Source organism: Toxorhynchites rutilus, chromosome 3 (assembly GCF_029784135.1).
Source record: "Toxorhynchites rutilus septentrionalis strain SRP chromosome 3, ASM2978413v1, whole genome shotgun sequence".
Lineage (NCBI taxonomy): Eukaryota > Metazoa > Arthropoda > Insecta > Diptera > Culicidae > Toxorhynchites > Toxorhynchites rutilus.
In genome coordinates, this window is record NC_073746.1 from 248,145,385 (window position 1) to 248,289,563 (window position 144,179).

The 144,179-nt window shown below is 39.1% G+C and overlaps 6 protein-coding genes across 15 annotated transcripts; 3 read left to right on the forward strand and 3 right to left on the reverse strand.

Moving 5' to 3' along the window:
- Positions 1-4,135: 4,135 nt before the first annotated feature.
- Positions 4,136-17,762, reverse strand: LOC129778431 (PHAF1 protein CG7083). Its single transcript, XM_055785319.1, has 5 exons — positions 17,523-17,762; positions 6,156-6,238; positions 5,482-6,089; positions 5,191-5,424; positions 4,136-5,126 (listed from the first exon to the last, which is right to left on the reverse strand). Exons 1-5 carry the CDS (start codon positions 17,584-17,586, stop codon positions 4,781-4,783), a joined length of 1,335 nt encoding a protein of 444 aa, XP_055641294.1. The 5' UTR covers positions 17,587-17,762; the 3' UTR covers positions 4,136-4,780.
- Positions 17,763-29,641: 11,879 nt separating this feature from the next.
- On the forward strand, positions 29,642-30,459 carry LOC129777812 (NADH dehydrogenase [ubiquinone] 1 alpha subcomplex assembly factor 3). The gene is made up of 2 exons (XM_055784319.1): positions 29,642-29,802; positions 29,863-30,459. Exons 1-2 carry the CDS (start codon positions 29,744-29,746, stop codon positions 30,383-30,385), a joined length of 582 nt encoding a protein of 193 aa, XP_055640294.1. The 5' UTR covers positions 29,642-29,743; the 3' UTR covers positions 30,386-30,459.
- Positions 30,460-44,293: 13,834 nt separating this feature from the next.
- Positions 44,294-89,048, forward strand: LOC129776011 (uncharacterized). Of its 9 annotated transcripts, none has more exons than XR_008743045.1 (12): positions 44,294-45,367; positions 62,465-62,873; positions 62,932-63,064; positions 63,124-63,269; positions 63,337-63,486; positions 63,551-63,730; positions 63,813-63,877; positions 69,577-69,659; positions 80,259-80,466; positions 80,720-80,776; positions 85,861-87,664; positions 87,780-89,048. XR_008743045.1 is itself a non-coding variant. In XM_055781370.1 (12 exons), exons 2-12 carry the CDS (start codon positions 45,225-45,227, stop codon positions 87,599-87,601), a joined length of 3,315 nt encoding a protein of 1,104 aa, XP_055637345.1. In that variant the 5' UTR covers positions 44,294-44,636; positions 44,899-45,224; the 3' UTR covers positions 87,602-89,048. The 9 variants fall into 9 exon arrangements, 8 of the variants coding, with proteins under 8 accessions (XP_055637345.1, XP_055637346.1, XP_055637351.1 ...); XM_055781370.1 differs by having other exon boundaries at positions 44,294-44,636; positions 44,899-45,367; positions 85,861-89,048; XM_055781371.1 differs by having other exon boundaries at positions 44,294-44,609; positions 44,899-45,367; positions 85,861-89,048.
- Positions 89,049-94,963: 5,915 nt separating this feature from the next.
- On the reverse strand, positions 94,964-97,187 carry LOC129778763 (dynein regulatory complex protein 9-like). Of its 2 annotated transcripts, XM_055785867.1 has the most exons (5): positions 97,072-97,187; positions 96,735-97,008; positions 96,422-96,674; positions 96,202-96,373; positions 94,964-96,142 (listed from the first exon to the last, which is right to left on the reverse strand). In XM_055785867.1, the coding sequence occupies exons 1-5, from the start codon at positions 97,127-97,129 to the stop codon at positions 95,772-95,774; spliced, it is 1,128 nt and encodes a 375-aa protein (XP_055641842.1). In that variant the 5' UTR covers positions 97,130-97,187; the 3' UTR covers positions 94,964-95,771. The 2 variants fall into 2 exon arrangements, with proteins under 2 accessions (XP_055641842.1, XP_055641841.1); XM_055785866.1 differs by having other exon boundaries at positions 96,735-97,129.
- A 21,696-nt stretch (positions 97,188-118,883) lies between these two features.
- LOC129776856 (5'-3' exoribonuclease 1) lies at positions 118,884-132,942 on the reverse strand. The gene is made up of 8 exons (XM_055782745.1): positions 132,721-132,942; positions 131,482-132,510; positions 131,202-131,419; positions 130,590-131,145; positions 130,424-130,525; positions 121,846-122,120; positions 119,149-121,789; positions 118,884-119,079 (listed from the first exon to the last, which is right to left on the reverse strand). Exons 1-8 carry the CDS (start codon positions 132,793-132,795, stop codon positions 119,008-119,010), a joined length of 4,968 nt encoding a protein of 1,655 aa, XP_055638720.1. The 5' UTR covers positions 132,796-132,942; the 3' UTR covers positions 118,884-119,007.
- A 3,419-nt stretch (positions 132,943-136,361) lies between these two features.
- Positions 136,362-138,316, forward strand: LOC129777370 (PR domain zinc finger protein 5-like). The gene is made up of 3 exons (XM_055783611.1): positions 136,362-136,606; positions 136,687-137,786; positions 137,845-138,316. The coding sequence occupies exons 1-3, from the start codon at positions 136,481-136,483 to the stop codon at positions 137,921-137,923; spliced, it is 1,305 nt and encodes a 434-aa protein (XP_055639586.1). The 5' UTR covers positions 136,362-136,480; the 3' UTR covers positions 137,924-138,316.
- Positions 138,317-144,179: the final 5,863 nt, after the last annotated feature.

Sequence of the window (144,179 nt, forward strand, 5' to 3'; positions counted from 1 at the left end):
CAATCCAAATGCAGTAATCCTAATTATTATTATGGCCGCACTAAAAGACATGAAAAACAACAAGAAAAACGCCAACTTTGAAATTTGTGAACTATTGCAGTATTACTTCAGCCATTCCATGCCAAACTGATATAGTGGTTTTCGTATTTTCGTGAAAATTGGTAGCTTGTTTTCGTTATGGTAAAACATTGAACCTGTATTTTTTTTGGTGATTCGATTTTTTTCACTTTTCCCAAAAATGACTTTTATCAAAAAGTCATAACATTCGAACGACTAAGCCGATTCAGATGATCGACACATCAAATTGAAGTTAATTAGCTAGTCTTTTATCAAACTTGCAAGAAATTTGAATTTTATTTTCGTAATTATTAATTGTATCCATTTTTTATAGTTCACATGGTTTCGGCACCAACGGCGCTATAATTTTCTATTTTTTTTTTTTTAACTGAGGATTTTTTACACATTTACATTTTTTACTGAGAATCAGATGTGTTCTTTTTTTCTTTTTTGAGTTATAATTTTAACCGAGATGATCGATTTATCAAATTAAACCCAATGAGCTAGAATTTTTAGGAAAAATGATGCACTTGCGAAAAAAATCAATTATGCTTTCGTGATTAATAATTGTATCGTTTTTTTTATAGTTTACATGGTTTAGAGACCAAGGGTGCTATATTTTTTATATTTTTTTCGTAGAACCTTCACTTAACACAGTAAAAAACCAGAGGGATGTTCTTTTTCGTTTTTGAGTTATGATTTTTCAAAGTTAACATGTTTTTAAGCTTTGTTCGATCATCCTATGCGAGAAGACTATTTATATGCGTATAGAATTCCCCTTTTTGCAAGTGTCAAATTATTGACTTCATTTAACTATGTCGATTATCTGAATCAGTTCAGTCATGAATTTTTGAATAACGTAATTTTTGGAAAAAAGGAGAAAAATGATTTGAACACATTTTGGATGTTAAAAAATCCTCAGCTTTCGAGAAAAAATATAAAAAAATATTGCGCCCTTGGACAATGAAAAAACAATTACATAAAAAACAAATACCATCAATAATTGAGGAAACACAATTATCTTTTCTTGCAAGTATAGTTTTTTTTAAAAGAATAGCTAACTGGCCAATTTGATATGTCGATAATCTGAATCGGTTTAGTAGTTCAAAAGATATGAATTTTTAAAAAAAGTAATTTTTGAAAAAAAGGGGAAAAACTAGATTTTTCGAACCACCCTAAAATGGAATGGGATCTAACATTTTGCGATAAGGAACAAAACTACTAATTTACACGAAAATCTGAGAATGGAATATATATAACACTAAAAAAATACAGTTTGGTGTTAATTTCCCCGGCAACTAAAAAGCTGATTATTAGAATCTAATTGATGTTAACTTTTCATTACCTTGTAAATTCTAGATACAATACCAACAGAGGGTATTGAAAAAAAATATTTTTTTTCAGAAATCATATTTTTATGTTGTTTTTTAAGCGTACATACGTCACCTAGTCGTATAATTATTGTATCATTCAATTTATTTCGATGCGAATATTTTAAAATATTTCAACTGATGCTCTTGCCACATTTTAATTTTTTTTATTCAATTTTCAGTTCGTAATTTCTATCCCATTCGCCGTGTTTATCATGATGATGCTAACATTAATAACATTATATACGAACCTCCCACCTTATATATGACGTCTCCCACCGTTTTAGAAACATCTTAACATTATGTTCAATTTTTAGAGCGTAAACCATCTGTCAATTTTTTCACTGTTTACCTTTTCTTGCCACAAATCGTTGCCACTTTTTTCTCTCATGTTCCACTTCTCTTCTCTGCTCTAACGTTTATTAGAAAAAATGGACAAACATTTCAAATTTTTCATGGGTTTACCTTCACACGTACTGACGAAACTACCCATGCAGTATCAATCCTAGTAACCCATGAGTCAGCAGTAAAAGTTTGGCAGCTCTATCAGTAAAACTCTAACCGTGATGGCGAAAACAGTGAATCTACTCCGTTCAGAAGTATGCGCGTTCAAAAAACGGTACCCTGTCGCGTCGAAAACGTACATCGTGCACTCAGCTGCGTGCACATCGGGCACTATGTGAACACCGGATACCCCCGTTCCGGCATCTACAACATCTTGGCACTATTGGACAACAATCAGAGCATCGAAAGAAAGCCCGGTTCCGGACGGCCGACGATCCTGAGCGACAAGAAGCTCCAAAGGATGCTGAAGAGAAAGATCGAGAGAAAAGTGGCTACATCGCTGCGTACGCGTGGCCGGGAGGTCTGTGCAACCGGCCTAACAGTGAAACATGGACATACATGTCAGGAATCGGAAGTCCCGTCCACTGGTTCCGAAGTTGCAGGCAATGACGCCGCGGCAGCAGCTGAATAAGATGGTCAAGTCGATTTTCACGGCGAATAGCGACGTGGCGGTAGTGATGGACGACGAGACCTATCTCACCCTGGATAGCAAGGACTGGCAGAGCACTTCGTATTTTACTTCCCCCACGAAGGAAGTGAGCTCCGAATCTACTCCAACAATTTTGTCGCGAAAACAGAAGGATTTGATAAATAAAACGAAGAAAGAATTCAAAAACATGCCTACACGCATGTTTTCGTCCGCCATGGCGAATGTTCCGGTTAACTGCCGAAAGGCCGCTCGCAAGGGCGTAAAATTTTTTACAAGTAAGCTAATATAATTACCTTTCATGGGAGATTTATCAAACTCAATTATCTGACTTAGTTTTTTTATCTCCAACCGAAAAAGTAAATTTTTTTAATGCAAACGTTAATTCGACATCTAGCTAATTGAACAGACTTGTAATACGACACGAATAATTGGACATTTATGTGCACATTCTTTTTGTGCAAGTTTCTACAATACGATGAATTTTCAGGAGCGTTTTCAACCATTTTACTAGATTCTATATTTTGCACACTTTTCTAATGATTAATTGTTAGATTTTCAATAATTTTGCTGTTTTAACTTGTTTTGCACATTGTGTTGTGTTTGTTGATATTACAATTACAGGTCACAATCGCCTCTAATGCGACACTGAGTGGTGCCTCGGTATGTCCAATTAGAGACCAATCTTTAATTATTATTATTATTATCGCGCAGCGTCTTCACAGATCCTAGCAGCTCTAAATCCCGCCTGTTGCTGTCAGAGCTCCTTGACCCGGTTGAAGATTACCTTGCAAAGGACTTTAAGAAGTACGCGAAGCAGCATTATGCCTCGCCAGTTGTCGCATTCAGTCAAGTCCCCTTTCTTTGAGACCTACATCCAGTCGACCGGAAATGTTACGGTTTCGCAGAATTTTACGAATAAAAGATGCAAGATTTCTGCGAATAGTGCGAGGTCAGCTTTGAGCATCTCGGCGGTTATGCGATCGAACCCCCGAGCTTTGTTGTGTTTCATACAGAGCATAGCTGGGTTAGCAAGAGAGTTAGCCCACCTTCGCTTGACCCGTCGATAGGAGCGCTTTACTTCCAGGTCGAGGTCACGATACCGACAACGGGCTATACCTGCGATCATCAATCTTCTTCCAGGTGTCCTCCGAGATCCATTCTTTCCTCCGGGTGCGCAGTTCATATAGGGTATTCTCGCTGGTAGCGATGAAGGCGGTCTTTTGGTCTTCGACGCTACCACCAGCAAGAACATCTTCACCTCGGGTCCCCAATTCATCTACAAAATACCTTTTCACGTAAGGATCTTCGAGTCGGTATGTGTTGAATCGACGACCGAGCTTTTCCTCCCTACGTTGAATACGCACTACGCGTAGGCGGATTTCACCGATCTGAAGGTGGTCGGAAGCGATGTCTGCACTGTGTTTATTCCGCAAGTCGAGATGTGGATGGGATGTGGTTGAATTTTTTCGCATTCAGCCGCTAGATGCCGGACAGACGCTGTTTGAGCCGCACCTCCATGGTGAACAGACGCTCGGAGTTTGTAGTAGTTCATTTAGCGCCACCCAACCCTTTTAGGTTTCGTACTAAACGGTATGTATTTGACCCAAATCGGAAAAAAGATAAATTATACTAACCAAGAGCACGATCAAATCAATGCAACCTTGATGTTTCACGCTCGAAATTAAGGAATATTTCTCTGCATTAATCATAAACATTTAAATTTATATAGCCTTATTCTAGGAATTTATTGATTAGGTTATTCATGTTTTTGGTCTATTTTGAAAAATAGAAGTATTTTTGGATCACATTTATATATTTTTTTAATTATCCGTCACATTGAAGCACTTTCACACTACAATCTACTGACAATTTGAATACGTTTTAATATTTTTTTTCTCATTTTTTGTTTAGGCTCAAGCCCATGTAATTAAAACAAAAATATAACTTGGCCATAAAAAGTATTATTCTATTGAAAATATTACAGCATCTGAACCGAAATAAAATTTTCGTATGATCCATGTAAATGTATAAAACTTACAGTGATGCATGGTTTAGTAAAATAAATCTATTCCGCTTAGATCAAAGCCATTCCTCTGCCATTCAACCTGGAAGATTGTTCTAACAGCAGCAAAATTAACGTAAACAAAAATATAGCGACGAAAAAGATCATTTGCTCTATACTAATTTTATATCGGTAGTAAATTAATTGATGCCCATATAACTAAAACTTGTTTGCATGCATATTTGTCTATGTAATTTCTTTTCTCAACAACTCAACGGCGCCCCGAAGACTCTCAACCTAGTTAACGCAGCTTAAATAGCGCCCGTCCAGGATGAGTTGGTTGAAGCTGATAGCCGGTCATACACTGACCCGAATGTTACCTTTATTGCTGTCCTGCAGCAAATTGCGGGTGCTGTTACTGACACTGCTTGCGTTGCTTCCACTGCCATATGCGTATTCGCTCGAATATGGCGACGGATGGTACAGCGTGATTGACGCTATGTAATTGTTCGGCATCACCTCGAAAATAATATCCTGGTAGCCGTAGCAAAAAGTGGATCCGAACACGTTAGCCGTGTTGGTCGAACTTGCCCGGTGCAAAACTACCGGTCGTTCTGCAGGAGCCAAGCGGGAGGAGATTGTGTCCCATTTCGAATACGCGGTTATGTTCACTGGTGAGTCCAATGGAGTGTCCTCAGTTACCCTAAAACAAGTCATAAAGAAAAATGTAATCCTTCTGAGGTATGCTTAAAAGTTGTCACGCATACTTATCTGGCGCTAATTGTAAGTTAAACTCACAACGATGGTACATGTTAAAGTTGTAATGACCCGGATAGTTGGTGTGCAGAATGATTTTCTTTGCACGCTGGGTGCGTGCGTCAAACAAAACATCGAGACCAAGCGTAAAATAGTTGAAGAAGAAATCACTACGCTTCGATTGCACTCGGCGATGTGCGCTTGGCGAGTGAATCTTCATCTTGTCCTCGCTTTTGAAGAAAACTCTGAAATTAATCGTTCGTTATATCGCATAATTATCACATAATTGAGACAGGCTGTACCTCGAAGGTGCTCCGAGATTGCTGGCCACATCCTGGCAACTATCACCAAAGATGACCTCTCTTGTTAGGCATTGTTTTCTCGGCTCAAGAACACGTGGTGATCCCTCGGTATACAATTGAAGTCGTAGCCCGCGGGTTCCTGAAGAATTTCTCAGTACCGTTGCGGATTCCAAATACAACTGTTGATTGTAACAGGACAGTGGCAAAGGAGGAGGTCGACTGTCCGCAACGCTTCCTCCACAGTAGAGAGCCATCTTTGAGACAATCGGTGAAGCGCCATTAGGGAAGTGCAATGAACCCAATCCATGGGCATATCCGGGTTGAAGTTTGCTGTCCACCGGAAAGTAGAAACTAAGTCCCCGGAAGTGAAGAGCAAACAGTTGCTTAGCCGAATCGTACACTCCCGGATGGGTAGCTCCGAATGAGTGTTCTATTTCCTCGATCGTAGGTACAACCTCGGGTGAGTTGAATGGAAGCCCGTAGTACTTCAGTTTGACTAGTTTCATGTTGAACACTTCGATGGCTTTAAGCCGCTGTTGCACAGGGTCGAAAATTAAACGGACACCATCTTGCGGGAGATTGATTATTATGTCCACGTTCAAGGGATTCTGAATGAGAGAAGAATAGCAGGAAAAAATTTTGGAAATCTAGGTCACCAGATCGATGTTGCTTACCGCATCTGAATAAAGAACTTGGACTCCCTTGATGATGCCAACTTGAGATTGAATGATGGCAACGGCTTGAGAAAAGTGCATTCCTGAAACAATGAAATTAGTTTTTCCTTTAAATATAATCCACTACACTAGCAGACCAGGCGAACTTCGACCCACCAAAAGTTTTGACGCGGAAAAACATCATGGGGATAAGACGGTCTGTGACACCGTGTGCGAGTATACGAGTTGTGATTTTGCGCAAAAGTACAGGAAGGTGAAACTAACATTCCTAAAAATAGCTAATTGCCAAAGCTGATCCATACCAAAATATCATAATTGTGGAAATTTCTTCAGATCGTGAAATAGTTTCAAATTACAATTAATGATAAATGGATGCTTCAATTGCCAAATCGATTAGCTCCATAAAAAAAGATGTTGAGAAAGATGATAAAATGATATATGTTTTTTTATTATTTTTTATTCAATAGCTAAAAAGATTTTGTTATTTAGTGGTGTTAATACTTATTATTAAAGAAATTTGTTTTGAATATATACGATAATGAAAGCGCTGATGAACGGTGTCACCAAGAGCCTGTTTGTGCACCTTAGACCAGAAGGGAATCCATCAGGAGAGTGATGCCACAAACGGTTCCGCTTGAAAACCGTATCGTTGCTGAAAAACAATCAGCCAGTTCCCCTGGAATTAAAATTACAACGCTCTCGTTTTCGAAGTCCCCCAAATATTCATTTATTCATTCATTCAGAATTTATTCAGATGCAACTAAAAACAAATGATCACTAAATCAACAATAGTCCTACGTCACTCTTGCGGTTATACCACAGATATAACCCACTTCCTGTTTTTTCTGTGCGGTTCTGTGGCTCCTATTTTCTTTCCGACTTTTCCGGGCACAGTTTCTGTATTGTCAACGAAAAAAATTAAAGAAATTTTGTTCTCCATTCGCTGGCGACTGCAACGAACTGGTTCGATGGTGAATTCGTTATCTCAAAACTCGTGAGAAAATCTATGATGCAGCCATTCTATGCCAAACCGATATAGTGATTCTCAGATATTCGTGATAAATTGGTAGTTTTGTTCCTTGTCGCAAAATGTTAGACCGGTATTTTTTATTTTTCCATTAAGGTGCAAATTTCCATTTTGGGGTGGTCCGGAAAATCAAATTTTCCCCTTATCCGAAAATTTCTAACATTTGAACTACTGGACCGATTTAGACGATCGATATATAAATTAGCTAGTCCTTGAAAAAATATGACATTACAATATTACGATTTTGTATTTTGTTTTTGTAATTATTAATCGTATTTGTTTTTTATAGTTTGCATGGTTCAGTGACAAAGGGCGCTATATCCTACGTAGATGATACTCAGGCGGTGCAGATTCGGGCTATACAGTGGATGCATTAAAACTTTCTAACCAAGCTATCTCAATGTGCGCGTAATCGAAAATGTGTATGGTTTCGCACTGTCATGATGGAAAACAACAACTTCTCTGTTCACTTGGGGTCGATAACGCGACATTAAGCTAAGGGAAGGAAGTAAGGAAGGTCTCATAGCCTCTAAAACCCGACTTGGTTGGGGCATCTACGGTCGACATTCGGGATCGGAAGATTCAGTACACCTTTATCTACACTCAGTACAAGAAACACGAGTCCCTGACAATGCAACGTTGCACGATCTCATGAGGCAGTTCTTCAACATAGAAGAGTCCTGTGTCACTACGAAACCTGAATCAGAAAAAAACAAGCGAGCAACAGAAATTCTCGAACGAACAACTGTTCGCGTTCCAACTGGCTATGAAGTCGGTCTACTCTGGAATCAGAATGAGTACAAACTACCCAACACGTATCCGCTTGCGCTTCGTCGTCTGAAGTGCTTGGAAAAGCGATTATTGCGAAATCCCCACTTGTATGCCAAGGTACGAGAAATAATAGAAAACTACGTCGAGAAAGGCTACGCTCATCGTGCATCGAAATTGGAATTGGAGTTAACAGACGATCGGAAAACCTGGTACTTGCCACTTGGAGTGGTACAAAATCCCAAAAAACCGAACAAGGTGCGCTTAATTTGGGATGCGGCAGCAGCTGTGGAAGGTTTGAGTTTTAATGACCTTGTGCTGAAAGGTCCAGTTATGATGGCTTCGCTCATCGCCGTTCTAATCAAGTTTCGCGAGAGAAATGTAGCGATTGGTGGAGATTTGCGTGAAATGTTTCACCAAATTATGATTCGCGCAGAAGATTGACAGTTCCTGCGTTTTTTATGGAGAGATCACCCGGAAGATTCGCCGCAAGTGTTTGTAATGGACGTGGCCATTTTCGGTGCATCCTGTTCTCCATGTATAGCACAGTTCGTGAAGAACAAAAATGCGGAGGAGTTCTCGGAGGAGTTTCCACGAGCCAAGGCAGTCATCGACAACCACTATGTCGATGACTATCTCGACAGTGTGGATACGGCGGTAGAGTTGATGAAGCAGGTGAAATATATTCACGCTAACGGAGGATTTGAGATTCGGCAGTTCATCTCGAATTCCCAAGAGGCCTTGCTAAGTCTCGGAGTGCAGCAAGAAATCGAGAACAAAAGCATGAATTTGGATTCGCAATCTGAACGAGTCTTGGAAATGTATTGGGTTCCCGCGCAGGACATATTCACCTTCATTTCTCCTTTAGAAGTGAAAGTATCATCGGCAGAATCATCGATTCTCACCAAAAGACAGGTTTTGAAGATTATAATGAGTGTCTTTGACCAATTAGGTTTGATAGCGCATTTTATTATACATGGAAAAATCATAATGCAACATATCTGGCGCGCTGGGACAAACTGGGATGAACAAATTCCCGATCACTTGCAAGACAGCTGGAATAACTGGCAAGAGTATCTCAAACCTTTAAATGAGATCAAGATCACTCGATGTCTGTTAGGTTGCACACGTTCAGATCAGTAAAGGACTTCGGAACTGCATGCCTTTGTGGATGCAAGTCGGCAGGCCTATGCTTGTGCAATCTACCTGCGAGCCCGCGGGGAGTCCGGTGTTGAATGCTCTCTCATCATTGCGAAAAGTAAAGTAGCGCTGTTGAAACCAGTTTCGATACCCAGGTTGGCTTCAGGCTGCACTAATCGGAGCACGCTTGATGGAAAACGTGTGTCAGAGTCTGACGCTTCCCTATTCACGACGGACAATGTACAGCGATAACGGCACCTGTTTTATCGGGGCAAATCGGCAATTGAGGATGGAGATAAAAAAGGCAAACGAAACCTGCGCTTCTACATTCACAAACGCACGCACAAAATGGATTTTCAATCCACCCGCAGCTCCACACATGGGTGGACTGTGAGAACGGATGGTGCGATCCGTAAAAACGGCCATGATTGCTATCGGAAATGGACAGCGACATCCGAATGAAGAAGTCTTTGAAACCATCGTTCTTGAAGCTGAATCGGTTATCAACTCACGTCCTCTAACCTACATCGCTCTTGATTCGGCGGATCAGGAGGCGCTCACCCCCAGTCATTTTTTGTTGTATGGGACACAGGGGGTGAACCAACCAGCAGTGCAACCATCAGATTATCGTTGTGCATTGAGAGATAGCTGGAAGTTAGCGCAGTGGATGATCGACGAATTCTGGCGCCGTTGGACAAAAGAGTACCTTCCGGTCATAGCCAGAAGATCTAAGTGGTTTGAGCCAGTGAAGCCACTCCAAGTAGGTGATGTTGTAATCGTGGTAGATGAAACGACGCGAACCAATGGTTGAAAGGAAGGATCACAGAGGTATTCGTAGCTCCTGATGGACAAGTCAGGAAAGCTAGAGTTCTAACGGCGAAGGGAATCATCTTGCGACCAGCTGTGAAGATAGCAGCCTTGGACGTCTTCGGAACTCCCGGACCACACGGTCGGGGAATGTTGCGACAACCGTCACCACGTCGTCACCGAGTAATGGTGTGATCGGGTGATCCCTCGACGTAACCAAATCGGAAGTCTGAGTGTCAAATAAATTCTATTATTCATTCTGAATTGTGTCAGGAACCACGTCAGAAGCATACGATTAACAATATTTAATATAATTAATCTTTGCATATTTTTCTATAAAGGTAATGCGTTAAATAATTTGTATTAATAGTTCTATAAAAATTTAATGTAGCATTTCATCAATAGCACGTATAAACAATAATTATTGAATTAGATAAGTGGATAATTCATCCATTATTTTCCCACTGGAATGTAAGTAATTACATATCTAAATAACCTTTGTAAAACCTAATTGGAATAAAAATTGCAGCTTTGAAGCTGTAAGTAACAGCTATTAAAATTTCGGTGTTTGATTACCGCAACAGTGTTCATAAATAACTGTGTTCTAAGATTTTCAACAGGATTCAAGTCTGGAGAGCGAGCCGGCCAATCAAAAAAAAATGGGTGGGTTATATCTATATAACCGCAAGGTTGACGTGGGACTGCCTTAGCTTAGCAATCATTTGTTTTTATTGATTCAAATTATGATTGAATGAAACAATTTCCGAATTCAATTGAATTCAATATATTTGCTTTGCGAGTAAATCAATCTTGTACAATGCCATGCGAGGTCAATTCATGCAATAGAATATGTTCTTCGTTACAAGTAAATTTAATGACAGTCTTTTACGTTTGGTTTGATGACATTTTGGTTTTGGTCAGAACAAAAATACCCCCGATTTGCATGTATTTGCAATGCCTATTTCCCCAGACACCTTGGTTTAGAAGTCTTTATTAGGTAAACACATTTCAATCTGAACAAAAATACCCCTGAGCTGCATTAATTTGCAATGCCAATTTCCTCAGACACCTTGGTTCTGAAGTATGTGTTGGGGGAATATATTTCAGTCGGAACAAAAATGCCCCCGATTTGCATATATTTACAATGCCAATTTCCCCACGCTCCATGGATTTGAAGTCTGTGTTAGGGAAACACATTTCAGTCGGAACAAAAATACCCCCGACTTTCATGTATTTGCAATGCCTATTTCTCTAACGCTGCTTGGTTTTGAAGTCTGTGTTAGGGAACACATTTTGGTGCGAACGAAAGTCACCATACTATCATGTGTTTGCAATGCCGATTTCCCCAATGCTGCTTGGTTTAGATGGCTGTGTTGGGGAAACCGTAAATCGGGCCAATCAAAACTAGCTAGTTAGAGCGTTTAGATAGCGCTTAACATTTGACCATTATTCAGTTGATTATCTAATAAAAAATAACATTTTATTAATTGCGATAGAAGCGTAGAAATATTCCGTATCAACCGATGCAAACATTCTTCCGATCCAATAAGAAATGATCGAGTTTATGCGCATTCGGAATCTTTAATTTTTTCATGCATGTTCTGTGTTTATGTTTTCATTTTACCACAATATACTCCGGTTAGACGTAGTCCCACGTCAAAAATAAGTTTTTGGTCCTTAATCCGTTGCTTAAAGGGTGTGTCACATCAAATTGCATCACGGAAAAAACGCTGTGGAAATTCGCCCAGTAGACCGATCCTTTTGAAAATTTTAGACAGTAAAATAAAAACTATTAAACAACTTTTGGCATTTTCTTTTTATTCATACTTCGAGCCCAAGCCCGTATGCTCGCATCTTCCTCTTTACCCCGTCCATAAGGTTCTGTACAACGTCAGGTTGTAGTTTTTTTTGAACAGAAATCCATTTTCTCTTGAAGTCCGCCTCCGATTTGACAACTTTTGGGTTCTTCCGGAGGGCTTCATAATGCTTCATAATCGCCCAATATTTCTCTATTGGGCGAAGCTCCGGCGCGTTGGGCGGGTTCATTTCCTTTGGCACGAAGGTGACCCCGTTGGCTTCGTACCACTCCAACACGTCCTTTGAATAGTGGCACGAAGCGAGATCCGGCCAGAAGATGGTCGGGCCCTCGTGCTGCTTCAATAGTGGTAGTAAGAGCTTCTGTAGACACTCCTTAAGGTAAACCTGCCCGTTTACCGTGCCGGTCATCACGAAGGGGGCGCTCCGCTTTCCGCAAGAGCCGATCGCTTGCCACACCATGTACTTTTTGGCAAACTTGGATAGTTTCTGCTTGCGAATCTCCTCCGGAACGCTGAATTTGTCCTCTGCGGAGAAGAACAACAGGCCCGGCAGCTGACGAAAATCCGCTTTGACGTAGGTTTCGTCGTCCATTACCAGGCAATGCGGCTTCGTCAGCATTTCGGTGTACAGTTTCCGGGCTCACGTTTTCCCCACCATGTTTTGCCTTTCGTCGCGGTTAGGAGCCTTCTGAACCTTGTATGTACGCAGGCCATCCCGCTGCTTGGTCCGCTGGACGAATGAACTTGACAAATTCAGCTTATTGGCGACATCCCGGACCGAACTTCTCGGATCACGTCTAAACTGCTTAACTACGCGCTTGTGATCTTTTTCACTGACGGAGCATCCATTTTTGCCGTTCTTCACCTTCCGGTCGATGGTTAGGTTCTCGAAGTATCGTTTTAGTACTTGACCGTGGATTGGACGATTCCCAGCATCTTACCGATGTCCCGATGTGACAACTCCGGATTCTCGAAATGAGTGCGCAGGATTAATTCACGACGCTCTTTTTCGTTCGACGACATTTTTCCAAATTTACGAAAAATTGACAGTGAAGCATGGCCAACGTGATCTATACACTCTTATCTGATTATAAGCGAAAGCTGAAGATATAATTCCTAAAAATTAAATTTCTACAGCGCTTTTTCCGTGATGCAATTTGATGTGACACACCCTTTAGTTTCCTCGCTGATATGAATAGGATATAATATGTGAATTTTTTGTGACAATATCCACGCAAAAACGGTAGGAGAGAGGATTCCAGAATATGTATGTTATCCTTGAATGATGTGGAAGCTATCTCGAGCTTTCCGGCTGCACAGAATCCCGCCCAAACCATGCATGAGCCTCCACCAAAATTCCTGGTTGAAAAATACTGTTCCTTCTTCCGTAAATCACGCCAGTATCCGTTGAAACCATCAGAACCATCCAAGTTGAACTTGTTTTCGTCAGTGAAGATAACCTATACAATGAAGAACTTTTCGTTATGGTATATAGCCAAATGTATTCTTTTGAAAACATTCTTTGTCACAACATACCATGTCCCACTGTCGGTTCATGTGAGGTTTGGAAAAACTCGGACGTCTTCCGATGTGAGATGGTGTAAGATTAGGATCTTTAACCTTTTAAACCCTCTTTATGTGAGGATTTTTTTACTAAAACTTGACGAATTGTCACCCTAGTAACATTAAAATTGAAATGTTGCTTCATTTGCATAAGCGATTTAGAGGTTTTCGGAAAACCGGGAATCCACAAAACTCTTCGGTATACAGGACAGGGTCGATTATATGACCCGTTTGTATGTACGTGGGTAACTTTTTAATGTTGCCTGTAGCGCTGTCCCACATTAATAGAAATTTAACCCCCTACCTGTTGCCCGATTGATCTGAAATTTGGAACACACCTTTATCTCTGCAATCATCATAAAACTGTATCTCTCAGCAAAATTACATTTCAAACGATTCAAAATACACTCAGAACAGCAACAGAAAATCCGAACCGAATCGAATTTGTAGTGGTGACGTCGACAGCATCCACTGCTGATCAAATTTTCGCCTTCATTTTTTGACCGAAGAACACAGCTCTCATCGCTGAAAAATATGCTATTAATATCTGGCTTGAAATACGCTGCTCTTTGACGCCACTTTAATCCGAAAACAATGCTCGAATTCACGAAAATAAATCATCGATCTGAAAAAGTCACCAATAAGTTATTCCCGTTTTATCGATCTAGCCAACGGCAGTGAGACTTTCTAAATGGCCTTTCTCAAGGCCGATTCACAGAAGTTCTCTTCCAGCAAATAATTATAAAAATCAATTCGCTGTTGAACTGTTCGGATATTATTCCAGAATGTTTTATTTGAAAGTTTTGGTGGTTCCGAAAAGGACGCGTTTGCGTGATTTTGTAGAAGCAGATAAAGATGGGTGATTCATAATTCATTCCTGTTCTCGCTAGAACAATACATGAGATTTGTGTCCTCATTACCAATACACATAGTGCACTCAGTGGAAATTCTTCTCGTAATGTGCCGCAATGCTATTACATATTTGTACCACCACCATCATCTATTTAATAAGGTATAATTTTTTTAAGTAAGTGTGATTCAATCATACACAACCAATCTCCACATAATTGTTAGCATATCGACGCGTTAGGCCTTATTCAATATTTCTTTTTTGTTTTGCTTCTGACCTTCAGTGCAAGCTCTGCACTATGCTCACTTCGCGCTATAATATATGAGAATGCATTCTGAGGCGAAAAATTTTGCACGTCCGTTCAGCACGGTAGCAAAATAGAAACTGAGGTTGGCCAGGGCGAACACAATATTGATAGTGCTATCACGGCTATCCGACGACGTGCAACAACCGTCGACCAATCTTTACTTTGACGGACTTTCAAACATAGTTATAGATTTTTCGGATTTCTATAGTTTGCTATATCACTAATTCAATGCAGTTTTTGATTTGATGATAATTTTTTTTGGTACTTTCGTATTAGCGTCACCGAAGCCGAAATACAATAGATAGCAATTTTATTGTACACACTGGCACTCAGATATGTTTTGTATTGTTGCTGCCTTGTTGTTTGTAGTGTTTTGTCATTTTTTGTTGTTACGAAAATGCGATTTTATGATTTGCGGTATTTAAGTATGAACGACACAGGAGCGAAATTTCCTTATGATTTTTTCGTAATGAAATTTATTCTGAGAGCAACGTAATGGGGATGTAGTCTCCATCAATCGAGGATAAGGAACAGAGGCGGCCCTAAGTCGCAGAGGTGACGCAACCCCGTTAGTTTGAAACATAGGAGACGATCCTTTAGTTAGGTCCGACCGAGCGTTAGCGAGCGTCGGACGGCATACATTTTCCCGGTTAATTTCTGCACTGAAATATAAATAATATATTTCAAAGCAAAACTTAACCGGCCAAACGCATTACGCATCCCAAATACGCATTTTCGTAGCACTAAAAAATGACAAAACACTGCGTACAACAAGGCAACAAAAATACAAATAATATTTGAATGCCAGTGCGAACAATAAAAATTCTATCTATTGTATTTCGGCTCCGGTGACGCTAATACGAAAGTACCTTTTTTTATCAATAAGTAATAAACATCAATCATACACCTTTTACCATTTTACCTAAATTTTAAACTTACACCCCAATTCAGATACAGAAACGATGTGGTGCAAAAATACAGAAGCACTCTCCACCAGGCGGAATGTAAATCGACGCGCTGCCTCCACCGAACAAAATTACACCACTTTGTGCGATATCTATCTTTGATAATGATGATCATGGTCATGGTTTGAATTATAGAGGTTTTAAAATTTCACAGATTTTTCGCCTCTGTTTTCAGATTTGGCACCATTACTAAAATACGAAGTTGTACGTCATAAAAATAGGTAATGATTTAATAAAATGAAGTAACACCAGATAAGCCAACCAAAAGAGCCTGCCGAGCCACATGCGGCCCATGAACCGCGGTTTGAATATAGCTGCCCTAGACTCATGAAGAAGCGGTGTGATAATTGCTAACTGCTACTCGCCTAATTATTTTCTAGCTTTTAGTACATTATTATGTTTAATCACAATGAAACCTCGCGTAACTTTTGAAAAGGTCCTATGTAACAAATGTAAACAAATCGAGTTAATGGATGCACGTTATTAGTTTTCAATCATTGAATGCATTACAAAAACAATCGTTCACGTATCTATCTTTTTCATCATTTTATCGCAGATACAAAAAATATTCAATGTACAGATTCGGATTTTAAGCACCCGTCTGTTACTTCGGACGCCACTTTCCTCCGACGCCCGAAACGTCCGAAGTAACAAAGCAGTCAGAACAAGACGAAGTCGTACTTCGGTCGTTTTGAGTATTTGTTTCTTACAGGTGATGTTATCGATTTCAGTGCAATTAAACGAGTGATAACAATAATAATCGGTCTTTAGAACGAAATGCTGATATTTGGATTGTTGTTTATTAGTTAGTTTCAAATTCTTATCGTGCAACGTAATATGTCCAATGTGCAAACACGGGCAGTCAAAACGTCCAATGTAACATTTTTCGCTCCGAGGCTTCAACTTCAATTTCAAATCAAGGAACAACAGTTACGATTGGTTTTACGGAATTATTCTTGACAGCTAGTGGTGAAAGCAGCGATAAAGATTGATAGCTTTTAAGACAATTCGCGAAATAATGTTCGGGTCTTCAACTTCGTTTCTCTCGAGTTGACGAAAATGTTACATTGGACCTTTTCAAAAGTTACGCGAGAATTCCAAGAGCAGTCAATTCCGTATGCGTGTGACGAGAGAAAAGCATTCTTTTCAAAATATGAAATCGTATCTCAATGGTACAATTGTATGATGTGATATATGAGGTGAACCATACTTTTTTCTTAAGGAACATCCTTCCTGAACAAGTAGAAGATACTATTTTTAAAACAATCAGCCTTTTTTAGATCCACAAACCAATTTTCACGCCTCCCCAGAGTTAGACAGGACGATGAGAGTAAATAATAAGCTGGACGATGGCTTCACATTATACATAATAAATATTGAAAATGAAACAGAAAATACCCAAACTACACTACGGCACGAATGCGAAAGTATGATTTGCATGAATAATTAATTTATCAGTAGGTGTACTGTGAACATCGTTTTATTTTCAGAAACCCAAATCTGGTTGCGTCGGGGTGTCGAACTGTTGTCCTAGGTTCATGTGTTGTACTCAAGTCAACAATTAGTTAGAGCCGTTCCAATTAATTCCAGTTTATTAATCCCAGCTATCGTCCTGCTACCAGCAGTACCATTCTAAACAGCTGATTCATCTGATGTTTGTAAACATGAAACGAACGAATCGTCCATTCCACTCGTTTTTATGGTTTTTATGCGACATGACGAACACCACTACCGAAGCAACCCAACGCTTCCAATCTTCTACCTCACACCTTCTACACTAAAAAGACTTTTTGTTTTCCGTTTATATTTCTGCTTCTGTTTTTTCTTCTCAGTGCTATCTCACTCATACGGCTATCATATGATGCGCACAAGAACTGGTCAAGGGAATAAACAAACAGAGCAAAAGTTTTAATGATGAAGTAATGAGTACCGAAGAAATAGGGGACGGGAACAAAAAGGAAAAAAAAACTAAAATCAAGATTAACTGTGTGTTGTAGAAAATATTGAACTTTGATCATGAAATTTCTCAAGGCTGAACAAGTTTTTAGCCCATCCCAAAGCAAAACCTCGAATAAACCCATTTTTATGCAGTTCGATGCCGAAAAATACACAAATGTACCTACCAAGAATGAACTCCCAATTGTCGCATCCCAGCGACCTTTCAGGGACCACTTCCAAGTCTAGCATTACGGTTTATTTGCTGTACTTCAGTTTTCTAACTTTTACACAAACTACTTTTATGAAAATATCCAGAAAATATTATTTTCACTTGTTAGACTAGCTTTTACGCAGTTTCCTTTGTTTTGGCTGAACATCGACTGAGTAATTGAAGGTGCTTGCTGCGATTTCCGAGAGAACTTTTTTGTGATGGCAGATTTTCCTCTGTTTATGACATTTCTCTCTCTCATTCATCGTACGGCAAGGTTGCCGGATCGTTATTAAAAAGATAATCAACCACAATTTTTCATTCAAAAACAGTATAGCGCAGGGTTAGCCAAATATATGATTCATGTTCAAATAAAATTAGGCTAGGCGCAAATTGAGAAGCGTATAGCGCTCGTAAGCGAACGCGAGACTACCAACACGACTCATACGTGCCACAAACGTAGCGTGGTGGAGCGCATATTGAGTCGCAATTTGGTGTAAATAACATCCCAGCAAACATTAAATCGTATAACTTTGCACATGATAAGTTACATATAATTTCGTATCAAATCACAATCGCATAAAATATGAATCAAAATATCGATCATATATATCTAAAATCGCATAAAATGCAAAAACACGATTTTCCATGTCATCGATGGATTGAGTGGTAACGTTGTCGTATCAAATCGCACATCAGTCCAAAAAGCATCGCATATCGTTATATACGGCTATATATGCGTACAAAATATGGCATATACGTATATCGCCTCCACTTTTGTGTGTATATGCTAGTTATCTGCATCATATATAATAAAAATGTGTCTTGGTTGTATGTATATCGCCTCCAATTATAGTTATTCATACGACTTAATGTTTGCTGGGATGCCACTCGCATACAACCCAGCAAACATTAAATCGTATAATTTTGCACGTGCCAAGTCTTACAAAAATCCGAATAAATCATAATCGCATATAATATCAATCAAAGTATATATCGTGTATATTTGAAATCGCATAAAATGTAAAAACTCGATTTTATATATCATTATCAAATTAAGTCGCATATCGGTATAATAAACATCAATTTTATTATGTACATTGTCGTAAAATATATTTAATTCGCATCATATGCGTATATTACGCTGATGCAGTTTGTGTGTCGTACAAGCGTATAATTTAAATCGATTCAGTACTGTAGTAAATCATGTTGCATGCTGAAGAAAATCATGAAACAGTAAATCATATTAGATCCTAATAAAGGACAATAATAAAGGACATATTACGAATTTGTGTGGATGAATATGCAACTTTGACCGGCTATAATAGCGACTTGTGCCATACTCATATACGATTTATTACAGACATAGAAAAAAAACAAATGGCGCAAAATATTTTCGTGAAATGTTTATTATATATTTATATATTATATATTTATTATTGAGTATTTATGTTTGTAGAAATAATAATTGTTTGGTTAACTTGTGTTGGGAGTGGCATTTAATGTTTAAAATGGCACAGATTGATGTTTGGTGAAAACTGCTCCGATATGGGTTCGAACTCCGGTCGTCTGGATTATCATCCACCAGCTATCTCGCGCGGCTATCTGCAATTTAATTCAACAGCGGTTAAAACTTTCGAGTGCATCAGCATTTCATTGACATTTCAATATGATGTAATATGTCCTTTATTAGGATCTAATATGATTTACTGTTTCATGATTTTCTTCAGCATGCAACACGATTTACTACAGTACTGAATCGATTTAAATTATACGCTTATACGACACACAAACTGCATCAGCGTAATATAGGCATATGATGCGGATTAAATATGTTTTACGACAATGTACATCATAAAATTGATGTTTATTATACCGATATGCGACTTAATTTGATAATGGTATATAAAATCGAGTTTTTACATTTTATGCGATTTCAAATATACACGATACACACTTTGATTGATATTATAAGCGATTATGATTTATTCGGATTTATTGTAAGACTTGGCACGTGCAAAATTATACGATTTAATGTTTGCTGGGTGTTGAATTTCCTTGAGATGAAACAATCAATTTCCGAATTTTTAACCACCTTTATTTCAGGTCTTTTCGCTGGTTTCAGGTAAGTGTAAAGGTAAGTTAAATTATTCCTACAAATGACAGTTGTATAGGTAAGTAACAGGTAAGTAACAGATATTATAACTTATTACAACTTACGTTTAGTTTCTATATAATATTTTTAAATTCAACTATTTCTCATAATAACTTTCTTTTCATCAATTCTATTAGTTTCGATGCTATTCTTCAATTTGTATAGATCACTGTTTATATTTTTTTCTAGCATGTTGGTAGGCCAATGCTCTTGATGGGAGGTGCGTCGACTGTTGCAACACCATGATATTTCTGTCGATGGTGTACCGATTACACAGCCGTAACACTCCCCCCGGGTACACCTGCTTCCAGGTTTACGTTCCTCTCGCACCGGATGTCCAAAACTGCCAATCTAACCACCGGGCGTTCATAGATGCCCGGCCTCCACTTTTGCATGCATATGCCAGTTAGGCGCATTATATGCCAACCAAATTTTAGGGCATATGATGTTATATATACGCTTGTTATGTGATTTAATGTTTGCTGGGAATGACTGATTAACACAGAGTTGCGCGATATATTTATTTACTAACACAATCACCCGACCAGTACAGCCATACAGTGTCAAACCCACGACGCTATATGATTGTTCACCAACACAACTACCACAACCGGCATGACCAGCACGAGCAACTGTGGTTCAGCCACAACGTCGTGCGAGTCGTGTCTCACGAGCGCTCCACCATCTCGCGTCATCTGGCCAATTTGCGCCGTTCTATCTGTTTTCATTAGCCACAAAAACAGGCGCTCTATCGCGCCAAGTTACTCGCGCTATATGCGTCTCAATTTGCGCCTTGCCTTACAGTGGAACCTCGATTATCCGCGAGCGGATGATCCGCGGTGCGGTGCGGTACTACTGGTGTACACGACCGTACGGATGGATAGATTAATGGTTTCTGTATTGATAAAACATGGTTATTATGCTGAAATATCTTTTTTGACGTAGAACTACGTCTTTCAGGAAGGGTACCAAATAAGAAAACAGGTCACGTTTTTGTGAAATAAAGTTAACGTTAATAACTATTTTCACAGCGAACAAACTCTGATACTTTTCACACCAATGGAATCGGATATTCTCTAAGATTCGTTTGATATACTATGCAGTACAATCCACTAATGCCTAAACAGTTTGAATTAATGAAAACTGGAAGCATTCCCATTTTCCCATAACATTCCCGAACAAAGCTGTCTATAACGAGCAACTGATACATTCGTTTCTGCCCGTTTTCAACATATTTGGTTTAAATAAGCTATCCGCGATTTGAAGCCACACCACTTCTCGTACAAGGAGAGGAAACCCTCTATATCGAGGTGTGCCATGACAAAGAAAAGCAGCATACGGGAAATTGTTGTGCTTTTTCAAATTCCAGCAGGGTAACCTTACTGTTGCATTTTGTGGGGTTCGATCACATCTCAAGCGGAATATAGGAGCAAAAGGGTTCATAGTTTGTGATCGATATCTGAGTGGGAAGGAGAAAGTCTGATGCGAGTTGAACCAAATAAACGAGAAGTGCTGATAGCTTTCGACTCTACTGAAGTAATAAAAAACTAAATAGCTAAAAAGATATTACAAAGATTTCGATGCATTCTAAAATAATATCCGAAGTGATAAATAAGTGGATTGAATAATATAATTCTGTAGTTCTACGTCGAAAACTGTGGTCGTGTCCTAGATACAACCCATTACAATTTTTAGTCATTAATTGCGTTTTCCGCGATTTTCGTAATCCGCGGTGACCTAGCCAGACTATTCTGCGGATAATCGGGGTTCTACTGTATTTATTTACGGGTCATTTTATTTTGACATAGGACTATGTGTTTCATTTCTATATAGCGGGGTCACTCTGCAAAAAATGTAACGATTGTTTAGGAGTTTTCAAACGCATATTACTGAAAATCGTGCTTGCGACATATGGTATACCATTAGACAGGAAATTTATCCAGCATTTTTTTCTGGTTAAAACATGAACAGTGAATATAGTGAAAAAAGTTAACAAATTAGCGATTAAAATGGGTATGTTTTCTTTCGATTGCACTGACCACTCGCTTTCCTCCCCGAAGCAACGAGCAATCTTTTTGCCTGAATTCGGGCGTTAGCTCACGATGTAAGTTGATGCGTATAACGAATTCTCGCGTAACTTTTGAAAAGGTCCGATGTAACATTTTCGTCAACTCGAGAAAAACGAAGTTGAAGACCCAAACATTATCCCGCGAATTGTCTTAAAAGCTTTCGATCTTTATCGCTACTTTCACCACTAGCAGTCAAGAATAACTCTGAAAAACCAATCGTAACTGATGTTCCGTGATTTGAGATTAAAGTTGAAGACTAGGAGCGAAAAATGTTACATTGGACCTTTTGACTGCCCGCATTTGTACATTGGACATATTACGTTGCACGATAAGAATTTGAAACTAATTACTAAACAACAATCCAAATAACAGCATTTCATTCTAAAGGCAGATTATTATTGTTATCACTCGTCGAATTGCACTAAAATCGGTAACAACACCTGTAAGAAACAAAAACTCAAAACGACTGAAGTACGACTTCGTATTGTTTTGACTGCTTTGTTACTTCGGACGTTCCGAGCGTCGGAGAAAAGAGGCGTCCGAAGTAACAGCCGGGCGCATTAAATCCGAATCTGTACATTGGATATTTTTTTGTATCGGCAATAAAAAGATGAAGAAGATAGATACGTGAACGATTGTTTTTGTAATACATTCAATGATTGAAAACTAATAGCGTGCATTCATTAACTCGATTTGTTTACATTTGTTACATAGGACCTTTTCAAAAGTTACGCGAGAATTATTCTTTATTTACCGATAACAGCCATTTATCGGTTATTGTATTGTATGTTGCCCAATTAATTCGTGCTCAATTCACGATTTTATCGTGTAGGTCTTGTTACTAACAAATAATGTAATTGTGAGATGGCATAATATCGAGCATGTTGTTTGGTTATATAAAAAATGCAATCAATGAATTCAACTGGCTGCTTATTTAGAAGATCGAAGGGGTACACTCACGCATATCATATTATGATAGCGTAAGTAGTCGTACTCAATATACATCACCGGGCTATAAAGTTATTAAAAAATGTGCCGAACAACGTGGCGACGAAGAAAAAAAATGCTATTTTGATCTGTAATATATTTCTGTAGTCATAGATTTATTTGACTCAGGCTTATATTTATGTAGATCTAATCTATTTAAACTTGTGTATAAAAACGATACATGATGACTCTTAGTCTTCTTCTGCATAAATGAATAAACAGAAGAAGAGGGTAGAAATGGCTTTAATTGTTTTTCGAGTACATTTTTGAACAGAATGTGGTTCCAGATTCTACCACGTTATCTTATCTAACCCGGTACAATTTCATACAGGAAACAGTTTTTTTCAGCACTTCCATTTGATGTATCATAAGATAAAAAATTACAGATTATGATCAATAAAAAAACTCAATTCTAATGCAATTACTACACACAATCACAGTTCTATGTCAAGATCGCGTCCATGCCCCTAGGCTCAGACCCATTAACTTTTATTATTCTAAAACAAAATAATAAGCATGAAAGATAATCCAGATCCTCCAATATCTAGAGCTTCGCGCCTTTTGTTTGATTATTGTTATTTTTATATTGAAGATGTTGCAAACCATATGTTTCATTAGCCTTTAACTATGAAAAAAATCGATGGGTTGTATCCGAGACACGACCGCTTAGGACGTAGGACTACGCAACCTGTTTTTTGTTAATCATTTCGGTTTAAAGGTTTAATGGCTTGCGTGGTTTTGTAGAAACATTTCGAAAAGCAACGATTCTTTCTTGCCTTTGCGAGAACAACACTAATTGGTCATATGTTGCAATTTGTTTTTTTGACATAGGACTACATCTTACATTAAGGGTGTCAATTCAGAAAACAGGTCACGTTTTTATGAAATAAGGATAACGTTAATAACTTTTTTGCTGCGAACGGATTTAAACGATTCGCATACCAATCGAATTGGAAATTTTCTATGATTTGTTGTATATGCTATACATTACAATCCCATAGTCTGTATATGGTTTAAATTTATGAAAATCGGAAGCATTCCCATTTCCCCGTACATTTGTTCTGTCCATTTGTGTGCTTTTCTGAACAGAGCTGTCAATATACTGCAACTTATGCAGCCGCTAGAATAGAAACAACGAAGGGGGATAGCGTAAAGAGAATATTTGCGAAGTAAACTCCACCCTTGCATATTAAGTAAGCTGTCGCTAGCGTATAAGTATTGCATCTCCTCTGAGGAAAATTGTCAGAATCTTTCAGTACTCGAAACACCCAAGGTCGCTTATTCTGCTCGTTTTGTATTTTATGTTTCCCCTCGAGCTGTGAACGCTAGCGAATATTTCACTGTTTCATTTTTATCGCTGCAACTGTGTGCATCTGTTAGACGCGTGTTTGATGCTTGTTGAATGGCGATGCCTCTCGTTAAATACTCAGTGCAATGCGTACATTGATATAAAGAAACAAATTGCGACATATGACCAATTAGTGTATTGTTCTCGCAAAGGCAAGAAAAAATCGTTGCTTCTCGAAATGATTCTACGAAACCACGCAAGCCATTAAACCTTTTCAGGGTCCCCGGCACTTTTTACTGAAGTATTCGCAATTAATATCCGAAATGATAAACCAACAAATTCTAAAAAAAAAATTTACGTAGTCCTACGTCCTAAGCGATCGTGTCTCGGTTACAACCCCTCAATTTTTTTATATCAATGCACGCGTTGCACTGAGTATTTAATTAGAAGCATCTTCCGTGCATCCACATTCAACAAGCATCAAACACGCGTCTAACAAATGCACACGGTTGCAACGATAGAAATGAAACATCGCGAGAATGACCGTTTATGAAAAATCGTTTCTCGACCCTCGGTTAAAACCGTCAACAAAGCTAGGAGCTTGTTGCATCAGAACAGAGCCGATGCACACGAGAGCAAATACGAATGGCAACTTCACAACTCGAGGGGAAACATAAAACACAAAACGAGCAGAATAAGCGACCTTTGTTGTTTCCGGCAAAGAAAGATTCTGAGAAATTTCCTCTGATGGTAACTAATACTTATACGCTAGTGACAGCTTACTTATCCAAGGGTGGAGTTTACTTCGTAAACCCCCCTTCGTTGTTTCTATTCTAGCGGCTGCATAAGTTGCCCGTTATTGACAGCTCTGGTCGGGAATGCACACAAATGGACAGAACAAATGTATGGAGAAATGGGAATGCTTCCAATTTTATTCAATTTAAACCATATACAAACTATGAGATTGTAATAATTTCCGATTCGATTGGTATGCAAATTGTTAAAATCCTTTCGCAGCAAAAATAGTTATTAACGTTAACTTTATTTCATAAAAACGTGACCTGTTTTCTGATTTGGCACCCTTAATGTAAGACGTAGTCCTACGTCAAAAGGCCTACTAAAAGATGGTGAATGGACGACGACCTGATTCTGATTCGATTGGATTCTAGGATATTGGTGAATAATTCACAATTTTTCCAAATATCAACTAATCAAAATATTTTACTGATCTAACCAAACACGGAAGTAATAGAAAAACAACTTCCACCACCGTTAAACGTCAGTTTGAAAAAGTTATCCCTGTGCTGCGTGTTTCCTTTTAACGTAAATTGACAGGTACCAAAGCGAAAGTGCTACGAAAGTTTCCATCACCAATCATCAATCGTCAACTGACCAACCCAGCAAACATTAAATCGCATAACAAGCGTATATATAACATCATATGCCCTAAATTTTGGTTGGTATATAGTGCACCTAACTGGCATATGCATGCAAAAGTGGAGGCCATATACATACATGGCAAATGCTTACCGAATTAGTTTGGATGAATATGCAACTTTGACCGACTATAATAGCGATTATGTTGAAATTGAATTGCGATCTAATATGAATATATTCATGAATTGTCAACGCACCTAATATGACTTTTGCCATACTCATATACGATTTATTACAGACATAGAAAAAAAAACAAATGGAGCAAAATATTTTCGTAAAATTGTTATTACCCAGCAAACATTAAATCGTATAACAAGCGTATATATAACATCATATGCCCTAAAATTTCGTTGGCATATAATGCGCCTAACTGGCATATGCATGCAAAAGTGGAGGCCATATACATACATGGCAAATGCTTACCGAATTTGTTTGGATGAATATGCAACTTTGACCGGCTATAATAGCGACTTTTACCATACTCATATACGATTTATTACATACATCGAAAAAAAAACAAATGGCGCAAAATATTTTCGTGAAATGTTTATTATAGCCTCACGAATCGCCATTTTTATATTTGAGTATTTATGTTTGTAGAAATAATAATTGTTTGATTGACTTGTGTTGGGAGTGGAATATGAATGTTTAAAATGACACAGATTGATGTTTGGTGAAAACTCCTCCGATATGGGTTCGAACTCCGGTCGTCTGGATTATCATCCACTAGCTATCTCGCGCGGCTATCTGCAATTTAATTCAACAGCGGTTAAAACTTTCGAGTGCATCAGCATTTCATTGACATTTCAATATGATGTAATATGTCCTTTATTAGGATCTAATATGATTTACTGTTTCATGATTTTCTTCAGCATGCAACACGATTTTCTACAGTACTGAATCGATTTAAATTATACGCTTATACGACACACAAACTGCATCAGCGTAATATACGCATATGATGCGGATTAAATATATTTTACGACAATGTACATCATAAAATTGATGTTTATTATACCGATATGCGACTTAATTTGATAATGGTATATAAAATCGAGTTTTTACATTTTATGCGATTTCAAATATACACGATACATACTTTGATTGATATTATATGCGATTATGATTTATTCGGATTTCTTGTAAGACTTGGCACGTGCAAAATTATACGATTTAATGTTTGCTGGGTATAGCCTCACGAATCGCCAATTTTATATATGAGTATTTATATTTGTAGAAATAATAATTATTAAATTTACTTGTGTTGGGAGTGGAATATAAATGTTCAAAATGGCACAGATTGATATTTGGTGAAAACTGATCCGATGTGGGTTCCAACTCCTGTCGTCTGGATTATCATCCACCAGCTATCTCGCGCGACTATCTGAAATTTAATTCAACAGCGGTTAAAACTCATACATATGATTCGATATGATATAACCTAATACATTCTATGCAGTAGGATCAGTCATTCCTGGTTTCCGAGCCATATAAGAGCCACATTTTTTAAATTTAATTATTTTATTCTTTCGTATGTGTTCAGACATTGCTGTTATGAAATGAAACTTGTCAATGTTAGAGCATTTCATTGACATTTCAATATGATGTAATATGTTCTTTATTAGGAGCTAATATGATTTACTGTTTCATGATTTTCTTCAGCATGCAACACGATTCACTGCAGTACTGAATCGATTTAAATGATACGCTTATACGACACACAAACTGCATCAGCGTAATATAGGCATATGATGCGGATTAAATATATTTTATGACAATGAACATCATAAAACTGATGTTTATTATACCGAATTGCGACTTAATTTGATAATGATATATAAAATCGAGTTTTTACATTTTATGCGATTTCAAATATACACGATACATACTTTGATTGATATTATATGCGATTATGATTTATTCTGATTTCTTGTAAGACTTAGCACATACAAAATTATACGATTTAATGTTTGCTGGGAAACCTCCTTTGTGGTTGTGATCAGTTGATGTTTATAATCGTTGATACGTTACGGTTTAGGCGTGTTGTGATTCATTAGAAGTGTGTGAGCGTGTGCCGATCCACTGGTTCGCCGATTGCTCTCTTCCCCAAGTTTACATTATACAGCAATATCCGCAAGAAACAGTTACTGTTATATTATCTATGAGAACAATGAAAAGAAATCCATATTACATAGACTCGGCAGCCAATTGGCATTGCAAATTACAAAATTACTCAATTTGGGAACATTTTTAACTACTCAGCAAAAATTAAATCGTATAACTTATACACAGGCTACCCAGCAATCCTTAAAACGTATAACTAGCCACCTAGGACAGGGCTGGATCATACCATCGTATTGTGTGATACTGTTTTCTTATATTATGTTGCTTTTAATTGTAATATCGGTAATATTCCAAGAGTAGGAATCATATGTGGTGCAGATAGTAGAGTTTGAATTTTTCACCCCCCTAGTGGAGGCGATCCGGCGTAGTGGTAACATCCATGCCTCTCACGCTAAAGGTCACGAGTTCAATTCTCACTCCCGACATTCTTCCAAAAATGGAAGTAAAAGTGACGAACCAGCCAAATGAATTGAAAGTCACTATAATACAGATAAAAAAAAAAAATTTCACCCTCTCACTGTTCATTCTATAACAGCAGTCGTAGTAGGCGTATCTGAATTCTTTTGACAGCAAATTGGTTGAAAGCTTGTATATTTCGGCGATAAATCACGTAGATTCGTTTTGTTTTGTAAAAGTTGTACAGGATGGAAGCCGAGAGAATAAATTTGATTTTGGACATCCACATTCAAAATCCGTCGTGGTCAGTTACCAAAATTTCGAAATCGCTGAAGGTAGCTAAATCGACTGTGTATGATGTGTTGAATCGTTTCCGTGAACGTAGAACTGTTTCGGATGGATTAGAGGACGCGTCGTAGTGGAACGTATGAACGGAAGTTGAGGTTGAAGGTGTTGAGAACAATAAAGGCAAACCCGGGAGCCTCGGACTACGACATCGTCAAAAACACAACTTTATGTGGTGCAGATAGTAGAGTTTGCCTTTTTCACCCTCTCACCTTCATGAAAACAAACAAATTTTCATTATTTTCGTGATTACATGATGCTATTTTCACAGTGTTGTACGTGATTCCTGAAAATAGTTCACAATTAAGCAACATTTCATTGAAAATGTTACTATTCTCGATACCTAAGAATACGACTGTTCTCTGGACCTTTTCGTCCCTTAAATGATAGAAATGAATCACAATATAATTGTCATCTATTCAAGAACGTTCAGTTACAAGATTTCAAGAGCAATTTAGCTCATACCATTATAAAACCGTGGGCATTTTTAACATTGTTTCGTTTCTTCCATATACACTTCATATTCAATGCTATTGATGACGACACCATGTTTTGTTTCCCAAACAAATATACTCTGCATACTGCCCCACCTCATATGTACGCAATGAGTTATATACACTAGAAGAAATCTTTCGTAACTACACTCCAGTTACGAAAGATTTCTTCTAGTGTACCAAATCTTTAGTAGTCGATACATTGGTAGAATGCACACATTATTAGTACATTTTACCAAAATTTCGTAAAGCAAATGTCAGATGTAATATACATTCTTACGAGAGATTAGTACATTTTACTTGATAGCGTTAGTTAGAGTGTTGTCATATCTGAGCAATTGTGTAGAGCAAAGCTTGCAGTCGCCATTTCCCTCATGAAAGTAATACAATTCGGAGGTAAGCAGTTTGTTTTAAATAAAATATAATCATACATTTATATTTCTTCTCGGTCGCGAAGCTATTTTCGCCGAAAGGAAATGAAGGGCCACACCGAACAAAATATAACCTCTATATCGTCATTATTGTATTGTATAATAAACGAATGCAACCCGATATCAATAAATTGGGCGTTGGCACGAAATCCCGAAAGAAGGATCGAAGTTGGCGCGATATTCTGGTACATGTTTTGACACTTGTATTTACTAATTTACTTGCGTAACATATACGAATTAATAGTACGGTAGAAAATGACTAACGAATTGGTATTAATTACTAAAGAATTTGTAATATATACTAATTATTCCTCTCAGTGTAGGGTTATATCAATGAAATCAATTGTGGCCAATTGCTGTGCCCTCGAATCCCAGTGTACGAACTGTCGAAGCGAATCAAAACAAAACAGTTCGAAATATGCGGTGCTAAATCTACTGAAAAATTAATACGTCTTTATCCCTGTTATATAAAATGTTTCCTGCTGCTGCTTTTCGGAACATTCTCCGGACGTCGATTGCAAGAAACATATGGTACGTGAAGGCGACATAATATTTCTATTTAACCAATTGACTGTAAACATAATTTTACAGCGCATCATTCGGCACAAGTCGACCACGACGGACAACATACGAAGGTGATGGCAAGACCACCGTTTCAATTATGAACACGGAAAGCGATGCGGGTCTACTAATCAACTCGTACAGTCAGGTTGGATTTCGATTGAACAATGATATGGTCGTCCTAGGGCCTATGGCAATCTTTCCCCGTACGGTTCTTTCGTGGAACGTCGGAAGTCACGAGGATATAAATGAACAGAGCTTAAGCTTGTTCTCAGCACTAGAGCCCAAGATTGACATTCTGGTCGTGGGGATTGGAGATCAACTTGCGACACCAGCGTTCAGCAAAAAAATACTCGAATTTATGCGAAAATATAGAATTAATGTAGAAGTGTTAAATACAGAGCAGGCTTGTGCCACATTCAACTTCCTCAATGCGGAGGGACGTGTTGTTGCTGCGGCCTTAATACCACCGGTAACAATTCGCGTAAATGAAGACGACCTTATGCGTAGACAAATAGCGAAAAGTGAAACTTTTCAAGTGTCTGATAAATAATGCTAGAAACATGTATGTATAATATAGTGTGTAAAATATAATAAAGTATGATGCAATGCTTAAAAATCTATTACGAATTGATAAACGATATATTTATTCAATTTTGAGCACTTGTTGCCCAGTCATTTCTTGATTGATTTATGAAATTCTAGCAAAAAATCGTTCCAGAAACTTCCTAACAATCTATTGTAACATAGAAAAATAAATTTTCTAATGGTTAGTATTTTAAAATAGAGTTGAAATAAAAGCTCAATTTCCATAGATTGTGTGAACTGCGTTTTCCTAACACGTAGTTGACTGCAATTGCGGCGAATCTTGTTCGAAGATATTAAAAATGAACATGCAAAACATTTCGTTACATAACTCTACATTTATTACGCGGTGATGTCTCGGGCACTACTCTTCAATTTTTTAGACTGCTTATGTTTAAGTTCACCGGAATATTGCTTCAAGACTATTTAAATTTTGTAATACTTCCTTGAATTTTACCTTGTTATAACAAAGGAAATTTGGTAATATACTAGCTGTGTTACAGTGTGTTAGTTAAGAGATAAATAGTCTTTTAGACTGTGATAGAGAATCATATTTGATGAAAAAATCCTAAGCATGCGGTCAAATCTCAACTGAAACTTGAATCTTTAAGAATCCGGAATCACTGTTCATTCTATAACAGCGGTCGTAGTAGGCGTATCTGAAATCTTTTGACAGCAAATTGTTTGAAAGCTTGTATATTTCGACGATAAATCACGTTGATTCGTTTTGTTTCGTAAAAGTTTCACAGGATGGAGGCCGTGAGAATAAATTTGATTTTGGACATGCACATTCAAAATCTGGCGTGGTCAGTTACCAAAATTTCGAAATCGCTGAAAGTAGCTAAATCGACTGTGTATGATGTGCTGAATCGTTTCCGTGAACGTAGAACTGTTTCGGATGGATCAGAGGACGCGTAGTGGAACTATGATCGGAAGTTGAGGTTGAAGGTGTTGAGAACAATAAAGGCAAACCCGGGACCCACGGACTATGACATCGTCAAAAACACAACTTTAACAAAAGTATCATCCGGAGAATCCACATGCGGGAATGATATCGTAATTTCTATGCCGGCAAGCAATCAAATAGGACGCTGAAGCAAAATCTGGCGACCAAAAGACGCGTTCGAAAGTTGTACAATGCATACTGATGGATGACGAAACGTACGTGAAGATGGATTTTGGACAGCTCCCAGGCTTGAAATTCTGTAAAAGGAGGTAAGATAACACTTTGATGCATTAGAACGAATTGCCCCAGTAAATTTAAGTTCGTTTTCGCAGACAAATTTGCCAGGAAATTCTTGACTTTGCAAAAGATTTGCAGCTGTGAACAGAAAATCAAGGTTCTCGTCACAAACCAAGGTGCTTATATCAATGTATAACAGGTGAAGCAACATATCACTATATTGAATTTTCACATGCGAAAGTAGTGGAAATGAGAATGAAATTCTACAAAATAATCCCTTCTTTTTCACATAAATTCGCGAAAGCCGATCGGCAGGCATCGTTCGAATAAGCGTCGTAACAGTTTGTAGAGAGTCGCCGGCAGCGTTCTGATGCTGTTTGTAAACAATACCGACAGCAATTCCAATATGGCTGAAAGTGCATTTCATATGATTGTTTCACCTGGTATATATAGAGACGCCTTGGTCACAAACAAGACAATTCGCGTTGACGGCGGAATGGTGACATTAGTTTGTATGAGGCCAACTATTCTCTATCAGATTAGTCGGCACTAAGGCAGTTTTAAATTGCTAAAATTTGTATAAAAAATTTTTCTTGGCGTTATTTACCTACCAGACGTACGTTTTTCTGATCCTAATTTAAACTATTTTCTATGAATTTTTAGATATTCTCACCAAAACTTACCATTATAATATAAAATTATCTTTAGATACAATTTTTTTATTATATTTTTTCACTACTTGCAAGCAAAAGTTAGGACTACGTCTAACCGGAAGATATAGGGGGTGAAATGAAAATGTAGGCACTGAACAAGTAGGAAAAAATGCAAGATTTGAAACTCTTATAACTCAAGCATTTCTCAATAGATCGCAAAGGTTTTTGCATCAATTGATAGGAAATATATCTACGCATCTATCATAACAAATAACATTTCATTTTTCTTGAGTTAAATAATTGAATAATTGTGAAATATCAAGCATTGTCAAAATGCACTATGTGCCCATTTTTTATTGGTCCATTTTGTGCTCCTCAAATCGTACCGACCAAAACGGGAAACCAGAGCAGCAGCGAAATACAATGAAGCACGATTGGAAAGGAAAAAGAAAAAGTCACAGGAGGGTTGTGTCCGAGGCTATCTGTTGATGCGAATTTAAATTGGACTAACAACACCTAATCTTATATGTAGAGCATATGGAAAATCACTTTCTAATATTTTCTAATATTTCTTCACTTTTCCAATTTTTCTCATTGTATAAACTTTCTTTGGGTGAGAATGAACACAACAAAACAGACAGCTTAGACCAAACGACCCGTTCTCGAGCGGGAACACACCTTGGTTTTTATTTATGAAAATTGAAATAAATCGTTTCATGTATCAAGTTCTCGTGTGTGATTGTCCCTATATCGTTATACCCTCCTTTCCTTCCTTTGCGGGTAATTCGTCCCGTTGCTCTACACTTACACTTGTGCTAAATTTTTCACAATACACGATCGGTCATTGATATGAAATTTAGCGAAGCAACCAACATTAAAGTTCCAGATTTAAATTTTATTTGCTAGCATTAATCGTATCACTCACCCTACTTGCAATACAAAAGTGCCCCCGACTTGCATATATTTGCAATGCTGATTACCCCCAGGCAGCTTGGTTTTGATGTCTCTGTTAGGGACCCGCCGCATGTGTCGTCAATTTCGACCAATCAGAAGTTGGTATTTCCGTTAGGGTAGGGGTTGAGATTTTTCAATTGTTCGATAGATAGTTTCATGACATATTATTTTCTTCAATATGAAAAATTGTTATGGAGTGCCGAAATCGATTGAAGCAAAAATTTCATCAATCCATCATCGAATGACTGAGCAATAAGCGTTTGAAATTGGACAATTTTCACGATATACTCAATTTTCGATTTTCAATTTGTACCCCAATATGTTACCGAAAGACGTAATCCTACGTCAAAAATAAATACATTTAAATTTTATCAATTCAAAACAGCCTTCGGGCCTGCTAGTTCGATTGGAGATTAATCTGCCTCCCTTAATGAATATTGCTCATGGCGTCGCTTGGTGCCGCCGAAAGCAGACTCGTTTGCTGAGGAGTGCTGAGCGACAATGAAAATGTCTTTCTAAAGGTAGGTCGAGAAAGAGTATGAACTAGTTTTCTTCGCAAGGTCCCTTCTCAGGGCTAGAGACGAATGAACGTAAAGTTTAAAGTCTCTATAATTCAAAAGAAGAAAAATATTGCTACCAGATGTCACGAACTTCGCCATTTTTTGCTACTATGGTGCTACTCGCCCGTGTAGTTGGCGCAAAGGCACCGCAAAAATATTATTTTATAGAATTCCTTCATGCATTTGTCTGATACGGGCTGTGTATCGTTCGTTCTTGTTTTTTAAGGGACTCTAACCCAAAGGTCATTCGTACCTAACGGGCTGTGTATGACTGGAGCGTTCCGTTATATACAAGCATGCATATGTCCTTCGCTTCCTTTGCCAAATCCAGTAAAAGGTGGTTGATGAAACGTATGTTTTTGACGTGATACGTTCCATGTTAGTTGTTAGAAGAAAATGTAAAAATAAACAGTATTTTTGATCGGTTTTATATAGTTTTTGTGGTAAGTGGAAAACAATAAAATAAACTCTTTTGTTTCAAAACAAATTGATAGTCCTGAGAAGGACTGGAATGGTTTAATGGGTTGTACGGAATCTGCTGCGTTTCAGTCGGATGTAGCAGTTTAGTTTTGGGAGCGGTAGCTTTTACGGATTCGCTGATGCTTTCCTTGACTTTGGCGCCATCGGATTCTGTGCGTCGATTTTCGAGGGTTTGAATGGCACCACCACGACGAGCTAAACGACGGATAGCGGGTGTGATACGATGCGATGCAATGCACTTCGATCCTCTGCCTCCTTTGCCGCATCCAATTGTTGATGTGAAGAGGAGCGCACCAGCAATGCACATTTTAGATTTAATTCGATGCTCTCCGCTGCTTCCTCTTCTTTGCTCCCTTTGCCGCACCGCATCCATCGTTGGTTACCGATGGCTTCCTCTCCTTTGCCGCACCGTATGGTGTTGGTTGATTTGTAGAGCACTGCACACTAGAAGCCCAGATGTTTGCCGATCTGAGCGTTGAACGAGAATGAGAAATCCAAAAATGCTACCGTCCTTTTATATCAGTTGGTATGTGAGAAATAGGCGCCCCCCACTCGCTCGCCATGCAAATATTTGACTTATCGGGGAACGAAAGAAGCGAAGCAGGCGAAAAAGAAATGACGTCAATTTCGACCAATCAGTACCGTTTGGGTAGGGGTTGAGATTTTGCAATTGTTCGATAGTTAATTACATGATATATATTTATTCAAGGTGAAAAATTGTTATAGAGTGCCGCAATGTTTTGATATAAAAATCTCATCAATCCATCATGAAATGACTGAGCAATAAGCGTTTGAAATTGGACATTTTTCACGATGCGATCGATATTCGTTTTTCAATTTGTACCCCAATATGTTCCCGAAAGACGTAATCCTACGTCAAAAAATGAACGAAACATTGGTCGCAGTCTCACACATGCGTAATTCTCGAGCCAGCCAGTCCCCACTCCGCTGCCGTAACGATCATTCTCATCGAAACCGTACACGTTTCGCATCACATCACATCAACAAACCAACACAAGCAGCATGTCTGGACACGACAAAAGAGGAAAAGTGAAGGGAAAGGCAAAATCCCGCTCGAACCATGTTGGTCTGCAATTCCCCGTAGGTGTATTCGCCACTTGCTCCGCAAGGGTAGCTAGGCCGAGCGCGTTAGTACCAGTGCACCAGTCCACCTAGTCGGCGTTATATAGTTTCGGCCGCTGAAGTGATCGAGTTGGCTGGCAAAGCTGCTCGCGACGATAAGAAAACCCACATTCAGAACAGAACACATTTGGTTCGGTGGACATCAGGACAACAACAGGCAGTTGCAGCGAGTGGCAAACGCAATCGCAAAACGGCAGCAGGTAGCAGAAGAAAAAAGTTTGTTCTTTATACAAACTGCTCTGGTGGCAAATCCAGAACAAGGCGGCATCGAGGGCGTTCGAAATGTTTTTTTTTTGACGTAGGACTACGTCTAACCGGAAGATATAGGGGGTGAAATGGAAATCTAGGCACTGAACAAGTAGGAAAAAATGCAAGATTTGGAACGCTTATAACTCGAGCATTTCTCAATAGATCGTAAAGGTTTTTGCATCAATTGATAGGAAATATATCTACGCATCTATCATAACGAATAACATTTCATTTTTCTTGAGATAAATAATTGAATAATTGTGAAATATCAAGCATTGTCCAAATGCACTATATCCCCATTTTTTATTGGTCCATTTTGTGCTCCTCAAATCGTACCGACCAAAACGGGCAACCAGAGCAGCAGCGAAATAGAATAAAGCACGATTGGAAAGGAAAAAGAAAAAAAATGAACGAAACATTGGTCGCAGTCTCACACATGCGTAATTCTCGAGCCAGCCAGTCAGCTTAAAAATCCCCGCTCCGCTGCCGTAACGATCATTCTCATTCAAACCGTACACCACATCGGTTCGCATCACAACACATCAACAAACCAACCCAAGCAGCCATGTCTGGACATGGTAAAGGAGGAAAAGTGAAGGGAAAGGCAAAATCCCGCTCGAACCGTGTTGATCTGGAGTTCCCCGCAAGGGTAGCTAGGCCGAGCGCGTTAGTACCAGTGCACCAGTCCACCTAGCCGGCGTTATATAGTTTCGGCCGCCGAAGTGATCGAGTTTGCTGGCAAAGCTGCTCGCGACGATAAGAAAACCCGCATTCGGAACAGAACACATTCGGTTCGGTGGACATCAAGACAACAGGCAGTTGCAGCGAGTGGCGCGTGGCAAACGCAATCGCAAAACGGCATCAGGTAGCAGAAGAAAAAAGTTTGTTCTTTATACAAACTGCTTTGGTGGCAAATCCAGAACAAGGCGGCATCGAGGGCGTTCGAAATGGTTTTTTTCAAAACCACGAGTACTAAGTTTTCTAAATTGGAACCATTCCATAAAACAAGGCGCTTTTCAGGGCCTTTTAAACCTTCCAAAAAAGAGTTTAGGAAATACAGTTCAATGCTTTCTAAAACATTATCCAAAATAATAATAAAACACAAATTGATTTTTTCATAATTTGTTTGCCAGGTCTGATGAGTATGTGAATTTGGCAGTTGTTCTGAACTTATTGATAGTTGGGGACTTTACTGATTATTCAATTTTCACCAATTCTTAAATTGTTTCCAGATTGAAAGTACAGTAATTTACAATTAGTTCGACATTTAGCTAATTGGACGGACATGTAATGCGACATATTTAGTTGGACATTTTTGTAAACATAGAGATCCAAATTATGACCCCACATTGAAAGTCGACACTGTAACAATGTCATCGCAAATGTTCAATTACAGGTTAAAATCGCCTCCAATGCGACACTAAGTGGCGCTTCGGCACGTCGCATTGAATGTAATTTACTGTACAACATGTCACAAAGCTGGATGGGAAGAAATTTCCCAACTGTGAAAGCTGTGGCGAGTGGCAAACGCAATCGCTAAACAGGAAGGTTTAGCCGAACAAGATGGGGATATCGAGTGATAACAAAATAATAAACTCTTTAGATTAGAGATAATTTTGTGATCCTGAAAAGGACCCTTTTTAGCCTGCATGTGAATCCAACGAGCGAACAAATCGTAATGAATGTATTTTTTTTACCATCGCTGCCTTTTAACGCTCATTCGTTCGTCTCGTTGGACTCGTCCTTTTGGTTGAGTCTGCAGATTTGTCTCTATCCTGTGAGCGTGTACCGCTAGAGTACAAAACGCGCGGATCCGCTGAAAAATATATCATTCTTTTTCAAACAGTAAATCAGTGTGGTTGTATGGCATCGTTTCACATCACATCGCATCAACGGATTGGTGCCGGAGCACCAGTATAAACTTGCAAAGCTGCTCACGACAATAAGAAGAACCGCCTACAGAACAGAGCACATTCGGTTCGGTAGCAACAACTAGTTTCAGCGAGTGGCAAACGCAATCGCTAAACGGCAGCAGGTAGAAGAAGGAAAAAGTTTGTTTATACAGACTGCTTTGGTGGCAAAACCAGCCACCGTAAAACACGGCGCTTTTCATGGCCATTAAACCTTTCAAAGAAGAGTAATAACTCTTGAGTAAGTTTTTCACAATACCAATGCATTCTAAACTGACATAATATAACATATAATATAAACTGATTTATTTTGTTTATGCTCTTGAAATTATTGGTGGTCGGGGTCTTTTAAATTGATCATTCAGTTTACACAAACCCATGCATGGTTTCCGAATTGAAAGTGGCTTCAAATTACAACACATTGTATGCAGGATGGCATTAACGAATTTTCTCGGTAGAAAGAACTGCTTTCTTTGGTTGATAACTGATGTTGAAAATTGACTGACGTTACATCTGCATTGTATAGAAAAATAACTAAGGAGCAACATGATTAGCTATGAGTTCGTCTCCAAAACCTCAGTTCTTTTTCATTTTTATTTACTTTGTTTGCGGAGACTACAAATCTCACAATTCATACGTCTCCGAAACCACAGTTCAAGGTGCGGTAATGTGCTCAATAGTGAAATATATGATAGTGAATGAGCTGATGACCACCTATGCATTCCCTATTTTTTTTTTTCCAAAATATATATTTTTATAAAGGCTCATATGGCGTTAGCCTCACGGGGCCGGGAGTTCAATAAATACAATTTTTCTTATTATCTATGTTAGTAATATGTAACCGATTACTCGCGGTTGGCTCGAGGTTAGTATTACAAGTGTTTTCGTAATTGAGATGTTGCTGTCTCCAATGCTCTGTACGTGTGCCCGACACGGGATACTTCCTATTGGGATGCAGCTGACCATTAATCAGCAACGCCCCCCTAGTCTGTACCTCATATCTAGCGTGGTGCGTCTTTCTCGACTCGAGGAATCCAGGATAGAATGGTCACTAGCCGGCGCAATCATCAGTTCGTGTAGAGTTGTCATGAGCGGTACAACCTTTGGCTCTTGTTGAATGATCAGTGGACTGCACAACCTTTGGCCCGTGTGTCTGTAAAGAGTGTGTGTATGTATTGCCGCGACTAAGTAAAAGTTTATCGATCGGATAGGAGGGATATGAAACGGGGACACAACGAAGGAAACATCATTAAACGTTGACATCGGCGTTTCTGAGGAACAGGTATAGATGAAGCAGAAGATCAGGATCACCGCTACCTAAGATATCCCGGACGGGGATATCCGATTGTCTGCCTTGTGCTCTCAGTGCTCTAGAGAGTTGAGAGCGAGCAGCATGGAACCGGATACACGACCAGACAACATGCTCGATGTCGTGGTAGCCATCGCCACAATCACAAAGATTGTTTGCTGCGAGCCCAATGCGATAGAGATGCGCGTTTAGGTTGTAGTGATTGGACATAAGCCGAGATATCACGCGAATGAAATCACGACCTACATTCAATCCCTTGAACCATGCCCTCTTCGAGACCTTAGGGATAATCGTGTGTAACCAACGACCGAACTCATCTCCACTCCACATGCGCTGCCAACTTACGAGCGTATACTGACGAGGAATGTGGAAAAATTCATTATAAGCAATTTGCCTTTCAAAAAGAGTGCCTTCTAAAGCGCCCACCTTAGCTAGCGAGTCCGCTTTCTCATTCCCCGGAATCGAGCAATGAGAGGGAACCCATGCTAAGGTAATCTTGAATAATTTTTCGACCAAAACACTCAATAGTTGTCTTATTCTTGTTAGGAAATAAGATGAGCGTTTATCAACCTTCATTGAGCGGATTGCCTCTAATGAGCTGAGACTGTCTGAAAAAATAAAATAGTGGTCGATGGGCAATGTTTCAATGATCCCCAGTGCGTAGTATATCGCACCCAGTTCAGCAACATACACGGAACAAGGATCTTTGAGTTTGAAAGAGGCACTGGAATTTTCATTGAAGATGCCAAAGCCAGTGAACCCGTTTATGAATGAACCGTCAGTAAAGAACATTTTATCAGATCTAACTATGCCCCCATATTCTGCCGAAAATATCGGCGGAATAGAATCTGAGCGTAGATGATCTGGGATTCCATGGATTTTTTGTCGCATGGACAGATCAAAAATGACAGAGGAATTGCAAAAGTCGCAGGAGGGTTGTGTCCGAGACACGACTGCATAGTTCACGTAGGATTCCGTTAAGCTATCTGTTGATTTTGGATATGTTTGAAGAATTACATCGCTAAACTCTTTGATAATGATTTGGTGACCTCCTGATAAAGGCCGTTTTGTTTGGTTGTTGGGTATTGTTTGTTCACTTCACCAGTGTTTACCGAGTGATGATGACAGAAGAATAGTAAACAATCCTTGGATAGTGCGTATCAGATAAAAGTTACCGAAGTGGAACGAGATATGACGAAAACCCTCTGTGATCCTAGACGAGATGTGTTATGTATGGGTGAAATAAAAAAAAACTCACTCACTCACATATAAGATAATTACCAATACCGAACACAATTATCAATTTTTCTCATCAGTAAAAACATGTTACTTTAATATAGAGAAAACATATTTGAAATGGAAAAGGTAATTTTCTTCTATAATTTTTACTTTCTGAGTGTTTATTCAACCCAATGCGAATTTTCATTGGACTAACAACACCTAATACCATATGTAGAGCAATCACTTTTTCTAATATTTCTTCACTTTTCCAATTTTTTCTCGTCGTATAAACTTTTCTTTGGTGAAAATGAACACAACAAAACAGACAGCTTTTACCAAACGACCCGTTTTCGAGCGGGAACACACCTTGGTTTCTATTTATGAAAATTGAAATAAATCGTTTCATATATCAAGCCATTTTTAACAAAACTGCTACCCTATGCAATTTTACACTTACACTTGTACTAAATTTTTTAAATACAGGATTCATTCAAATACAGTTTCACGAAGCAACCAACATTAAATTTCCAAATTTAAATTTTATTTGCTAGAATTAATCGTATCACTCACCTCACTTGCAATATAAAAATGCCCCCGAATTTCATATATTTGCAATGTCGATTTCCCCCAGGCAGCTTGGTTTTGATGTCTCTGTTAGGGACCCTCCGCATGTGTCGTCAATTTCGACCAATCAGAAGTGGTCATTTACGTTAGGATAGGGGTTGAGATTTTTCAATTGTTTGATAGTTATTTTCATGACATATATTATTTTCTTCAATATAAAAAATTGTTATGGAGTGCCGCAATCGATTGACGCAAACATTTCATCAATCCATCATGAAATGACTGAGCAATAAGCGTTTGAAATTGAACAATTTTCACGATGTGCTTCACGATGTGATGTGTTTCTATTTTCAATTTGTACCCCAATATGTTCCCGAAAGACGTAATCCTACGTCAAAAGTATGGGAAGCAAACTTGGTTGGAGATGCCTGGTGAAGGGTGCACGTCGTGGGTAAGGTACTCATGGTATAAAGACATAAAACTTGACTGAGGAATCAGTTGGAGTAGATTTTCGAAGTTATCAATCACCAATGGATTCATGATCTTGCAACGGATGAGAAATCTGTAGGATAATTCTGTGAACCGAAGAGTAAGCGGGGGTACTCCTGCCAAAACTTCGAGACTCATCGTATGTGTCGAATGCAAACACCCCATTGCTATACGCAAGCAACGATATTGTATTCTCTCCAGCTTGAGAATATGAATCCTGGCAGCTGATCGGAAGCAAAAACTGCCATATTCTAACACTGATAATATCGTTGTTTTGTATAACTGAATGAGGTCTCCTGGATGGGCACCCCACCATGTTCCGGTTATTGTTTGGAGAAAATTGATTCTTTGCTGGCATTTCTGTTTCAAATACGCAATGTGTATTCCCCAGGTACATTTAGAGTCAAAATATACTCCAAGGTATTTGAAAAACATCGAGTGCTTGATCGTTTTGCCGGATAGGTGAAGCTGGAATTGGGCGGGTTCGTGCTTCCTAGAAAAAACGACCATTTCGGTTTTCTCCGTAGAGAATTCGATACCCAGCTTGAGAGCCCACGTGAACAGATTGTTCAGGGTATCTTGCAAGGATTTTTGCAGAACGGCGGGATTAGTACCCGTGATGGAAATAACTCCATCGTCTGCAAGTTGTCTCAGCGTGCAGTCTCTAGTTAGACAATCATCTATATCATTGACGTAAAAACTGTACAAGAGGGGGTAGATATCATTTTGATTGTACGATATGTGCATACGTCGAAAGATGCCCGGCGTTGCACATTTAATAAGTACAAAGCCTTCAGAAAAAAAATTAAGAATCAACTATAAGATAGTGAGAAAAAATTGAGAAAGTTTGTAAAAAAACGCAAAAACACAACACCAAAGGTTCTTTTCAGAACCCCTACATGTTCATAAAGAGTAAACAGTAAACTAATCTATTTTTCAGGTAGTTATGTAGGTATTCGCTTAGGAGAAGAAAATAAAACAATATATTTAAAATATATATTTAGCAAAAGCTGTCCCCTTTGTATAGTCCTACGTCTCTCCGGTTATGTCCCCGACATTACCCACCCGTCTTTTTATTTTAAAAGTGTGTTCATGTCTGAATTCGATGAAATCGCTAATCGGAAAGCGCTAGCTGATGTGTGAAACCTAACGATGGATGGATATCCCGTTTAAGCAGAATATATTGCACACGGTCTAAGAATATTTGATTCCGATCTGGGCAAATGTTTGATTTTTATGCGTAGATATTATAATATTACTTAATAAAAGCTAAAATATTATGAAACTTTACCAAACGACAGATTATGCTAGCGTTACGTAATGTATAGGGGGTGAGGGCTGAATATTTTCTTGTCGTTTTTTGTGTTGAATATTTCTGATTAATACACGTTGCTCACATTTCATCTGTCAAAAAGAGTCAAATATTTGGCTTCGGTTAAAGAGCGTATGAGGACCCTAATCAATGGAGATAATAAAAAATAAACAATCAACACCGGAAAAGAAAAAATTACACTGAAAAAAATGACTAACTTTATTTTTGAGAATTTCGGCTAATATTTGGTATTTCAGAAAAAAAGAAATACAAAATGTCCACATGCTTTGAAATGTTCTCACAAAATTATACGTTATCGCAATAGTTTGAAGATAGGTTTGCAGAGCCCTGGCAACCCTAACTCAACCAACACAGGTTGAGCGTAGGTAGCATAAAGCTAAAGGTGGCTGTACACTGTTTGCCCGGAGGTCAAATATTTGATATTTTTTGACAGATAAGATTTGATTTGATATTTGTACAAATACTAGCAACCAACATTAAATTTCCAAATTTAAATTTTATTTGCTAGAATTAATCGTATCACTCACCTCACTTGCAATATAAAAATGCCCCCGAATTTCATATATTTGATATTTTTTGACAGATAAGATTTGATTTGATATTTGTACAAACACTATTCAATTTTCAATTTTTAACAGTGGTAAACAATTTCAAACACCGAACATGGAAAAAATCCGCTGAAATATTCAAGGTAACCTAACCATGTACCGACAGGTTCGAAGAACACACTGAAAAAATATTTTAGACATCCAATAATTGAATATTTGCTTGTCGTGTTTTGTGTAGAATATATTTGATCAGTACACGTTGTCCAAATTTTATCTGTCAAAAAGATTCAAATATTTGGCTTCGGTCAAACAGTGTATGAGCACCCTAAGACTCACGCTTTGTTGATTGTTTGGAGTCAATATTGGTGCAAATATGTTCATCATCTGCGATGGTCTGTAGCCAATGATTCCGTTGGATAGTTTTTAGATGTTTGCAGGATCATACGAAGTACTTTATCTTTAATTTTAGGTTATGATTTCTCGCATAACTTTTGAAATGTTCAATGTAACATTTTCGTCAACTCGAGAAAAACGAAGTTGAAGACCCGAACATTAATCAGCGAATTGTATTGAAAGTTGTCGATTTCTATCGCTACTTTCACCACTAGCAGTCAAGAATAACTCTGAAAAACCAATCGTAACTGTTGTTCAGTGATTTGAGCTTAAATTTGAAGCCTAGGAACGAAAAATGTTACATTGGACGTTTTGACTGCCGCGTCTGTACATTGGACATATTACGTTGCACGATGCGAATCTGAAACTAACTACTAAACAGCAATTCAAATATCAGCATTTCGTTCTAAAGACATATTATTGTTGTTATCACTCGTTGAATTGCACTGAAATCGCTAACAACGCCTGTAAGAAACAAAAACCCAAAACGACCGAAGTACGACTTTGTGTTGTTTTGACTGCTTTGTTACTTCGGACGTTCCGAGCGTCGGAGGAAAGTGGCGTCCGAAGTAACAGCCGAGTGCTTAAAAAACGAATCTGCACATTGGATATTTTTTGTATCGGCGATAAAAAGATGAAGAAGATAGATACATGAACGATTGTTTTTGTAGTGCATTCAATTACTGAAAACTAAGAGCGTGCATCCATTAACTCGACTTTTGTTACATAGGACCTTTTCAAAAATTAAGCGAGATTTCTATGCTGGCTACAAAAAAATGGCCGCTTAGCAGCCCCTTGGAGGTATGAATGTCTTCCAACAAAGATATGTTTTCACATTTGGCATCCCTGGACGCAACGAATAATAAAAAAGAACAGACACTGGTGACATTTGGAAGTGAAAAGAAAGATCAAAAAGATTCGTCGTAGCAATCGATCCCGGAACGGCGATAAAAAGAAAATATTTTATATCTTGTTAAATTGCGACAACTGAAATATGTAGTTTCCCGGTACCGCGTAGTGAACGAATGGTCAAAGTTTTAGCTTCACGGAAATACCCTTTCGAAATATGAGAAATTTGTGTTTTGTTAATGAAGCTCGAATGGTGTCATTTCATGTTTTCAATTATTCTGCGGAATAATGTTGGACCTGTTCGCGATTATCACCAAGAGAGAAAATATGCCATGCAGGGAATGGGGCACAAGTGTCTGTCTCAACTGCTTATGATGTGTGGTATCGGAAACAGAAAAATATATCTGTGAAAGAGAAAACAATCTATTCGGCAAAAAACATAAGGGAAATGTTGCTTTCTCTGTGCGTCAAGTGCATCATGGAAAATATTAGAAATGGTCCAAATGCATAACATTTGCATAAATTTTGAGAGTTCGACCTAAGGGGAATTTTCTGTAAACGTACACGGATAGCTCCTTCAAGAATTAGATACTACGCTCTTGTATTTCTGTGTAAATATAACCGTTTGTGATTTGTCCCACAGCAGAATAAAAAATCAACTTGAATCTCTCCACTCGTATTGCTTGAATGTCGTGCAGTGAACGTTATCTCCATTTAACACCAAGCAACAAAAAATCCAGCCAACTGTTTTTACCGTGAGAAAAACGAACAAAAATGTGTGAAAAATCTATTGTTATCAATTTATGTTATATGCGTTGAGTTGGAAATAATATAAAATACGTGTTGACATGTAGAAAAAATAAATAAATTATGTTTCAACAAGGAATTGTTCATTCAGTTCCGGGAAAACGATGAAGCAATTCCTCATCTGAACTTGAAAGCTGGTGTTCCAGCGGATTTAAAATAATAATGATGGATGAAGATGCTTTGATTGCTCGTGCGAAGGAGGAACGGGCCAAAATATTCCAACGATATGACCTTGGCCGAGAACAAGGTGCAATAATTGATATATGGGAGGATCCAGCGTATGAAGTATATCATCAAACTGATCGGTGAGTTTCGAAATCTGTGTTTACGCCTAATGTATAGCAAAAAATGGAAACAGATTGTGGGAGTTAAAGTTACGCTTTTCCAATCCAAGCTGGCTGCTATTTATTCTACTATACCAACTGTTCTACGCCTACGATTGACAACTGCCTACTGGCATTATGTTTATGTGATATTGCAAAAAATATTATGAATCATTTTCTTCAGTTTCAGCTGTCTGTCGATTTTTTGCTAATAGAATAGCTTTTGTTTAGATGCACAAATTTTTAAAAAAGCACTTCCTTAAATTTATTCAAAACATTTAACGATCGGCTATGGGCAGCAGCTGAACGTATCAAAATGAAACGTTCAAAATACTTTTGGGGATAGGCTAAAAATAGACGGGCCCTATTCCAGAAGACGAGACGAGCAGACGAGCGCTCGTCTCGTTTGTTTTCATATTCCAGAAACCAAGCTCGACTAAAAACAGACGAGTAACTCGTCTGGCTCGACGACCGTTTGGCAGCGCTCGCCGATGAATCAGCCGAGTCTTCTAGTTTGTTTGATGTGTTTGTCCACCTTGTTGATTGAAAGCATCGGTATTCTGCTGTTCTAGTGATGTCTAAATTTTTCAATTTTTCGATTATCGATTAATCGTTGGGGCATTCTTCAATATTTGATTCATTCGAATAATTGTCTTTCAATATTCGATTAATCGAACGAATATTCATTTCTTGAAATAATCGCGTATCACGATGTCATACTGGTCACGTGGTCTATCGGGTTGTCGATGTTAGGGGCTGTCCACATACCAAGTGGACAGAAAAATCATGTTTTTGAACACCCCCCCCTCCCCCACCGTGGACAAACGTGGACATTTCCTATACCTCTCCCCCTGTTGTCCATGTGGACATTACACCAATTATTTCTAAAAAAATCAAAATAAAATTGAACCTCTCTTAAATTTCATTTTGAGATTGATTCTATTTTGTGTTCTATAGTTTCATGGATAAAAATGTTAGCTTAAATAATAATAACGGTTTATTTTAAATTTGTTTATTCTCTCTCCAACATTCTCCGGGAAGTTATTTGTATCGCTCTTTAGTTTTTTCTAAATTCCATTTATGCTGTCAGGTTGTTTTTACCGCTGAAATCCATATAAAAAAATCACTTGAGAATCTATTTTCGGGAGTTCTTTTTTATTATTCTTATTATCATTCTTTATAATCATATACAATTATTTGCCGACGTAATACGTGTCAAAATTTGACAGCAATCGGTCGATTGGTTCGTGAGTTACAGCATTGAGAGTGAAGCAACTTCTATTATTGTGAAAAAATGGAAACATCACAAACGAATGAAAACGATGGCAAAATTGCATGAATTGGGCTTCGAATTGCTTCCGCATCCACCGTATTCTCCAGATCTGGCCCCCAGCGACTATTTTCTGTTCGCAGACCTGAAGAGAATGTTCGCTGGCAAGAAATTTAATACCGATGATGAAGTGATTACCGAAGCCGAGGCCTATTTTGAGGAAAAACCGAAAGAGTACTATAAAAATAGTATCGAAACGTTGCAAGATCGCTATAATCGCTGTATCGCCCTCTAAGGCAATTATGTTGAATAATAAAATTGAATTTCACAGAAAAAATCGTTTTACTGTGTTACCTCATATACTTTTCAGCCGAACTGTTATATGTTTTCAAAAAAAAAACAGACAATGAAATCTAGGGCTTCATTACAAAATCGTTATTGGAATTGCGGAACAAAGCAGCAGTGTTAAAAAATCGATATCGGTATCATCATGCTGTTCAAGTTATAAGAATGTCGTGTTAAATTATGTAGTGTTAGTTTGTTTAACACACAAATGGCGGCTCAAATGAACAATAAACCTGTATCGTGATCGCTGGTCTCATCTACCAATGATTTTTCTGTTCAACCTCGTAAGTCTTGGAAAATGTTATGTTGTTCCCGAATTCGTGCCGACTTTAAGGGAAAAAATCCAAAGTATCATTCTTACAGACACAAAATTATTCGAATGTTTTGGATCATTTAAAAAGTATTCGCGTTTTGACGTAGGACTACGTCTTTCATTTCTATACCGGGGTGTAAAATCAAAGTTTCGAAACCGAAAGCGTTACGCCGGAGACCGAGATTTTGAGCGTTAATAGCTCCTAAACAACTGAACGAAATGGTATGATAAACACTTAAAAAAATTACTTAAAAAAAAAAAAAAAAAAAAAAATCTTAAAATTACTTTCAAAATAGGCTATTGAAATCACCAATCGGTATAAAAGCGAGCGCCGCTCGGAAATCCACTCAGTTCTAATTGAACAGCGATTGGAGCATGTTGTCGCTGTTGTGGTGAAGCTCTTCGTGTTTATCATGAAAGCGCGGATGAACGGTGTCACCAAGAGCCTGTTTGTGCACCTTAGGCCAGAAGGGAATCCATCAGGAGGAGAGTGATGCCACAAACGGTTCCCCGGGAAGACATCGCTACACACACACATACACGCGCGGAATTCTTTCCGTTTGGATGCCATTCAGCATCGAGAAAGTTTCGGAAAGATTCAATCATTTCTGGAATATAATCTGCCATTTCCTCTGGGAATTTAAAAATACATTCATGTGAAAAAGTTTATTTTAATGTTTTCTAACCAAATAAGACAGCGACCAAATACATTTGATTTTGTAATTTTTCAACCAAGTGGAATTAGCAGGAAAGCTTCTGAAGATTATTCTTCCCCATCAGTAGGATATTTCCGTATCCAATATTGTATGCGTACGCAATCGATTATTGCTCAGTCGCCGAAAGTTTCGAGCTCAGAGAGTTTATTCCCCTGTAGTTTGCCTTCCAAATTGCCATCGTAAACCACACCTTCTCTCGATTCAATCACACACAAAAACATACTTAAGCGATATTCTGGTGGTGAGACGCATTCATTTTTCGTGAGGACATCGACAAGACAACATCGTTGCCTAACGTGCTGGAGGAGGTGGGCGGCGAAGGATCGACACATACACGCGCAGAATTCTTTCCGTTTGGATACCATTCAGCATCGAGAAAGTTCCGGAAAGATCTAATCATTTCTGGAAAATATTCTGCCAGTTCCTCTGGGAATTTAAAAATACATTCATGTGAAAGAGTTTATTTTAATGTTTTCTATTCATGTAACACTGTGACCAAATATTTTTCAATCAAGCGCTATTAACAGGTGGTTATCGAGTTAGTATTAACTACTGGTGGGCTTCCATTATCGAGGAAAATGTGGAAATATCTAATCGTTGCTGGAAAATAATCTGCCAGTTCCCCTTGGAATTGAAAATTACATTCAAGCGAAAGAGTTTATTTTAATGTTTTCTATCCATAAAATATCCATATAATACCTTTGGTTTTGTGATTTGTCAATCAAGTGCAGTTAGCAGGAAAGCTTTTGAAGACTATTCTTCTGAACAAGGTTTTTCGTATCGTATATTGGATGCATAAAACCTTGTGCCTCCAACGTAACGCTCTCGTTTTCGAAGCTCCCCAAATATTCATTTATTCATTCATTCAGAATGGATTTAGATTTAACTTTGAACAAATGATCTCTAAATCAACGATAGTCCTACGTCACCCTTGCGGTTATACCATAGATATAACCCACTTCCTGTTTTTCTGTTTAATTTCTGAATGTTTTTTTGACGTAGGACTACGTCTAAAAATTTCGGACGCTTATAACTCGATCATTTCTTAATAGATCACAAATATGTTTGCAAGGTCTGGGATAAACCATGGATGCATCGAAACTTCCCAATTAATCGCCCTAATTTTTTGGTGCGTCATCAAAGATTTATGTGACACTTTTCTGTTGATCGATTCTGGTGGTTTCTTCCATAATCGTCTCTTGAAATCTATCCAGTTGTGAACCGTACAACACTGAATTAACCTTTTCGGCCATGTAACTCCTCATAATCGGCGATTCGCTTCCAGTTCCACCATACACACCGCGTCCCTTTTTGTGTAATCCTGGCGTGGATGTTATTTGCAGTGGTTTGTCTTGCTTATCCCATGATCTTTGCAAACAATATCGTATTTTACCCATTTCTATACACCGTGATCGATTTGCTGATGAAAAATTCAGTCAAAAATTCACAAAATGTAGCAAAAATTTACAATAATTCATGTAGCTTCCAAACATCGAGTTTCTTTGCGATGTTTTTTTTTAAATATTGATTGGTTAATTCTTATGCCTAGTTTACACAGTGCAAGGTATTGCTGAATCGATCCTTCCGCAATTTCAAAGCCCAACCTCCCAACACTTGTTTGGTTTCTCGTAAAAACTGGACAAGGTTCTTTTCCATGCTACCCAATGAGTCAAAATTAATGCGCTCAAGAAAAGTGGCCTGAAAAATTGATAACCGGAAAGTGCAATATCTGATGAGGACGGCAGGCGAAATAGCACTTCTCAGGCAAACCTAACATTTTTGGTCAGGTTGTCAAAGAGAAGGAAGATTGACATTGTCCTGATGGAATGTGACGTCTATTTTATTGGCTAATTCAGTTATTTTATTCTGGATCGCCGACTTTAGTTTCGTTTAGTTATAAGCAGTTCTTGTTAGAATCTATCGAAGCTTTGTAGAAGCACATAAAACGGAATTTCTTTACAATCTCACCAGACACAAGACGCAAAAGTATGGAACCGATATATTGTAGCGTACTACGTGACCAAGCTTCACCAGGTGATTTGTTGTTCATTTTCCTTATAGTTCATCACCTTTGGAGTTCTCAGAAGACAGATACAACAACAAAACCCGTACCTAAGAAAACTATGTCGTGCATTTTTCAAATTACAAGATTCTAACATACTTTGGTGGTGTCTTCGTCCTGGCGGAATGTATGATCCTCTTCTGCCAATGTAAATAAATCCATCACTCTCAGTTCATGTGCGTTACTCTCAGAATACACATTTCAGCGAAACAGTTCAACAATATGAAAAAAATATGGTCTCTTATTGATAAATACGGAGTACTCGCAAGGGGCGGCAAGATTGAAATTTGATAAAAATGCAGAGCTGATTTTATTCATTATTGGTTATGGATATTATTGTATTTTCAAAAATATTCATTTTATGTATCCACGTGGACATTATCTGAACCCTCTCCTCCCTCTCCGTGGACAATCGTGGACATTTTCATACCCCCTACCCCCCCCTAAAGTTGTCCACGTGGTATGTGGACAGCCCCTTAGATGGTTGGATAAAAAATTAAATGGCCTAATTCTTAGCCTGAAATTGCATTAACCTTGAAAAAGATTCCTTCTTTCATTAATCGCGATTACAGTGACAATTATTCGATTTATTCATATTTTGATTTCAAATTATTCGATACAAAATTAATCGATTATAATTTCAGATATTCGATTATTTGAATTAATCGACGATTAACCTACGTCTCTAGTTCCGCCTATATCTTCAAAAATTGTTTCAAGACTAAACTAGTATTGCATAAGCAATGTATATTTTCAACTGCAACCGTCAGATTCAATTCGTTAATTGCAAAACTGTACAGATTTTCAAATGGGCATTTTCCAAACAACACAATCAAATGTAAACATTGAACTCATATCCAGGGATGCCATGGCTGTTTTAAATATATTAACACGGCACAAAAAGTCTCTTCACATTATATTGGAAGAAAATTAACAATTCAAAATGCAACTTAGTGCGTTTTTGATAAGTCAATGTTTCGACGTAGGACTACGTCTTTCATTTTTATACCGGGGTGTAAAATCAAAGTTTCGAATACGAACGCGTTACGCTGGAGACCGAGATTTTGAGCGTTAATAGCTCCTAAACAACTGAACGAAATGGTATGATAAACACTTCATTCGAAAAATAAAATGTCTACGCGTTATATACTTGTTACTTTTTGATCCAAAAACTTGTTTCAAAAGTCTTAAAATTACTTTCAAAATAGGCTATTGAAATCACTAATTGGTATAGCGAGCGCCGCTCGGAAATCCACTCAGTTGCAAGGTACAGCGATTGGAGAATGTTGTCGCTGTTGTGGTGAAGCTGGTGGTGAAGTTCATCATGAAAGCACTGATGAACGGTGTCACCGAGAGACTGTTTTTGCACCATAGGCCAGAAGGGAATCCATCAGGAGGAGAGTGATGTCACTGAAAAAGCGACCAAGAGAGTATCGGGCATCGAAAACAGTTCCGTTTGAGGCATCGGAGCAGAATCTGAAAAGATGTTATCGTTGCTGAAAAATAATCTGCTAGTTCCACTTGGAATTTAAAATGTTGTAATGTTTTCTATTCATATAATACTGCGATCTAATGCATTTCGTTTTGTGGAAAGCTTCTGAAGATTATTCTTCTCCATCAGTAGGATATTTTCGTATCCAATATTGGATGCATAAAACCTTGTGCCTCCAACGTAACGCTCTCGTTTTCGGATTCCCCCAAATATTCATTTATTCATTCATTCGGAATGGATTCAGATTCAACTTCAAACAAATGATCACTAAATCAACGATAGTCCAACGTCAACCCTGCGGTTATACCACAGATATAACCCACTTCCTGTTTTTCCTATTGATTTACATTTTACATAAATGCGTTTCATTCGCCATATCTAAATGTTCCGAAATTTATTGCTATGATTTTGAAAATACTAGACTACTTCATTGTATAACTGTTAATGGAAATACATGCATATAGATTCAAAACTTTTCTTGATAAATCGTTGATTAGGTGAACAAACATTGGCCCCAATAAATCCATAATAACAAAAAGTCTGAGTGATGAAACCATATGATGGTAGAAAAAATATCAATGGAATCAAAAGATATATAAACTTATTCCTTTTTTATGATTTTAGTATTTTAGCACTGAGAAAAGAGTATCGATTGATCAATTTTAAATATGTTTGTGGTTTTTCTGTTTTCTTTCAAAATAATACATGTCCTCACATCTCACATCACTGATCATACCGATAAAAAGTGACAGAAGTCTCTCCAGTCTACTAAATAAAACATTTAAATGAAACTCTGAAGCCGAGACGAGACGAGACGAATTGCTCATCTCGTTTTCTGGAATAGGCCCCTACGTCTGACAAGCAATATGTAGTTGTGGACTGAAAAGCGAAGCTATCTTTACTTCTGGAACCATGAACTAACGAATTTACTAAACCAAACAGTAGTACAACGAAAATGGCGCACACGAGTTCCGAATGTGATTAATCCGGCCAATACTACAGAACTAAGGCTAATTGAGGAATACTGGTCAATTGTGAGACACATGGAACTGGAGGACTTTAAGCGTAAATGGAATTTGCCGAGGACCAACAGATAGGAACAGGGCTCGCGCAAAAGATGATTGGGGGTGTACGAACAAAGGGGATAGAAGGGAGCAGTGATGGTAAAAAATCACATTCAACGATCAATGAATAAGTATATTCCTCTAGTCGGATGTTTTTAAATCACCCCCAGCAGGCGAGGCTCTTTTATTCTTCATATGTACACAGAGAGAATACTTGGAACGGTGAGCTACCAAGATCTCAAAAAAGCAATATACTAGAGGAATTCCCACTGTATGCACTCTCGGAGCATTACTTCTACTACTCAAGGTTTATCGTGAGTGCAAGCGATTAATCCCATCCCATAGAGCGGATGATGAGTTCTTGATCGGAAAGTGTACAAGAGACGATCAACTGAAATCTTACGACACTCGTCGAGGGATTTTTAATTCTCTATTGCACTGACCGCAGTGAGTGGCTGACTCAGTCTCAGTGTCGATTTTATTTTGCTGTCGTCTTCCGCCCGATAAACAGCAGACGGGTAATGGATGCAATTGATTAATTTTATTACCAGCAGATTTGGGCGAATCTCATTCCGCCCAAAATCGTTTTTTAGATTCCAATAATTCTGAACATTCACAATTCTCTTCAAATTTTTTTTCTAATAATAATTCAATTAGTGATTTCACGAAACACTTTCCTTTTTTATTTTGTAGATAAAACGGATCACATATTTGATTAATTGTGGTCACGTTTTGCGTTGCAAATAAATGTAATGAATTAGTATGGACATATGTTATTCATATATCGTGGACTTCCGACACGTAGATTTCGTAGATTTATTGAACGACTAATGTTTTTTTTTCATATCCCTTCAAACTTGTTGCATCTCTTGAGTGTACATACTGCGTTGTCCGCAGATTTGTTTGGTTGAATCTGGTTAATTTGAGGTATTCAATCTCCATATTGTCGAATAAATACTGTTGGAACAATCGGTATCGCAGAAAATGATCATCAACATCCTACCTAATCATCAAACGGTATGCGAAGAATTTAAGTGAACTGACGGCGTTGGAATACATGCTTTGTGAGGACCACACAATTATTATCAGAGCGGATAAACGTCCGACTGGAAGTCATGAACATCAATTTAATGTTCCCAAGATAAATTTATCCTTTGAGGGTCGTTAACCTTCCTAAAGATGATCAGATGGAATATATTCCAATGTCGTCTGGAATAACCGAACCAACACCTTATGGTCGTGATGTTGTTTTTGCTATTGTTCTGATGGATAAAAAAGACGGGTGGGTAATGTCGGGGACATAACCGGAGTGACGTAGGACTATACAAAGGGGACAGCTTTTGTTAAATATATATTTTAAATATATTGTTTTATTTTCTTCTCCTACGTGAATACCTACCTATCTACCTGAAAAATGGATTAGTTTACTGTTTACTCTTTATGAATATGTTGATGGTTCTGGAAAGAACCTTTGGTGTTGTGTTTTTGTTATCACTCGATATTCCCTTCTTGTTCGGTTAAACCTTCCTGTTTAGCTATTGCGTTTGCCACTTGCCACAGCTTTCACAGTTGGAAAATTTCTTCCCATCCAGCTTTGTGACATGTTGTACAGTAAATTACATTCAATGCGACGTGCCCAAGCGCCACTCAGTGTCGCATTGGAGGCGATTTTAACCTGTAATTGAACATTTGCGATGACAGTGGTACAGTGTCGACTTTCAATGTGGGGTCATAATTTGGATCTCTATGTTTACAAAAATGTCCAACTAAATAAGTCGCATTACATGTCCGTCCAATTAGCTAAATGTCGAACTAATTGTAAATTACTGTACTTTCAATCTGGAAACGATTTAAGAATTGGTGAAAATTGAATAATCAGGAAAGTCCCCAACTATCAATAAGCTCAGAACAACTGCCAAATTCACATACTCATCAGCTCCTGGCAAACAAATTATGAAAAAATCAATTTGTGTTCTATTATTATTTTGGATAATGTTTTAGAAAGCATTGAACTGTATTTCCTAAACTCTGTTTTGGAAGGTTTAATGGCCCTGAAAAGCGCCTTGTTTTATGGAATGGTTCCAATTTAGAAAACTTAGTACTCGTGGTTTTGAAAAAAAACCATTTCAAACGCCCTCGATGCCGCCTTGTTCTGGATTTGCCACCAAAGCAGTTTGTATAAAGAACAAACTTTTTTCTTCTGCTACCTGATGCCGTTTTGCGATTGCGTTTGCCACTCGCCACTCGCTGCAACTGCCTGTTGTCTTGATGTCTACCGAACCGAATGTGTTCTGTTCCGAATGCGGGTTTTCTTATCGTCGCGAGCAGCTTTGCCAGCTAACTCGATCACATCGGCGGCCGAAACTATATAACGCCGGCTAGGTGGACTGGTGCACTGGTACTAACGCGCTCGGCCTAGCTACCCTTGCGTGGAACTCCAGATCAACACGGTTCGAGCGGGATTTTGCCTTTCCCTTCACTTTTCCTCTATTACCATGTCCAGACATCAAAAATGGGCACATAGTGCATTTTGACAATGCTTGATATTTCACAATTATTCAATTATTTATCTCAAGAAAAATGAAATGTTATTCGTTATGATAGATGCGTAGATATATTTCCTATCAATTGATGCAAAAACCTTTGCGATCTATTGAGAAATGCTCGAGTTATAAGCGTTCCAAATCTTGCATTTTTTCCTACTTGTTCAGTGCCTAGATTTCCATTTCACCCCCTATATCTTCCGGTTAGACGTAGTCCTACGTCAAAAAAATATTCTTGAGGTTAGCCTACGGTTTTAGTAGCAGTGTAATATGGTGAGCCAGTCTCAGGATAAGAAAACATTTTAAAATAAAGCTTTTTTTTTTGAATGAATCAGTAGTAAAACAAAACGTCAATAAATTTCTCAGCTTTTTTTTTTTTTATTTAAATCGTTTATTTTTACAGGCTCAGTTACATAGGTTTAAAGGAGCCGAACTCCTTACTGTATTGTTACTAGTATATATACATTTTTCCTTAATTCTAATGTTAATAATATAGGAAACCGATTACTCGCGGTCAACTCGAGTTTAGAAGGGTGACATATTTTCTTCAGGAAAAGGAGGGGATATGAGGATATGTTGACAATGATCACACTCACACTCTCAATCACACTCATCACACTCAATTCTTAAACCTATCTTATATCTAATATGTATTTACATTTCATCTTATTCTTAAGAAGGGATCCGATCTCTCACAAAGGAAAAGGAAAAACTAAGGGTATAAGGACAATCACACACGAAGATCGATAGCTTTAAGGAATACATATATTTGGGACATGTAATCAAGGTCTAACCGAGCCAACACGTCTCTCACCGGCACATTGGGCTGCCTTCCTCGGGCCCGAAGGGTGACTACTAAATTCGATCTGGCGACAAGATACAGCTCGCACGACCAAACAACGTGCTCGATGTCGTGGTAACCTTGGCCACAAACACAAAGATTGTTGTCGGCAAGATTAATACGAAAGAGTAGCGCATCTAACGAACAGTGATTGGACATGAGTCGGGAGAAGGTGCGAATAAAGTCCCGACTCAAGTCCAGACTTTTGAACCATGGTTTGAGGCTAACCTTAGGGATAATCGAGTGGAGCCACCGGCCCAATTCATCTTCGTTCCATTTGCGTTGCCAGTTAACTATGGTATTTTTGCGGACTAAAGAATAAAATTCATTGAAGGCGATTTGACGCTGATAAATATCGCCTTCAATTGCACCTACCTTTGCTAATGAGTCAGCCCTCTCATTACCCAGAATTGAGCAATGTGAAGGGACCCAGACAAAGGTAATGACATAACAGCGTCTGGATAAAGCACTCAAAATTTCTCGTATTCTCTCAAGGAAGTACGGCGAGTGCTTTTCCGGCCTCACTGAACGGATAGCTTCGACAGAGCTAAGACTAGGATTTCTCAGCTTTGTGATAGCAGATAATCATTACCCATTTGAGTTGTATGAGTATACCCCCACAAACTGTGGATAGTCTATCTGCATACAAATTATGTAGAGTTCAACAATCCTAAAATTTTATGAGTAAATATTTACGTGCTTACACAAAAACACATGTTGACATATTTGCGCTAATTTATGTTTTTGATTAATCCAAGGTAATTAAGGTTTTTTCTAGCCACAAGTTTACTCGGGCCCGAAAGGAGTGTTCTGTATTTGGGCTGGCGGAAAAATATATCTCGCAAGACCACGTGTTCGATATCGTAATAGCCTTGGCCAATAGCGCATTTACATTAACTCATAAAATTAGTGATTTGAGTGGGATTATTGTTTGTAGTCTCTTGTAGATGAATTTAAACCATCTGAGAAATCCTCTGTGGAACATTAAACATTAATGTCGTCCTATCTGCTGTAGCGCATTTTTTCCTCACACAGTTTCATCGAAGTAAATGCGCTCGGAAAGGAAAATTGAACGCCCGGACGAGAGAGCAAGAATCGTAAAGCGTACGTCATAGAGATACTCATTCCCATGGAGCAAATTCTTGTTAGGAGTTGTAAACAGAACGAGGAAGGAGAGTAACTCAATTATTCGAACTAGTTTCAGTCTTGCAATGCTTTGGTCAACTCAGAGTTACCAAGAGAAAATCATTTGGTTATGATGGGAGAGGATTAATAGATAGTCGGAGTTTGCACATATTGCGATCTGTGCAGTTTGTGATTAATCGTAAATCGCATCATGCTCCCTTGTTTTCCACCCTTGGAAGGGAGACTGAAACAATGGCCTTGCAATATTGATAATACCTTCATATCTACTACATTGAATTACGGAAAGTAAGTCGCATTTCAGACCCTAACAAGATTTTCGTGTTCGGATTTTTATATGTTCAACCTATATTTCTTACATTTTGCAATAGAGCAATTCCATGCTAAATCAACCAGCTGATGACTCGACCCTTCCCGATTTTTTTTAATCTTTTTACATTTGGTAGCTACCTAAAATCACAATTTTCAATATCAAATGACCAATTTAATTAAGACTGATTTTTTATGAGGGTGTATTCAGAATAATTGAGCATATTTTACGAAGTTGGAATGTTAGCCGCGATGTTCAGCAGCAGTACTTCCTTGATCAAAAATTTCCCGGAATCACCATCGTGTGGCGCTCTCAGTCACCCGTTTTCATTTTTTTTTGTAGGTGGCACATTTGTTATTGACATTCAATAAAATTTGTAGTGAGATAGTTTTACATTTCTGAAGGTTATGCTGTATAGAGTACATCTGCTATTGTGCGTCCTCGATTTTGTATAATTTGAAAAAAATGCGAAATCAATCATTATTTGTGAACATTTGGCTAAAAACGAAACGAATACCATTCAGCAACCACCGAAATCACCTGATTTGGCCCCCTGCTTCTTTTCCTATTCAAACGACTCAAGAAACCACGTTTCAGCACTCCAGATGAGATAATGGAAAAATCGAAGATGGCGCTGATGGCCATACCGCAAACCGAATAAATGTTTCGAGGATTGAATCAAGCGCTAGCATAAGTGCGTTGCAGTCGATGGGGAGTACTTTGAAGGGGACATTATCGATATTGTATAATCTTGTATTATTCATTTCCTTAAACGAATTTCGGGAACTTTTTGATCAAGATGGTTTGCATTTTCTATTACATGCATGTTTTTTTTTACACGGTGGGGGGGGGGGTACCTAAAATCCTCGTGAGAATCGTGATAGGGTGCTGCCAGTGTTGTAAATGGTCGCCATTTTTGTAACCATCAGATACCGCCCTTGCGCGAGAGTTACGGATATGTACAGTCACATCAGAAATAAATGCACAGCCGCATACTCGACCATCAGTAGAACGTTTATATGGTCTCTTTTTCTGTCGAACGTACCCAGAAGAGCGATGAAAATATGCTGTTTCCATTCTACCATTCGTGTTCATAGTGATCCCCGATAATCGTTCGATTAATCGATTAATCGAATACTTCATACAGAAATCCATTATTAATCGAACGAATACGGCACAACCAATAATCGAAGCGAACGAATAATTTACGTCGATTAATCGATCCAAACCCAGGGATAAAAAAACGTACGGCCGCTGCAGTTTTATTCTGAAAATCATTCATTATCTTTGACGTTCACCTAAACTCGTAAACGAAGCTCAATGCCGTCAACGCGAACCGAGCTTCGTTTTAAACTCGTAGAGAGCTTGAAATATAATAATTGATTTTCAGGCGAAATGAACACTTTTTTGATTCCAGATGGCTTTCCTGCAAATGAGAAATATTAGTCTAACTATTGTGACGATTAATCGATTAATCGATTATTTGAGGCGATTAATCGTATCGAATAACAAACTGCGAAAAAGTCTAGAGCAACATATCAAAAGGGTCTATCTTCTTTGATCGATTCTCTTCAGCGACTTTCTCTTTCGATAACCACGGTCTTTCAGACAGATTTTGCTCCAATTTTGCCATGTAGTTTGATAAACGAGATTACCTCTTACACTTCTTATCGTCGAATACATTTGGAAATGCTTTTACCGATGAGGTATTAATGAAAGAGAATGTAGATGAAGAGAATCGATCAAAGAAGATAGACCCTTTTGACATGTTGCTCCAGAAATATTCGATTAGCTGATGAACGATTAATTTCAAAAATCGGGGATCACTACGTGTTCATAACCAATGGTTATGAACTTGATCCTTCAATTCCGGCTAATTGAATTTTTGAGATAACATTAATGTCAAATGACATTAAAACTACAGTGGTACGCATTCTTTTTCTCTCTTCATTCTGCTTTTAAGCGTAGCTTCACACATACATCCATCTCCTCACTCACACATCTATACACGATGGATGGAATTTAGACGGATTGCTCATATCAAAGCAACCGTCAAACTCTCCCCTATCAATTGCGAATGTGTAGAATGAACGTTTTAAGCGGTGAGCGTTTCCCCGTGAACACTGTTGTTCAATTACAGGACAATGAATAAGACGAAATGTCATATGACAGTTTTAGTTCGACGGTCCTTCGACTGTTCATTTTATGATGGTCATTAATGACACAGCACATACGTCTCCATAAATAGTCATACGGTGGTGACCACTAGCAAGACGGTGCAGCACTAATTTCCGTCATATGATCTGAGAATGCATGAGATAGATGAGATATTGCTCAAATTAATTGGAAATTCCGTGTAAAAAAAACGTGTTTATAGAGAAATCCGCTTTAAAAAATCTAGGCCATGTTCTCACTGCAGCGGGGCGTCAACGTGGCTTGGGCGAAGCGTGTGACGCCTACGATACATCGTGTATATTCTTACCGATGTGTTCACACTAGACTGACGTGCCGAGAGCGAAGTTTTGGCGTATTGCTGGCGTGCAAACGAAAAAAATTCACGCCGGTGATATTTCTCTGCTATTCTCTTGCATACATTTGTATGTAGTAGTGAAATAATTTATAATTGCGCCCATTTTTACTAGAAGTAAGTAAACGATATCTTCTGGATTTGCGTGTATCGTGCTGTAACACATTCGACAACATGGAACGAAGACGCCGAATGCATATTCTGGCGCCCTTCTTGCTTGACTCAGACACTATTGAAAATACGTTTTTTATCGTCGAGGTTTCGACCCGAATATATTCAACGATGCTAGAATATTTCGAAATGAAACCAAAGGTCATTCTTTCCTACACACACACACCCATTGACAATTTTCATAAAACACGCCGAATACATGTGAGTGAATTAAAATATCGTGGCGGAAAGTTAACACACCCCACTGTAGTCAGAACAAGGCCTTATAGTGACTTTCAGCACTTTTAGCTGGTTCGTCACTTCACTTCCGTTTTTTGGAAGAATGTCGGGAGTGAGAATTGAACTCGTGACCTTTAGCGTGAGAGGTACGGATTTTACCACCCAGCAAATATCAAATCGTATGAACAGCCATAATTGGAGGCGATATACATACAGCTGAGAAAAAATTTGGATGATATATGATGCATATAAGTGCACCCGTGGCCGAGTGGTTAGCGTCTCACATTATTATGCCGAGTGTTCGGGTTCGATTCCCGTTCTGGCCGGGGGATTTTTCGTCAGAGAAATTTCCTTCGACTTGAACTGTGGTCACGCGTATTCTAGAGCTTGCCCCTCGGAACACATTCAAGGCGTGTTATTTAGCATAAGAAATCTCAACTAAGTATTAATGAATGACGCAAGTCAATGCTTGCGTTGAGACGGCAAAAGTTCCACAAGGAACGTTAACGCCATTCAAGAATAAAAGAAGAAGATGATGCATATAACTGGTATATACACGCAAAAATGGAGGCGATATATGTATATGCCATATTTTATACGCATAATATACGATGTTTTTAACACTGATATGCGATTTGACCCGATTATGCTACATAATATGGGCAGAATGTGCGTATATAATACTGCATATCGTGGTACTAGAATGATCGTCATACCGATATTCGACTTAATCCATCAATGATAGAGAAAATCGTGTTTTTGCATTTTATACAATTTCGGATACAGATGATGTTCGTATCCGAAATGATGATCCATGATCTTATCCACCCAGTGCAGGAGGGCAACCCCGTATCAGGAGAAGCACCCCACACCATAATGTTCCTTCCTCCATGCTCCACTTTGTTGAAGGATCGAGTGGAAGCGAATCCTGGCTCTACGAGTAGTGAACATTTCTAGATGAGAATGACGTGCTAAGAGTCAATTGCCGAACGAAGGCCTATGCGTTCGTTGATTGAGATACAGTTGAACCCGCCTCATCATCTCCGACATACATGAGAGTTTCAATCTACAGAATCATGAGACAGTGATCCATGAAACACAGAACCACCTATATTAAAAATACTGTTTTGAACAAGCTCGATATATAATATTTCTGTTAGAAAAACTGGAAAAAGTAAGGTGTTTTGAATAAATTCTCTACATGACATAGAGAATTTATTCAAAAGATGATGTAAACACCAGTTGGAGCGAGTTTTAATTAGATGAAGCTGAACTTGAAGACAATTGAATCTGAGAATCCGTTTGCGAAAAGATTATCGTGATTTCCGTTCCTGCAGGCAACCAAATAGGGCACTTAAGCAAAATCTGGTGACAAAAAGACGCGCTCGAAAGTTGTACAACAAGGTTTTGACGAAGTACGAAGGATGCATGCTGATGGATGAAGAAACGTACGTGAAGATGGTTTTTGGGCAGCTCCTAGGCCTGCAATTATATAAGGCCACTGCTAGAAAAACTGTCCCCTACAAATTTAAGTTAGTTTTCGCTGATAAATTCGTCAGAAAGTTCTAGATTTGACAAGGTATTTGTCACAAACAAGACAATGAACTCGAGAATATATGGGAGAGAGTGCCTGTAGGAAACGTATCCTTCCGTTTATTACGGCTCACATGAAGAGATCGTGGAATAAAATGGCCGCTGAAGTTGACCAACAGAGAGTCCAAACTTTTATGGAGAGTATCCGAAGAAAATAAGAAAATTCATGAGCACTGCAACGGAATATTTTTTTTCGATACTTTTCAATTTTTAAATCGACATAAATAATCTGTATTTTGATATAAAAACATTTTTTGTGTATTATTCCAATCCCGAGATTGGTTTTGTGATTCTGGATTCTAAATTGATTTGTTTTCAACATTCTAAACATTCCAACGCTATAACAATGTGTTTATTTCTTTTGTCATTTCAACAACAAAATATTTACGAAATCTACTTTCGACGACCATGAAATTAAATTAGCTTAATTGTTTTTCATGTCTAAAAACAATATTCTATACATATTTCAGCTATGGCTTCATACACGATAAACGGCTCCCCCAAAAGCACGATCCGCACGAAACCAAAGCGAACGAGATCGAGATGGAGCGAGTCAAAAAGTGGCTCAAAATGCTCGGCAAGTGGGAGGAAAAATCGGCGAAGCTGCACAAGCGTGTCTACAAGGGCATCCCGGACAGTTTGCGGTCACGGGTGTGGAGCAAACTGCTCAACTTGGAAAAGGTTATGAACGATTCCAAGAATCGCAACAAGTATCAGGAGATGCTTTCGCTCGCGCGATCCTGGGGAACTGAAGCGAGACAGATCGATTCAGACGTGAATCGACAGTTTCGAGAGCACGTCTTCTACAGGGAGCGATATAGCATCAAGCAGAAGAGTTTGTTTAATGTGCTGGTGGCATACAGTATGTACAATACGGAAGTAAGTTGAGCGTAATTTTTAAAAATCATTGTTGATAATGTTAATGTTTAATCAATAGGTAGGTTACTGCCAAGGAATGTCCGGTTTGGCCGGCGTTCTGTTGATGTACATGGATGAAGAGGAAGCGTTCTGGGCTCTGAGTATACTTTTGTCTGATAAAAAGTATGCAATGCATGGATTATTTATAGAAGGTGATCGATGTCGGTACATTATATCCTGAAAATTATGACTAAAACATTCAAATCATTAGGCTTTCCTAAACTCACGCGCTTCTTAGCTCACCATGACAAAATCATAGCCAAATACATACCAAAGCTGAAGAAACACTTTGATCAGTACAATCTGGATTCGATACTCTACTCGTTGAAATGGTTCTTTGTTGTGTTTATTGAGCGGGTACGTCTATTGGACAAAGCATTAGTGTGAAAACCGATACATCGCCTTACTTTCTAAATATTTGTAGATACCGTTCAGTCTCTGTTTGCGTGTTTGGGATGTCTATCTCTTGGACGGAGAAAAAGTTGTTACTGCCATGGCTTACACTATTCTACGATTACATAAGGGTAAAATTCTGAAACTCAAAGACATGGATCTGATTGTGCAATATATTCAGGTAACTTACGCAATAATATCGAAGTATTCTTTTTACGCAAAGATGTTTATTGAACTTTTCTTAGACTAAATTACACGTCGATTTCGGTTATGACGACGATTTCGTTATTCAAACATTGGACAAATGCATGGAGGAACTCCGGAAGGCCGGTATGGAACTACCACCGCCAGCTAGTGAGATTGAGTTCCCGAAGCATCCGTTTGGAGTGTTCGTTGAACCAACGGTGGAGGCCAAGGTAGGACAGGTGTGCATGCGCTTTTTTTATCTCCGTAACCATCCGTAAAATGTATAATGAAATACAACATTTTCATTTGAACGTCTTTCAGATCGGTCGACGCAAGAAAGACTTCAGTGAGACAGAGAAGGAAGTTGCTGAAACGGTGAAGACAAAGTATGTTATTTTTCTATTGGTTCAAGGAATGAATCGCAGCAGAAAATAACTCTAACAGAAACCACCGCTCAGAAATAGTGGAATAGCCTTGGGTCGTCTCGATTCCTTATCCTAGTTAAATGCGAACTTCGCTGCCATGATATTGACCCAGAATAAATTAGAAATGAGGGGCTCAGAATGCAAGGGGTGTAAGTGACTTGATTGATTTCTCTTCATCAACTTTTTATTTAGTTAATAACTCAACTGCAAAAACTTTCCAATTTAAGTTTGCTATAGAATCCGATAGATGAGGTTCCGACCTATTTTCCACATTGGTAAATACAGCTGGGAATGTATTTGCAGCTATGTTATGACTCAAAGAGAGAGTCGATCTAGAGAAATCGATCAAATCACTTACACCCCTTTCATTCTAAGCTCCTCAAATAGCAATAAAGGTACATGATTTTGGTTTGTCCAGTCGAAAATATGATCATGGTTTGACCCCAGCATAAATTAGAAATAGCAATTAAGGTAAATTATTTTGGTTTGTCCAGTCGAAGATATGATCATGGTTTGTCCACTTTTTTGATGCTCACCTGTGTCAAATCAGGTGTTCGAATGTCTCAAAACATATAAATAAAGTTGTCTTTTTCATGAATTACAGTAGTTATAGTATAGTATAGTTATAGTATATTTTTACGGATTCACGTGTTTTAAAGGATTATAAAATCAACCTTCTATTGGTGTCAAAGCGCCCCTCATTTGAGCTAACTTTCAATCAATCACCAGATGATTATTTGGCTCGTATTCAGACCTTTTCTGGATTATAACACTTAAAAATATTGTACACATCATGCTTGCACTCCATTTGTATCAGATTTAAAAAGCTAAACCATGTAATTAACGCATTTAGATGACCTCAATTCGGATCAAGAGTTGTCCGATTCACTAAGGTTGTTTTGTTCACATGATTTCTTTGGCATCCGCTTGGCGCGCTGCAGGTTGTTTACTGTGTCTATTCTATAGTTTTCGCGCATAGCAGAAATAATGTTTCTCTGTGTTGAGTGTGTTAAGGTGAACACTTTTAAAATGTCCAAGAAAGGGCAATATTCTGGAGAAAGCCTAAATTATGAATGGATCAATATGATGACAGTAAACTCAAACAATGATAAATGCAACATCTACTTGGTAATTCGATTTTTTTTCATTCAAAAATGGTGATTTCTAAAACCGGACAAACCATGATCATTTTTTGGACAAACCATGATCAGAGCAGGACAACCCATGATCATAATTTCTCTTTGATTCCTCAATCGTTAAACAACATAAAAATTAGAATAATTTCTACACCCTATGATAGAATTAGCAACTAGAGACACAGGGCACACTTTTTCTGAGCGGTTGGTTCTATTATGGTGGGTTTACATTAGGGAGATCTATAGCTATAGATGGATTTATTCATCTGAAAATAGATGTAAACGGGTGAGAATATATATGATACACTTCTTCGAGGTATATATGTATAGAATAAATTCAGGCATATATAAACGCTGGTGAATTTCTCACTGGTGAGAAATCACTAAAGTTGAATGCAGTTCTACTTCAATAAATTCACCGGAAGTATGAATATATTCATTATATAAATTCGTGCTTGTGTAAACGGTTGATGCGATTTCTATAAATCTATTCATATTTCATCACACGAATATATCACTAGTCTAAACCCACCCTTACATATATACATATATATGTACCTCGAAGAAGTGTATCATATATATTCTCACCCGTTTACATTTATTTTCGGGTGAATAAATCCATCTATAGCTATATATCTCCCTAATGTAAACCCGCCATTAGAGTTGTTTTCTGCTGCAATTTAAGTGCGATTCACATACAACATTCACTTCACGTTCACATCCCGTCACGATCCGTTACGTCAGTTATTCTACCATCCAATCCTTATGAAAACATTCACATACACCGGCAACGTAACGACCCGTCAGCATACGTCCAACGAAAACGATCGGCAGGAATTGTACACTGAGAGAAATAATTAGTAAATATAACGATTTTTTTGGTAAATACTACCAATCTATAGTCATTTTCGACCGTACTAATAAACACATATGTCAAGCAGAACCATGATTCGGAAGGCCAATATCGGCTACATTTTCTCGCCGAAAATGCACGTATCAGAATTATATCCTTATTATACCTCCGTATTGCCTTATGGGAACAATGAAAATGGTTAATTCGCGCTTTTCTCACCAGTTTTCAGATATGACAATATCCAAGCTTACTAATGTTATCGAGTAAAATATACTAATCTCTGGTAGGGATGCGGGTTTGTTGACAATATGTACAAAAAATTTGTACATTCTACTAATTTTGTATTACCAAATGTATTTGGTAGTTTTCGACCGAGGATTTTTCTAAGTGTAGAAAAGAATAATTGACGGAGACGGACGGCAAGTTGGGTTTTTGTCTGGGCTTTGTGTCTCGACTTTTGTTTTGATTTTGGCTGAATTTTTTATGCCAACATATCTCCCAGTTTCAAATTTCTCAGTCAACATCAATTAAGGTGAAGGTGGAAGCTAGCCACAAATGGCTGCCACGCTCATTTCTTTCATCTCCCTCCCTCAACCCTCGCCCGAAAATCTATAATTTTGCGAAACAGTGTGAAGAAAATGATCGTTTTCGCACACTTCCCATCAAGTAATACCAACCAAATTTTAATCGATTACTCACAAGATGTTAAATTTTCATCTGCTGTCGCACTGTATAGTGAAAAACGTCGGAAAATGCAAGCAAGTGCTCTGAAAGTTAAATTTTCGTTTTTCAATTTTCGGCAATGGTTTTGTTTGTATTGGTGGAAGCATCGTTATTTTTTCGACACTGATGCCAGACAACATCATCGAAACAGCTATAAAAACCACTCAATAAAATGTTATTCCTGAGTCATAGCGTTTCATGTCATGAAAATCAATAGAATAAAATTGTTTTGATATCAATACAATTATTATTTTTACGTTTAATGGGTCTATAATGTAAGTTTTAGCAACTTTAACATTGGGTAAGAAAATTGTATTGCAGAGCTCGAAACAGGGCGCGGCATAGTCATAGTCAACTGAGGATAGTCGGCTGACTAACCGACTGACTATATCCATAGTCAGTCGGTAAATGACTTTCGGCTTTTCACGCAGTTTCTCTGCCAATACGACTGAACAGTCAGTCGGGCGTTTAGTCGCTATCTCTCTCTACCGACTCGACTATATCATTCCATTCTTCCCAGCCAAATTGTCCTCATTGCATTTTGAAGTGACTTCCTCCAAAACGAATCCGTTCCTCTCTTTCTCTCTCCCATGCACGTTTGCATGCATCGATGTTTGAGTTCACCGTGGTTTGACAAACGCTACAGGTGAGCTAGATTTTTTTGTAGCGTACACGAAAACTACTCACACGTATAAAATAGAGTGCAGGGTGTGTGCGCTATTTTGCACGCCTTATATTAACTAATACTAATGCGAGGACCTTTATAGCATACTTGATTCACGATGGGTAGAAAAAACCGTCCATTGATGGGGTAACTACTTTTTTGCATCAGGAATCAAGTTTTCGTTCCTCTTTATTGGACGTGCGTACGCGTGTACAAAATTAGTATCAGGGGGAAATGGAAATGTGGATTGAAGTCAGTTGAATGAAGAGGCAGATTTGTATTCATTAGTCGAGTCAGTTAAAATAACCACTGACTGGACTAGTTCACCAGTCATCCTCGCTAGTCAACGCTAGTCAATTCATTTTCTAGTCAAGTCATTCTTTGTTGGCGGCAACTGCCGAAGCAGTTCTAGTCGAAGCGAAGCTGCTGGGAGTAGAGTCGGTCCTCATTTTTTACCTACGAAGATATCGGGCCCTGGCTCGGAACACTGCCACGGCTGCCTATGCTTTCAAAAACAGTAAACGGAAAAGTATTACGTTCAATCAAAATGCCTCGGCCAACGAGGGGAAGGGTTAAGGCTCTCCAACGTGAATATGTGAAAACAATACGACCAACGAAGAAAAATATTAAGGAATTATCAGCATCGAGTTACTATAAAGCTTGCTTCAGAATGAGCGAATTTTTCACTTGAGAAATTCGTCCTTACGAAATGTTTTCACTAAAGTCATTCACATTGAATTACGAAATCATGCGAATCTGTCAGACTATCGTCCTTACAACGAAAACAAGTTATACGAGATTGGTGAATCAAATTCATATTACTCACAAATGTGAGTTCATGTATATCTTGAACTTCATACAATTCAATGTTAGAAAATTCAGTAAAGTATAAATAGAAATTCGGAAAATTATTTACTATCTTGCCGCAAGCTTGAATATTGCTTACATCGTTCCATCGATGTGAAGCTGAGCAAAATTTTTCATATCTTGTTGCACCCATCTTGATTGACTTGTTCCAACTTTCTGATGTGGGCAGAGACAAGGCTAGCTACTCCGGATCAGTCATTTTTTAGTGACGTCATCTGAGTCGTTGAAGTAAACAATGTGTTCTTATTTTTTATTTTTCGTGCTTTGTAAGTTTGTGCGTCGATAATATAGTTGATTATATGAATAATTTGATAAAACATTTATCCACAAAGAACATAATTCTCGGTTTTTCGGAGAGCGAAAGAATCTCTTTCTTGGCCCGATAATGTCATTTTCATAATTTATACACCCGCTCACAGCGCATTGAACCATTTTCGATTTTTCATTTCAGGAACATTTCCGCGTAAGTCAGAAAACAAAATACAACTGGCGACTGTTTACACTGACGACTCGGATGACGTCATCAAAAAAAATGTTTACTCGCTAAAGAACTAGCCTTGTCTCTGTAAACCGTGGGCAGAGGCAACTGTCAGTGTACCGTGAATCCGTAATTATTCGCAGCAAAAGCTTGGGAAGTTCTATCTTTTTTCGCTCTTTCGCAAGTGATCTCGCGCTTCGTTCTGATTGGTTGGCGAAAAAAGTTCGCAAACATTCGCATGAATTTGTCTTCATTATGAAGGATTGAAATACAAGCTTAATCAGAATTTTACTTCATATGCAAATGCATCTTCTATGTATATTTATATTTTCAATTGTTCATCGGAACATATCGTTCATACATTTTTACTTTAGTATTGAATTGTTATTTTTTTTCAAATGTATTCAAAGACTCGTGTCAATGAAGCGCCACACAGTCTGATAAGTGGATTGATCTATTTACGTGTGCTTTGCTCTTCTCTCACAAACACTATTACCCCATTTTTACTCGTGGGTTTACCTATACTACTACAATGGCTAGCTTCCACCTTCACCTTAACAACTAGCTAAGAAAAACAGTCTCTATATTATTATTGTTAAGAAAGGGTCGGGACTACAGGTTTTAGGCATTTAAATAATATAGTTCAATGATTTTCATTGAATTTTTCTAAATTTAGGACTGATTCTAGGCATGCTGATTTGAAAGAGGGCATTGCGATTTAAAATTGTTGTAGATGACGACACCATGAATAAATCATTCGTTTGACATTTGACGTGACGGTGCTGGTGCAAGCATTGACTTCATGTGTGAATTGGTGGAAACGTTGACGGAAAGTAGACGTTTTTTACGTAACGTTCTATGTGAATCGCACATTATTCCGGTCACGTTTTCTAATATGCTGTGCTCATCAACGTTTGATTCTTTTTCATTGTTTTTTAGCCGAGAAATTACAGCCCAGGAAATTGCCAATCTAAACCAAAGCATCGCTGCAGGAGGCGACTCCAACACTCAACTGAATGCCGGTAAGTTATGTTCCGACTAGAATGATTGTTGAAGCTTCTGTGTGTTTAACGTATTCATCAGTGTGAGATATTCTGATAAAGTTAACGTCGCATAATTGAGCCTTTAACTGTAACTATGTATGAAACACTAAATGATTAAACATAAGCTATTCCAGTATTGTTGATTCGAGCTGTCGTTAGCTTTTTTTTGCATTTTTGTCTGTCCTCTGCGTTGAAAGCCTAACAAGGCTTCTCTTAACAATTTGATCTAAGTGGTTGTGATTGTTTGATTTCTTTATTTCTCCTTCATTGTGACATGACGCTACATTACAGCTGGGATGTAACAATACACTCATGTGGTCACTTGAGAGGCACTCTAGATTTTTTGTTCGTCTGCGAATTTTACACAATGGCATTTTTCACGATCGCTATTAAATCGCTATTGTAGGAAAGCGAAAAAATATGATGTATACAATTTTCTACGATAATGTTCATTCAATAATTTATGTCAATGCTTCATGATTTCCATTAAAAAGGCCCGGTCACTATGGGCCTGATCACAAACGTTACTTCACAATGAAAACGAAATAAAGTGTATATAACCTTGAATACAAAGCATTCCGTTTTCGCCGTGAAATGGCGTTCGTGATCAGGCCCACTTACGTGATCAGGTTACTTACCTTACCTATCGAACGGGTGGCTCGCGCTGTATCAAGATGGTCTCCATTTTGGGCTGTTTGTCGGTTGTCGTGTCACTCGTAAGTCACTTTAGATCTGGTTGAGACACACGAAAGTGCGCGCTGTGTTCCTCCGTTTCTGGTGCTGGATGGGTTGCTGAAAATAAGCCTTTTGACCGGATTGTCGTCCGATATCCGTCCGGCGACGTTTCCGGCCCACCGTAGCCTTCTCACTTTGGCCAGATGTGCAATGGGAGTCTCTCCAAGCAGAGCGTGTAACTCATGGTTCATGCGACTGCGCCACTCTCCGTCTTCGGCTTTTACTCCACCGTAGATAGTCCGCAACACTTTTCGGTCAAAGACTTCAAGTGCGTTAAGATCTTCAGCGAACAATGTGTTCGTTTCAAGCCCAGAGCACCACTGGTCTAATCAATGTTTTGTACAGCTTCAAAATCGTGCGGCGGTGCATCCGATTCGAGTTTAGGGTGTTCCGGAGATAAAAGTAGGCATGATTTCCATCTTGAATGAGTCTACGGATCTCCTTGCTGCTATTGTCGGCTGTTACCAGCGTTACCAAATACACAAACTAGTCTATTACCTCAAGCTCGTCGCCATCCACGATTACCCGTTGTGGGAGACTGACGTTATTCTCTATGGAGCCTCTTGTGCTCATGTATTATGTTTTAGAATCAGTAGTCCGATATAGAGATGGGCGAGCGCTCACGAGCCGCTCATTTGACATATTCTCTCGAAACCCCATGAATATGGGTATCTAATGAAAGGACTTGACTAGTAGGATACAGTTATTTATGTAAAACGGAAATCCAAGATGGCGGCTGTTACAAAATGGCAGAGTACAAATTTTGTCAAAACCCCATCAATATGGGTATCAAATAAAAGGGCTTGACTAGTAGGACACAGTTATTTATGAAAAATGCAAATCCAAAATGGCAATATAGGTTTTTTACAAAACCCCTTCAGTATGGGTATCTAATGAAAGAGCTTGACTAGTAGAACACAGTTATTTATGTAAAATGGAAATCCAAGATGGCGACCATTACAAAATGGCAGACTGAAAATTTTATCAAAACCCCATCAATATGGGAATCAAATGAAAGGTCTTGACTAGTAGAACACATCTATTAGAAATGAAAATCCAAAATGGTGAAATATGTATTTTTTTTCAAAACCCCGTCAATGTGGGTATCAAAGGAAAGGACTTGACTAATAGAACACAGTTATTTATGAAAAATGTAAATCCAAAATGGCGACCGTTACAAAATGGCAGATTCAGATACATTTCTTCCGAAAACCCCATCATAGTAGTATCAGATGAAATATCTTGACTAGTAGATCCCAGTTATTTATGATAAATTCAACTCCAAGATGGCCAATTACTTTTTTCATGCAACTCCCGAATATGGGTATCGAAAGAAATTATTTGACTAATATAATACCGTTAATCATGAAAACATTCCATTCGAAACATTTTAAAAATGTTTGGGATATAAAACAAGGATAAAACTGTGTCGTTATCGAAAACTGCTCTCCCGACTGATAATTCGACATGATCAACATTATATAGATCAAGAGGAATCAGTTCAAGTGATTATTAAAAAGCTCCGTAATAAATTGATTTCAGACAAGTTAGTAGCCTAACCAATACGGCTAGATCCTCGCTTCAAGCAGCAAGGTTTTAGGGATAACAGAAAGTACAACTATGCAGACCAGTCGTTGATAAGGACGCTAAAAATGACATGCATAGAATACAAGCCTACTAAGCTACCACAAATCGTTGGTGGTGAAGAGCGGTCATCTGGATGGGAGGAGTTTGATGCATTGGTTGGCAATCTTCGACCCTCACATGATCCAAAGTCGATATCAGAGTCGTCAGCGAAACCTTGCAGTTGGACCCTTCGTATGAAAATTATGTCGATGTCCGCCCTCCGGATGACTCTCAATGGCGATGTTGAATAGCAAGCATGATGGTTTATCCCCTTGTCTTAAACTTCTACGCGACTCGAAAGGGCTGATCAGTCGGGAAATGTCCCGATTTTTGTGCATTATTTGCCATAGCTGTTCTCGGTCAACTGTGTCGAATGCTGCCCTGAAGCCAACAAAAATGTGTTGCGTGGCCATGTCGTATTCCCGGCATTTTTGTAAAATTTGTCGAATTGAAAAGATTTTATCCGTGATACCGCGGGCTTCCATGAAGCTCGCTTGGTACAGGCACACGAACCTCCTCGTCAAAGGTGATAGACGTTGGGATGAAATCTGGGAGAGTATTTTGTATGCGGCGTTGATGATCGTAATGCTATGGTAGTTTTAGCATTTCAGCTTGTCGCCATCCACTCTTCCGGTCATTTTCCCTCCTCGCAGATCTTGGAAATAACCTAGTACAAGCGTTTTTCTACCATGTTTATAGAGCTCATCCGGTAGGCCGTCTTTATAGTTTTCAACAGTATCTATATCTATGAAAATGGATTTATGTCTGTCTGTCTGATTCTTATGGACTCTGCCATGTATATGGAACACAATTTTTTGTATTACTCGAGAACTAATCAAGTAAATGAAACGAAATTTGGCATGTAGAGGTTTCAGGGTGAATAAATTATTCTATGGTGGTTAGATACTCCTCCTCCATCCCTTAGGGGGGGAGGGTTGGTGGGCTGCCATGCAAATGAAACACAAATTTCTGCATTACTCGAGAATTAATCAAGCAAATGAAACCAAATTAGGTATATGGAGGTTTTAGGGCGCAATAAATGTTTTCACGGTGGTTCGACACTCCACCCCCTCTCTAAGGGAAACACAAATTTCTGCATAATTTGAGAACTAATTAAGCAAACCAAATTTGACATGTGGAGGTTTTAGAATGCAATAAATGTTTTCACAATGGTTCGACACTCCTCCCCCCTCTCTTAGGGTGGGCTGTCATACAAATGAAAAACAAATTTCTGCATAACTCGAAAACTAATCAAGCAAATGGAGCATGTGAAGGTTTTTGGGGGCACGAAACGTTTCTATGGTGAATAGACACTCCTCCCCCCTCTCTGAGGGGCGAAGAGGGGAGGGGTCTGTCTTCTATCATATCATATTTTCTGTATTAAACATTTATTCGTAACGGAGAAACATGTTATTTGCAAGTGGTTGAAAAATCTTGAACGAGAATTGTGTCTGAAAATAATCTAATATTATCATGATGGGTTTTGGTAGAAGTACTAGGAATATTATAATAAAAGGTAAATTCAACGGGGTCGATTAGAAGATCAATCAATGAACAGTTCTGCGATTGGACTCAAAATTGTAATCTGGTCCTCCTATTTGTTGCTATCAGATTCGCTAATCTCAATCAAAACGACAAAATTTGTTGTCTAACAAGTTCAATTACAGTTCTCAGCTTGGAGTTTCCGGGAGATAATTTGCCTCTCAATTCGTTAAAGTAATGTCGGAACATTTTACCCATAGGTATTTCCTCTGAATGATTTACCTAATTCATCCGTGGTCGCTATGGCGAACGGATTTCTCAATAGTAATAAATTAGCAAATGTGAGAGTAAAATATTCCAGTAATTTTCCGATGCAAGTGAGGAGGACGCTTGAAGAACTTTACAAGTTTCAGTTCTGTTCGCTTGTATTTTCAACCAAGCAAACCAAACTGCGGGTGTAATCTGCTCCTACTTTAACAACTGAAACATTATTTCCCTTCCTATTTTTGTATACCGTTCCATTGACTCTTGCCCTTTATGTGACTTCCGCCTCATATTCTGCTGTCCGCCAAATACCACACTTATATTTCATGGTCATGTCCGGGTCCCAATTCGAATCAGAAGACATTCCGATTAAATTTAGTAGCGCATGCTTCTTACGGATCGGATGTAAACAATGAATGAAATTGTATAGGTATCTATCGCAGTGTTGCCCATGGTGATACCTAATTAGAAACATGGACTTATGGGGTTTCTCAAACAAATGAATATTTGCAACCCCAATTTAAGAGTGTACATGAAACTAACTTTTTCTGAAATTTTGATAGTCGACAAAAATGGCGTTTATGGGGTTTCTCAAACAAATGGTTCAATTATTGTTTTTTTTTCCAAAATATATATTTTTATCAAGGCTCATATGGCGTTAGCCTGACGGGGCCGAAGTTCAATATTTTGACAGTTTTTCTTATTATCTATGTTAGTAATATGTAACCGATTACTCGCGGTCGGCTCGAGGTTAGTATTACAAGTGTTCTCGTAATTGGGATGTTGCTGTCTCCAATGCTCTGTACGTGTGCCCGACACGGGATACTTCCTATTGGGATGCAGCTGACCATTAATCAACAACGCCCCCCTAGTATGTACCCCATATCTAGCGTGGTGCGTCTTCTCGACTCGAGGAATCCAGGATAGAATGGTCAATAGCCGGCGCAATCATCAGCTCGTGTAGAGTTGTCATGAGCGGTACAACCTTTGGCTCTTGTTGAATCATCAGTGGACTGCACAACCTTTGGCCCGTGTATCTGTAAAGAGTGTGTGTATGTATTGCCGCGACTAAGTAAAAGTTTATAGATCGGATAGGAGGGATATGAAACAGGGACACAACGAAGGAAACATCATTAAACGTTGACATCGGCGTTTCTGAGGAACAGGTATAGATGAAGCAGAAGATCAGGATCACGGCTACCTAAGATATCCCGGACGGGGATATCCGATTGTCTGCCTTGTGCTCTCAGTGCTCTAGAGAGTTGAGAGCGAGCAGCATGGAACCGGATACACGACCAGACAACATGCTCGATGTCGTGGTAGCCATCGCCACAATCACAAAGATTGTTTGCTGCGAGCCCAATGCGATAGAGATGCGCGTTTAGGTTGTAGTGATTGGACATGAGCCGAGATATCACGCGAATGAAATCACGACCTACATTCAATCCCTTAAACCAAGCACTCGTCGAAACCTTAGGGATAATCGTGTGTAACCAACGACCGAACTCATCTTCACTCCACATGCGCTGCCAACTAACGAGTGTGTCCTGACGAGGAATGTGAAAAAAATCATTATAGGCAATTTGCCTTTCAAAAAGTGTGCCTTCTGAAGCGCCCACCTTAGCTAGCGAGTCCGCTTTCTCATTCCCCGGAATCGAGCAATGAGAGGGAACCCATGCTAAGGTAATCTTGAATAATTTTTCGACCAAAACACTCAATAGATGTCTTATTCTTGTTAGGAAATAAGATGAGCGTTTATCAACTTTCATTGAGCGGATTGCTTCTATTGAGCTGAGACTGTCTGAAAAAATAAAATAATGGTCGATGGGCAGTGTTTCAATGATCCCTAGAGCATAGTATATCGCACCCATTTCTGCGACATACACGGAACAAGGATCTTTGAGTTTGAAAGAGGCACTGGAATTTTCATTGAAGATGCCGAAGCCAGTGGACCCATTTATGAATGAACCGTCAGTAAAGAACATTTTATCAGATCCAACTTTCCCATATTTTTCCGAAAATATCGACGGAATAACATTGGAGCGTAGGTGATCTGGTATTCCATGGATTTTTTGTCGCATGGACAGATAAAAAATGACAGAGGAATTGCAAAAGTATGGGAAGCAAACTTGGTTGGAGATGCCTGGTGAAGGGTGCACGTCGTGGGTAAGGTACTCATGGTATAAAGACATAAAACTTGACTGAGGAGTCAGTTGGAGTAGATTTTCGAAGTTATCAATCACCAATGGATTCATGATCTTGCAACGGATGAGAAATCTGTAGGATAATTCTGTGAACCGAAGAGTAAGCGGGGGTACTCCTGCCAAAACTTCGAGACTCATCGTATGTGTCGAATGCAAACACCCCATGGCTATACGCAAGCAACGATATTGTATCCTCTCCAGCTTGAGAATATGAATCCTGGCAGCTGATCGGAAGCAAAAACTGCCATATTCTAACACTGACAATATCGTTGTTTTGTACAACTGAATGAGGTCTCCTGGATGGGCACCCCACCATGTTCCGGTTATTGTTTGGAGAAAATTGATTCTTTGCTGGCATTTCTGTTTCAAATACGCAATGTGTCTCCCCCAGGTACATTTAGAATCAAAATATACACCCAGGTATTTGAAAAACATAGAGTGTTGGATCGTTTTGCCGGATAGGTAAAGCTGGAATTGGGCGGGTTCGTGCTTCCTAGAAAAAACGACCATTTCAGTTTTCTCCGTAGAGAATTCGATACCCAGCTTGAAGGCCCACGTGAACAGATTGTTCATGGTATCTTGCAACGACTTTTGCAGAGCGACGGGATTAGTACCCGTGATGGAAATAACTCCATCGTCTGCAAGTTGTCTCAGCGTGCAGTCTCTAGTGAGACAATCATCCATATCATTGACGTAAAAACTGTACAAGAGGGGGCTTAGGCAGGAGCCTTGCGGTAGGCCCATAAAACTGTAACGAGAGGATTTTGAGTTACCATAAGAGAAATTCATGTGCTTTTCTGACAGTAAATTGTACAGGAAATTATTCAGAATTGGTGAAAGTCCACGATTATGAAGCTTCTCTGAGAGAATTTCCATGGAAACTGAATCAAATGCCCCTTTGATATCGAGGAAAACGGAAGCCATTTGTTCTTTGCGAGCAAATGCGATTTGGATTTCAGAAGATAGCAGCGCGAGACAATCATTCGTCCCTTTACCTCGGCGGAAGCCAAACTGCGTATTTGACAGCAAATTGTTCGTTTCGATCCACTTGTCCAAACGAAGTAGAATCATTTTCTCTAACAATTTGCGAATACAGGATAACATTGCAATCGGCCTATACGAGTTGTGATCGCAAGCCGGCTTGTTGGGTTTTCGTATGGCTATCACTCTCACTTGTCTCCAGACATGCGGGACAATATTCAGCTCCAGAAACTTGTTGAACAAGTTCAGCAAACGCTGTTTTGCCAAATCGGGAAGATTCTTCAACAAGTTGAATTTAATCTTGTCCGACCCCGGAGCTGAATTGTTACATGAGAGGAGGGCAATTGAGAATTCTACCATCGAAAAATTCTCATAATCGCATTGGAGCGGAATATCGCGTACGACGCTTTGTGCAGGAACAGAATCGGGACAAACCTTCCTTGCAAATTTGAAAATCCAACGGTCAGAGTATTCCTCACTTTCATTGGTATGGTTCCAGCCACGCATTCTTCTAGCCGTATTCCAAAGAGTACTCATAGCGGTCTCCCTTGACAAACCATTGAATTTCCGCCAATATCCACGCTTTTTTGCTTTAATCAGACCTTTTAGTTTGGCTTCTAGAGCTTGGTACTTTCGAAACCATTCCACTAATCCAGTTTTCCTGAATTTTTTGAAAGCGGATGATTTTTCAAGGTAGACCTTTGAACACTCCCTGTCCCACCAAAGTGATGGAGGACGACGTCGGAAAGTGGTAGCCGGTACACGTTTCTTTTGAGCTTGAAGTGCGCTATCGTAAATCAAACTTGATATAAAATTATACTCTTCAAGGGGAGGAAGTTCATGCATCGAAATGATTGCTTCAGATATTAATTCTGCAAATTTTCTCCAGTCAATATTCTTCGTGAGGTCATACGCAATATCGACTGACTCACTAGATTTTGATTCATTGGCGATCGATAAAATTATTGGTAGGTGATCACTACCGTGGGGATCTTGGATTACCTTCCATGTGCAATCCAGGGATAATGAAGAAGAGCAGAGAGATATGTCTAGCATGCTTGCCCGTGCAGGAGGGTTGGCTATCCTAGTTGCTTCAATTATTGTTGTAGACAGAGACTATCATATCGTTAAATTCTTTTGAAGCTAATTCAAGCTGTTGCATCGGCCTTATTCTTGTATTGAGAATTTTTGACTGAAGTTCAAATTCCCAGTGGTTTTCATTCTGTACTGTTAAGCCACCATCTCATTCAAAAATAATGTGTCTGTGATCAGACAAAGGCACCTCTTTCAAAACGTACCAGTTGTATATTTTCTTAGAAATTACCGGACTGCACACTGTTAGATCCAGAACTTCTTGTCTGATAGCGTTTGTGAATGTTGGTTCATTGCCTATATTGTTGTTTGAAGAGAGAAATTCTAAAAGACATTAACCTCGACTGTTTATGTCAGAACTTCCCAACAAAGTGTGATGAGCGTTAGAATCATAGCCGATTATGAAATCATTGTTGATTTCTCTGCAGTAATTTACAAATGCCGCAACTTCTGGGGGGGGAGCCTCAGAGACGTCGCCAGGAAAATAGCCCGACGCAATTATGTCGGATCTTCCCTTGGCGGTTGGTATCTCAACTCTGATCGCGACGTTGTTCCGCTTAATCAACTCTATTATAGGAAAGTATTCAATATTTGCATTTACTAGGACAGCAGTGCTCAAGTGGTCGAGTGGTTAGCGTCCCACATTATCTCGCCGGGGGTTCGGGTTCGATTCCCGTTCTGGTCGGGGGAATTTCTCTTCAAAGAAATTTCTTCTGACTTGCACTGTGGTCACGAAGAGAGGACAGCAGTTCTTGTAGAGTCATGCTTGTAATCGTAGAATAACTTACATGCACCTGTTCTTCTTTAGTAGACCCAAGGCTCTTGCATTAGAGCTAAATCCATAGCGTCTTTGATAAACCTCTTAGACAGCATACTCGACGCTGCTCTAGCGTGATGAAGGTTTATTTGTAGAACCTTAGTGTTCTACGTTAGTTTTGACCGCTCGTTTGGGAGAATTAGAATCCCATCTTTTTCACAAAGCTTGAATGAAGATCCTGGCAGGTTATCATGCTTCGCGAATCTTCTCTTTATCAGAATCCCTTATGACGTCTCTTAGAACTTTGTTCGCGAAGACCCCAGGTTTCCAAGGTTGTTTGAGTTTAGAGATTATGGACTGCCGGAATACGAAATGTTTTGTTTGTTGGGATTATTCATAGAGGTCCCACGTTGCGCGGGAAAGAAGGTCAACTGCATCCGTGACCTGTAGTAAGGACCCAAAACACGCATCGTTGGCCGTTGTCGTTCGTCTCGGTGTGTAGACTGTCATGTCCGATCACCGGTTCGTACATGTGTGCTCTTACGATCTGAGCATCCCCGATGACAATTTTGACGACTCGACGCGAACAACTGTCGTAGACATGTTCCAACTGGCGCGTAGAAGGATTCCCATCTACACATCGAATATCCCTACATGTTCATGTTCACATTGATGATATTGTAGTTGTAGTGCCAGCCTTTTATCATCAATACACGCATCCTCTCGCTGATCGCCTGACGCTTAATCACACGGCTTTGCATCTTGCCCAACATAATAAAGACGGTACCCAGCACGTTTGTTGTGTCGCCGCTCTGATAGTATTGGGCCCTGCGGCCATACATTCTTCGTACGTTCTCTCCTTTCCGGCAAAGTTTCTCACCATGCCTCCTTACTAGAATGGCGATGGCCATTCTCGTGATGAGACTTCCTTTTAAGGTGTAGCTAGAATGGAATTTTTGAATAAGCAGAGGTTCTTACTGAAATCAAACAATTGCTCACTTGCCTATTCAACCATTTCGTTGATTACACGTCGTTTCAAACGCAAAAACTAACGTTTTTCTTTTCCGAAGCAAGGGACGTCTGTTCACTCCGCAGCCGCTTCTCGCTATTCTGAAAACAGACGTTGTTGCTTCCTACTCCATAGATTTGTTTTGTGATTCTGAGTGTGTCAGTCCATACTTATTTCTCTTTGTTTGTAGTGCTACCAAGAGTTTGCATTTAAATATGCTCATAGTAAACCTAATTCCAGCGTCCTTCTCCGAAGCATTCCCAGGGGATATGCTTGAGGTGTGTACTTAGTTTTGATGCTTTGAGTTATTCATCTGTTCCAATATTGGGCACGCCTAATCGTTACTATAGTTATTGCACAGTTAAATTGAAAATTTGGTTGTCAATAAGAGCGCATGTCAACGTTTAATTTTTTGTTCTTTTTTACAGTTCAAATTCCAGAGTCTGAGGATGGAGGGTCGCTGTTGGGTAGCTCGAGGAAATCCCTAGCTGACACATCCGTCACATCGACAGCCGATTTGAGTGTTCTTTCCGGTGGACAAAGCCAACGGTCCCAGCAAGCATTCGAACTGTGTTATGATGACCATCCGAAAACTATCGAGAGTGGTGATGAAGGCGAAAGAGAGAGCAGTCCTGGGTGAGTAAGGTCATCATATTATCTTGAAATCTAGATCATAGTTCTGCAACCTTTTGAAATGCCACATTTCACAAGTTCCATCAATTGCACTCAACCATCGATGTCTTGTGTATTCACAATTCAAAACAATTAGTGTATGCGCTTTATTCTGAGTTTTGTTATGTTGGTAAAATATCAGTATATGTCAGGGTGATTTTTAATAATAGATTTTTGTCTTCGATTCCATCTTCTCTAAGCCATCGTTTTGTTTCAGATTACGGAAACGAGCGATTATTCTCTCGGCGAAATATAAACCAACGAAGGGCCCAACGTAAGTGTTGTGGTTTGTGTTAACACTGCTCTCTAGGGCAGTTGTTCGCGGAACATGTATATCCGTGTTGGAATGGGGAAAAAACGCTCATTTATGTATATATGTTTTTACTTTGTACTGTTCATTCTAGTGCTAGACGCGTAGAGTTCGTAACTGTTAGTAAAATAGTCTCTGTATTAGGCCATCATCTCTAGCTCATCTAGTAGAATACTTTCAAAACGCTCAAATTTTCTACGTTGTAAGTTAATTCCAGAACGTTTCAGACTATACGTCATCCACTTTTAAGACTCTGATGTTTAACGGTATATGAATCTTCATCTCGTAATCTGAAATGGTTCACAGTAATTTGCCTAATTTATCTTTTTTTTTTTCTATCTGATGATTTGTCCTGAACTTCTTCCGTGGTAGAAGTTCCCTTTGGTTCTGGACTTCCCGGTTATAAATTTGGAGCTGAAGCTGAGTTGAACTCATGATACTGAACGAACTGTAGATTTTTACGAACTTGATATTTTTACCTATTAGAGCCTAACTAGATTCTGAAATTTGGAAATACAACTTTTTTTCCCTTGCCTAGATATCTGCTGACCAGGCCACCTGTTTATGAATAAGTATCAGTTGTTGCCTTTGTCATTTTCCCAAATTTCCGCATAACTAACTAGAGGGAAACTTCCATATAACGTACATTTTACTTTCGAAATTGTACGTTATATCGAAGCATAATAAAGAACTCTGGAACATAACTTACATATAGAGATGAATGAACTGCAAAGACTAAAGCCTCTCGAAAACAAAGAATCGAATAGCTTATATTACTTTGATGGGTTCGATGTGTTGCTATCTTTCGGGAGGAGGAAGGTGACGTCACGGGTGGCGAATTCAGGAAGGTTGTGTGGGTCACGTAGCACCTTGTGGAAACACTCAGCTATCTTTGGATGTGCGACGGTCAGATTCTTGTGCCAGAAGTTCTGAACACCATCGGTGCCCGGTGCTGCCCAGTCCCTCAGGTACCGCGAGGCTTCGCGGACATCGTTCTCTCCGACAAATTTCACCACAACTCTCCTCCTCTCGTCTTAACCACATTTGCCCGTCGCGATGTTGTACTGGGGTTGCCCAAATACCAGCCCAGAAGTTCGTCACATCGCTAATATCTGGCAAACCTTCGCTGTAATCGGGCTTCTCGTGGCTAATGTGGTCGTAGAAAGCTTTCTCGTTATCTCTGAACATCCGATTTTGTTCTTGGCGCTTTGCAGAATCAGAGTAACGTTTCAGCCTTTTAGTTAGGACGCTCAACTGTTGTACTAATGTGTCGAGTTTTTTCGTCAGTTGGCGATCTCCCAGCTGACGAAGCCGCGAGCCGCCATCAGCCTTCCAATTGCAGCGCGCTTGTTTAGGATCCAATCTCCTTCGCCATTGAGGTTAACACCTTTCACGGAGATGTTGGAGCTTCTTGGCCTCACACAGTATCCTAAACTTTTAGCGGTCGCCACAGCAGCACAGTATACCTTCAGTTGCAGCTCAGGCTCAGGGGGTTGTTGTGCTGTGGCCTCCACTAGTGCTGATTCGCGTCTATTCATTCTGGTGTCCACATGATCCGTCGCCTCGTGGTATCCACAAGTGTGAATGACTGTCGTATGGCAGTCGCAGCACGTCTCGTAGGCGCAGCGTTTCTTCCGTGGTGTTGATGGTGGGGTGTTACGCCCGTTCCAGGACCAGCCCCAGTTCGGGAACCCTCCTCGGGTGATCGAATTCTTAATATTCTTGATCGTAGCTCCATTTCATGGGTGTATCTCCTTTGCCCGGGAGACAGCGGGGCGGCAAGGTATATTAGAGTCCCACCTTGCCAAAGGAACCTTTTCGGGGCGCCGCCGCTAACATGGAGAACAGACGCACTCCTAAGCCTCCAGTAACCCGGAAGGCCTTCCCCGGGAGAGATAATAATAATGAAGGCCCGTCTCATTCTCCTACATAGGTTTGAGTTGGTCGATTATCTAGTTGATAATTAATTAATACACAACCAGTTTTACATATAGTTTTACTATGCATACGTGATACATGGGAAAGAGAGAGGAACGAATTCGTTTTGGGGGAAGTCACTTCAATGAAGACAATTCGGGACATCGAAGCTGAGTTTGACAGCCAGTCTTCAGAAAACAAACGCAGCGCTGCGCTTGAGTTTAATTCTCATCAGCTCACGCTCAAAGAAACTCGTATTCTCTCTTGGTGCGAAGAGCACAAAATTTATAAGCACGGCAGCGCAAAATGTACCCGGTCTTCGTTCGTTCTAAGCAAAGCATAAAAACAACAGCGCGCCCCCATTTGAACCGTATACGCTTGTATGGAGAAAAATATCTCAACAGAGGAAGCAATCCAGATTCAAACGCGCAGTATAGAAATACGGCGCAAGCACAGCGCAAATTTCAGCGTAAAACTCAGCTTAAAACTGGGCGTAAGAACGGCGCTGACAACCAAACATTTCATATGTGTTTCGGAGCGTGCTTAGAAGCGTCTTAGAAGCGTTTTTTTTGCTGTATAAAATGACACTATCTCTGCGGTGGGAAAAATAAACACATCTTCAGGAACAAAATTATCTATGAAAATCTATTTTTTCGTATCAAATGAATATTCTATGTAATAGTGTAACGAGTTTTCTACAAGTGGTTAAAAAATAGTGAGCGAAAATAGTGTCTAGTAATGATTTTTTCGCGTTTTTTCAGGAGGCATTATTGGGAGGAAATGCAACCTGTAATGTATTGTGGACCTGACAGATATTTTCAATTTCGCTGCCGGGGAGAATCGTTTGGTCGTCGAGGGTAATTTTACTTACTTGGTGGAAAGAAATACAACGCGTTGATATAAAGATTTCTGCCACGGTTGGTTATCAATGGCTCAATCTCCTTCCTTCCTAAGCCGTTGAAGCCATTCAAGGTACCGGGTTTCACCCGTCTTCGATGTAAGGTTACGATATTTTTGGTTAATATCCTAATTTGTAATCAGGAACGACGATACAACTCGAGCGACAGTTATGCAAAACGTTATGATCATGGTTTTCAGTATTACTAACATAAGCAATTTTCCTTACTGTTAGGGCAATTTGTCCAACTTTTCAGGTCCACTTTTCATAGGCTCTAGTAAAAAGATTCTGGAGTTCTATTAGTAGGGATTACATAAGAATCAGCACTATGTGATTTGACCATGCGAACAACATTTCAAAATGATTTTCATTCAATGTTTGAAATTTTATAACTGCATTCGATTATGAAGTGAAACCTGTTTCAGTAAATTCGACTCTACCGCAGCGTATTTGTATGTTTTATAAACTGCAATAGAATGGATGAAAAAATTGCACTCAAAAATAGAGGTGTGCAAATCAGCTCATCATGATGAACAGCTCTGATCATATCAGCTCATCTAAATGAGCTGTTCTTTATGAACAGCTCTTCAGCTCAGTTGTCAGTGCCGACTTTCAATTTGGGTCCCAAACTCGATAGCCACGAAGCCAGTTTGAAAATGTTAAAATTCAAATGAAATTTTTCACACCATATTATTAATTACTTGAAACACGTATTCCAGACTATTATTTACAACAGACTCGGCGAGTACAACATTTCCGACATTTTTACTGAGGCTTTACATTACAATAGAAAGTTTTCTTCAAAAAAAAAAATCTTATGAGATTTTTGCACCGCTTGCAAACAAAGTGTTTTTCATTGAAATAGAATACTCATTTGATACACAGAAGTTAATTTTCATTAATAATTTGAATTTTAAAAACGTGTTCATTCTGCCTGAGAGCCAATTATTATTTTTGGCGCCCCCTAAACTGGTAAACAAAGCTCAATGCCGTCAACGCGAATATAACAGTTGAAAAGACGAGGGACAAATGAAACTAAACTGATGTCTTAACACGAAGAGCGAGAGACGGTCAGTTCATTTGAATCTTACAGCTCACACACTCTCTTCAATTCTACAGCTCTTTTCTCTCCTTCATCATCATCAAAGTGAGCTGAAGAGTTGTTTGATTTTTTTTTGCGAGCTGTTCCGCGTCAACTCACTTCAAAGAGTCGATTCTTCGGAACAGCTCATGAGCGGATGGCACATCTCTACTCAAAAATACAATTGGAAAAAACACGGTTTGTTTACACTTCCCTCATACAACCATAAAATCCGGTAGACGGCGACACCGTACCTTCTATGTCCCGAATTTGACTGGGAAGAATGAAATGAGATAGCAGAGTAGTAAAGGAGGAAAGTGACTAAACGCCCGACTGACTGTTTAGTCGTTTTGGCGGAGAAACTGCGTGAAGAATCCAAAAGTCATTTCCAACTGTTTACGGATATAGTCAGTCAGATAGCCAGCTAACTATCCTCAGTTGACTATGACTATGCCGAGCCCAGCACGACAGATTGCATCGAACGAGAGGTATAAATAGTTCGCTCAGTGATTTAAATTTTTAGAAGCAACTACGATTCGGCTGTCATCTAGCTAACAACCAGTCAACGGCGGTGGCGAGGGCGCCCAAAATTGGCATTATCAAGGCTTAGAGTTTAGGACATGTTTTCTAAATCGACATTTTTCAAGGTTAGAGGCGAATAACTAATCGAAAAAATGATTATTTGGTGAAAATTTTCAATAAACGCTCATGGTAACGGTACTTCACATATCGAAAGCCACTATTCATCGTAAATTTTGACTGAATGATGATTATTTGCATTTCATACTGTTTTCTCAAATCCATTTGGCTATGAGGGGAAATAGCCGTTCTTGTTTTTTATTATCTTAGATGCGTTCGTTCATATAAAGTAATCCAACAGGACAGGATAGAATATAAAGCATGATTTTGCAGCGACAAAATGACAATGAATTGTAAATAGAAACAAAATACATAGATTTGAATGTTTAATTTCTAAGGGTAATATGTCTTAACTGTGTTGAACTATTATTCAGTAGCGATTATTACGTAGTAGTACATCATTATGTAAATACGCTGTGCACGAATTGTATAAATATGCACCCTCGGGAGAATATACACTGATAACATAAAAGATTAAATTATTTGACTGGTTTTGCTTTATATTTTCTTTAGGTCCGCCGTCGGTTCAATGAGTATAGTGGCCCGGAGTCCATCGGTGCAAATGACAACACCACGAGCAATGTCACCGCAAGATGTTGTTCGCATATACGTCCCACCGGCACCCCCTGAGGAGCTACAGAAAACAACGCCTCATTCCGCTTCCACTACAACTGTGGTGGCTGCTGTTGTATCGAAGAAAGATTCGCCCGGCAAAAACACCAACAGGTATTCCAACGGGTCGAACTACTCCAGTAACGGTACACCAATAGTTGTGAGCCGCCAAAGCAACTACAACGATGACGAATTTGACGACTCTAGGACGAGAAGAAACAGTGAAATTGAGCTGTATCAACCATACAATAGCGGGAGATTCGAGTATGGAAACGACTACGGGATATCATCTTCTGTCCAGAACTATGTAACGAATGGTAGATCTACGTCAAGTTCAAGACGTGGAAGTATGTCGCGAAAATCTCCAGCCCCAATGCTCGACGGGGAGTTTATTATCGAATGCAGCCATTTAAAAAATAGAAAATACATACCAGAATATCACACCAGTCAGACCAGCTTGAACCAGGCCGGTGTGAGAGTAAGGAATGGATCCGAGAGTAATATTCATCGAATGACATCGTTTGAAGAGCTGGCTAAAAATAAATATTTGAGTGGTAGCAGTAACAGTCTTCTGAAGAATGTGAATGATGATTTTGTCATACGTCATATGGTAAAAGCGAAAGGAAACAGATTAACCAAGAGCGAAATTTATGATACTGTCGACAGTAGTGAAAGTGGGAGTAACGATCGGTACGAAGCATACACATCCGTTCATCAGAAGATTTCCAGAGGACATAAGAGTGACTACAACATACAGTACAAGAATATATCGCATAGAGGTAGTATTGGGGAAGGAAATCGTCACGAGTACAACAGCATCGAATACAAAGCATTCAAAACTCGACAAACCAGCAGAGAGAGTGGAAACGATAACAGTCCATTCGATTACGATCTTCTAACCGATGGTCGCGACGAGAATAGCGCATTGTGTAATTACGATAGATTCTTCAACAATGAAGACGACGATGAAGATAAATTGCTTAATAAATCCTCGGATGAGTCTTCTACCAGTCCACCACCTAACAAGCAGGTGCAATATGTTCAAAAAACCTCATCCCTTGCTAAAAACACCAGCAACGAGTTTATACCGTTGTTGTCTTCACCATCGTTCACAGAGCACAAAACACGAATACCTAGCCAATCGTCCTCCATCCCGGTGAGCAACAGTATGAAACGTAACAATTATTCTACAGATCCATTCCGTTTCGAGTTGTCGTCTCCTCTGACTTCTAAGAATCAGAAAAACACTGGTGAAATTGCTTCTTCTACAACTTCTCGTCTGCCCCAGCAACGACAGTCAAGCTCTCGAATTCCAGTTGTCAAGTCTCCCTCTTCCCTGCAAGGTTCAATGCGACAATCACACAAGTCTAGAATTCCATCATCCCCAATAATTTCACCGCTATCTCCCACGGGAAACACCCAATCTTACAGTCGCAACACCAACGGATCACGAATTCCTGCACCACCCTTTTCACCAACTTTGTCTGGGCCCTCTTCTCTCACATCATCACAGCGGAGTCAGTATAATTCTAGCTTAGATCGAACTCGCATTCCTTCGTCCAGCTCAGCACATCATATGCATCAGGGAGCAGACTCGAACAAAATTCGTATCAAAGTTAATCAGTCACAGTCGGTCGGATAGAGCTAAATGAACGCAAAAACTCGACAACTGCACGAGTTCCAACTCCATTCCAGTTATTAGATGGTAAGAGTTACATTTTGAGTATTTTTAAACATTGTGTTCAGATGAAGCTGTTATAAAAGAACAATTAGGATATCGCTTATCGCTACATGCGCCTATTGTTGGTCTAATTTTTCAGGAATTCATGCTTCACCATAGACGCAAAGAACAATTTTTAGTATCCGTTTTCTTTAGTTGCTATGGAATCAAAATGGGCCCCGTAAAAGTACGGCAAGAAAGCCCTACCAAATAATATTAATCGCTCAGAAAACGCTCATTAGTGAGGGCGTAAATCAAGTTTTGAGGTAACGTGCATTTATTTCAAATCATATAGTAGGAAATAATATAAAAAAGGCAAGTTCATCGCTGATGTGAAAAGAAAAGAAAAGCGTCATTGATGCATCCTGAAGTGACATCGATACGATGCTTACAGCGACAAAGCAATACTTTGGAAATTATTCAATCTTTTGTTAATATACATTCCAAAATTAACGCAACACCAACCAAGTTTTATACGGTTAAGAATCGTAACACAACGGCGAGGGAAAAATTCAATATTGTTCCGGCAACTTTTCTGTACTACAAGAAGCACTCTTGTTGAATCAACAAAATATTGAAGTATGACAATATCATCAGATATTCATTTAAAAAATTAAACAAAATAGAATCCAACGTTTCTCTGAATCTAGCACAACCACTTAACCGATACCTTGCAATCTCATCTGCTTATTTAGACGAAAAACGGACTTTACCACTCTATATTACCATTACCAATCCACGTTTATGACACAGATTCTTTACAAACAAAAAAACAGCCAAATAGAAGAAAAATCATACAATAATCAATTAAGGCTCAATCTTATGAACTCCGATAATGAATGATGACTCGATACTGCTGAATTTTGAATGACAATGTGATCAACATAACCAGGCACGATTTGATATATGTTTCCAGAGGATCGTGAATTGAAGTCTTGTTTGACAGTAGGGATCACAATATTGTTCTCGCCACCACTAATCTCGGTAACAGTTCTGCTAGATCTAACGGCGAATTAAAGTAGGATAATATGTCAGATAAAACTGTTTGGTTATTTGTTTTTTTTTTCTTTTTGTAAAATGACGATAATATATCAAAAGTGCAGAATATTTATTGATTTATTTTCTATACTTATACATTGAAAGATGAAGAAGGATGGATGAAATTATTTATATTGGAGATGGCAGAAATCTCTATCTTTGTTTGATCGTGATCTATATTGTATATCGACCGTGTATTCTATTCGACTGCATAGTCTTCTAAGAGCAACGTGCTATACCTACCGGAGGAATCTAACACTCCTGTTCTATTGAAAACATATTGAATGTGTTGACGCTGCGTACGCACTTTTTTAATAAAACGATCGAAATCGAAAAATGTTATGTTTGTGGAACGTAAAAGAAATCCAATGGCCGTCATCCGGGTGTGAATAGATCAAACGCGCTACTGAAAAAAACATAATTTGTTGGAGGGTTCATGTAATTAGGTTCAAAAATTTTTTTATATGACATGCTCAACAATCATCTGAAGATTCCTTTCGTCAATGATTTTCAAAGAGTCGCTTATTAAAATACATAAACATTATTATTTCTCTAAATAGCTCCATTTTCATTTTTATACATGGTAAAGAAATGTATTTTCAACACATGAAAACAAAATTTATGAACGCTAAAAACATTAATTCACACCAACTCCGCCTGCGAATAACGGATCTCTATAGTAGCATGTCCGGAAAAGAATCCCATAAGGAGGATGGTTGTAATAGCTGTTATCCGTGGTTATTATGGAAAGAAAAAGGAGAAAAAGGAAAAAGGGAGGTTGTGTCCAAGATACGACCGCATTGTTGACGTAGAACTACTCGCTTGTTTATATAATACCTTCGGATATTATTCTATAGTGCTGTGAAATTTTGCTTAGTAGCTTAGTAGAATAATCTCTGAAATGTTTTTTCATTGTAGAATCAGTTGACGAAAATTGATTGATGTCATTCTTGTCATTCTTGCCCTCACAGGACAATACACTAGCTGATCAAATGTCGCAATTAATTTCATGTCAATGCATTGAAAATTTACATCGAACGCTATTCCGATGGCCTTTTTCGCAATTGACATAGACTCGGCTACAGTCGATTATATACATGTTGCACCAGCACCATTATTCCACATCACATAACACCATCAATATATCGTTGGCACCGCGAGGAAACAACAACAATGACAACACATGCAAGTATCAAATATCATGCTACATGTTATTTAGTATTGCCTCAGTGGAATTGCACCTCTAGGCATCGTTCGTACAACGTAAACCAAGCGCCAAACAAGCGTTCGCCATAGCACGCATACCGAGCCATATATTGGTGGCTTGAAACTACTAGGAATATAAACACTTCTAATTATTTTGCATTATTCTCAAAAGAACGATTCTGTTTATATTACTGGCCTCGAAAAAAGTTGCATTACTTTCTCATGCTCGAGATAAGCGCAGCTGCCACCCTTAGTGAAGGAAGTTTTTCTACTGGCAAGCGAAACCTAATCACATACAACATTCCCGAACGACATTTACTTTCTTGGTGTCTAAACAAGCGAAATAAACTCTTTTTGTTAATATCAACAACCTCGGAAACAGTAGCATTGTTTATTATGATCAAGTTTAGCGCAATCCTAGTTGAAGGCAGTTTTGGGCCTGGCACGCAAATCCAAATAACTTATAACATTCCAGTACGACATTCAAGATGCTTGGTATTCCCCAAATGATTTTTTGGCGCACAACCTTAATGCCTGCTTCGCCATAACGTCAGTTTAATGCATTCATGCAATGTGAAAGGCACCAACGAAGTCCTTATGATGATGAAAAACAAACAATGTTAACTTCTTGGAACACCCATCGATGCGAATTCGCTGATGAGTTTGTCAAGAGCGACCGCCTTCACCACCAGCGGGAGGAGCTTGATTTTGGTTGCTACCTGAGTAAAGGCGTTTATATTTTCGTCCGACGCGCCGAAGTCGCCGACTTCGCTATTGTTCGATGCGGTGTCACACTCGCGAAGGCTCGGTTCAGTGCGAGCACTTTTCACTGCACCAACATCGCGTTCCTCACTAGATGACGCTTGCCTCGAAATTTGATTGCCCCTGGCAATGCGTTCGCTTTTTGCAGTGCTCGAGCCAGCCTTCCTCTTCTTCTTGCTCATCACACACTACGCGAAGCGTCCAATTTATGACGCGGAAAGAAAAACACGATACGAATAACGCCAAAAATGAACTGAAAAAACCACACGACGATATCCAAGTTTGATTACCACTGGTGGAGTCCAATCTTAGATCGAAGCGCAGCGAAAGCAAAGTTAACTGTATCAACTTTGGCAAGCAAAGGCAAGTATTCCCCTTCATTGTTCTTCTTTTCCTTTGTTCACGGAGACTTTAAATCCTTCGATTCGCTGCTCCTTCGCTGCTCGTCGATAAGTTGCTCGTTATTGACAGCTCTGTTCGGGAAAGCACACAAATGGACAGAACAAATGTATGGAAAAATTGAAACGCTTAAAGTTTTCATGAATTTTAACCATTTACAAACCAGGGGATTCTAATGTATAGCATATTAAACAAATCTTAGGGAATTTCCGATTCGTTTAGTATGTAAATTTCTAAAATCCTTTCGCGGCAAAAATAGTTATTAACGTTAACTTTATTTCATAAAAACGTGACCTGTTTTCTGATTTGGCACCCTTAATGAAAGACGTAGTTCTACGTCAAAAAATTGATAAACTCCTAATCACATCACTCACCACAGTGAATCCTGATTCTTATCTCTCCCCACTAACAACTATTCCTTCCTTTATAAACGCTTGGGAAACACGCTATAGAGGCGACCCATCTGGCCTTCGGGTGGTGATCATCATACTAACATTCCTTCCCTTCCCCTGGTGACTTTAAGGATGTGGCCGACGTCGTTATTGACTATTTAAGGCACGAATTACCGAGACTTGCACTATGAGAATGATTTGCTACTGCCAAGCGTAACTCGGTGTGTTCTTTGTGCAATTTCGCTAGTTCAGATCAATCACGGAGAGCAACTACGAAGTGTACAGTCTACCCAAGCTCAAGCTATAGAACCACTCCATTTTCTTGTGTTTCCAGATGTATGTGAAAAGTCGATTGAATTGAAATATATAGTGTAGAATACAATAATCATCTTCATTTATAAGACTGGCTATTTGAATTTTATTTTTGTGTACAGATGCGATACATTAAAAAAACTAGAATTCCAGTGTTTCGTAACTATGAAACCATACAATTTTAAGACATTTGGCATCAATTTTTTTTTGAAAACCTCTATTTTTGGTGATTTTTCGTTTAAAAAAAAATAAATTTTAACGTTTGTGACACCAGTAAATGAAGTCCGAATGAGCTAATATTTTGCATAGGGTATATCATCGTGCACATCAACATTTCGTAGCAAGTTCAGAATGAAAAATCGAGATAACTATTTTTATTGGCACCCAAAACCATACTTTTCGTTTCGTATTCCGAAAAAAAAATAAGTGTCGATTTTTGACAAAAATAAATTTCGAGATGACACTAAATCTTGACGTTTCATGTCATTTTAAGACATTTGACTTCGAAAACCCTGATTTCAAAAAACTGAAACTTTGACCGCTTTGCGCCATTCTCCCGTAAGTCAGATTGAGCTAATATTTTGCATAGGGTGTTTTTTCGAGGTGGTGAACATTTTTTATTGGGTAACTTTTTGAAATTTGAGATGACCATTTCATCGATTCAACCGACTTCTTACATGTCTGTCGAAACTCAGGAAAACCGAGTGGTTCTATAGTTATGAAACGCAGTGAATGTTTCGAATCAGGTTTTGGAGAGAAGTGACCACTTTATGACCGTTGTGGAGGCGATCTGGCGTAGTGGTAACATCCATGCCTCTCACGCTGAAGGTCACGAGTTCAATGCTCACTCCCGACATTCTTCCAAAAATGGAAGTAAAAGTGACGAACCAATCAAATGAGTTGAAAATCACTATAATACAGATATAAAAAAAAAACTTTATGACCAGAAACGAATTCCATCATATGCCATATCGAACTTCCTGATTTGTCAAAGCTAGTTCATTGGTGACCATTTGAAGGGTTTTTGGCTACATTAGGGTAACCCGGATTGTCTCCGGATGTTCTCCAGATCAAAATAGTAGCTGTCCACATACCACAACTTTAGAAGCAGGGGGTGCCGTTAGTGGTAACGACAATATCCATTCCTGTCCTCGGTTAGGGGAAATAACAACAACGTGGGCACGTCAAATAAATTAAATCTGCTCTGCATTTTCACACTTTTCGTTCACCTAGAGTACTTTGTATTTATAAATAAAACTTAAACTGTCTGATGGCGATCGAATATCCATTTTTTATAAACGTTGATTTTATTTTCACTAAATGTAGTGTATTTATAAAGTAACTGTGATCGATCGAGCTTTTTTCCTTTGATAGTAGGAAATAATATATGTAAAACTAAAGGTTCCGAAATTGCGTAAAATGGTCGGTCAATTGGGCTAATGACGCGCTAATTGGCGGTTTCTTCATCCAGGTGGAATTAATGGTGGTAGATTTATAGTACTGAACAAAATAAAGTACGTACCCACTATATTAATCTTCATCTAACTCCCTGTATCTTTTCTTATATAAGGTATGTGAACTCGATTAATTCGAATGAATTGTAGTATTTTTGATATACTAACAATCCACACCAAAGTATTATTGTAGTTCTTATGAACCTAATCATAACGAATTCGTTTTTGAAACTGGGTTAGTTAGTCTCTGTAATAAAAAAACGTTTTCGGGCTCACGACTGAGGCGGTTTGTTGGTGTGATATAGTCTGATTTGTTTATATTTGCGATGACAAATGTACAGTATCGACGTCTAGTGGCGATATTAAAAGTAAATTTTCATTCATAATTTTTATTTTAAAAGCATGTTTATTCCACCATCCAAATCCATAATTATTAACTCCCAATGAAAGCACACAAAGCTTAATGCTGTCTACGCGAATATACTCTTCAGAGTCAGATTCAGAATTCGAATTGGATTACTCGAGCAGTGGCTAAAATCATTTCGCTACCAGCCGAGAGATTAGTGAAAATCCTGACTTAAACATCTCCGAATGAACTGTGCGCAGTAGACTGCAGGAATTGGGTTATAAGAGTGGGGTATCCCAACCCCACTTTTTTCGTTTCCATTGCTTCGAAAACGGGGAAAAAATAATTTTCATATACAAAAAATAGGCCAAAATTCATTTATTTAGCATTACTTGTTGCTTTTAGGTAACGTAAAACCGTCATTTGAAAAATTGGGGTGGTTCTGAATCGACCCCCAATTTTACTTCGTGATTATTCAACAAGTTCACTCTGGCGCTTGCTATAAATGGCTATTTTTCACTCTGGCGCTTGCTAACAAGTCTGTCTCATCGGGTGGCGCTCACCACCGAGGAAACGCATTTGATTTTGCCATCGGAGACTTTTGATTAACTCTATATGTTTGCGTCTCTGTGTGTGTGTATATGCGCGTACCTACGCAATGGCGTTTATGTTTGCGTGTTACCGATGACGGTGACGTTGACTTCGACCGTTGACTGTGCAGTTTCTTTATCTAAGTCCACACTCGTCGCTCTTATCTCCCTTTCGTTCAAATACTATCTGCTCACTATAAAACATTATTTCCTTTTTTTCATTCCTCTTAGCACATTCATGGATATATGCTAACACTGTCATTCTCGATTGTTTTGTGGGATTTCATGAGGTCTTCTAGAGCCGGACGTTACAATCTCCGATTCCAAAATGGCATCGGAATACGATATTCGATATCCGCAGGTAAGATCTTTTCATCCAATACTCGTATCGTATTGGTTTTCCATGTTTTGTTTGTAGTTCAGAATTATTATCAGTAACCCGGATATCGGAACTAAATTATATTCCATATTCTGGTTCATCTGTTGTTGAGAAATCATAGAACAAAGTTCATTTGCATGTTTTGAAACGGAACTGAAAATACAACATTAATATTTCAACAATCGGAAATAGCAAAATAAGCAAAGCAAATCTATTTATAAAATATCAAACTCATGGCTCTTGTAGGAAATTTCCTCAATATTACTATAACATCGTTTACATTTTGGAAATTGTGTGATGAATAAAAATCGCGAAAAAAACGTGTTTTAGTTAGTCAAAGTATTGTTAAATCATGCTGGAATGGATCATATACTTTCCGTTACGTGACAACAACTTATTGAGACAGTTCATTCTTCCTTATTCATGGACCGATTTTAACCAAAACTTGGCGTTTGTTGTCATTGTTTGCTTAAGCTCAAACATTTTTCATTAGGTAAACTAAAAAAGACGCTCTATTTTTGTGACGTGACAACGCTTTAAAATACCCATTTTTCAAAAGCTTGTTTCTCATAATTTACAAAATAAAACATAGATCTACCAAATGTTCTTCAAACAAGTATTTAATTATTCATTCAATGGTATGTAAACATAGAAGTTTGGTTAAGTAAGTGCTGAGATTTCTCGAGAACAGCGAAAACATAAAATATTTTAAATATAATTATGTGGCCCTTCTCAAAGGTTGGTACAAGAACACTGTATTTGTTTTATATAAAACATAGTTTTCATTATTTAAGTTCATATTATAACTAGCGGGCATTCATGTCACGTTTTAAATTTTCTCCTAAACTATTATCAGTAATCCGAATATCGGATTTGGTTTTTTGATGCATAACCCTTGTGAAATGGGTCATCGTCATTTAAATGACTATAGGCGAAAAAATCAGGTAATCACTATTCATTTTTATCTGTATCACACTAGAAAATCATGAAAAAATAAATTGATCAATTTTATTACGATGCTATTTTTTTAAATTTTCCACAAAAAAATTTTTTGGACATACGTTGAAGAGTATTTAAAGAAAACATAACGTTCTGTGACCTTGGTACCAGTACTGATTTTAAATATAATTGGGTGTAAATCTAACAAAAAAAAAACGAAAATATTCGCATTTTTCTGGAAAACGTGATCAATTTGTCCCCGGCTCACGCTACTACTATTTACTTTTCTTACCACCTTTTTTAGGTGATTTGGTTGGTTTTGATTTTTTCTTTTTCTTGAACGGTCCCAATCCCTTTCGTACCATTGTTCCGCGCCACCAGGCCTGTATTTTGATGGCTGACCGTAATTGTTTATCAGCGAACGCCATTTGTTTCTCGCGCTCCTTTCGGAACTCAGCACAAATTTTTATTTCCTTCTCCCGATGTTTGTAGAGAGCGGTCATTTCTTCGAATTTCACTTTAAGCTCGCTTATGTGATCTTTGTGTCGCATAATATCCTTGTCGAAGGCTTTCACCTCCCGTTGATATTTGTCAACCCAAAAAGATATTTTCTCATTGATTTGATCAATACAATAACTTATGTATACTGAAAATAAAATTTTGATGTACCCAATTGGAACGGTAACAATTAATTCAGTTCCCCACCATCAATCTCACTCTTCAATCTCAATTCTCGCTCAATGTTCTCTCTAGTTTCCTTGGACCGTTCCAACAAATCATTTTCCTTGCTTTGAATCACGATTTGTGCTTGCTGGTGACGAGTGTTCTCCCATTTGTGCACCAGCCTGGATTTAACATCGTTTTCGACACGAATGTCCTACGTAAAAAAAATCAGTAATATTCTCTAGATCAAAAATTAGTTTACCTGTGATTTTGTCTCCAAGTCGAACATTTCATCATCCAGTTGCTTCAGCAAAGCCTTAAGATGTTTTGTTTCGCGATCCAACTGCACTTGCAGTGCCTTTAACTTTTTCTCGTTCAAGATACTATCTCTGATAAGTTGATGCTCCTCTTTTTCGCTCTGAACATCATTGTCCATGAATGTTTGCAGTGTCTCAAAAGTACCGTACTCCGCCATCTCCTCGTGAGTATCCGAAAGTAATCTCCTCAAGTTGGATCTACAAACATATTGTCAATTTTAAGGAAGCGATCACTTTGTTACAACATAAAAAGCATACATATCGTTCTTCAACTTCACCAGTATCATCATTCCCATCGCTACATCCACGGCCTGATTTTCACTAAATGTTTTATTTTTATACGACGGATCGAATCGAATGTGCATTGCGGGTTTCTTAACGATCGGCATGCTTCCCTGGTCATCCTCCATGTTGACGATAATTAACTTGAAGATGGTTTCCTCAATCACAGAATTGATCATAGCACTTTCAATCTCATTGAAAGTCGGCTTGGGTTTCGTGCTGGAGCAACTGAACGAGTCGATTGTGGATGCTAGAGTACCATTGTTAATAGTATTAATTAAAAGTTCTATTACGTGGGTAACGTCATATTTACCATCTTCGCCTTCGGATGATTCGGAGGACTTTTTGTAAATTTCCAGCTGGTTCGACATTCTAGAGAAATTATTATCAATGAACTAATTCGCCGATAGATACCGTTTCCAAGCAATCCTACCTGTTTCGATTGCGCATGCCATTGTTCCGGGTGATGGAATGTGGACTGTATTTTGGATATGTATGATAAACGACGCAAACGGGTGGATTCCAGTAGGCTAAACAGGATGATTTATTAACACCCCTATACTCGCGGAAAAGTCCTGATTTGTGTACTCTGGACTGTGCGCGTCTCTGTGATATTGCTATTGTGTATTTTAAGGCATTATTTGTATTAATTAAAAAATATATATAATTGGAGATGGCCGAAATCTCTATCTTTATTTGATCGTGATCTATATTGTATATCGACCGCGTATACTATTTGACTGCATAGCTTTTGGCAAAGTTATTTTTTTCCAAAAAGAATAAGTAATTTCTTTAATTTTATACATCGATCATCTAAATCGGTTCAGAAGTTCAAAAGTCATGAATTTTTGAACAAAGTCATTTTTGGGAAAAAGGCGAAACAATGGATTTCCGAACAACCCTTAAATGGAAATGAGTACTCTAAAGAAAAAATAAAAAAAACGGGCCTAAGGGTGCTCATACACTGTTGGACCGAACGTAATTTTACAATCAATAACCGGTAATTTCGGTGATTTTCATTTTTGCAGCTTGAATAATATTGGGTTGGGGAAAAAGAAATGTCGTATATTGTCAATATATGGCAACACTTAAACATATCTTGTGTTGTACTTATCGCATCGGGTCATACTATACGGCTATTTAAAGACGACAATCTGTGCTACAAGTGTCGTTTTGACAGTGTTGTGATTGTCCTTTTCAGTCTCAAGTTATAGCGCGTCAAAGATGGAGTCCACCAAGCAAGAAATTCGCCATATATTACGTTTTTACTACCTGCGAGGTAAAACTGCAATGAAGGCGGCCGAAAAAATTCGTGTAGTTTATGGACCCCATACTGTAACGATTCGCACAGCACAGCGTTGGTTTGATCGATTTCGTTCTGATGTAGTGGCTGTCGAAGATACACCCCGTACTGGTAGGTCAATCGTCGTGGAAACCGATAAAATCGTTGAAATCATCCAAGTAGACCGGCATGTGAGCACTCGCTCGATTGGCCAGGAACTGGGTATAGACCATAAACCGTTTGGAACCATTTGCAGAAGATTGGATTCCAAAAAAAGCTGGATGTATGGGTGCCACACGAGTTGACGCAAAAAAATCTTTTAGACCGAATCAACGCCTGCGATGCACTGCTGAAACGGAACGAACTCGACCCATTTTTGCGGTGAGCCGGCCCAAACTTCATGCCGCTTTAAAATATTACTCGAGAATCAAGATAAGATCGAAAAAACCCAATTGGCAGTGTTGCGCCGATTCTACAATCTCTGAACTTTTTCTGAACTGAACAATTCAAAAATCGCTCCCCGATTTGAAAATGAAGCACAGGATAATACTTATGACAGACATACAGCTGTACTACCGTTGTACTTCGAAAATTGTATGTCTGTCACCATGTACAGCGCTAGAACTATGCAAGCAACTCGGTACAATCGCTGTACCTGTACCGACCTATTTTATCGCTGTACATGGCTACAGTTGTACTGTGCGCAGCGCCATAGACGGTTAGTGGTGGGTAGCATGAACAAACCGAATCAAAACACTTGGTAAACATTCCATTCATTGACTTTCTCTTGAGTTAATAACGCAGATTGCAAATTTGTTTGCTGTGTTTGATAGTTTAGACGCTAAATAAAAACACTTTTCATTGAAGTATGTGGTGAAAATTGGTCAAATTTCTTATTGTCAGTTTGACATCCGGTACAATGTACAACCGAAGTATGTCTGTCATGCTACGATGGTACCTGTACAACGCTGTACACGTACAACGCTAGTACAGCTGTATGTCTGTCCCTGGTATAAGCTTCAACGATGAAGAACTGATAGCGATACTGCTATGCCGGAAGAATTGCACCCGTTATGAAAGCTGATGTCACATTGCAATTTATGCTAGAACAGCTATCGGAGCAACCATCAGAAATTCTTGAAGCTTGAAGTCCTCATTGAAAGAACTGCAGAAAAACGTTTCGTGTGTACCGATTTGTCTGCCTACATGAATAATCATTCTGCTCGTGTTTATAAACGGATTGATGAAAACCCTCAGACAAGAGTTGTACAGAGAGCGTTAGAGGCTAATAGGAGGGTCGTTCAAAAAATAAGTTTCAGTGCCTCAGAAATCGCGGAAAAATAAAGTTAAGACAAAAAACAAGGTGATTTTCGAAATCGCCGTAACGTTACATCGTACCGAAAAAAAATGGACGTTACGCACTTTACGCACTTCGCGCTCGGAATAGAAAAACTCGTGCTACGCTATGAAAAATGCTTCGAACGTTACGGCGATTATGTAGAAAAATAGAAAAAATATAGATAACGAAAATCACCTTGTTTTTTGGGTATACACGATCATCATACGGGTCGTCACACGAAGGAGAAGAAAAGCAAAAAGTTGTTACCTCCTCATGCGAAACAACATTTAATATTCTCTTCGTATTGCAGACAAACGATGAAAGTAGTCGAGCGACAGCGAGTTGCAACTATTTCTGACCATAGCTGAACATAGCCATTCTCGGTGTACAAAGAAGAACAGAATATTATCGTTATCCTGCTTCAAATAAGCGACGGACCACAAATGGATATCGTTAAGTTGCGTAGGATCCATGACTATTCGCATTGAGCGTTGAGCGTGGGTAGCGAGAATGGCAAGATGTGGTTCCGCGTGGATAGAGTGGATAGGGGGATGTGGTTTCGGATGGAACGAACTCATTTTTAGTCATTTGGCTGCCGGGATCGCGGAAGTTCTTGTTTTATTTTATATTATTTTATATGTATATATTTGTTTATGTTTGTTTTTTTATCATTTATCTTAGCACTTTTAACGTAGGAACCGAAAATAAATGAAGATAAAAAAAATCGTTAAATCGTGAATTCACAAATTCTTAATTTAACCTTGGCACTGAAGAACCGACTAAAGAAGCTTCAGGAAAACAAACGTTGCATACAGGTTTGTCAGAAGAAGCTTTTCAGGATACATTGTTGATCAAACTCAACAATGGTATAATTCGAGAACATCGTCCCTATTTTGTATGATTGGGAAACAACAATTGCTGATAGACATGAAACTTAAGGAGAAAATTTCCTTTCTGCAGCAACTTGTACTTTTATACAATAGTCTGTGCTCTGTCAGCGAGTATGTCCCGCTTTTCTGCTTTTAAAATTTTTCCATAACATTAAGAATTATAATAGGATTTTTTTTTAATATTAATACTCATTTTGATCGTCAATAAATGTGCATTAAGCAGATAAATCCTTGCATGATACTTTCTTCTAAATTCAGCAGTAAAAAAAATTCAATGTTGAGAAAATGAGGAAAAAGACTATTTTTTTCAGGTGATAGACATTCGTTTAGCCGCACTTGAAAAAAAAATTGAAACACTTACAAAACAACTAGGAATGTTCTTTTTATCGGGATACTTATTTGCTGTAGTGATGGTATATTTAAGTCATTTTTATTGAAAGGACGTGCGTCACAATCACACACACACACAAGGCGGCATCGGTGGATATAAACATTCAAACGTCGTTTTTTCCCGAGACATACGTTTAGCCGCAGGGCATAAAAATCGAGTTTTCGCATAATCACCAAGCCTTCATCTGTGTTTTTTGAAAAAATACTTGGGAATGTTCAATTTACAAGATAAATATTAGATGTGCAACGTAAGAAGTTGGTCAGGTTAGTGATTTACGTAGAATTTAAAGGAATGGCGAAAGGTATTCTATTGACGGAAGAGGGACGGAAAATAATAAAGATATTCAGTGAACAAAAGTTTTCTAATCGCTCGATCGTAACAAAAATTGGTCTATCTGAGAAAGTGGTACGGAATTTCTTCAAATAATGCCAGAAATATGGGATATAACGACCAACAAATGGGAACACCAAAGTTACTTTGCATCTTAAAGGTCGAATAAGACACGACGCAACCAGGAAACGATGTCCTGCTCATACATTAAGGCAGAATCGGTTGTTCCAGTAACGAAGAGGCATATTGCGCGCATCTTGAACGAGTCACCAAACATAATGTGGAAGAAACTTCAAGGGAAGCCGAAGCTGACCGCCACCCATAAGCAGAACCATCTCATTTTCGCCCGGCAATACATGGAATTGAAACTAGAATGGAGAAATTTTGTATTTTCCGGCGAATAAAGTTCAATTTGGATGATCCGGACTGTTACAGTTGGTATTGGTACAATTTAAGTCAACGGCATGTCGTGAGATCGAAGCGAAACTTTGGGGGCGGAAGTTTGACAGTGTGCGGAGCCGTTTCCTATCACAGTAAGCTTCTCATTTGTTTCATTTTCACCCGAATGAACTCCGAAAAGTATCTTTAATTACTGAAGGACGTTTTGATTGGCCATATTGAGAATAACGCTACCGAGGATGTCGTTTATGCAAACGGAGATGGTCTATGCAAACGGATGACAATTTGACAACATTTCCAGTCTCAAGGCAGTAATTCAGGAATGTTGGGCTATAATCAATATGGCAACACTTCAAAAGCTGTCTGACTCGATGCCAAATCGAGTTTTCAATGTGATCCGAAATGGAGGTGGACATTCTAAATATTAGCTCCCGATTGGACTCGAAATTTGCCGCACAAATTTTCTTTTATTGAAATTTTAGGATGCGGCTAAACGAATGTCCACCCTGATTCCACATATTTGAATTACTTAGAAAACAAAAAGTGAATTTATACTTTTTTTTAGAATGAATTCGATGAAAATAAACAATAATCGTCTTTTATGAGCAAAACTGTACAATGAATTGACTTATATTTAAAAATATTGAGGAAAAATAGGGTGGGGCTAAACGAATGTCTACCACTGTATGAGATCAATGATGTTGGTTTGTCCGATTTTGGGTGTTTTCAAGCAACTAGTAAATGCAAATCGATTTGTCTCAATGAAAATCATATCTAATCAGACGAGTTTGAGTTTGTTGAAAAGCCTCAAGTCTCTAGTTGCTAATGCAGGTCGGACTCGATTATCCGGAGAATGGAATCATTTTTGTACATCTCAATGTTTTGTTATTGTTTGTTTTTGACGTAGGACTACGTCTAACCGGAAGATATAGGGGGTGAAATGGAAATCTAGGCACTGAACAAGTAGGAAAAAATGCAAGATTTGGAACGCTTATAACTCGAGCATTTCTCAATAGATCGCAAAGGTTTTTGCATCAATTGATAGGAAATATATCTACGCATCTATCATAACGAATAACATTTCATTTTTCTTGAGATAAATAATTGAATAATTGTGAAATATCAAGCATTGTCAAAATTCACTATGTGCCCATTTTTGATTGGTCCATTTTGTGCTCCTCAAATCGTACCGACCAAAACGGGCAACCAGAGCAGCAGCGAAATAGAATGAAGCGCGATTGGAAAGGAAAAAGAAAAAAATAAACGAAACATTGGTCGCAGTCTCACACATGCGTAATTCTCGAGCCAGCCAGTCAGCTTAAAAATCCCCGCTCCGCTGCCGTACCGATCGCTACCTCTGCTCTCGGATTCTTTGTGTGGACACCGACTGGACAACATCGTTGCTGGACGGGCTGGACGGCGAGGGATCGAGTGCCTTTCTCATGGCAAGAGGGCGGAGGTGGTAGCGCTGGAGTAAAGTAGAGTAGAGTTTTCAAAGGGCCTTTCTCAAGACTAGAGATGAATGAACTGCAAAAGTTTAAAGTCTCTATAATACAATACCTTCCTTCCTTCCGTAACGATCATTTTCATTCAAACCGTACACCACATCGGTTCGCATCACAACACATCAACAAACCAACCCAAGCAGCCATGTCTGGACATGGTAAAGGAGGAAAAGTGAAGGGAAAGGCAAAATCCCGCTCGAACCGTGTTGATCTGGAGTTCCCCGCAAGGGTAGCTAGGCCGAGCGCGTTAGTACCAGTGCACCAGTCCACCTAGCCAGCGTTATATAGTTTCGGCCGCCGAAGTGATCGAGTTAGCTGGCAAAGCTGCTCGCGACGATAAGAAAACCCGCATTCGGAACAGAACACATTCGGTTCGGTGGACATCAAGACAACAGGCAGTTGCAGCGAGTGGCGCGTGGCAAACGCAATCGCAAAACGGCATCAGGTAGCAGAAGAAAAAAGTTTGTTCTTTATACAAACTGCTTTGGTGGCAAATCCAGAACAAGGCGGCATCGAGGGCGTTCGAAATGGTTTTTTTTCAAAACCACGAGTACTAAGTTTTCTAAATTGGAACCATTCCATAAAACAAGGCGCTTTTCAGGGCCATTAAACCTTCCCAAAAAGAGTTTAGGAAATACAGTTCAATGCTTTCTTAAACATTATCCAAAATAATAATAAAACACAAATTGATTTTTTCATAATTTGTTTGCCAGGATCTGATGAGTATGTGAATTTGGCAGTTGTTCTGAGCTTATTGATAGTTGGGGACTTTCCTGATTATTCAATTTTCACCAATTCTTAAATTGTTTCCAGATTGAAAGTACAGTAATTTACAATTAGTTCGACATTTAGCTAATTGGACAGACATGTAATGCGACTTATTTAGTTGGACATTTTTGTAAACATAGAGATCCAAATTATGACCCCACATTGAAAGTCGACACTGTACCACTGTCATCGCAAATGTTCAATTACAGGTTAAAATCGCCTTCAATGCGACACTGAGTGGCGCTTCGGCACGTCGCATTGAATGTAATTTACTGTACAACATGTCACAAAGCTGGATGGGAAGAAATTTTCCAACTGTGAAAGCTGTGGCGAGTGGCAACAAATCGCTAAACAGGAAGGTTTAGCCGAACAAGATGAGGATATCGAGTGATAACAAAACAATAAACTCTTTAGATTGAAGATAATTTTGTGATCCTGAAAAGGACCCTTTTTAGCCTGCATGTGAATCCAACGAGCGAACAAATCGTAATGAATGTATTTTTTTGCCATCGCTCCCTTTTAACGCTCATTCGTTCGTCTCGCTGGACTCGCCCCTCTGGCTGAGTCTGCCGATTTGTCTCTATCCTGTGAGTGTGTACCGCTAGAGTATAAAACACGCGGACCCCAAAAAAAATATCTTATTTTCTTTCAAACCGTAAACCCGTGTGGTTGTACGGCATCGGCATCGTGGACGTAACAAAGGAGGACAAGTTAAGGGAAAGGCAAAGTCCCACTCGAACCGTGCAGGTGTGCCGTTCCCCGTAGGTGTATCCGCCAATTGCTCAGCAAGGGTAGCTAGGCCGAGCGCGTTAGTACCAGTGCACCAGTCCACCTAGCCGGCGTTATATAGTTTCGGCCGCCGAAGTGATCGAGTTGGCTGGTAAAGCTGCTCGCGACGATACGAAAAACCGCATTCAGAACAGAACACAGGCAGTTGCAGCGAGTGGCGAGTGGCAAACGCAATCGCAAAACGGCATCAGGTAGCAGAAGGAAGGAAGGTCTTGTATTATAGAGACTTTAAACTTTTGCAGTTCATTCGTCTCTAGCCTTGAGAAAGGCCCTTTGAAAACTCTGCTCTATTTACTCCAGCGCTACCACCTCCACCCTCTTGCCTTGAGAAAGGCACTCGATCCCTCGCCGTCCAGCTCGTCCAGCAACGATGTTGTCCAGTCGGTGTCCACACAAACAATGAGGTAGCAGAAGTAAAAAGTTTGTTCTTTATACAAACTGCTTTGGTGGCAAATCCAGAACAAGGCGGCATCGAGGGCGTTCGAAATGGTTTTTTTTTCAAAACCACGAGTACTAAGTTTTCTAAATTGGAACCATTCCATAAAACAAGGCGCTTTTCAGGGCCATTAAACCTTCCAAAAAAGAGTTTAGGAAATACAGTTCAATGCTTTCTAAAACAATATCCAAAATAATAATAAAACACAAATTGATTTTTTCATAATGTGTTTGCCAGGATATGATGAGTATGTGAATTTGGCAGTTCTGAGCTTATTGATTTTCACCAATTCTTAAATTGCATCTAGATTGAAAGTACAGTAATTTACACTTATCTCGACATTTAGCAAATTGGACGGACCTGTAATGCGGCATATTTAGTTGGACATTTTTGTAAACATAGAGTTCGGGGTCCAAATTATGCAAATGTTCAATTACAGGTTAAAATTACCTCTAATCCGATACAGAGTGGTGGTAATGCGACGTGCCATTGAATGTAATTTACTGTAAAATATGTCACAATCTAGATGGGAAGAAATTTTCCAACACAAGTAGAAAAATGCACGATTCCTGCATGTGGGAACTACCTTGGAAAGCCCGGAAGTAAAATATACGTGATTTGTTTTTGAGTTTTAAGGCTGATTTAGACGGTGCCAGTCAACGCGCTATCCTTAGAAAAATCCTCGGTCGAAAACTACTAAATACATTTGGTAATGCAAAATTAGTAGAATGTACAAATTTTTTGTACAAATTGTCAACAAACCCGCATCCCTACCAGAGATTAGTATATTTTACTCGATAACATAAGTAAGCTTGGATATTGTCATATCTGAAAATTGGTGAGAAAAGCGCGTATTAACCATTTTCATTGTTCCCATAAGGCAATACTGAGGTATAATAAGGATATAATTCTGATACGTGCATTTTCGGCGAGAAAATGTAGCCGATATTGGGCTTCCGAATCATGGTTCTGCTTGACATATGTGTTTATTAGTACGGTCGAAAATGACTATAGATTGGTAGTATTTACCAAAAAATTCATTATATTTACTAATTATTTCTCTCAGTGTAGTAGAAGAATCCAATCACTAGAGTCTAGTTATTAGAGCCATGTAAACACCCGGCTCCAGTGACTTGCGCAAGTATCGCACAAGTAATTGGCCACGCCAGCGAATAGAAAATTTTCTAGATACTGGCGCCAATAGATAAATGACAATTTCTTCCAAACAGTGCGTCATATTAGACATTTGTGTGAAATCGAAATGCCAGGCAGTTTCAGTGGTGCCATATATTTATTTGTACTGGAAGGGGAAAAATCTTTTTCGGCTATGGTGAAGACAATAATTAAACGATGTTATTTGGCTTGCTCTGTAATTTGTATGTTTGTAACATGTTTGTTTGTAGCGCTTTACCACATTAAAAGAAATTTAACCCCCTTCCTGTTGACCGATTGGTCTGAAATTTGGAACACACCTTTATCTCTGCAGTCATTATAAAACTGGGTATTTCATTATTTTAAAAATCCAAGATTGCGGCTGCTACAAAATGGCGGTTCACATATTTTCTCAAAACCCTTTTAATATGGGTATCAAATGAAAGGGCTTGACTGGTAGAATACAGTTATTTATGAAAAATGCGAATCTAAAATGGCGGCCACTACAAAATGGTGGATTACATATTTTCAGAAATTTATGGAAAATTATGAAAAATGCAAATCCAAAATGACCGCCATCATAAAATGGCGCCATGTTTTTCTCAACGCCCATCAATATGGGTATCAAATGAAGATGCTCGACTGGTAGAACACAGTAGATCATGAAAAATCCCAACAAACATCGAAACATACCTTCAATTCTACTGTCATCATAAAACTGCGTATTCCATGTTCATGGAAAATTTGATTTGGCCGCCGCTAAAAAATGGCTGAATGGCTTGACTTGGAGAATACACTACACTATGAACAACATAATATCGAAAAGGTCACCGCCATAAAATGGTCCACTATGTATTTTTTGCAATACCCTCAATATTAGTATCAAATGAAATGATTTCACTAATAGAATACAGTACACCATCGAAATATTCCGAAGAAAGTTAGGTAAGAAACAAAAATTTAAAAAACACAAATTTTTTGGATGGTTTTTATGTAGAGAAACTAGGAAATAAAATAAGTAAAAAAACCTTTTTAAGTTAAACGGTTTGATGTACTAAGAGCTAGACAATAATTTGACAAGTAGCTGTTAGTAATTATCACATCCGTTCTTTCATTGATCTAGGGCAATGATGAGACTAAAATAACATCGTGGGGTATATGATGAAACAACTAACTGTGGATAATGGAAATCCAAGGTTTATTTCTTACCTAATTTTCTTCGGAATATTTTCATGATGTATTGTATTCTATTAGTCAAATCATTTTATTTGATACCGATATTGAGGGAATTGCAAAAAATACATAGTCGACCATTTAGTGGCGGCGACCTTTTTGAATTAATGTTGTTTATTATGTTTCGTGTTCTTCATGCCAAGTCATTCAGCCATTTTTAGCGAAGGCCAAAATAAATTTTTCAAGGTCATAGAATACGTAGTTTGATAATGGCAGTAGAATTGAAAGTATATTCCATATTTCAGATCAATCAGTCAATAGGAACGGGGCAATTTTCTATTAATATGGGACAACCCTACAAACATTCAAACATACATACAAACAGGTCAAGCTGAATGAAACCATTTAAAATGTAATTAGTTGTTTGGGGACTGCGGTCATTTTGGATTTGCATTTTTCATAAATTACTGTCTTCTACTAGTCAATCCCTTTCATTTGATATACATATTGATAGGGTTCTGATAAAATGTGTAATCCGCCATTTTGTAGAGGTTGCCATCTTGAATTTGCATTTCTCATGTATAACTGTGTTCTACTAGTTAAGTTCTTTTATCTGATACCCATATTGATGGGGTTTTGAGACAACGTGTAATCAGTCATTTTGTGGTGGCGGCCATTTTTGATTCGCATTTTTCATAAATAACTGTGTTCTACTAGTCAATCCCTTTCATTTGATATCCATTTTGATCGGGTTTAAAGAAAATATGTAATCCGCCAGTTTGTGGTGGCAGCCATTTTGGATTTGCATTTCTCATGAATAAATGTGTTCTACTAGTCAAGCCCTTTCATTTGATACCCATATTGATGGGGTTTTGAGAAAATATGTAATCCGTCATTTTGTGGTGGCTGTCATTTTGGATTTGCATTCCTCATGAATAATTGTGTTCTGATAGCCAAGCCCTTTCATTTGATACCCATATTGAAGGAGTTTGGGAGAATATGTAATCCGCCATTTTGTAACGGCAGCCATATTGGAGTTTTAAAATCAAGAAATTCCCAGTTTTATAATGACTGCAGAGATAAAGGTGTGTTCCAAATTTCAGATCAATCGGTCAACAGGAAGGGGCTCAAATTTCTACCGATGTGGTAATGCGCTACAGACAAACATGTTACAAACATATGAACGTACAAACATACAAATTACAGGGCAAGCTAAATAAAACCGTTTAAAAACAGTTCCTATCGGTGCTTTATGAGAAACATCTGTGTTCTTACTGTACAGAACAAAACAAAAAAAAGTTAAAAAAATATACCTTTCCGGATAAATCTGTACATTTGCCAACACTGGAAGGTTCGACGGTACAAGGAACATCAAATTCAATTCCCTCAACGTATACATGGAAGAATCTCCATTCGCGTTGACGGCATTGTGCTTCATGTGTTCGATTTGTGAAGCGAAAATAATAATAGACAATGAAATCATGGAAATATCAGGAAATTTATATAAAAACAGCTGATGAAGGTTCAGTACGACGTGTTTTAATTAGTAAATTAACAAGAAGTAAAATTTTTCATTCAAATTTGGACAATTTAAAACTGCCTTCGGGCTTACAAAACCGATAAAGATTAATTTGCCTCCCAAAATGGTTATCGCCACCAGACGTCGCCACTGTCATTCGTCATCGAGGATAAAGTGACAGCCGAGCTGTCCAGTTGCTGAAAATGTGTATAAACGCACAGCACCAGTCAACTGGTGATCTAAATATGGCGTGCCGTTGACGTTCAAGTAACTGGCGCCAATTACTGGTCAATGTGTAAATCAGCTATTAGGTTATACTTATGACAGACATACAGCTGTACTACCGTTGTACTTCGAAAATTGTATGTCTGTCACCATGTACAGCGCTAGAACTATGCAAGCAACTCGGTACAATCGCTGTACCTGTACCGACCTGTTTTACCGCTGTACATGGCTACAGTTGTACTGTGCGCAGCGCCATAGACGGCTAGTGGTCGGTAGCATGAACAAATCGAATCAAAACACTTGGTAAACATTCTTTTCACTGACTTTCTCTTGAGTTAAGGTTGATTTAGACGATGCCAGTCAGCGCTCTAGTTGAAGTATCCAATGAATAGAGAACAGACACTCTGTTCATGTTCGAGGCCAATTAGTTGTTCGATACTGGTACAAGTAACTTGAACAGAGTGTCTGTTCACTGGATACTTCAACTAGAGCGCTGACTGGCATCGTCTAAATCAGCCTTTAATAACTCAAATTGGAAACATATTTGTTGTGTTTGATAGTTTAGACGCTAAATAAAAACCTTTTTCATTGAAATATGTGGTGAAATTTGGAAAAAATTCTGATTGTCAGTTTGACATATGGTACAATGTACAACTAAAGTATGTCTGTCATGGTACGATAGTACCTGTACAACGCAGTACCCTTACAGCGCAAGTACAGCTGTATGTCTGTCCCTGGTATTACATTAGCATCATTTTCTTAGTTCAAAAACAAAATCCAGATGTCTCACCGATCGTTTACGTTTTGCTTTAGATCGCCAATTGACGATCTAACGTACAAATCTACACCTAGGAGGCGCTGCGGTGAAAGTGATGATGGTTTTAAATTTTGCCATGTGAGCTTATGGAAGGTTTGTAGTTCTTTCCATAAATTACAATGTTATAATCATAAAAGATTATTTGATTGCGATGAGTTTGTAAGAAATTTAATTGACGAATTTACGTTGGATTTACAACCAGATGGCGCAGCGAGTAAAATGAGGATGTTCTGTTTTTTGACGTAGGACTACGTCTTTCATTTCTATACCGGGGTGTAAAATCAAAGTTTCGAAAACGAAAGCGTTACGCCGGAGACCGAGATTTTGAGTGTTAATAGCTCCTAAACAACTGAACGAAATGGTATGATAAACACTTCATTCGAAAGATAAAATGTCTACGCGTTCTATACTTGTTACTTTCTGATCCAAAAACTTGTTTCAATAGTCTTAAATTTGCTTTAAAAATAGGCTATTGAAATCACCAATCGGTATATAAGCGAGCGCCGCTCGGAAATCCACTCAGTTCTAATTGAACAGCGATTGGAGCATGTTGTCGCTGTTGTGGTGAAGCTCTTCATTTATCATGAAAGCGCGGATGAACGGTGTCACCAAGAGCCTGTTTGCGCACCTTAGGCCAGAAGGGAATCCATCAGTAGGAGAGTGATGCTACAAACGGTTCCCCGGGAAGATCTCGAAGCAGCCGCTACACACACACACATACACGCACGGAATTCTTTCCGTTTGGATCGAGAAAGATCCGGAAAATAATCTGCCAGTTCCTCTAGGAATTTAAAAATACATTCATGTGAAAGAGTTTATTTGAATGTTTTCTATCCATGTAACACTGTGACCAAATATGTTTCAATCAAGTGCTATTAACAGATGGTTATCGAGTTAGCATTAACCACTGGTGGGCTTCCAGTATCGAGGAAAATGTGGAAATATCTAATCGTTACTGAAAATAATCTGCCAGTTCCTCTGGGAATTTAAAATTACATTCATATGAAAGAGTTTATTTTAATGTTTTCTATCCATGTAACACTGTGACCAAATACATTAGGTTTTGTGATTTTTCAATCAATCGCAATCAACAGGATAGCTTCTGAAGATTATTCTTCCCCATCAGTAGGATATTTCCGTATCCAATATTGGATGCATAAAACCTTGTGCCTCCAACGTAACGCTCTCGTTTTCGAAGTTCTCCAAATATTCATTCATTCAGAATGAATTCAGATTCAACTTCATACAAATGATCTCTAAATCAACGATAGTCCTACGTCACCCTTGCGGTTATACCATAGATATAACCCACTTCCTGTTTTTTGGTATGAAATTCGTTCAAATTTTCTAGACAAATCAGAATTTATCTTCAAATTTCCCGGTTTCATGTATTCTTTCCACGCTGAAAAAGTTAGAAAATCATCATTTTACAATGTGATATGTATATTACGAAGAATGGCTTGTTATAAGTATTGTAACTTTAATTTTTTTCAACTAAATAAACGATGAATGGAGTGTTTTGCGCTAAAAATACTGCAAATCCTTCTCGTATCGACCCCTATATAATCAATTATATTAGCCAATTTCATATGATATCGATTTCATCGCAATTATCCATGGTATCAATAACCGGTATGCATTATCAAACTCAAATTTTTCGAAGATTATCTATGACTTTGGTCAAATCGCGTGTTGAAACCATCGTAAATATACAAAACTCCAACTTTCTTACCATATACTGACGACATTCAATGGCTGAAATGAATCTAAATTGAAATAAAATAAATAATCACCACCGAATCTTGCTTTTCAGTGCGTAAAATAAACAAACACCCTCACTTTTGTGGTTCTGAGTTCTAATGTAGATGTCGCATGAGCTGATTCAGCTTTGCGTAAATTTGTCAATTGCAATGGATTCAAATTGCTACCAGTGTTCTAAGCCGATTAAATCGCTTGAGTTCATGCAATGAGCGGTTTTTACAATCAAGCGGCGCTTCTCAAATGCATTGGTCTGAAACGGCCAAGCATGGATTTTGTGAACGAGCACTGCAATCTCTTATGGTATTGCGACCAATGTATCGATTTACTCATATTTGTCAAAAATTAACCCATGACTACGGTGAACGAAATGGTATCGGCTGTTTCTCAGGTATTTCACAGCTCGCTCTTGGAGTTGAAGGAGGATTTAAACGAAATGAAGCTGTTGACGAGATCACTCGCTGAAAAAGTAAATCTGAATGATTTTTAACCTAATCGTGAGAAACCAATATGACCGAAGATTTAGCGAACTCGTGACAAATCAGAGAGAGAAACACCGAGAGCCCATCCGAATGGCAAGCTTATTAGCGGCACCAAACCTGCAGAGAATCAGACACGGGCAGTTGAGATCGTGCCAAAACCACCTGAAAAGTGTTGGATTTACCTTTCAGGATTGCTCGCCATGTTACCGAGGATGATATCTCTGAGCTAGTAAAAACCTGCCTACAAACTGAACAGTCCGTGGTTGTTCAAAAGCTCGTACGCAAAGATGCCGATCTAAGTCAATACGCATTTATTTCGTTCAAAATCGGAGTAGACATGCAGTTGAAAGGCACGGCTCTGGACCCTTCAGTCTGACCCAAAGGAATCTATTTCAGAGAATTTGAATCCCAGGAAAATAATAAGGATTTTTGGATACCGGCGAAACATCCACGGTTTGGCGAAGGAACCCCGGTTACAACACCATTGCAATGATAACGGAACGCACATATAACATCTTTATGGAAGCCCCCAAGCCACCTGACACAATCGAACATCTCAACTATCACTTGTGCCGATTTCAACAACCATCGCAGCCGTTCCGTTCCTGTGTTCGGAGTTGGTGAGGGGGTCTTCCAATGTGTCAATTCAGGCAAGCACGAACGTAATATCGCTTCTTCGCTTCCTGAATTCGGTCCCATTTCCAGCGATCCCGTATGAACCGAACAGTTCAACAGTAATAAGTCATCTGGAGGTGGTGTTCTGATGGCTGTCCATCGACGTTTGAAAGCCCAGCTGATTGTTGAAAACGCATGGTCGTGTGTCGAGCAAGTTTGGATTTCGATGAAGTTAACAGATAGAGTCCTGTATATTTGCGTTGTATATTTTCTGCCTGAATGCATTCGAGATATCGCGCTAATCGATATGCATGTACAATCTCTGTCAGCAATAGCTGCACGTGCGCTTCCAGCTGATGAAATTATTATGTTTGGTGACTTTAATCTTGCAGATATCAAGTGGCGAAAAGGCTCTGGAAGATTTCTGCTCGCTGATCCAGCCCAGTCAACGTTTCATGCGGGTACCAACGCTTTACTAGACGGCTACAGCTCTAAATTGCTTCAGCAAACCTATTCTGTTAGCAAGGAGAACGGTCGCATGCTTCATCTTTGCTTTGTGAGTAAATCTAACGAAGCTCCAATATTATTGGCAGCACCAGCACCTCTGGTGAAATTGGTTCCTCATCATCCTCCACTATGTTTGACACTGGTAGCCTATGCGAATAGTTTCAGCGTCGCTCCAATCGCCGTCTACTACGACTTTAGAAATGCTGACATTAGTAGCATAAATAATGTGCTTCTGAATATTGACTGGAATTAAATTTTGGGCAAAGAAACTTTCACGAACATCATGAGCTACTTGATTGACAGGCATGTTCCTAAGAAAAACGGACGTCCACCTACCCATCAACCGTGGCAAACCACCGAAATTCGACGACTTGAAACTGCCAAGAGGGCTGCACTCAGGAAATTCTCGAAAAACCGTCTCCCGTCCTTCAAGCAATATTATTTGCGACTAAACTATCAGTACAAAAGAGCAAGTAAGCGAAGTCATGCGATAAACCTACGTGGGGTTCAACGAAAATTTCGAAGTAATCCTAAATCATCTTGGAAATACGTCGATGAGCAACGTAAAGAGTTTGGACTATGTTCTACAACAGACAAGGCGCGTCTGATGTTCAATGCATTTGCAACCTTTTCTCAACTAAGAGTGTTTTTTCACATGAGAGTCTTTCACAAGATCAACTCTCAGCAGCCACAAGAAGCGTTCCACTTCAGAACAACTGTTTTTTCCGGATAGCTGTCGATGATGCAACGCTACAATCAGTTTTCAACAGTCTGAAATCCTCAACTTCCGTTGGACCGGATTGAATCCCAGCAATAATTCTAGTAAATATGCTGTTGGATTGCTGTCTCCAATACGAAATTTATTCAGTCTTAGCTTGTCAGCGGGTATCTTCCCTTCGCTTTGGAAAAAAGCATACATTTTTCCGATTCACAAAAAAGGGGGCAAAATGAACGTTGATATTTATCGAAAAATCTCTGCTCTGAACGCTGTGTCGAAACTTTTTTAACTTTTGGTTATGGGACCGATATTTTCCCACTGTAAGCATTACATTTCCATCGATCAACATGGATTTATGCCGAAGAGATCTACCACAACAAATCTTCTTTCTTCCACGACATACATTTTCAATGGAATGTCCAATGGTTTGACCCAAACGGATGCGGTCTACACAGACCTGTCAGCTGCTTTCGACAAAATCAACCACGATATTGCAGTGCAAATGTTAGATAAACTTGGTTTCAGCGGAAATATTTTGCATTGGCTGAAATCTTATCTGATCGAAAGCTCCCCCACGGTGGAAATTGGCGATTGTCTTTCTGATGAATTCTCAGCAACGTCAGGAATACCTCAAGGAAGTCATCTAGGCCCTTTGATATTCTTGATATACTTTAACGATGTAAATCTTGTACTGGAAGGACCCCGGTTTTCCTACGCCGACAATTGGAAGCTGTTCTTCCACGTGAGGTCTGAGAGTGACGCATTATTTCTCAGGGGCAATTGGAATTTTTCCAGAAATAGTGTGTGGACAATCGTATGACACTGAATCCAAGCAAGTGCTCCACGATCACTTTCTCAAGAAGGAAATACTCAATTAATTTCGGCTATCATCAACTAACTATGGATGCAACTCAGCCATTCAAGGACTACAGCGTCTGTTCAACAAAGTAGCTTCAGGCTTCGACTATCATAATTCACGAAGTGCAGTTCGGCAAAATTTTATTGCACTTATTAACAATTTCCACTAATATCATTAGGGCAGTAATGTGGATATATGAAACAAATAAACAAATCCGAAAACTCGATTATCCGGAGTATTTTTAGTTTTGATTTTAGCTAGGTAGAGGAGGGGGCAGGAATATGGGTTGTTCCATACAACTAGTTTCGATTATCCGCAGTAGATTTATATACGTTGGAAATTCCAAATTTAAATAAATACATTGATTTAATATGTTCGGCTGCAAAGTTCATAAGGTTGACGTCTAGATGGCCCTCTTGCAAAAATCTACTTCACTATCACCAAGGCGCCTAGAAGTATATGATAAGGTGGGCCAACTTTGCTAAAACCACTCTTCAGCCACCTTGGAAGTCTACTGTGTTTTGTTTATAAACAAAACACAATACGCTTGTGCCCAAGCTCGCTCGTGATCAATCCGTCTCTTTCACGCTTCAAGCGAATAATTTCCCTTCTGCTTTCATATGCCGCTCCTCTGACCAACTTAGTGACGAAACGGCATCACCTTAGGATATACTTCTAGGCGCCTTGACTATCACAAAGCACCATCTTTCAATGGATACGTGTCAAAATTTGGCAGCATTCGGTCGATTGGTTCGTAAGTTACAGCATTGAGAGAGAAGCAACTTTTGTTATTGTGAAAAAAATGGAAAAATCACAAAACAATGAAAACGATGGGAAAATAGCATGAATTAGGCATCGAATTGCTTGCGCATCCACCGTATTCTCCAGATCTGGCACAGCGACTATTTTCTGTTCGTAGATCTGAAGAGAATGCTCGCTGGCAAGAAATTTGAGACCGATGATGAAGTGATTACCGAAACTGAGGCTTATTTTGGGAAAACCGAAAGAGTACTATAAAAATGGTATCGAAAAGTTGCAAGATCACTATAATCGCTGTATCGCCCTTGAAGGCAATTATGTTGAATAATATAAATAAATTTTGCAAAAAAAATAGCTTTACTGTGTTACCTTATAAACTTTTTAGCCGAAATGTTATGTGGAATTTTGAGTAGAGTTTAAGTTACATTATAATTTGACATAAAAATAAAGTCAGTCGAGTTTTAACTGGGCAAGAGAAAAGGAGCGTTTTTATTACCCGAGTAAGGACACATTGGATCATTGCAACATATTGTTATGGGCAATAAGTAAAAATAAACACCTTTCTTAGATTGTTTATCTTTCAAAAAATGTTATTTTCATACCACTTCGTTCATCCGGTAGAGATATAAACGTTCAAAACTTTGTACTCCGAACGTCACCCCCTCGTTAACGAGACTTTGAATTTACACCCCAATACGGAAATGAAAGATGTAGTAGGAAGAAATAATCAACATAAAAAAAAACCAAGAATGGACTTTTCTATAGTGACTTGTTTTGTTAGATAATACTATAAGTAATAACCGGTAACCTTCATTAAAAATCATGATTTTTTTCTAATATAATATACTTATCATGGTCATGGATTTCACCCCTCTAAGAGATCCCAACCGCCCCTTTCAGAGCAAAATGGATTTTCACGACAGCATGAGCACACTTTTGAAATTCACATTCACTGTGCTTTAGTAGGGAAAAGATAAACAGTGTTATTTATTTACTGTAGAGCTAACCAATGACACAGAATTTTGCATTTTTTCGCCTTAGATAGAACATGAGAAAGCAGGACTTCATGCCACGTATCAATGCCAAAATGACTCTTATTCAGACTGACTCGAATGCTATATGAATAAAATTGGTGAGACTAAAAGAAATATTATTGGCATCAAGCCATCACAAATATTGGAACGTTATGTTGAAAAATCTGTAAATCTGTATGAAATTCAGAAAATCTGTAATTTGTATATACAGATTCTTGATTTCAAAATGTCTGAAAAATCTGTATAAATACAGATTGCTCTGTAGATATGGTAACCCTGATTGGAATACCATTCGATAGATCATTCAATTTTATCGAACTCGAGCATTATTAGTGGTGGGTTAAAAGTGGCGTTTTTTGAAGAAAATGTTCCCCAGCGTTAAAAGTTGCGTTTTTTGATGGAAAAGTGTAGGCGAAAATTTGTTCCGCACAATCAATAGTACATGGTAATGCTGAGAGTTAGTTTGACAATATGCTAAAATTTTCATTTCAATCGCTTTGGGGATATTTCGCATTTCACTCGGTGCAAGCATTCATTCATCGATCTTTGTCAGTGCTTTCGGGTATTGTACTGTACTAAAGGATTTCATTCTTAAATTCCTATATAAAGCCTCTTAAAAACAAAGAAAGAAGAAGAATTCCTATAGAGTTTGTTCTCGCAGACAACAATTTCTTTTTTAACGTAAGATAACAATGTAATCGTGTCTTGGATACCATCCGTATGTTTTATTATTTAAAGAGGTTAATTGTTTTTGGATGGTTCGAAATATTTTTTCACAGTAATGGATTTTTTTCATCCTTCAGGCAATTTATGAGTGCCACGCCATAAAAAAAACTTTGTTCTTTACTGCCGTAATCTCGCAAAGTGACGCAAGCGCCAGAGGGAGAAATTTTCAGTACGAGACTTTTCGCAAAATTGCATGTATAATCAGCATACGCGTACATTACGATAGTCTGATCTGTACAAATTATGTACAATTGATGGAAATACATTGCCATCGGCTCGATTTTTGAAAAAATGCAGTTTTATTTAAGCTTTGTTACCAACGCCAGTTTGTTGTGGAAACAGCAACTTTTAATCGCTGTTTCCACAACCGATTGGCGTTCATCCATCAAAGTATGGGAGAATCTGTTTCCAAATATTTTCTACCACATGCCACCGTTCAGTGGAGCATGAGGTAGCATCAGGGAGAAGAGTTCTACACATTTTCCGTCATTGTAGCGTGTGTCGAGCGGGCCAACGTAGTTGAGAACCCGAATGTAACAACTATGGACAGCACTTTCTTTTCCAATCCAAAGTGCAATTGAAAACATCCTTGTTGAATAAGATAATGCCGTCCGAAATTATCCGATGTAAAGCAAATACAGTTTACGCGAGGATGTTCTGAATTTTGTTATAAGATGCGTTTCGATAGAGATTTTAGAAGAGTGCAGCTGTTCAGCAAATCCGACATTTACCCTTCGATCTCTCAGCTTTAATTCATCCGAAAAAGACATTGAGCAAGTGAGGTAAGTGAACATCGTCAAGATGCTTTGTCCCTTGATTGATGTTGTTATTTGAAATTAGTTGTCCCTTCTCGTTCATTCTATGCCATCGGAGCGGATTAAAAATCACATCGCATCAGATTCAAATTACGTCACATTATAAGGGAAATGGCGCTAGCGTCACATCACAGTGGAAATAGCGCTTACGCCATTCCGTTTTCAAGCTTTTACGGGGTCATTTTTCCACATTTCTATAAAACTTCGCAGTCGTTTGAAAGGATTTGGTATTCTTTATCGATGTATAACATAAAAAGTAAAATGTCAATTTTGGCGCTTGCGTCACTTTGCGAGATCACGGCAGTTTAGTCATCGAGACATTTTCGCACAATTTCGTAGGAATTGAAATGCGACTCAGCGAGTGCGTGTTCCATCGATGAAAACGAATGGTAATCGAAAGAAGCCAAGTCTGGAGAATAATGCGGCTTATTCTCCAGACTTGGCTTCTTTCGATGATTCCAATTGAGTAGCTCAACCGTTGTTCGGTATGGGACATTGTCATCAAGAAAAATAATTTTTTGTCGACTTTTGTCCTATTCCTATTTTTTTTTCGATTCAATTCATTTAATTTTTTTCGGTAACGTTCACTATTAACAGATTCATCGGTTTTACACTTGTAACACTGTCCGAAGCAATTTGGCCTTGCAGTCTGTGGTGACTATTTCATTATATTAGTTCTACATTTCGACTTGATTTTTCCTAGTATTGAACCAAATCTGTATTCATTCAGACGAGTATTTTACTACAATACGGAGCGAGTTAAGGGACCGAACAGTAAAAATGCATTTCAAACTTTGTGTTATTGAGATATCTGTTAGTTAAAAATACTCAAAGGGGTAGTTGGACGTAAACGTGTTTTGTCGTTTACGGCATTTATTAGATAAAAATCACTTCAACTTGTTCCAAAGAAATAATAATTTAAACAAATGTGATAAAAATGTAGAATACAGATAAAAGTTATTTATGTTTGCGAAAATCGTGCAGCTATTTTCATATGACGAACCTTTGGCGGTGGTGTTGTATCCGGTGTCGACTGTTGATGAAGAACAAGAAAGAAAATATTGATACGTAACATCGAGAAGGGAAGCGCCAAAATACTCACTATTTCTAAGCAGTCGTCTTTTTTTCTACTTTTATTATCACATTTCATTTCGACAGCTGGTTTGTGCTTGTCAGGAATCACAGTTTCGGCACCAGAGGTCTCCGCCAGGAACGATGCAAACCCTTGTTTGCATTCTTCCTGTTTCTTTTCCACTATTTGCCTCAGTTCGGCATTTTTCTGGGCAAAAGCTGTGGTTACATTTGCCTGGGTAGGTTGTTGGTTGCTGGACTTCTTCGACACATTCGAAGTACCCGTAGGACAAACAACGTTCCGTTTCTGGGCGTTGATCATGGCTTGTAGCGGAACAAAGGCTCCCGTGCCAGCCGGAGTGTTTCGGTTGAAACTCAAGTTTTGTGGACCATTCGGGCCACATTGGCGTGGGTTATTCACGTAACTGCCTTGAAATTGTTGCGGCCGATATAACCGCTGGTGTGATTGCTGATGCATCATACGAAGCGGTAACATTGGGGCGGTTTGATAATTTGGCAGCCGTAACATAGGCTGAAATTGTTGTTGCCCAAAAGAATGTGGCGGCACCATGGAATGGTATACCCTGTCCGAAGTCGCAGTATATTGTTGAAATGAGGGACCATATGGCTGGTGCAAAATCGCTGCTTGGGATTGCATATGGGGAATATGATTTTGAGAAGCTCCGTCGTAGTAAATTTTGGTGGTATCCGCTGCCGGTTGAGAGTGTACCGGGGGATTAATTTTTTGCTGTGTTGTTGGTGTTGTATATTTTTCAACGCCTGGGGATTTCTTCAGAGCTCTCCAAGAGGACGGTGGCTTTGGAAGGCTCTTCGGAGTCGGCATACTGTTTTGTTGCACGAAAGCAGTCGTTGTGCTCGGTTTAGCGTTGATCACGTTTTTCTCACAGTCAACTGATTCACTCATCACTTCTTGATTGAGTAACCTAGACTCATTGTCACTTATTTTAAGCATCTTTTTAAGCATATCTGTTGGGTCCGCGGTAGAATTGGCGCTCGATGGTTTACTGTTCTCGTTCGATATTGTTGATTGTGACACTGCTTGAGCGTTTCCATTCGGTGCAGTAGTATTTGTGGATATGAATCTTTTTATATCTCTGTCGTCAAAAGTTACTGGCGCCTGTGAGGTTCCCCTCAGTTTATTCCACAATCGCTCGAAATCAAAACTACCAGCTTGCATGTCAGTTTCAGGTACCGAGCATGCTTCTTGTGGCTTGCGGTTAGCAATAACAAACGCTTTAGTGGGATTTTTCTTCTCAATTCGTTCGTTCATTCGCTTTTTTATTGACTCTGCTGTCGGGGTTGGTTTGACAGGTAGTACGCGAATAAGTTCTGTCTTTTGCTGAATTCGTTGTTGTTGGTTACGTCCTGCCAAAAATTCTTCCGCTGGCAGAATAGTAGGCTGTGGATCGGCGATCTGTTTACACTCGAATTCGGCGGTTCCATAGGATATATTCAAAACAGCGCCCTCGGATAAGCGAACGACTCTGTTCTTCGTGGCTTCCATACCATAAACCTGAACACCATTCGGAAACTCATTGTCGAATAAAATGTCATAATATTTGTCCTCTTTGGCTACACATTCTTGGCGTACAGGATTAGGATCATGAGCAGTATATATACCTATGATAGTGCCCCTGTAACCTAGAGGGACCACTTCTGTCTCGCGTGCGACAATAACTCGATCCAAAAGTTCAAAATTTGCTTGAGCATCTATGCTTTTCGCTTGTACCATCCCTGGACGGTACAAATTTTTCGGATAAACAAACATTGTTTGCATAATCGGTAGCTTGGTTTTATGTTGATCTACAATCGCTAGGAGCTCTTGAATGGCAGCAGGCTCCAATGTTTGTGTCCCACAAGGTCTTTTCTCTGCCTTAACATGATCTTGGGCCTTTATCCACGCAATCAAGTCTTTCAAGCCGACTCCGTGTTCTTTATTTTTCCCAAATATTTCATCCTCAAACAAAACATCGCCTTTCGCACAACTTTCCAGCCGTTCAAACAGGAAGGGAAACTGCTCGTGATATCTTGTGATCAGATCTATGGTTTTCTCGGAGAACATCCAATATTTGTTGACTTTCTTTGTGTATCCTACTGTCTCTTCATCCTGAGAAACCAATCTTAGCTGTAACCCGATATTCATTTTACCACGCTCATCCACGTTTATGGATCTTCGTCCACCCGGCATCATGTAAATGGTAGATGACAATCTGTTCAGCAAATTTGACGATATTCCAATAGTGGAAGCAGCATCGTGCACTCCCATGTAGTGATTTTTCGCCTCATCGTTAATATCCATAATTCTATCCATGCTTGGTTCTTCGTAGATCTCGAAACGAGTCTTGATTCGTTGATGACCGGCCGTCACGTCAACCACATGGCCAAGACTTCCGTACCATTGGGTAGCTTTGAGAAAAACTGAGCAATTCTCCGGGAACATTTCCTGGATCTCTTGGTATGGTTTCAAGGTCTTAAGTGCCTCGCGGAGATCCGTCACGATAGCTTGAATAGGATACGCCGTTTCGCCCATATTCCATAGCTTATGCAATACGTAGCGATTGTTCCTAAGTACGTACTCGCTCCCCACACAAGTCTTCACGTGCACCAATTGTTCGATTCTTCCCAAATCAATAGCCAGGCGGCTGCTGTGACTGGAAAGGAAATCGTTAGCACGAGCAACCGTTTACCTCTATGATGCTGTACTTACTGATCAACTATCGATCTGATACAATGACTGAAAAAATGTTTATTATTCGGTTGGACTTCACGATCTTTTTCGTGTGCCGACTCGGCATCGGAGATCTTAACCACTTTGGCTTCTATCAGATGTGGCCAGCTCACGTACACGATGCGACCGAGAAGTTCCTTTGCGAGAGCCTCGGTGGACCTCGGGTTACCCAGCGGACGATCGATGACCACCACCATGCTCTGGTTGCGGCTCGGAAAGTTGAACACCTTCACGCGTGCCTCCTTGAGGATACCCTGGAATGACGAGTGAGTCAAAGCTTTGTAATCATCTGTTCTCTTTCCCTTCTGAAGTTTCGACATTCGAAAATATATACTCGAAAGGATTTTTCTGAGAACGCAATGAAAGTTAAAAATAAAGTGCGAAAATATTTCAGCATGAAATCTATGTCGTGTACACCAGTAAACAGATAATGTGAATGTCCAAAACAAAAACAAAGAGAACATGTTATATTTATGTTGGTTTTCAAATTACTATGCGTACAAATTGTCCAATTTTTTTGATGATACGAACGGCCGGACAATTTTGATGGATTCATTTATTTATTTATTTGTTTATTCATTTATTTATTTATTAAAAAATAAATTAAATAATTGAGGGGCTTAGAATGCAAGGGGTGTAAGTGACTTGATCGATTTCTCTTAACTATCGTATGCTATGTAACTATCCCATTCAAAATTGTTTTGTACAAGGAAGCCAAGAACGGAAACTTTGGATACATTTTCTATAGTATCATTGCCAAGTTTTATTTCAGAAAGGATGCTTACATTCAGACTTCTCTTAATTAGCATCACTTTAGTTTTGGATGAATTTATGGGTAGTAAATTTCCATCAGACCAACGCATAATTCTCGATAAATCATCATTGACTATGGTGGCCATCGAGGCTAAGGGAAGATTGACAGCATAGAAATATATTTGCATATCAATTCCACTCAGATTGCTTTCGCGTCGATTTTATTTCAATGGTGGACTAACACTCGTGTAACGTTTGCATTAAAAAAATGGACTTTTTTCGGATGGTGTTAAAATAATTAATGGTGATAATTGAGTTTGATAAATTTCCATGGAAGCTAACTTGCAAAAAAAAATTCTACGCCCTTGCGAGCGGCCTTCCGGCAGTTAACCGGAACTTTCGCCATGGCATGCGTGTAGGCATGTTTTTGAGTTCATTCTTCGTTTTATTTATCAATTCCTTCTAAGTTTTCGCGACAAAATTGTTGGAGTAGATCTTACGCTTCAGGTTTGCCCATATTCTCGATGGGACGCGGCTGGAGGACCTTGGGCGGGTCGCCGACTTGGGTACCACATCGATATTCATCCGCTCCATCTCCTCTAACGATCGCTTCGAGTAGTGGGCTGACGCCAGATTCGGCCAAAACACAGCGTCTTCGCTCGTTTAGTATTGCTTGATGAACGACGCAACTTCCGGCAGGCCATTCGTACTATAAGCTTCCCAATCCGAAGCTGAAGAAGAGCAGCTTTGACATCCCCTTCTCGCTGATTATCAGCCACAGCAGCACCTTCTTGGGGAACTTAGTGTGTGAAATAAACTTCATTTCGGAGCTCACTTTCTTCGTGGGGGAAGTAAAATACGTAAAATACGTGTCCTACCAGTCGTTGCCGTCCAGGGTGAGATAGGTCTCGTCGTCCATCACCACCGTCACGTCGCGATTCGCCGGGAAAATCGACTTGACCATCTTATTCAGCCGTTGCCGCTACGTCATTGCCTGCAGCTCCGAGACCAGTGGACGGAACTTCCGCTTCCTGACATGTATGCAACAATTTACATTTATTCAATAGCAACAATTTACATTTATTCATAGCAAAATTGTACAAACAAATAACGATGACTATTGAACTGGACTGACTGGACAATCTTTTCCTTCTCCTCTGCCTGTCTGTTGTTTCTGCTTTTTCAATGCACAACAAACCAAATAAACAAAACTAAACGATCCACATACTTACATGGCATTCATAGTCGCTACCAATTGTGAACACTCTTCGTTCTTAGAATAGTTCAATTGCCGTCGTTGTGGCATAGTAGAAAAGTTAGGTACTCAGATCGGTTATGTAGTTTTTTTTTCCTTCATTGATTTAATTAGGCTCATGTGGATAAAGAGCCATTATCAAGCAATACATTTTAAAACTATTTGAATATATTATAACTACACGATTATTAACTTAAGTCTAATTAGCTAAAACTACAGTGCAATATATAAAATAATATAATTTATTCCTTCGTTGCCTCGTCGGTATTATCCTTGTCTGGAACAGTGCCTGTGGTGGGTCGTAACAACTACATCGCCAGTTGATGTAGCAACGGTATCTTTTGGTAGTGAGTGCCTCCTTGTTATGTTAATAGCTCCTGTAATGATCTTATCTCAACGGGTACTAAGTTCTGCTTGTGTAATAGGAAAGGAAGGGAGAATGGACAGTGGGAGTAGGAGAGGTGACCTAAATAATAACATTAGCGCTTCTTAGGAAGACATATATGGGGAACATAAAATTAGGGTCGCGAGTAGCTAAGATCTCGCGAACTGGCATGCGTGAGTGTACTCCTTAAGCCTCTAAATCAGCAACCAGTTTAATTCTTTCATTGCAAAATTCATTACATGATCAAACAACGTGCTCGATGTCATGATATCCTTGACCACAATTGCATAAATTGTTAGTAGCAAGACCTAAGCAAGAGCGGAAGAGATGCGCATTTAGCGCGGAATTATTGGACATCAATCTGGACATAGTTCTAATAAAATTTCTGTCAAGATCTAACCCTTTAAACCAGACCTTCGTTGAAACTTTGGGGATAATAGAGTATAGCCATCTCCCAAGCTCATCTCTGTCCCATTGGTTTTGCCAACTGGTGAGTGACTGCTGTCGGGGAATGGAGAAGAATTCCCGATACGCTATTTGTCTTTCAAAAACTGTGCCCTGCATACTACCTATCTTTGCGAGTGTATCCGCTTTCTCATTACCAGGAATAGAGCAACATACACTGAACAAGGGTTTTCAAGTTTATGAAAGCTAGAGTAATGTTCATTAAAGATACCAAAACCAGTGGATCCGTTGATTCTTGAACCATCAGTGAAAAACATTCTTGAAGAATTGATATGGTTATATTTTGAAGCGAAAATATTAGGGATTAACGATGATCGAAGATGATCTGAAATGTCTCGAGTTTCGTCCTTCATAGAAAGATCGAAATCAACGGAAGATCTGCAAAATTTCCGAAAGCTAACATTATTGAAGATGTCTGCTGAAGGTTTTATTTCTTGAGAAATGTTATGAGAGTACAGATCCATGGATCTCGACCGTTGATTCAATTCGAGAAGCTTCTTACAATTCTCAATTACTAATGAGTTCATGATTTCGTTCGGATTAAGAAGCGATAGGACAGTTCCCATCCGGTTATGTAGTGTTGGGTGGATGATAACATTCCAACATCGTCGTTGTCCACTGCAACAGTGTAGTCCTCATTAATGCCGTCTTGTAGTGCTGACTTCACCTTTCAATCACCTCGCGTTTGTTCGTCAAAATTCATCGTTCCTTGTCCCTGCACATTTCAGCCCGCGACACAAAACCTTTTTTTGAAGAACGCGATCCTTGAGAAACGCAATAAAGTACCTCCATCTCCTCACACACCCTTCAATCGGAATCATTCCACGTTTTATCGAGTCGCTCGTTGTAGCATGGCTGCGCGTGCTGCATCCATCTCGCTCAGAAGCGCTCAGCCCTCGTCGTCAAACCATTCGCTCCATTATCCACGTTGTTCATAGCCGATGATAGCCTCTACTGTGTTACTAATTGCTGCTTTTAGGATGTCCCGGCATTCATCGAGGGGAGCAGCATCCAGTATGTTGCAGTAACGTTCGGCTCCTGTAGTCGTCGTAGGTGGTATCGTGGTAGCGCTGGTGTCTTATGTTATTGACGACTGACAGAACACAGGTTGACCATCACCAGGTAGTGGTCTGAATCGATGTTATCGATAGGTTCTGATGTCGATGATATCCGAGAAGTGCCGACCGTCGATCAAAACGTGGTCAATTTGTGTTTCTGTTTGCTGTGGTGATCTCCAGGTGTAACGGTATTGGAGGTTGTACTGGAAGAAGGTGCTACGTATGGCCATATTCTTGGAGGCAGCCAAATCGATAAGTATTAGGTCATTTTTGTTGGTTCGCGGATGGGCACTTAACCTGTCAATTAACATTCTGAAATTTTCGTCTTGACCGACCTGAGCGTTAAAATCACCGATTGCGATCGTATTCACGCTCTAACTGCGCATAGAATTCTTCTTTAATGCATCGGTGGATGGGGGCTGTGAACGTTGATAATGCTAATGCTGAAAAAGTGGCCTCGCATTCTCAGTCTGCACATTCTCTCATTGATTGGCCACCAGCCAACACCCGTTTATGCATCTCCCTCATCACGATGGAAGTTGTATTCAGCTCGTGTGTGTTGCCGCAGCGCTGGTAGATGGTATAACCATCTGGAAACGATCGCACCATCGAGCCATCGAGTGCTACGATGTTGAAATTGTGGGCTCTCAATGTGGGCTTTCCCGCGAGTCCCCGCTGACACGAGGACAGTGACATGGGAAACAGACGCTGTTTTTAGTTGCACCTCCATTGTGAACAGACGCTTGGATAGACCCCTGTCAGCATACGACCAAGATCTTACCGGGGCTGGTCATGAAACCACTAACCATGAATGTGGTCTATTTTATGACTTTATGATACACGAAGTACCGATGATACACTTAGTCCATTCGTTTACCAAATTTCTTCATACTTTTTTCGATAAAATCAATATTATTCTGCTTATTGCATTCTTCGACAACCCGGCTGTAATGACAGCTGGCTAAGTCAAGCCAGAACTTCACGGGACCTTCGTGTGATCGAATGACCTGCAAAATTATGTTCTGAAGACACTTCTTCCTGTGAAGTTGTCCTGTCATAGTTGCTCCAGTGATGAAAATCTTTGATAGTTTCCACAACTACAGATACCTTGCCATATCATCAACTTGCGAGCGAAGTTGTCTGCGAAGACAAATTGGAACTTATCAGGAGAATCGTTCTGGTTTGGTAATGTGTTAATGGTAATGGTAATATTTTTGATCCGGGATTTGTCCAAAATCTATTTTTACATTTGTTTCATTGTCCATCAAAACAAACCGGTTGTATTTGGTCAAAACTTGATCGTACAATTTCTATGCACAGTTTTTGGCAACCTGGTTCTGTTCCTGGGACCTGTTGGGATCTTTGCTGTCATGGTATGATCGACATACAGATTCTTAGGTCCTTCTCGCATACAGAAATAAAGGTCCACCACGGGATGCGAATTACGTTTTCGGTATGTGTAACAATTGCTCTGAGTTGCTCACCAATCACACATTTCGGAACATCATGACGAACAAAACGAGCGGAACTCGTTCCAGCTTAAGTACGCTTAAGTATGCTGTTTGTCCGTGATTGAATCGAGAGAAGGTGTGGTTTACGATGGCAATTTGGAAGGCAAACTAGAAGCGAATAAACTCTCTGAGTTTGAAACTTTCAGCGTCTGAGCAATAATCGATTGAAAATTATATGATTTTCGCGATGCGAAACATTTTCCATTGCGCGCGCATCCAATATTAGATACGGATATTTTCGATGGGGAAGAATAATCTTCAGAAGCTTTCCTGCTAATTGCATTCGAGGATAACGATAACATCGCTCCACATTCTCCTCGATACTCGTAGCCCACCAGTGGTTAATACTAACCCCCTGTTAATTGCACTTGATTGAAAAATAACGAAACTAAATGTATTTGGTCGTGGTGTTTTATGGATAGAAAACATTAAAATAAACTCTTTCGCTTGAATGTTTTTTACAATTTCCAGGGGAATTGGCAGATTATTTTCCAACAACGATAACATCTTTCCAGATTCTCCTCGATACTCGAAACCCACCAGTGGTTTATGCTAACTCGATAACTACCTGTTCATTGCACTTGATTGAAAAATCACAAAACTAAATGTATGTGGTTGTAGTGTTAAATAGATAGAAAACATTCAAATAAACTCTTTGGCATGAATGTATTTTTCAATTCCAAGGGGAACTGATAGATTATTTTTCAGCAACGATGACATCTTTCCGGAATCTTCTCGATGCTGGATGGCAACCAAACGAAAATAGTTCCGCGCGTGTAAGTGTGGTTGCTCCGATGTCTCAAGCGGAACCGTTTGTGGCATCACTCTCCTCCTGATGGATTCCCTTCTGGCCTAAGGTGCACAAACAGGCTCTTGGTGGCATCGTTCATCAGCGCTTTCATGATAAACGAAGAGCTTCACCACAACAGCGACAACATGCTCCAATCGCTGTTCAATTATATAACTGAGTGGATTTCCGAGAGGCGCTCGCTTATATACCGATTGGTGATTTCAATAGTCTGTTTTGAAAGCAATTTTAAGGCTATTGAAACACGTTTTAGGATGAAAAAGTAACAAGTATATAACGCTTTAGGAGCTATTAACGCTCAAAATCTCGGTCTCCGGCGTAACGCTTTCGTTTTCGAAACTTTGATTTTACACCCCGGTATAGAAACGAAACAAGTAGTCCTACGTCAAAATTTCATTAAATGTGCTATCCACGCATACTGGTACAGCATTTACTCAAGCGAAAGGCGAGTTTGGAATGGAAATTTCGTTAGAGTTTCCGAGAGAAACCGTATTCACTGAAAGTAAGAAAAAGGCGATTTGAAAGGTTGTGCAGTATGCTAGCATGCGTAATCAGTTACCGGCGGTGGTTGTAAGACTAATATACCCTTATGTGCCTCTTTTAATTCCATTTCTTTTGAAAAAAAAGTCTGGGAAATCCAATTCGGAGAAATGAAATCGAATGAAATTTTCAATTGAAAGCAATGATCGTCCCTTTACATGTGAAACTGACATAGAGTCCATTCAAATGAAATGAATCTCGCCCATCCGAGCAGTTTGCATCTTCAAGTGAAAGCGTTTGCGTTCAAATTCAAAGGAAACGACAGCAGAAAAGAATGAAATTAAAGAATCGTTGTTTCAGTTGAGTAGAGGATACTCACAATCGGAAACGATTCTGGCTGAAGGAATGGAAAAGGAATGAAATCATTTTCTAGTTTCGAAAATGTCACGCCCTGATTCGCATTATTCAACCGCTTGTCGTACCAAGAAGGAGTCACTATAGCGTCTTTTCCGAATCGTTCATGTGTCCTTAACACAATTATGCCGTAACTAGAATCTTACTGGTATCGGACCTGGACCCTGTTGTAGGGCACATTCGAGTTGGGAAACCACCTGTACCACCCAAGAAAGGGAGTGCGGTAGATTCTATCGATAAACTTAATTACTGTGAACTGTTCCCACCGGATGCAGAGCATGAGCTTCATGGAGTGGAGTCTCTCTACGTCCTTCGTTACGATTCGACACGACAATCCCACATTTTTTTGCCCACGAATAGCATGGGAAACGCACGAAAATCATATTGTTTACAGCGAAATGACATAAAGGGTGTCCCACATCAAATTGCATCACGGAAAAAACGTTAAATAGTGACACGAGGTTAGATCCGGCCAGAAGAACGATGGGTCTCGTGAGGCAGACGCTTCTGTATGCATTTCTTGAGGTAGATCTACCCTTTTACAGTCCCGGTAGTCACAAACGGTGCACTCCGTTTGCCACATGAGCAGATCGTTTGACAAAATATCACGTATTTCTTGGAAAACTTTGAAAATTTCCGCTTCCTTACTATCTCCGTAATATCAAACTTGTACTGGGTAGTGAAGAACAGTAGCCCCGGAAGCTCATGATGAGACAATGAGGCTTCGTCAGCATCTGGGTGTACAGTTTCCGGGCCCTTGATTTTCCCACCGTATTTTGCCGTTCGTCACGATTTGGAACCTTCTACACTTTGTACTTGTGCAGGCCCTCCCGGTCCTTGACTCTCTGAACCAAAGATTTGGACAGATTTAGCTTTTTGGCTACATCCCTGACCGAAGCATTGGGATTCCGCTTAAACGCTTTCACGACACGCTTGCAATCTTGATCACTAATAGAACATCCATTCTAAACGCATTTCTCCTTCCCTTCGATGCTCAGAGTTTCGTAGTAACGTTTAATCACACGACTAACCGAATTGTTTTCCGACGTCTTTATGAGAGAGTTGAGGATTTTCCAGGTGTTTGAGCAAAATCAATTCGCGACGTTGCTTTCTGGGTAACGCATTTTTTTCAATTTTAAAAAAACTGGCAGCGATAAAAACACAATGTAAAAATTACTTCAACTACAACTATTTCTACCCTAAATTTTCTAGAGAAAATACCCAATTGGTAATTTTCTGCAGCGTTTTTTCTGTGATGCAAATTGATGTGTAACACCCTTTAGTGTAGTTTTTTAAAAATTGGCTTCAATATGAATGCGGTTGCAAGAATGCCCATTGCGTTTTGAGTTATCTAAATTAGCTAAATAGATAATATCCTAATGTGAGATTCCAATTCGTCATGCTCAGTCTAACACACCTGTTACTTACGTGATATTTAAGGTGTTTCATTGTTGGAAATCCTTTAATATACCCGTCTAGGATAGCACCTTTGGTAGGACCAAGAACAAGCTTATCATCCGGGACACGTAACTAGCAGTATATGAGAAAATAATTATTTCATTAGCAGTGTAACTTCAAAGCAAATGCTCCATACGTCTTCTCGATAAATGGCAATTTCTTTCACTTTCAGCTGCTCTACCCTCTCGAAGCCGTAAGAAGCCGGTAATGATGATGTGCCCTTCTCGTCGTACTGATACAATTTCATTGCGCTATGGACGTTTCTTTGCTTCTCTTCATCGGTTAAGAATGCATCGCACGGTTCCATTGCTTCTAGCAGCTTTTTCTCGTTAATGAAGGGAATAAGAACAACCGCCTCCCACTGTTGCTGCTTTCCGTTGAGATCGGTGGAGAACTCTTCTGGATAGAAGCTTTTCACAGGACTGTTTGGATCAATCATCAAGCAATGATATGCGCTGGGTATATGATCCTTGCTAGCGATTGGAAGCACACTAAGTAACTGTTGAAAGGGGAGAAATGGTCTCCCGAGTTCGAAATCTATAACGAGATCCTTAAAGTCTTGAACATCGCTTATGAATGGTGCGTAATGATGTGGATAAAACCACCCCCACGACGGCACCCCACGATAATAATACTCCAATGTCCATTGCAAAGCGCGAATATAGCATTCTGCCTGTTCAGCTCGCACATTCCTGCACAGAAAAGAAACGATAGATTCTTTTAAATTTGAGTACAAACACGATCTCACTCATCGTAATCCTTGTATCCCAGTTTTGTGATGTAGTAATTTCGTTTATATGCAGTAAATTCCTTCTCGAAAAAATCCGGGTTATCCAAATCCCCGACCGATTCGTCCTCTTCATCGTCTGAAAACATATCCTCCGACGCTTTGATAAGCGCCGCAAGATCACAATCCATTTCATCAGAAGCGGTAATTTCGTCTATTGTCGCATCGAAAGCTTCCATCTGTAAAGCAAGAACAGGCTTTATTTATTGTTAAAAAATCGAATCATCTCAAGAATACTTACGTTATTTTGTCCCCTCTTCGACTGAAAATATTTCAAATCGGTGTAGTGTTCAAGGAAGATATCTCTATCGAATCTAGATAACCGATTCATGAGAACCTCGAATCTCGGCAGGTTCAATTTGCCACTTTCATTTATATGTCCATCCAGTGTTGGCAAAATATCCATATAGGCTTGAAACAATGTGGGGAGCGCATTTTCGTTGATATGCAAATGCGGTAAGTGGGGTATGAAATCATTGCCAACCATAAAACCCATCAACACCCAGTCATCAATCAGCTTGTAGATGTTGAACTCAAAAGATAACTGATCTCTCACAGGAGCAAACTCTAGCTCGAGATATTCTCTCATAAGCGTCAGATGAAGCAGATAGAATCGCATCTCCTCGACAACAGTTGTTTTTTTAACATTTTTCCCGAACTTAACTTCTTCTCGGAGCAGCGAAAAATGCCGCTCGTGGGTACAAAGACCCAGCATGATTAAGTCTGCATCCAAGCCATATAAGCAGTGGCGCGTATTTGGATCATAATTCGGCGAAGCTTTCGCATACTTGATATACTCTATGATTTTGTGTTCTCCCTCGCCCGGTGTCTCATGTCCACTCAGTATTACTTTACAATGCTTCCACAGTGGATTGGTACTAACTTTAATGTTGATGAAATGTTCCATCGCACGTTGCAAACGCACCATAAAACCCGTACCTGGTGTGATACAGTTACTGTCGAATCTGGCCTCTTTTGGCAGTATTTCTCCCTTCTTCTCTGCCTCTTCCAACTGCTCCTGTGCCTCGCGAGCAGATCGGAAACGTCGACCCCGCTGTTGGTTCATCTTTGCTCGTGGCGCAACTCCATCGACAGCGATAAAAAACAATTTCTGGGGACGGATCATCCGGAACAGGAATTCCAAATAGTGGAATATATCGCTGAAAATTTTCTCCTCCGTAATTCGGAAGAAAACGTCGGAATCATTTGGATGAGAACAGTTGTGTATTATACCGTTCATGTCCAAGTACAGGTTATCAAATTGTGGAACCTTTAATAAACATCATAAAATAAATCAGTAGTTCTGTATGACTTTTTTGTTTGTTTGTGTATCATGCTGCTTTGTTTTCATTTCATTGTTTTAATAACATTGCTACACTGCGTTCGAGAACAGACATAGGTTATTTATTCGATCAAATGAAACATTTTTTTATTATTAGCCAACAGCCAGACATGGTTAAATTACAAGATATAAAGTTACCTGGTTTTCTCGAACCAATTCGCTCAAGCATGGATAACGCTCACTAATGTAGCGAAAAAACTTTGGAACACCCATTGCGACGTTCTTCTAGCGTACTTTTCTTCAATAAACCAAAATCTAAGCTTGTCAGAAAAATCTATACCAAAATAAGTGCAAATTTAAACTTGGCTTACGATTTCATGATATGATACAACAAACACAAGCCTTCAGCTCAGGCTCAGATGTAAAATGAGCGAATCAACAATGTCAGATGGCTAGGGATGTCCGGTAAAAACTCGATTAATCAAATAATCGATCAAAGGCCGCGAGAATCTACACTCTCAGAATGAAATGGTCGCCTCTCGGCAACCAGCTGAAATCTTGTAAGCTTTTGTACGCTGATGACTTAAAAAATTCGAAGGGTTGTATCCGACCTGCGGCCGCTTAGAACGTAGGACTACGTAATCTTTTTTTTTCTTCGAAATTTGTTTGTTTATCATTTCGGATATTATTTGCGAATATTTCGAAATTTCATAAATAACTCTTTGGTAAAAAGTTCCGGGGACTCTGAAAAGGTTTAATGGTTTGCGTGGTTTTGCAGAATCATTTCGAGAAGCAACTATTCTTTCTTGCCTTTGCGAGAACAATACACTAATTGATCATGTGTCGCAATTTGTTTTTTTATTTGCACGCATTACACTTTGCAAAGCTAGAGCTCGTTGCATCAATGAACAAGTTCTAAGTTTCGCGCAACGAAAACAAGCAACACGAACAAAGCCAAACACTGATGGCTAGAAGCGACCTATAATCATTTGGGGAAACTCGAGGGGAAACATAAAACACAAAACGAACAGAACAAGCGACCTTTGTTGTTTCGAGCACAGAAAGATTCTGAGAATTTTCCTCAGAGGAGATGCAATATTTAAACGCTAGGGACAGCTCATTTACTATGTAAGGGTGGAGTTTACTTCGCGAACATTCTCTTCTCGCTATCCCCGTTTGTTGTTTCTATCCTAGCGGCTGCTATGTTGCTTGTTATTGAAAGCTCTGTTCGGGCAAGCACACAAATGGACAGAACAAATGTATGGGGAAATGGGAATGCGTCTAATTTTCACCAACGGCATGGAGCCGATCATCAGCAAGAGCAAGGCAGTAACCTTTACGAGGGGCCAATCGTTTACATCTCATGACTACGTCATCGGCTCTGTTGTTTTCGTTCGCGTTAACTCCATTCGAGATCACGGCTTTATTTTCGACATTAAACTGAAGTTGTCCGAACACCGCTGTTTTAGGGTTTATCCGGCGGAACTCGCAGTCCTTCCGGGACCCGTACACGCTGTTCCTGAATACGCAGCATGCGTTTGGGCTCCGTACCATACAATGCACATCATCAGGATTGAAAAAGTGCAACGCTGTATTATCCACTACGCCTTAAGGCAATTGCCATGGAATGATCCCACTCATCTTCCTGATTACGAGACTCGCTGTATGCTTATTGACTTGGAAAAGTTTTTGGCAAGGCGGGAGGAAATTCATCGTCTGCTTGTCTTCGATTTGTTGTCCGGTAACATCGACTGTGTGGAGTTAATCAACGACATATTTTTTTCTTGTTGGGTGTGAACCACTGCGTTCATTATTTTGAATTATTATTGTATGCTCCATTTTTTCTACTACACTTCAAGCTTATCTACTGCTTATTGATGAAGAAGTAGATCGAAAGCTATAGCGAGATAGGTGCCTATCAGGAATAATCTATCGAATGAACTTTATAACCCTAATCGGCGACACAAACCAAACTTCCTTGGGCAGAACTGTCCCTTGACCAGCTGCTTCCATACATGGAATAACGTCCGCCGGAACACGAAAATTATATATATTTCTATATCAAACTACAGTAACGTCTCGATTATATCATGCTCAAAAAAATATAATTGAAACGTGCTATATTCGAAACAGATATTTTTTTCTAATCTATTACTAATCTGTTTTTCTTCTCCAATATGTATGCTTTCAACACTATTTATCGTGCAACATGCAAAATGTATTGAAAAACATTTATTGCATTCAAAAATATAATTGAAACGTGATATATTCGAAACAGATATTTTTTTCTAATCTATTACTTATCTGTTTTTCTTCTCCAATATGTATGCTTTCAACACTATTTATCGTGCAACATGCAAAATGTATTGAAAAACATTTATTGCTTTATTCATCACATGAGCACACAAAGTGCTCTCGTGGGCGAGTGGTTAGCGCCACACATTATCCTACCGGGTGGTCGGATTCGATTTCCGTTCTGGCCGAGGGATTTTTTGTTAAAGAAATTTCTTCTGACTTGTACTGTGCTACGCGTATTCTAGAGCTTGTCACTCAGTAAGAAGCCCAACTAAGTATTAACAAATGGCGCATGTTAATACCTACGTTTAGACGGTGAAAGTTCCTTTGCGAACATTAGTGTCATTCAGTAATACAACAAATCATTACACATATCGAAACTATCACTATCGTCACAAGACTTCTCTCATAGCAATTTCTCGTATTTTTATAAACAGCATCGTATGAGCTAAAAAAGTTGCTATCGCATAGAACATTCAATCGCATCACTACAATTTTGACTGCCGTTGATGTGAACAGATCACGTATTTAAGAATTACGTTCACCGAATGACAAATTTATTCATCAATTTTCTTCTTTATCTTAATTTTTCTTGAAATCAGTATCTTCATCCCTTTCTGTATGCTGATACCGACAGTGAGAAATATTATTTCTGCTTCTAACTTCGGTAGCACTATCTTAGGATCAGGAATCATGAACAAGATTAACAGAGAAATTTTATATGTTTAAATTAATGTAGCATCTTTGGAATATCGAGGGTTTTTCAATCTTTCAACTCTCATTAATGGCAGATTATGAGTATCAGAAACGTTCGAACATGGCGTGAAAGTTATCATGATTTGTCAGTTCCGATTGCTGTTACGCTTTTTTCTTTCAAATGAGTTAATGTAATGTTTAAAAAAAATGTTTTAATAAATCTAATAAACCGGATTCGTCTCAATTATGTATTTGATCAACGCTCAATTCACGATTTTCAGTTCATTGCTTCAAAATCGCAGACACTACAAAAATAGATGCAAACTTTTTATCTTTTTTTGCAAAGTTAACAAATTATAAATTCTAAATGTTTAAATTTTTGTGTTCAAATTTCGCTAAAGCTCAGTCGGACATTGCTAACGGATCGTATCCAATGTTTCAAACTAATCGGACAATCAGTGCATCCCAGGTTTGCATTTGAGACACCGCCGCTTCCGACGGCGGGTCAGCGGAGGACTCGGATCGCGTCAGAATCGTGGCTTGGGCCGCCTCGATTCTTTATCCTATATCCCCATTACATTGACCTTAGAATAAATTTCGATAAACGAAAACGAGAGAATAATTTTCTAATAGAAATGTGAGGCATTTATACACATGATGTTTTTCCCGTTACACTTTATTTCTAGCCTACTCCACTTTTTCTAAGTGGTTGTTTCTGTTTCAGTTTACTTTTGCGGTTTATTCCGGTCACGGAAATGACTATAGATTGGTAGCATTTACCAAAAAAAAAGTTATATTTAATAATTATTTCTCTTAGTGTATCGCTCCCACCAAAACCCGCGATGAAACGGCTACATCTTCTACTCACATCTTGCTCTAACTACTATTATTTTTGTTTTGATCCATTGCTCGAAATGATTTGATATTGAAGGAAAACTTTGCGATTTGTAGCAAAACCAAAAAAACAATGGAAACTTGCTGTCGAATATGTTTGGAGTCTCATAAAACGCTTCTATCGCTACAAACAGAGATTGAGTTTGAGGGTAACAGTATGATTTGTTCAGAGATGTACTACAAATTTACTGGTTTGCAGGTTGGTGTGATTTTAGTGAATATAACTGAATATCAAAAAGTTCTCATATTCTAACGCAATACTTTTCATCCCATTTCTAGGATTCATCAATCACTAACAGCAATGTTTCTAAGAAAATTTGTATTGCCTGTTTTACCGAGCTAAACAGCAGTTTCAAATTTCAACAAAAAGCGATTGAATCGTTCAAATCACTTTCACAGTTGAGCATTACAAGAACATTCGATGACAACTCATTTTCGAGTTTACGGAAAAATGTTGGTGATAAATTAGAAAGCCATGTTGGGGTCGAAAACGAGTTACCTGAATCGACAGTTACGTGTGATAAAGATAATTCCAACATAAAGGCAGATGATGTCTATGTTGAGGAATATCTGGACGAGGAGTGCACTTTCGACGATGAAAAACTTGTTTCCACGGACAATTGTATCAGTAGCCCTCAAATAAATAATGAAAATCAGATAGATCATGATGGGGTAAAAATGAAAGCAGATACGAAACATGGAGGAGATGATGAAACAGAGTCAGATAAAAACGACCAAGGATATAATTGTGAATACTGCTCGAGAAAATTGAATTCACAATCAGAGTTGGAAAGTCATTTTGTGTCTGAGCATTGTCAGCAATTGAGCGAAGATGAATTCGTTTGTACTACGTGTGATAAGCGATTCAAAACCAGGAAAACTCTCAGACAGCATTGTCGAATTCATTATGATTCGAGGCGATTTCGTTGTAGTTTCTGTTCGAAAACATTCAACTATGGGCACCATCTGAGGATACACTCAACAACTCACACTATGGACAAACCCTTTTCTTGTGAATTTTGTGGTAAACAATTTGCTTCTAAAGATCGACTGAAAAATCATGAGTTGCAGCATAAAGATGAGCGCAAGTATAACTGTGAAGCATGCGACAGTCTGTTCAGGAGTAAGAAAGCATTGAAAATGCATGCTATCCTGAAACATGATGCTGTCGTAAATAGGTTTGACTCCATACAGTGTGACAAATGCAGCAAGACTTTGTTCTCAAAATCCGCGGCGACTGCCCATTTCAAGAGGCCCTGTGGAAAGGATAAGATCGCAGAAGACAAAAACGACAATCGACAATGGAAACAAAAGCACATCTGTGATATATGCGGAATGTTTTTCCGACAGAGTATTATGCTCAAAAGGCATTCCAAGACGTATGTCATGTCGTATGATATTGTTTCGTTGGAGTTGTCATACTTTTCTTTGTTTTAGGCATAAAGGCCCGAAGACTTCGTCCTGTATTGACACGGTCGCATATGGAGTAGCAGTGTTAGCAAGAATCAAAAGCTAACACCTTCGAAAGAAAAGTTCGCAGTCATCTCGCACAAATCTCATTCAAAGACCAGATCTGGGATCCGCCTGAATTGGACGATGTTGGTCTCGATATGCGTTACCAGTGAAATTGAAGCACATAGATGGATGTTCGGACTTCAAAAGTTCGTCAGAGTTGGGTAAATGTGCCTGCGAAGCTGAGATAGATAAGTTTAGCCACATGTTATTATTACCTAGTTGCTCTATCTATATAAATAAACATTATTTGGTGTCCGTTCCTCCCGATGTAACTCAAGAACGAAGCAAAGGATTTAACAGTCAGTATCAGGATTGATGCGTCTTAGTTTGCGTCAGGTTCATATGCCAAAAAAGACATGATGACTGTTCCATAGAAACCACATTAGACGATCATCCTAGAAGCCCATGAATAATCAAGCTGGTTGTCAGCATAATTTTCACTATTGAGTATTGTTCCAACCTCCGAAGAATATAGACATACTAACAAACAAGTCTTTCCATTTGCTGGAGTCTGTAACAAAAACCATTCGGAAAGTTGGAAAAGTTGAAAGTCATTTTTTAGCAAATTTGCGGATAGTTGTCCTTTCTTTTCTCGGTCTAAGATCCTTTTCACGGTCCGCCAACGGCGATTGGAATGCCTTTTTGCGACATTTGCTCGTGGGCAAATCACAAATACGCTGTAACTTCGTCAACCTGCATCTGTCAAACTAAAAACAATAGGCTTTCTTTACTCGCAGCCTATTATGATATTTGAAACGGGAGTCTTATTTGTGCGATGGTGCAAACATTGGGTCCTATTATAGAAATCGAATCGATAAGAATTTTACTCGTTAGCCCTATTTCACTATTATCGATAGCATCGACCGAATGAAAGCTATCGATGCAACTGTTATACTTTTTCGAGTTGTTTGGATTTTTTGTTGCTTATCTTCAGAGAATTATTATTGTTTTAGTTTGCATCCCTAATATCTTGCTTTGGGAAACATTTAGGAAACGCTTAAATATAGGTAATTTGCAACACATGAAGTTCGAGTTAGGGAAGAATTTATCTCGAGTTACAAAATACGAAATTTTGCTCAGTGTGATAGTGATAGTGACGTGAGATTTATTCAGTTTATCATTTTATTCTGGAAGCCACCTTACTTAAGAGCTCCTATTTGACTCCCGAGTCGATATCAAATGAAGACACGACATTAAGGGCCCTATTCCAGAAAACGAGACGAGCAGACGAGCGCTCGTCTCGTTTGTTTTCATATTCCAGAAGCCGAGCTCGACTAAAAACAGACGAGTAGCTCGTCTGGTTCGACGACCGTTTGGCCGCGATTGTCAATGAATCAGTCGAATCGTCTAGTTTGTTTGATGTGTTTGTTCACCTTGTTGATTGAAAGCATCGGTATTCTTCTGCTCTGCCTATATCTTCAAAAATTGTTTCACGGCTAAACTAGTATTGCATAAGCAATGTATGTTTTCAACTGCAACCATCAAATTCAATTCAGTAATTGTAAGATTTTACAGATTCTCAAATGGGCCTCTTCCAAACAACACAACCAAATGTAAACATTGAACTCATATCCAGGGTTGCTAGATGACTGTTCTGAACAAAGTGTGTGTCACATCAAATTGCATCACGGAAAAAACGCTGTAGTAATTTAATTTTTAGGAATTCTATCTTCAGCTTTAGCTTATAATCAGATAAGAGTGTATAGATCACGTTGGCCATGCTTCACTGTCAATTTTTCGTAAATTTGGAAAAATGTCGTCGAACGAAAAAGAGCGTCGTAAATTAATCCTGCGCACTCATTTCGAGAATCCGGAGTTGTCACATCGGGACATCGGTAAGATGCTGGGAATCGTCCAATCCACGGTCAGCAGAGTAAAGGGTGTGTCACATCAAATTGCATCACGGAAAAAACGCTGTAAAAATTTAATTTTTAGGAATTATATCTTCAGCTTTCGCTTATAATCAGATAAGAGTGTATAGATCACGTTGGCCATGCTTCACTGTCAATTTTTCGTAAATTTGGAAAAATGTCGAACGAAAAAGATCGTTGTGAACTAATCCTGTGCACTCATTTCGAGAATCCGGAGTTGTCACATCGGGACATCGGTAAGATGCTGGGAATCGTCCAATCCACGGTCAGCAGAGTACTAAAACGATACTTCGAGAACCTTACCATCGACCGGAAGGTGAAGAACGGCAAAAAAGGATGCTCCGTTAGTGAAAAAGATCACAAGCGCGTAGTTAAGCAGTTTAGACGCGATCCGAGAAGTTCGGTCCGGGATGTCGCCAATAAGCTGAATTTGTCAAGTTCATTCGTCCAGCGGACCAAGCAGCGGGAGGGCCTGCGTACATACAAGGTTCAGAAGGCTCCTCACCGCGACGAAAGGCAAAACATGGTGGGGAAGACGCGAGCCCGGAAGCTGTACACCGAAATGCTGACGAAGCCGCATTGCCTGGTAATGGACGACGAAACCTACGTCAAAGCGGACTTTCGTCAGCTGCCGGGCCTGTTGTTCTTCTCCGCAGAGGACAAATTCAGCGTTCCGGAGAAGATTCGCAAGCAGAAACTATCCAAGTTTGCCAAAAAGTACATGGTGTGGCAAGCGATCTGCTCTTGCGGAAAGCGGAGCGCCCCCTTCGTGATGACCGGCACGGTAAACGGGCAGGTTTACCTTAAGGAGTGCCTACAGAAGCGCTTACTACCACTATTGAAGCAGCACGAGGGCCCGACCATCTTCTGGCCGGATCTCGCTTCGTGCCGCTATTCAAAGGACGTGTTGGAGTGGTACGAAGCCAACGGGGTCACCTTCGTGCCAAAGGAAATGAACCCGCCCAACGCGCCGGAGCTTCGCCAAATAGAGAAATATTGGGCGATTATGAAGCAGGCCCTCCGGAAGAACCCAAAAGTTGTCAAATCGGAGGCGGACTTCAAGAGAAAATGGATTTCTATTCAAAAAAAAACTACAACCTGACGTTGTACAGAACCTTATGGACGGGGTAAAGAGGAAGGTGCGAGCATACGGGCTTGGGCTCGAAGTATGAATAAAAAGAAAATGCCAAAAGTTGTTTAATAGTTTTTATTTTACTGTCTAAAATTTTCAAAAGGATCGGTCTACTGGGCGAATTACTACAGCGTTTTTTCCGTGATGCAATTTGATGTCACACACCCTTTACTAAAACGATACTTCGAGAACCTAACCATCGACCGGAAGGTGTAAAACGGCAAAAATGTATGCTCCGTCAGTGAAAAAGATCACAAGCGCGTAGTTAAGCGGTTTAGACGTGATCCGAGAAGTTCGGTCCGGGATGTCGCCAATAAGCTGAATTTGTCAAGTTCATTCGTCCAGCGGACCAAGCAGCGGGAGGGCCTGCGTACATACAAGGTTCAGAAGGCTCCTAACCGCGACGAAAGGCAAAACATGGTGGGGAAGACGCGAGCCCGGAAGCTGTACACCGAAATTCTGACGAAGCCGCATTGCCTGGTAATGGACGACGAAACCTACGTCAAAGCGGACTTTCGTCAGCTGCCGGGCCTGTTGTTCTTCTCCGCAGAGCACAAATTCAGCGTTCCGGAGGAGATTCGCAAGCAGAAACTATCCAAGTTTGCCAAAAAGTACATGGTGTGGCAAGCGATCTGCTCTTGCGGAAAGCGGAGCGCCCCCTTCGTGATGACCGGCACGGTAAACGGGCAGGTTTACCTTAAGGAGTGCCTACAGAAGCGCTTACTACCACTATTGAAGCAGCACGAGGGCCCGACCATCTTCTGGCCGGATCTCGCTTCGTGCCACTATTCAAAGGACGTGTTGGAGTGGTACGAAGCCAACGGGGTCACCTTCGTGCCAAAGGAAATGAACCCGCCCAACGCGCCGGAGCTTCGCCCAATAGAGAAATATTGGGCGATTATGAAGCAGGCCCTCCGGAAGAACCCAAAAGTTGTCAAATCGGAGGCGGACTTCAAGAGAAAATGGATTTCTGTTCAAAAAAAACTACAACCTGACGTTGTACAGAACCTTATGGACAGTGTTGCAAACCAATGACAGACATATGATCCACAAACAATGGTTGCAACAAACCGCCATCTGAAAAGGCCTTTTCGGAATCAAACTATTGGACCTCGATATCACACAAACCTTGCGCTCGATAATTGTTGTACGCAACTAAAGGATTTATGTTGTATAGAACAAAAACTTTGAATTTATTGTTCAAATTGATTTAAAGGCGCTCTTACACTGAAGATCCTTTCATTTCCATATTGAAGTAAAGAGAAGAAAGATGCAGTTTTAAGAATAAATATTCAAAGTGTAAATTATAGTGAATAATAGGAACACTAAACGTAGGAAAAATTTTATTCCATGTTATTGAATTATGTTAAACTTCTAGGGATTTTTTAACCTACCACCGAATAAAGAATAAAGGTTCAAAAAATTGGAAAAGTTCCTGTTGCTCACGCAACATTTAAAAAAATCCGTTTACGCGATCGTAAACTATTTCCGTTGAACATGTCCAACAGAGGCGAGCCAATTATTCCCGTGGAGAAGAGTTGTTCAATTTGTAAATCCCCTGATAACAGTCGGATGGTGGCATGTGATGAGTGTGGGCTGTGGTTTCATTTCGAGTGTGTGAACGTTAATCAGAGCATCCAGGACCGTGATTGGAGTTGTGACAAGTGTACAGCACCCAGAGCTCAAATCCCAGTCGGAGCTTCTACGCCAATCGCCGGTGTTTCCGCTGCCACACAAATGCAACAAACCGAATGTAATAATCAGCTTGTGAAGCAAATTGAATCGTTACACTTGAGATTGAATGAACAACAACGAGCGTTTGAAAAAGTACTGCAACAGAGAAATAATCTTGAAATTGAATTGAATGCGAAGGTTGAACAGATGCAGAATAATGTTGGGCAACGTAACGCTAGATTAACAGGTGCAATTCCTAAAGCCTGTTCAACTATGGTGCCTGACCAATCCGAAAAATTACTCGAGCAAGAACTAAAGCTTCTAGAAGAGAAGCAATCGTTAGAGAAAAGACACATCGAAGAGCGTATGGCGCTGTTACAGCGTAGGCGTGAAGGAGCAGCAATTCCAACAGCGGAAGCAAGTAGGCCTCCCCCGAATGTGGCAGAATTCAGAACAATGCAGAATTGGAACGAAATGGACTCTAACAACTTTTTACTAACTAGTTCAGGTATCGAGCTTAGCCGAAGTCAGTTAGCGGCACGCCAGGCCGTAGCAAGAGATTTACCTACTTTTTCCGGAAATCCAGAAGAATGGCCACTTTTCATCGCAAGTTTTGAAAGTTCAACAAGAATGTGTGGCTATAGTGATGAAGAGAATTTGCTTCGTCTTCAGCGCTGCTTACGTGGAAAAGCTCTTGATGCAGTACGATACCGACTACTTCACCCGTCTGGCCTAGCAGGCGTGATTGTTACTCTGCGTACATTATTTGGTAGACCTGAAATAATAGTTCATTCACTAGTTGAGAAGATTCGGGAAATGCCGCCGCCCAAAGCAGAGAAATTGAACACACTTATCGAATTTGGTGTGGCTGTTCAAAACGTTTGTGCCACCATAAAAGCATGCGGCCTCGATGAATATTTATGTAATATAGCCCTGCTTCAGGAACTTGTAGACAGATTACCCCCGTCTATAAAATTGAATTGGGCAATGCACCGATTAACGCAGACTTCTATTACATTATCATGCTTCGGAGATTGGCTGGGGAAATTAGTTGAAGCAGCTTGTACTGTAACAGTGACGCCAACATACTGTCCCTCAAATACAGAACGCCGTGTACGGAAAGATAGTAATTTTTTAACGTGCATTCCGAGGGCATAAATAACACAACAGATTTCGAAGAGATGCAACCAAAATCACAACAGATTGACCCTAAAAAGTGTCCCGCGTGTATGGGGGCATGCGAAGCCCTCCAAAATTGTAGACGGTTTCAGGCAATGACTGTTACGAATCGATGGTTCATAATCAAAGAACATAGACTTTGTCGTAAATGTTTGCGGAGGCACTTTGGAGCGTGTGATGTAAAAACACCCTGTGGCAGAAATGATTGCACCTTTATGCACAACACTATGTTGCATGACGATGTTAGATACAGCCAAGCAGGCATAAATAGAAACATGATGTATCAAAACAATACCGAAAGCTGTAACACTCATATGGAATTTACAGGCAAGATTCTTTTTAAATATATTCCCGTGATGGTTCACGGACGGAATAAATCAATAGAAACGTATGCATTTCTC

Bases quoted from the DNA above. Each gene is read 5' to 3' on its own strand.
- LOC129778431 (XM_055785319.1), bottom strand. From the start codon at position 17,586: ATGCTAGACTTGGAAGTGGTCCCTGAAAGGTCGCTGGGATGCGACAAT. The intron at 6,090-6,155 runs GTAAGCAACATC...TCTCTCATTCAG, and splicing joins AAGTTCTTTATTCAGATGCG to AATCCCTTGAACGTGGACAT. The intron at 5,127-5,190 runs GTATGCGTGACA...GACTTGTTTTAG, and splicing joins TTACAATTAGCGCCAGATAA to GGTAACTGAGGACACTCCAT.
- LOC129776011 (XM_055781370.1), top strand. From the start codon at position 45,225: ATGATGGATGAAGATGCTTTGATTGCTCGTGCGAAGGAGGAACGGGCC. The intron at 63,487-63,550 runs GTAACTTACGCA...AACTTTTCTTAG, and splicing joins TGATTGTGCAATATATTCAG to ACTAAATTACACGTCGATTT. The intron at 63,878-69,576 runs GTATGTTATTTT...ATTGTTTTTTAG, and splicing joins GCTGAAACGGTGAAGACAAA to CCGAGAAATTACAGCCCAGG.
- LOC129777370 (XM_055783611.1), top strand. From the start codon at position 136,481: ATGGAAACTTGCTGTCGAATATGTTTGGAGTCTCATAAAACGCTTCTA. The intron at 136,607-136,686 runs GTTGGTGTGATT...TCCCATTTCTAG, and splicing joins ACAAATTTACTGGTTTGCAG to GATTCATCAATCACTAACAG. The intron at 137,787-137,844 runs GTATGTCATGTC...TCTTTGTTTTAG, and splicing joins CTCAAAAGGCATTCCAAGAC to GCATAAAGGCCCGAAGACTT.
- LOC129778763 (XM_055785866.1), bottom strand. From the start codon at position 97,129: ATGTCGAACCAGCTGGAAATTTACAAAAAGTCCTCCGAATCATCCGAA. The intron at 96,675-96,734 runs GTATGCTTTTTA...ATATGTTTGTAG, and splicing joins GTGAAGTTGAAGAACGATAT to ATCCAACTTGAGGAGATTAC. The intron at 96,143-96,201 runs GTGGGGAACTGA...TTTTATTTTCAG, and splicing joins ATTGAAGAGTGAGATTGATG to TATACATAAGTTATTGTATT.
- LOC129776856 (XM_055782745.1), bottom strand. From the start codon at position 132,795: ATGGGTGTTCCAAAGTTTTTTCGCTACATTAGTGAGCGTTATCCATGC. The intron at 121,790-121,845 runs GTAAGTACAGCA...TTTCCTTTCCAG, and splicing joins ATCAGATCGATAGTTGATCA to TCACAGCAGCCGCCTGGCTA. The intron at 119,080-119,148 runs GTGAGTATTTTG...CTTCATCAACAG, and splicing joins AAGACGACTGCTTAGAAATA to TCGACACCGGATACAACACC.
- LOC129777812 (XM_055784319.1), top strand. From the start codon at position 29,744: ATGTTTCCTGCTGCTGCTTTTCGGAACATTCTCCGGACGTCGATTGCA. The intron at 29,803-29,862 runs GTACGTGAAGGC...ATAATTTTACAG, and splicing joins TCGATTGCAAGAAACATATG to CGCATCATTCGGCACAAGTC.